Below are 144,179 nucleotides of genomic sequence, written 5' to 3' on the forward strand. Positions count from 1 at the left end.
GTCTGCCATATTGGATTTCGGCAAAATTGCATTCTACAACATTTGCATTCTATAACATTCTTCTTATACAAAATTTGACCATGAAGTTTGAGGCCCCGCCCACACTGACTTAATTAAACACTTAGCCCATAATAATAATATGATGCAATGCAGGGCGCAACTTTAGATGGAATATTTTGGAGGTTGAATAAAGCTGTTGAATAGAGCTGGAGAAAAGTAATGTCTAGGGGGGGTGGGATATATATATTTTTAAAGAACAGTTGTGAAATGTTCATTTCTGGTGAATTTTAAGGGCAAAATGTGATGGATTACTGATCATTAATACTGCATTCTAATTGCTTAATTCGGTCAATCACGGAAAGAAAGAACATGCATGTTTGCTTTTAAATCAACAGAACATTACTAGAAATATAGCTCAATTGCATTACTAAAATATTACATGGTTTCTGTTTTATTTTAAAGTTCCGTACAATATATTGGAGCTTATCTAGTCTTTACGAGCACCTGCCATTGATGCTCTGGGAACAGGGGAAGGCACGCTGGGTCAGGACTGTGTTGTTGTACTTATACATTGTCTCTCAGCATTTGCCAACTGGCTTTTGTTAAAATGTGTAGGCCTATATTCTGCAATCCACATAAACATACAAATATGCAGCTGTTTATTACTAATTAGGAACAATGAGGCATTGACAAAAATCAGGTCTAATTCTGTTACATGTATTTCCATGTATATTTTGATAATGTGATATTTTGGAAAAAAAATTGTAATACTAAATAGCCTATGCATGTCTTTAATCCATAGGCTATTTCAATTAATATGAACCATAACTCACTCATGTACAGTATTTTCATGGCTAACAGAATGCAAAGATAATTGTTCTACATTAATATGTGACATTTCAAATAATAAAACAAAAGAACAAAAAAATTATTTTATACGAGCACATCTGCTGGCATTGTGTGGATTTCTTCCATCAAAGTCGGCATGCTTGCTGACTACTGCCGTGCTGCTCGGGCCCTGTCAGGTGCTGCTTGCAGCTATATTTATTATTTTGATTGTACGCCTCTGAGAGAAAGGGCTCATCAGAGTGCAAAGGGTTCATTTTTTTTCTTGTTTTTTTCTTTCCAAATGTGTTACTGAACTTTGAGTGTTGGGAAGCAAAATCAGATGTGTTGCCAAGATGTAACCTGTTAAAAAACACTTATCAAATCCCCCCATGCTTTGTCTCCAAAATATGACTTAATTGGTCATTAACTCTTCCATCTCTGTGGCATTAATTGTTTCTTCTCGCTCAGCCATTTGCTTCCGGGTCAGGGGGAGGTCATCATCAGGGTGACACAGATGAGACCATCTCTGTCAGCAGAAAAATAATAATGGTAGGGATCTTGATAAGCAAGTGTTTTATAAAATATAAATATGAAATGTAATTACTATGTACATAACAATACCACTGATCTGTAAAATACTTCCACCTATTGTTTGAATCTGCTTCTAGGTCCATTCAGCACCAAACCAAAACAATAACAAAGCATACTCATCATATATTTAATATAAAATACGTTGCATTGGTTTTAGTTGAAAATATGGACATTTTTATTTTCTAGCATAAGCTGTCAGTAGATAAGACTCATAGTGTGCTGCCTAGGTAGGAGCAAGAATGGAAACAGACTACAGAATGGTAACAGACTCTATCCACATCCACCTGCCTTGAATTTGGCTCATTGCATACCTACTGATGTTGTGAGTGTGTGTGTGAATGTATGTGAGTGTGTGTGTGTGTGTGGGGGGGGCCCTGGGTAAGGTGGTGGGACAGTGAAAACAAGGCTCGCTTTCAGCACAGCTGTGGAGACACGGGATCCAGCCCTCACCTGTCTGAGAGTGCCAGTGCTGATGGAGAGCTTGACCAGACTCCACCCCGGCACCAGTACAACAGAGGAGAGGGCCAGCAGCCAGCCCAGCACATACGCCCAGTCTGGATACACATACCAGTGGTTAAAGGTCAGGGGCTGGTACTTCACCACAGAGAAGATGAAGGATCCCTACGGGAGAGGTTTTATTAACACACGCCATGCTGCCATTGTGTCATAGAAGTAGAAATGACATGAAATTGAGTTCAGTTGTTGAAACTGGGTCACACTGTTATGCAGTCAAAAACACTCAGTGAACAGTTTATTCCTAGACCTTTAATTTTGATTTATTGATCATCTGCTGCCGTATCCCATCCACTCCCAAAGTTTGACATGCTGTACATTCAGACTCAGCATGGGGCCCCTTCAATTGTACAAATCAGCACCCTTACCCTCTCCAGACTTCACAGGAATTCAAATTTCCGGTCTGCTCCGTACTTACAGACTGAAGGACTAAATGGAGTAGCCTGCATGTACAAACTATAATAATAATCCCACTTTTAAGAGCAGGAAAATGTAACCTACCGCATATAATCTGTTCACAAATTCCCAGTTTACATATGACATTTTCTTTATACATGCGAAGTTCTGCTATTCTCATTCATGCAAATTAATGTTAATGAAATTAGCAGTTTTATTAAATGTGAAATGCAACATGCTTGAGTTGTGCAATGATGAGGTTGTCCTGTAATAAGTGAGTCAGGCAGATGCTCTGTCTCTGGACATCCCATAGTGGGGGTGAGTCAAACTCACCAGGGTCACCAGTGGGGTGAAGTAGAGCCAGCAGAGCTTAAAGATGAGGCTGGGCCGTTCCCCGGTCATGTCCTCGATCACATCCATCATGCGCTTCGCCCCTGCTCCAGGGCAAACAGGAATGACGTGAGTGTAGTGTTATGTTTTGCATAATAGGATATTCCACTGGGGGGGAATATTCAATGATGGCAGAGAATGGGAAATGAATGATGACAAAATTGCTTTCTTTTTCGTTTTGCTTTATAAGCACAGTGGAGCAGTGTGTTATGGATTTGCTGTCTCTCTGGCTTAAAGTTTCCCCTTTTGAAGGAGTTTTGACTGTTCTTGGTGTCCATGGTCATTAATTTGCATTATTGTGTTGCCATTCAACTAGGTACCTTTTTTTTCAAATCCGTAGATAAGACTGATTTTGCAACTTCCGTTGCAAACATAAGCCCCGAACATTTTTAAATATAAAAGTGTCAGTATTGAAGAATTTGGAAAATTAATGGAACTCCTATGTCCTTGGTTAAAAAAATGATGGTTTAGTTAACCAATAATGGTTTAATGTGTTTTTTGTATTTGGATGAGTGTATTTCCAGTGTGTTTTTGTCTGTCTGTCTGGGTTTTCCTGAGATAAAAACATTAATGTCTTAATCAATCATTATTTTTCAATGATTTATATGAAAAGGAATCCTTGGTTAAGATACCTTTTTTTATTTTTTTTTATTTTACGCGCCACACCGTGTGCTTTTCAGTTGCAACCATAGCAACACCCCACAATGTATTTCTTGCAGCATGGCTAGCGTTACAGTTCCGCATGTTGTGACCTTTGGGTTTAAAGAATTCAGGCTCATTGAGCCAAACAGAATGATTGCATCTTGCAAAATTTGCAGCATTAAAATAAAAGATGCAGGAACAACCACATCAGTTTTGAAAAGTCATCCGGAAAGGTCAGTCAGTTTACTAGCACAGGAGCGGATACCACCCCTTCTCACTGTTGCCTAATGTTAGTTAGCTAAACTGTTGTGTTGGCCAAATGATGCGTTTCAGACTCAGTATAATGTTTATGTCACCGCAGGAGTGACGCCAGGGTTCCATGATAGGCCTAGCATAGAAATGTCACGGGTGGGCCCGTTTATAAAAAATAAAAATAAATAAATGACAATCATATGCATACACGCATTTGGCCTATACAAATTTGGCCTATTCTTCAAATTGTCTTGTAGTTCTTGCTTTGATAATGGAGCTAGATTTTGTTCGGCCGGATGAAAACCGAGGTTCATAAAGTTTCTTGGTCAGTTTAGAAGTACAGTCAGTGGATCTGTGTCTGCAGCACCTAATAGTAAGCGAACAGTCCAAGCTACATTATATGTATATATATATATATATATATTGTGGCGCCCCGTGGGGAGAGAGAGGCAGAGAGAGCAAGAGTAGTTCCTCAACTGGTATTTTTAATGAGGTTCTGGTGTGCCTTCAGGGCACTTTTACAACGTCCCAAACAATAAACTTCCTTTCTCAGAAAAACGAAAAAAAAGTCACCGGCCAAAAAATTAGGTTTCCCGGTCCGTCGGGGGTTCTGGGTGGTCCGTGCCGGCCGCGCCTTTTGGTAGGGCCTCCGAAGACCCGCTTCCACCGTGGTGTCGTTATTTGCTTTCCCGTGGCTGTTTCCTCCTCACTGGGCTTCGCCTCCGTCTCCCTCCGTACTCAGCCCCGCTCTGTGGTTGCGCCTCGTCTTTTGTACGGCTCCTCTCTCTCTCGGAGTCGGTCCGGCTGCGCCTGTCCAATGAGAAGGGTTAATTGTCTCTTCCTCACATTCCCCACGCGTATTTCCCCGTGTCGCTGGCCATGGTTCTGACTCTCCTCGCCGGCTCTCTCTCCGGTGCGGCTCTGTTAGATACGACCTGGGGAAATACACGTGGTTAATAACTTTTCCTAGCACTTGCCGCCGGCGCACGGGCCGTTCCACTCCAGTGGTGTACCGATTTCCGATCGGGCCACCACATTTCCTCCCCCTTCAGCTCCACGCCCTCGGCGGGAGCGTCACCAAAGAGGCCCTCGTTCATCCGGGACAGGGCATCCGCGTTCCCTTGGAGTCTCCCGGCTCGGTGTTCCACCGTGAATTTAAAACTTTGTAGTTCTAAAAACCATCGGGTCACCCGGGCGTTAGTGTCCTTACACCGATACATCCATTGCAATGGGGCATGGTCAGTTATAAGGATAAATTCCCTTCCTACCAGATAGTACTTGAGCTTCCCGACTGCCCACCTTATGGCCAGGCACTCCTTCTCCACCGTGCTATAATTCCTCTCATGCTTCAGCAATTTCCGGCTGATATAGGTGATCGGGTGCTCGGTGGCGTCCTGGATCTGGGATAGGACCGCACCAAGTCCGGTTTCAGAGGCGTCGGTCTGCAAAACAAACTTTTGTGAGAAGTTAGGGGTGGTCAGTACTGGTTCATTCCCCAGGGCGGCCCTCAGGTCTAGGAAGGCGCGGTCGGCGGCTTCGGTCCATATCACCGTGTGCCGGTGGTCCTTCTTGGTCAGCTCGTGCAAGGGGGCCGCTCTGGTGGCAAAGTCCGGTATAAACTGCCTATAGTACCCCACTAGGCCCAGGAATGTGCGCACTTGCCTTTTGGTGGTGGGTCGTGGCCAGTTGGTGATCCCGTCCACCTTTTGACTCTGGGGTCGGACGCACCCTCGTCCCACGGTGTGGCCCAGGTAGTCGGCCTCCTCCAGGCCCAGGCGACACTTAGCCGGGTTAGCTGTCAGGCCGGCTTCCCGGAGCGCCCCGAGCACCGCCTCCAGCCTCCTGAGGTGGCTTTCCCAATCAGCGCTGTGAATGACGATATCGTCGAGGTAGGCAGCAGCATACTCCCTGTGGGGCCTCAGCAGGTTGTCCATGAGCCTCTGGAAGGTGGCGGGGGCTCCATGCACTCCGAAGGGTAAGACGCGGTACTGGAACAGGCCATCCGGGGTGGCGAAAGCCGTCTTCTCCCTCGCCTGGGGGGTCAGCGGTACCTGCCAGTACCCCCGGGTGAGGTCCAGGGTGCTGAGGTAGCGAGCGGGTCCCAGCCGCTCGATCAGCTCGTCCACCCGGGGCATGGGGTAGGCGTCGTACCGGGAGATTTCGTTCAACCTCCGGAAGTCGTTGCAGAACCTCCAACTGCCGTCCGGTTTTGGGACCAACACTATCGGGCTGGACCAGGCGCTTTGGGATTCTTCTATGACCCCCAGGTCCAGCATCCTCGCCACCTCCTCCCGGATGGTCTGCCTTCTCGCCTCCGGGATCCGGTAGGGCCGCAGTCGAACCCTCCTTCCTGGCTCCGTGACGATGTCGTGGTGGACCTTGGTAGTCCGGCCCGGGAGGTGGGAGAGCACATCCCGGTGTTGACTCACCAGCTCGCGGAGGTCTTGGCGTTGCCGGTCGGTCAGCAGGTCTCCAGTGGCCACTTCTGGTGTTCCGGTGGCGCCGCCTGTGGTTAAGCAGAGGGGAGCAGGGTCGTGCACGGGTTCGTGCCACCTCTTTAGCAGGTTAATGTGGTACTTTTGGAGCTGGTGTCTCCGGCCCACCTGTCTTACCATGTAGTTCACTGGCCCCACCTTGGCTACTACTTCGTAGGGCCCATGCCATTTGGCCAGAAATTTGCACTCATTGGTGGGGATCAGCACCATGACCTTATCCCCCGGCTGAAATTCTCTCACCTGGGCTGTTCGGTTGTACAGTCTAGCCTGCTCCTTCTGGGCCTGTTGCATGTGCTCCCGGACCATGGGCCAGATTTTTGCCATCCGCTGGTCCATAGCTTCCACATGTTCCAGGAGGGTGCGTTGTCGGGACGGCTGCTGCTCCCAGGCCTCCTTCGCGAGGTCCAGTAGCCCTCGGGGACGTCTCCCATACAGCAACTCGAAGGGCGCGTACCCCGTGGATGCCTGTGGGACCTCACGTATCGAAAATAATAGGTACGGTAATAAGTGGTCCCAGTCCTTACCGTCCGTTGTGATCATTTTCCTCAGCATTGACTTGAGGGTTTTGTTAAACCGCTCTACCAGCCCGTCGGTCTGGGGGTGGTAGACGGACGTCCTCACTTGTCGGACCCGGAGTAGGCGGCACATCTCCCTCATCACGCCCGACATGAAACAGGTCCCCTGGTCTGTCAGGACCTCTTCCGCGATCCCCACCCGGCTGAAGAGGAGGAACAGCTCCCTCGCGATGCTCTTCCCCGTCGTGGCCCGTAAGGGTACGGCCTCCGGGTAACGGGTGGCGTAATCAACGATTACCAGGATGTAGCGGTGACCCCGGCTGGACTTGGGCAGGGGTCCCACTATGTCCATAGCAATTCGGCGGAAGGGCACATCTATAATGGGGAGAGGGATTAGTGGATTGCGATACGTCACCCGGGGGCTGTGCAGTTGACACTCCGCACACTGTCGGCAGTAGTCCTCCACTGCCCGTTTGATGCCAGGCCAGTAAAAGCGAGATAGGATCCGCTCATACGTCTTCTCCCTTCCCAGGTGGGCCCCCAACAGGTGGGTGTGGGCGAGGTAGAGCACCTTGGAGGTGTGGCTCTGGGGTACCAGAAGTTGGTCCAGCTCTCCCGGGTCACTGTTGCAGGTTCGATACAGCAGGTTATTCTGGACTTTAAAATACGGGTAGGCCGGACTACTCACCCCGCCTTGTGGGACGCCCTCAATGTAAGCAGCGGCCCTCCAGGCCTGGGCGAGGAGGGGATCTTGCAGCTGGGCGGAGCCGAAGTCCGTTGGGGCCCTCTCTAGTTCGGGTTGAAACTCCGAAAACCCCCCCGCGCTACCCCCTTCCGCCTCCAGGGGTGGTGGTGGGTCCGGTCGCTCCGGGGCTGTATCCGTGCTCTCGGTAGGGGGTTGCGTGGTCGGTCCCCTCCCCCCTTGGGGCGAGATCTCCTCCTCCTCACTATCCCCGGCAGGGGCCACCCAAACCGGGTGTGGTTCCCGGTGGCCCTTCCGGCGGGGTCGGGGTGTGTGACTTGGCCTCTCCGAGGTCGCCCTCTCACTCCAGTAGCTGAGAAAGAGGGGGCAGTCTCTTCCCAGCAGCACCTCCACTGGGAGGCTCTCGACTACCCCCACCCTTCCCGTGAATTGGCCTCTAGGGGTGATGATGGTCACCTCGGCGGTGGGGTAGCTTCGTACGTCGCCGTGGATGCAGGTGACGGCGATGTCCTCTCCCCGTCTCCCCCCTGCTAGGGTTGGTCTCACCAGGGTAATAGCACTCCCCGAGTCCAGCAAGGCCTCCGCGTCTTGACCCCCGATCCGGACGGGTAGCCTAGGGGCGGCAGTGCCCTTGTGGGCCCAGCACGTGGTGAGGTAGTGGCAGGGTCGGCCTGTCTCAGGTGCAGTGGCCATGGACTCCTCCCTCCCTGGGCAATCCCAGCTCAGGTGGCCCTCCCGGCCACAGGCGAAGCACCGTCTGGTCTCTCTCCGGCGGAGTCCCTCGTCCCTGTCGTCCGCTCTCCACCGTGGCCTGGTTTGTGGCTCCAGTCGGACCGCGCTTGGGGTTCTTCGGGGGCTTTCCGTTTTGGTTCCCCTGACCATCTCTTGGGCCACCTGGTGGTTCTCCAGGAGGTTGACCAGGGCATCAATGGAGCGGGGCCCCTGCTGGGCCACATATTTCTTGACGTCCGGGGCCAGGGCTCGGACACAGCGATCCAACACCACCCGGTCGAGCAGGGGCGGCCCGTCGCCCTCGACTAGCCAACTTTTGGTTAGCCTCCCCAGGCTCATCACCTGTCCTCGCGCCGGGAGGGCGGGGTCATAGGCCCATTGGTGGAACCGCTGTGCCCTGGCGGGGAGGCTGTAGCCATACTGGGCTAAGATGGTGGCTTTGAGGGTGGGGTAGTCGTGGGCTTCGGCCGGAGGCAGTCCCCGGTACGCCTTCTGGGCCTCCCCGCTGAGGAATGGGGCCAGGAGGGAGCCCCAGGCGCCTTGAGGCCACTTCTCCAGGTAAGCCGCCCGTTCAAAGGTCTCGAGGTAGGCCTCAATTTCATCGTCCGGGGTCTGCTTCAGCAGTACGTCTTTGGGTGTCCGGTGGCTTGTCGCCGGGCTGGACTTTTGGCACAGTTCCGCCATGGCTTTCTGCAGGGCGAATTGTGACCGCAGTAGAGCGTTGATGGCGTCCTCCATTTTTATTTTTTTATTTATTTTTTGTTAATTGCTCTCTCTCTCTATAGCTGGGGTCTCTATGCCTGCATTCTCCACCATATGTGGCGCCCCGTGGGGAGAGAGAGGCAGAGAGAGCAAGAGTAGTTCCTCAACTGGTATTTTTAATGAGGTTCTGGTGTGCCTTCAGGGCACTTTTACAACGTCCCAAACAATAAACTTCCTTTCTCAGAAAAACGAAAAAAAAGTAACCGGCCAAAAAATTAGGTTTCCCGGTCCGTCGGGGGTTCTGGGTGGTCCGTGCCGGCCGCGCCTTTTGGTAGGGCCTCCGAAGACCCGCTTCCACCGTGGTGTCGTTATTTGCTTTCCCGTGGCTGTTTCCTCCTCACTGGGCTTCGCCTCCGTCTCCCTCCGTACTCAGCCCCGCTCTGTGGTTGCGCCTCGTCTTTTGTACGGCTCCTCTCTCTCTCGGAGTCGGTCCGGCTGCGCCTGTCCAATGAGAAGGGTTAATTGTCTCTTCCTCACATTCCCCACGCGTATTTCCCCGTGTCGCTGGCCATGGTTCTGACTCTCCTCGCCGGCTCTCTCTCCGGTGCGGCTCTGTTAGATACGACCTGGGGAAATACACGTGGTTAATAACTTTTCCTAGCACTTGCCGCCGGCGCACGGGCCGTTCCACTCCAGTGGTGTACCGATTTCCGATCGGGCCACCACATTATATATATATATATATATATATATATATTGTGGTGGCCCGACCAGGGATCGGTACACCACTGGGGTGGAACGGCCCGTGCGCCGGCGCCAAGAGTTGGGGATGCTGATTCACTCTGAATATTTTCCATTGTCCTATCTAAGAGAACGGCACTTTGGAGAGAGACCGGGAGGAGAATCAGCACCATGGCCAGCAACCCCCGGGGCGAGACGGGTGCGGCCGCATTCCGCACGTGAATGAACATTTTAATTAAACAGGCACAGCTGAAACGAGTTCGGAAAGGAGAGGCGGCGTCTACAAAAGGAGCCTAAAAACACAACCCGGGGCTCATGACGGAGGAGGAGAGAGCCAGAGCCAGAGCCAGAGCCAGAGCCAGAGCCAGAGCCAGAGCCAGAGCCAGAGCCAGAGCCAGAGCCAGAGCCAGAGCCAGAGCCAGAGCCAGAGCCAGAGCCAGAGCCAGAGCCAGAGCCAGAGCCAGAGCCAGAGCCAGAGCCAGAGCCAGAGCCAGAGCACACGCATAGGTTGACGAAACCTGGACGGAGCTAACCAACTGCGAGAGAGCCCATGCACGCGGAGGAAACCCCCACGAACGAACCCTCACAAGTCTCGGATTCACGTGAGCCGACAATTAAAACATCACACTCGCTAACCTCTCTCTCTCTGAGCCTAGACGGCATCAAAGGCGGGCGACTAGGCGAGGAAGGACGGCTTCAGCGGCCAGGGCACCGCCGGGACAGAGCGAACCAAAGGCGGATTCGAGGCGGACGAACGTGGCTAAATGAATGCCGGTTTCTTTAGAGTTTTTCCCAACATTGGAGTTCCTAATTTTTTGGACACTTATTTTTTTTTAGTTTCTTTTCTTTTATGGTTTTGTGCAAGAAAAGAAAGCGCGTGTCGGTGCTGGATTTGAAGTGCCCTGAAGGCACGTGGGGAAAATAAAAAAGTATTTTCACCCATTTTACTCTCTCTCTACCAGCAGGTCACCACTATATATATATAGATATATATCATTTTTATTATTTAACAAAGATAAAATCTACAGAAACAGGGCGGGCTCTGGGAAAAGTGGACCAATGGTAGCGCCACCATTGTGTCATTGTTTAATCGGCATCACAGAAGCACAAAATTTCTTATTTTGTTGACTGTCATGTTGTAGCAATGCTGGCTTGCATTTCAAATGGTATTTAAATTGCATTTCGAAAAGCTATGCAAGCTAACTACTGAAACTAACGTAACAATAAAGTAATAACAATCTTCAGGTTGGCTTGAAAAGCCCCTTCCATTTTAATTGTCAACCTAGATCATAGAAGCAGCTGCATTTGCATGAGAAACGGGTTGCACTAGTTTAAAAACCAAAGTATACCTAAATATACACTTTCAATAAGCTAGATATAGAAACAGGACAGTCATTTTGAATATCCTGTTTGGTGACCTTGTAGTAATAAGAACTGTATGTACTTTAGATTGTTTGTAATAGACCTTGGCATTAAAAGCTGTAGAACCCAAACCCAGACCTGAGGTTTTGGCAAAGCTTTTCCCCAGCCATCTTGAGAATGGCTTTGCCAAAATGTTGCCTGGTAGTGGTACGTGGTAGTTCTTTTGTGTGTGCCCCTGATAATACATTACATTACAAAGCATTTAGCAGACACTCTTATCCAGAGTGATTTACAACTAAGTGGTGCCATATACAAAATGTAATCTACACTTGTTTCTTTATCTTCTGTCTATATCTTCAACTAGCATCAGAATCATGATGAATTTCTCAAGCCATACTGTTGTGTAGGCTGCGCCATTCTGGAGTCTTGAGGCTCGACTCAGACTCTAGCTCAGAGACTTGACACTTGACTCGGACTTGCATTTAATGACTTGAACATGTCTGAGGCATACAAATGGGCAAAACCTTAACAGTTTCAGAGAACTAAAAATGCTTGTACTTCTCTCCATGATCATGTAATAAAGCTTGTCCAAGATTGAAGTCTGCATAGGCCTTCTAAATTCATTTTTATCCATTATGCCATTTGCATGACCTCTTCTGTACATTGTGAGTACTTTGTTTCCGTTCTTGTTCATAATCCATTTCCATTCCATTTTTTTCTTTTCTATTTCCAGTGTTGCATTGAAAAGGTAAAGTTTGTTGGAAGGTACACTGTTTTGTACACTCACCAAACAGCCAGCCCATGGCCAGAACCTTGAACACACACAGGAAAAACATACAGGCCCCATTACAGGCATAGTAGTCCAGGAGCTGGAACACATACATCCCCCCCTGGTGGACAGAATGGGAAATGACAAGAATAGATATTAAAGGAAAAAAAGGTTGGGGTGAGACCAGAGATATGCTGCCAAAATGAATATCAGGTTTCACCTCCAGGGGGTGACTATGAGCACTAACACTGGGTTAAACAGAACAGAATGAATGGAGGTCATTAGCAGTTTTCCATAAAAACAGCTCCGTCAGATTTTTTATTTTGAGCATGTGAAAATTCTGCGACGTTGGATAACACTGTCGAATATGGGACAGTCGCGTAGGCTCTTATCTCTCTCCAGCTGACTTCTCACCTGTGTGACCATTACCAGCTCCAAGACGAAGCAGGTGAGGCAGAAGAGCAGGAGGAAGATCTCTCTGTGCCCAGCCCTCCGTAGTAACTTGGGAAACAGGTCCGTCACCGACGTCCATCCATCCCCACAAACTGAACGACAGAAAGACAGTACAACATTCGACAGAGAGAAGCAGAGAAAGAGAGAGGGAAGAAAAGAGGGAAATAAAAGGATGGGAGAGAAAGATGATTGACACATACTAATGTTTTCCTTTGCTTTATTAGAGTGCAAAGCAACAATTCAAGTTTATTATTCACAATTCAAGTTTATTAGTGGTCTAGCTGTAAGCTGCGATGAAACCAATTGCCTTTCATGATGCTGTGACATCTCACCTCTGATTGGCTGGTATAAATGCCTAGCAACTGATTAGTAATACCCGAGCAACATATATAGACTCATATAAACGTATATAGGGTACATTGATTTTCATAAAACATACACACTCATATACTGATATAGATACTTTAATTGCCTTTCACTATACAGTAACACCAACTCTCTAATTGGCAATAATGAATGCCTAGCAACCACCTAGAAACTGATTAGTAATACCCTTGTGACATTTATACCTCATATATGATATTGTGGTAATGTCTAGTAGCACTATAATTATGCAATAGCACCTTGCTCTTATCTCTATGATATCAATACCGAGCAGCCACCTTGCAACTGACAAGCAATACCTGAGCAACAACCTTGTAATACCACAAGAACACCCTACCAACCACCTATCACACCAAAGCAAGTCATACCAAAGACCAGCCATGCCATAGTGGGAAATGCACATCTCTCTAGTTATCTATGAAATGTTGTCCAGTTAGTATGGCAAGTAATCCTGTGCTCTCAGGTAACCCAGCATCATGCCTTACAAGCTCAGCACAGCTTTAATTCATGTTGAGCAAGAACCAAACCGGGAGCATCTAAAAGTAAACAAGGGCCACAGGCATTAATCGTGGCAGTAGTGTCAGCCAGGAAACTGATTACCGGAGAGTCCAGGCCCAACAAGATGATCATAATGAAGAAGCAGGTGGCCCACAGCTGAGGTAGGGGCATCATTGCTACTGCTTGGGGGTACGCAATGAATGCCAGACCAGGTCCTGGGAGCATGGAGAAAATAAGGAGAGTGAAGGAGTCAGAAGGAATGGGAGAATAATAAATGAACCTACCATTCTTACCCAGGTCATATTCCCTCACATTACAGTCACACAGTTCTGAATTAAGCAGATGCTGTTATGCAGAGCACCTTCCACAGATTACCTTTTTACATACTGTCCACTAATACAGCTGGACATATGAAGAGCAAATTGCAGTACGCAATAAATGCCTCAGGATGGCCACATCCTCCAGGAAAAGGGAGTCACTGACAGTGGGGGACTCGATTACTCGAGAGATGGATCCAGTAAGAGAGGTAGCTGTTTAGAGAAGATCTTAATGTGCAAGAAATTCCATAAATCGCCAACTCATGCCTAGTGAGGATATTTGGATTAAGCTTATTGGGGAGCAAGAAAGGGTCTTAGCAGTGTATAGTGTGTTACCGACAGACCCAGACCGTAGTGTGAATGTCACAGTTCAAGGCTTTTATTCTAATGAATTTCCTGGCACTACTATTACCGCTTGTCGTATTTTTGGAAATTTGATAATTAGTCTCACTTTGGCTATCAGGTAATCAATACCCTTGTGCTGACTACTGATTCCAATTGTCTACTGCGTGTGGTCTGATCACCGATGAAGGTCAGCTGCATGTCTTTCTTTTTAGGTCCCGCTTGTCTTTGAATCGCGGCTTGTTTGTTATATTTTTCCAATTCTCATAGCATGCTCTATTTTTATTTCTCATTTGTGCACAATGTGAGGGAAGTGACGATTCTCATTTACATCCCTCCCTTTTCCACTTTCTCTCCCCTTACAGACTCTGAAGTTTCCCAACTCCTGCTCTCCCATTGCCCTACCGCCTGTGCCCTAGACCCTATCCCCTCTTCTCTCCAGACAATTACACCTGACATCTTCCCACTTGTAACCTTCCTTGTGAACTCCCTGTTTTCTTGCTGTTTTCCACCATCCTCCAAGAGGGCCCACAACCCCCCCGCTGCTGAGAAAGCCCACCCTGGACCCCTCCATCATCCAGAACTACTGCCTGGTATCTCTTTCATCTTTAACCAAAACAATTGAACAAGCTGCTTCTAATCAACTTTCTTCTTTCTTTTCCAAGAACACTCCTCTCCCTCAGGGAATCACTCCATACTGCAGGAGCAGCCTCCTTCTCCTCGGTCCTGATTGTTCTAGACCTATCTGCCGCCTATGACACTGTGGATCACTCCATCCTCCTGTCCTTCTTGTTAGCAACAGGGATCTGCAGCACAGCCTTGAACTGGATCAAGTCCAACCTCTCTGGCAGCTCCTTCCAGGTTGCCTGGGCTGGTACAGTATCGACACCTCTGCGCCTTGCCACAGGAGTTCCCCAGGGCTCCGTCCTTGGCCTGCTTCTTTTCTCCCTTTATACTAGATCCCTTGGCCCTGTTATTACTGCTCATGGTCTGTCCATGCTACGCTGCTACGCTGATGATACCCAACTTTCTCTCATTCCCACCATATGAAACAAAGGTTTCAGCCTGCATCTTTGCTTGCCTGAGTGACATTCAGAGGTGGATGGACAACCACCATCTAAAGCTCAACCCAGGTAAGACTGAAATGAACTTAATTTCTTCTCAAACCTCTCCTCATCTGGATCTCTCCATTTCCCTAGGGGATACCCCAGTGACGCCATCCCAATTTGCAAGGAACAACGACGTGGTGATGGACAACAGACTGTCCCTCTCCGAGAACATTGCTGCTGTGACCCGGTCTTGCAGGTTCTTCCTATACAACATACGGAGAATCCGCCCCTTTCTCACCCCCTACTTGACCCAGCTCCTGGTCCAAGCGATGGTTCTGTCCCGCCTGGACTACTGCAACTCTCTCTTGGCTGGCCTTCCAGCATCTGCCATGAGACCCCTCCAACTCATCCAGAATGCAGCAGCTCGTCTGGTCTTCAACGTTCCAAAACACTCTCACGTCACCCCCCCTGCTTACTTTCATCCACTGGCTGCCTGTCATGGCTCACATCAAATTCAATACATTGGTCCTAGCTTTCCAAGCAGTTAAGTTCTCAGCCCCAGCTTACCTCCAAAACATCATAAGACCCAAAACATCTGGTAGACACCTGGTTCATTCAGCCACCACAGGACGCTTGGCGCCTCTTCACACCTCTACCTCCGACTCACAACTACTGTCTCTTCTAGCTGCACGGTGGTGGAACAAACTCCCAATGGAGGTCAGAACAGCAGAATCTCATACCACCTTCAAGCGCAGACTGAAGACACACTTCTAACGTCTTGTGGGTAACTTTTAGAACCCAACTCGGTCGTGTTTGGTCCTGCGACCCTGCTTCCTTACAGAACCTGTCGGACGTGGAGTTCAGAAGCATGGGTCTAGCAAATAATGAACTATTTTTACAGTTTAAGGTTGGTAGAGGAGCCTACCAGGTATAATGATTATTATCTACAGATTCATGTTGATTATTAAAGGCAGGCTTTTTTTCTCATTTTTATCAAGGGTACCAATAATTCTTCAGCTGACTTCAGCAGCCTATGGGGCCTGTAGCGTAGTGGTTACGGTACATGACTGGGACCTGCAATGTCAGTGGTTCGAACCCCGGTGTAGCCACAATAAGATCCGCACAGCTGTTGGGCCATTGAGCAAGGCCCTTAACCTGGCATTGCTCCAGGGGAGGATTGTCTCCTGCTTAGTCTAATTAACTGTAAGTCGCTTTGGACAAAAGGGTCTGCAAAATGCCATAAATGTAATGACCATGTATCCCAAACACTTTGGTGCCCTGAAATGGGGAAATGTATAAAAAGTTCTACACGTTGAAACCAAAATGTATAAAACGCCCTTTAATTAATTCTGAGAATGTGCACACTAACCACATGTGATCTGTTTGATTACAAGTCTAAAATTGTGGAGTACAGAATATCTTTGTCCCAAGTATGAAGGAGCTCATGGTATACTTTTGCCACCCAATTTAGGACTGTATATGTCCAACTCCCACCCCAATCTGGAATCTGCAAATGTAAATTCCGTGAAGGAACCACCCCACCCAGCTGCTTCTTTTTGAGTTGAAGATACATCAGAGGAAGACCTTTCATATGTGGTTGTGATATGCAGTCGTACAAGCTCCCTTATCAACCGGTGGGGGTTGCCCAAGAAAATTAAATGGTTGCGCAATGCAATATGGATCCCTATGCAGCTGAACCCTCTCACACCCAGAGCAATGGAGGTGCCTGTTGCATAGAACTACAACTCACAGTAGGGCGACATGGGGCAACATTAGCAGGTAAGGGCAGTCGTCTGGCAATTTTCGTGTTCCCGGTTTGATCTCCCATCCTCGGTGTGTTGAAGTGTCCTTGAGCAAGACACCTAACCCCCAATTGCTCCCGACCAGCTGGTTAGAGCCTTGCATGACAGCCAGATGCCGTTTGTGTGTGAGTGTGTGAATGGGTGAATGAGAGGCATCAATTGTAAAGGGCTTTGGATAAAATCGACATATGTATGAATGCATTTGACCATTACAGTCTGCACTGTCACAGCCTGGATTCGATTCAAGGTCATGAGACTCATCCATCGCACCACAGCCTTAACTGAATGAGCCATCTAGCAGCTTGTTTTGTTGTTATGTTTTTATACATTTGTCACATCTTTGTAATTGGTCTTCACATACTGTGCACTTACCTGATTCTGCCACATTCTCTATGGGGACACCCTGCTCATGTGCCATGAACCCCAGCACAGAAAAGACCGCAAATCCTGCCACCAGGCTGGTCCCGCTGTTCAGCAGACACAGCCATAAACTGTCCCTGTAGAAACACCACCAGGAGGCTAAACATTCTCTGACCAGCCCTCATTTTTGCATTTAGTTTCTTCCAAGGTGAAAGAAATTAAGTATTCGCTGCTTGCAGGACGTGTGTTGGTATCTGAGTATTACACTGGACAGAGCTGCATATTTATGGGTAAGAACCAGACCGCTTTCCTCTGCGTGTCTGCCCTAGTGTACTGTGGGTAAGCTTGGGCCTTACTTGTAGCAGTTGTTGTTATAGGTGTTGTAGCTACCCAGCACAGTCAGAGTACCTAATCCAACACTGTAGGAGAAGAAAATCTGAGCTCCTGCCTCCATCCACACCTGCAGTGACATCACAAATGTTGAACATTGGATGTTGCTTGTTCCCTGGCTGGGTGAAATTAGGAAAGAGACATTTTACTGTGAAAAGGTGATGGGGTGCAGCTGTTGTTATGGAGGACTGACCTGTGGGTCTGCCAGGCGGGAGGGGTCCGCGTTCAGGTAGAACACCACCCCCTGCAGAGCTCCAGGTAGAGTTAGCCCTCGTATCAACAACACCAAAAGCATCAGGTATGGGAAAGTAGCTGTAAAATAAACCACCTGGTGAGGGGGGGAGAGAGAGAGAGAGAGAGAGAGAGAGAGCAATAATGGTTAATTTCTATGGATAAATATTATGAGAATGCAAAAATACAACATGTCTATCCTGTATGTCCCTGTTCAATTCTGTTAATTTCAAGTTCTGCACCCGTCACTACGTGTTCAGCCTTTTACCTAGTTGGTTTCAATCTTCTGATTGGTTGCCTAGGTAAGGACAATCTTTACTTTTCTCTCTCAGTAAATGGGGGACAGACCTTCCCTGTAGACTTCACCCCCTTCCAGATGCAGAAGTAGGAGATGACCCATATCGTGATGAGACACAGGAGCACCTCCCACCTCACACTGCCCACCTCCTCAATGCCCCCCGAGATCAACAGCACACGTCTCCTGTGTAGGGACTACAACTTCCACATTCCCACAGGAGAATTCTGCGACGTCCACCACGAATGACGTCTAACTTGGTTCAGCCAATCCCGTAATGGCGGGAGCAATAAACGGTCCCGTATAAGAGCAAGACACGTTCTTGGGATCTCTCTTCTGGCTCTCTTCTGCTTCTTCTGTTCTTCTGCTTCTTCTCTTCGACGCACCCCTTTTGGCCAGTCGCTTCAGCTCATCTGCTCCGAGACTCGGACAGAGGCTGAATGCTGCACAGCGCACTACCAGGCCTACGGACACACCCAGTTACCTCGCGGTAACTACGTGGCCTATAGTGAGTGGAAATTGTTGTACGCGGAGCGCTACATCAGTTTACTCCTGCAAAGCTCACAACAACGAAACAGCAACGAACTTTTACACCTGGAAAAGGACCAGCGGATCAGACGACAACGCGCTGCTAAAACGGGAACACCCCAGCCTGCGCATCTCTCCCGGACACCATTCACAGCACCATCGCCGCTTCTACAAGGACAGCATGTCTTTTGGACCCAGCAATGCGTATGGACTCAGTAAGAAAACAAACATTCAGGCATAGCCAGTGTTTAGTTTAGTCTTAACTGTTTTTGTGAATCTGTGTTTCAATATTTACCATCCAACCATTGTAATGTGTTTGGTTAGCTACATATATATGGACGTGAATTGATTCGCCGTCTTTTGCGCATATATAGAGTAAAACTACGCAAGTAGTCCCTTCTCACAGCTAACCCCAACTCATTACCACACCCAGAACTCTAGCGACACGCGCGCTTGCGCGCGCCACACACACGGACACACACATACCCAACTAAATTTCCTTACTAACTTCCCGTTAGTTTATCTGTTATGTGTTTGTATGTTTGTTTAATAAATATATTTTATTAAACCCCGGTGTCCGTTTTGGAATCGCATAGACATGAGAGCCGAGTTAAAGCAGTCTTTCGAAGAACTTCCAACCTTCAGGTTATCGGTATGTTCAATCATTAATATTGGTTATTTTAATTAATTGAAATACTATATTTGTGGTTGGATATTTCTGATAACAGTAATTTTATGAGACTGATTACTTTTCGCAGTTATACTGCAACACAACGTTTAACTGGCGCCCCGGTTTCGTAGAGAGTAAAATCCCTGCGTAATTTGGAGTCCCGTGCGAGGACCCCTACATATTTTGGTGCCCCGTGTGAGGAAGACTAGCTTTGGCTCAAATTTCATGTCTTGTGACTTCATAACGAATTCCCCATCCTAATTTGGAGCTCTGCGTGAGAAAGACGAGCTTTGGCTCATGTCACGTGCCTCCAGAACGAATTCTCGGCATTCTTTCTCAGCTAAATTGCCACCAGTGCAATCTTTTGAAAATACCGCTAGATGTCACCCTTGTACCATTTTTGAAAGCCTGCATGAGCCGCTTTCTCAATATACTGCCCCCTCGTGTAACATTGTGGCATTACATTCGTAATCTTACACGGTAGTTTGTTGATTGGCATTTACCTTCCGGTATAATACGTATTATCAATAATAGTATTATTAGCCGCACTGTATTATTAATTATAATTACTTGGTCAAAGTAATTTTAATAATTAATTGAATTTTACATTTAAATCCAAATTTAATTGTAATTTCAACCAATCACATTCTGGTATTTAGGATTAATGTGATCAGCATCACAGTTCCTATTTTACGGTCTGAATATCCGCCATATGTTTGTTCATTTTGCTGTTGTTGCATTGCAGTACCGCTAGTGCAACTCGAGTCCCTGTGTGATGCTATAGCTACCTTGTACTATAGTTATAGAGAATATTCAAAGAGCGTTTTAAATTCTTTATCCTTCATCACAACTTGTATGTTGGATTGTGATATTGGGAAACAATTCATTGCCAACTGTTAGGAGCTCAAGGCCCTTGTCAAATTGTTAACTTCAAGAGTACCCTCTTAAGTTACTGATTTTAGCTTTTAGCTTTATTTGGCTTGAGATATGGAACCCATATCTATTGATGAGTACCTTTCCTTTTTAGCCCAAGGTTTAGCACCTGGCTACATAGCTTTCCTGAATCAGATGAACCTCACTGATTGTAGGAAAGAAATGTTCTCATTAATCAACGAGAAAGGTCACTCCCCCAACCATTCAAAAGACCCAATTCTAAGTTGTCTGGTCTTGAATTTTGCCAGACAGATTAGTCTTGCTCTTCAGAGCAACAAAAACTTAGACTCAGAGATGGCATACCTCAGAGGACAACACACCAGTGTTTTACTTGAGCTTCAAACTGTTGGCAAGAAAGCAGTACAATACTTGCGTGATCTGCATTCAGCCGAATCAGATCTTTGTTCCTACAGAGAGGAATTATTTCAGTTGAAGAGTGGATGCCACAAGCTACCACATCCACTCTCTTCTGTAAGCCTGCTTTCTCAGGCTTGCCCAACTCCAACTTCTCCTGCTTCCTCCTTACACCACAAGGCAGGGGAAGGGGGGTCACAAATTGATTCGGGTTTGTCAGATCCCGGTTCCACAGCTTGCTCTGATGGAGACTCGTCAGTCTCCTCAGATTGCAGTGCTGTTGACCACCCATGCAATGGTTTGCCCACCTCTTCCCTGGAGAGGGAAAGGGGGGACTCCGTCCCAACGGTGGTCCATCTCCGCAAGGGAGAAACAGTCAGGCAAGTACAGGACTGCACCTTCCATGCCCACCGCTCTCATGAGGAGGTCAGGGAACCCTCCCATGGACACGGTAGAGGAGATCTAACGTTATTAATTGGGCACACAAAAAGCAACGCTAATCCCGCTAGCTTTCCCTTTATAACTGAGAGGATAGGTGACAGCTCTGTACAGTACACTGACAGCGACAATTCATCTTCTGCCAACCATTGTGAGAATGACAGTTTTGTAGCTCCACCCCCTAAACCAAACCGAGGACGTCGAGCTCTGCATGAAACGCAATCACATTCAAATGTGATTTCAGTCTCTCCTTCTCCAAACAGGCAGACTAGTGCAACTTCACATGGTCTTCGCTTTGAGGAGCTAGAGGCCATGGCGAAGTATGTCCACACATTTGACCCGAAGGACTCCGAATTTAACATTCAGAGTTACTTGAGGGAAGTTGACTACTGTCTCTCGGATCTGCCCAGGGCAACCGATCGAGAAAAGGTACGACTTGTATGGAAAACCTCAACCAGAGAGATCCATACATTTATGGAACAACTTCCACCACAGGTTCGTTCCAGCTATCCCAAGGTTTGTGAAGCGTTGGTAGCTGAGTACCTGCCACGGTTTGATCAGGCCACAGCCATGATCAAATCTGTGGAGGTTAAACACAGCCGTACAGAAAGACCAAAAGACTTTTACCAACGTCTTAAACATGCTTTTTTCCAGGGCAGAAACGGACCAGGCTTAGATGAAGATCAAGCCTTCAAATCCCTTTTTGTGCACAACCTGCACCCCTGTGTCCGAACTCATGTTTCACTGTTTTCAAGGGGCCAGCACTCAGCCCTTGAATTAAGAAATGAAGCCCAAATGGTCTGGGACACTTTAAGGATTGTGCCCAGGAACGAGGTATTGGAAACAGCTGAGCACGTTGTTCCAACCAAGCCCGCCGGCACTTCCCAAGTTGCCCCATTAAAATCTAATGGCTCAAAACAACGGCATGTGAGTAAGTTCCCGGTTAAGAGCCACCATGGTCGCTTCTCACACTCTGATTCCAGCCGGAATTGGAGAGAAGACCGACCCGGTAGGCCCAAGCCTCAGAGTCACCAGCATGACTCTGATAGGGAAGATACCTTGTCTGAAGAGAGCTTCTTCAGTTCCTCTGAGGACAACTAAAGCCTCTAATCTTTGTTCAGTAGTGTGTATGCCTTGAGTAACCACTCCAAAGAGCTATCTGGTCTTGTTCAACCTCCATCAAAAGACGTTGAATAAGACTGATCTATAGCCGTGGTCTCCTCACAGGCAGACTCCCAGCTGAAGCTTTGACCACTTTCTTTTGCACACCTTTCCTACCAAAGGGGGGTGGCAAAATAAACTGGTAGTTTATAGCAGCCACTTAGATTTGCATGTAGCAGCAGCAAACGCAGATCGTAAGTAGGTACTGTAGAGTTAAATCCGACACCTGCTATAACTCATAAACGTTCATTGCTTCTTTCTACACCTACTGAACCATCGTAAAGTATTGCATGTAGAAACTACAGTGTAATCTTTACAAGTATATTGCCACACCCCAGTGTGCCTTACACCACCTCTTCCCCAAGCAAGACAAGACCACTTGTGAGCTTACCACATCATTTAGAAATGAGACCACCTCTCCATTTCCTTCCTGATGACACAGCCATAAGGTTAAGCTTGGATACAGAAAGCTGCCCTAATTTGAAAATGCCCCCACATATTTCAGATGACAACCCTCATCAGCAACCTGACTGTAGGGACTAGAACAATTGGTCAGTCTGAACAAGACTTCCAAAAAGGCTACAGCCTCTCCATCCTAGACCCCTACATCATCTGAACATTTTCATGGCTGGGTCATTCCTGTTGGTGCTCCACCTTCTGGACACCATCCAATAACTAACAAAACACCTGAACTAACAAAACGACTAACCCTTTCACCAAGGTTTCTCATGTTTTGTGACAATGTATTCACTGTTCGACCTTAGTGTTTCACATTGTTTGTATCATGTGTTTTAGACCAGTTTAGTTAATTGTTGATAAATGCCTGGATGTTTGTCAGTCAATTGTGAACTGTGTTACCGACCCAATGTACTTGACCTGTGGACTGTGAACTGACTTTTGTGCTCTCGAGGAACACTGGCTTCAGCCGCATCCTGAGACCACAGGGGGGATGTAGGGACTACAACTTCCACATTCCCACAGGAGAATTCTGCGACGTCCACCACGAATGACGTCTAACTTGGTTCAGCCAATCCCGTAATGGCGGGAGCAATAAACGGTCCCGTATAAGAGCAAGACACGTTCTTGGGATCTCTCTTCTGGCTCTCTTCTGCTTCTTCTGTTCTTCTGCTTCTTCTCTTCGACGCACCCCTTTTGGCCAGTCGCTTCAGCTCATCTGCTCCGAGACTCGGACAGAGGCTGAATGCTGCACAGCGCACTACCAGGCCTACGGACACACCCAGTTACCTCGCGGTAACTACGTGGCCTATAGTGAGTGGAAATTGTTGTACGCGGAACGCTACATCAGTTTACTCCTGCAAAGCTCACAACAACGAAACAGCAACGAACTTTTACACCTGGAAAAGGACCAGCGGATCAGACGACAACGCGCTGCTAAAACGGGAACACCCCAGCCTGCGCATCTCTCCCGGACACCATTCACAGCACCATCGCCGCTTCTACAAGGACAGCATGTCTTTTGGACCCAGCAATGCGTATGGACTCAGTAAGAAAACAAACATTCAGGCATAGCCAGTGTTTAGTTTAGTCTTAACTGTTTTTGTGAATCTGTGTTTCAATATTTACCATCCAACCATTGTAATGTGTTTGGTTAGCTACATATATATGTACGTGAATTGATTCGCCGTCTTTTGCGCATATATAGAGTAAAACTACGCAAGTAGTCCCTTCTCACAGCTAACCCCAACTCATTACCACACCCAGAACTCTAGCGACACGCGCGCTTGCGCGCGCCACACACACGGACACACACATACCCAACTAAATTTCCTTACTAACTTCCCGTTAGTTTATCTGTTATGTGTTTGTATGTTTGTTTAATAAATATATTTTATTAAACCCCGGTGTCCGTTTTGGAATCGCATAGACATGAGAGCCGAGTTAAAGCAGTCTTTCGAAGAACTTCCAACCTTCAGGTTATCGGTATGTTCAATCATTAATATTGGTTATTTTAATTAATTGAAATACTATATTTGTGGTTGGATATTTCTGATAACAGTAATTTTATGAGACTGATTACTTTTCGCAGTTATACTGCAACACAACGTTTAACTGGCGCCCCGGTTTCGTAGAGAGTAAAATCCCTGCGTAATTTGGAGTCCCGTGCGAGGACCCCTACACCTGGGAGGGGGAGGGGTGGAGGGGGAGGGAAAGAAGGAACAAGAAAATTGGGGAAGGAAAGGAAAAGAAGCAGAGAGAAAAAAGACAAATATTCATCTTAAGAGCTTTATTTACATTAAAAATGTATTCATTTATTCCAGTGTAGGAGCCATGATTCTCTGCACACCCCTTGCACCCCGGCCCAACCATGAACACAAATAATGAACATTTTCTCCACTTATGGATTCACTCTTATGGTTTAGATGGAATTATAGAACAAACATAAATGCAAAAAGGTGAAACTAGGCTAATGTGCTCCATCTCCACATACATTGAAAACAATGTCCTTACCCATCACCTGATTTATTTATCTTAGAAGGCACTATTATCCAGAGCAATTTGTACAATTTACATACATGGACTATCTTTTAGAAAAGATTTGATCCCACAATCTCTGGCTTGTCAGTTTCATAACCCTAAATACTGTAGGAGGTGCAGCCCTACAGAAGTCAGCCTGCAGACTTACTCCCAAAACTCAGTGGCTGCAGAAGATGAGTTGTTGGGCTGTTGGGTCCAGTTTGCGGTCAGGTTTTGATTGGAGAAATCCGCACAGTGATCTGAAGCACAGAGAGTCACCAGTAGGGAATGACACCAGTCATGACCTCGGCAGAAGCATTTCATTTTGCTGGCTTTGACAGGCAGTAGCGTCGCCAATGCTACCCGCCCTCCTGTAAGAGCATATAATGTAGGACACTGGAGCGCTACTCCACCAGTTCATATTCACTTCTCACAACCTTTCTTACACCGCTCACAACCTCGACTTTACATCTCACAAGAGCCTTTTCACTCAACTGCTAGTGTAACAGGTGAGAAATTAGCCTGAGTCCGAGGTGGGATTTGAACCCCGGCCTTCTCACTTGTCCAAATTATTTGTTGATCGAATGCGTTACCAGTCAGCTAAAGGCGAACTCGCCACTAGCCAAGGGCAACAACGTTCTTTTGAATTTTTGAGGGTCACGTCATCGGGGAGTGTTGTCGCGATAATCTGCTACCAGCCTTCGCTTTCACTGCACCATCCGTGCTTACTAGCGAACTAGCCGAGCCAACCACACTACACTAGTAAGCATGGTGCAGTGCAGTGAAAGTGAAGGCTTGTAGCAGGTTACCTCGACAGCACTCCCCGATGATGTGACCCTCAAATTAAAAAAGAACATTATTGCCCTTGGCTACGGGCAAGTTAATCTTTAGCTGACTGGTAAAGCGTTTGTTCAACAAATACTTGGACGAGTGAGAGGCCGGGGTTCAAATCCCACCTCGGACTCAGGCAATTTCTCACCCGTTACACTAGCTTGCTTTTTCCATAAGCTACAGTATTTTCATTTGAGAAATTAAATTTGGAGAATTTGCCAATTCTACCTTGTCTCCTTGATTTTCGGTGTTTGATATTTTGGGACAAGTATTAGGAGACTGCTTAATTTTTCTGTGCTCCTGTTCCATTATAAGGAGGACTAGAGGTGATCCGCTTCCAAAGTTTGCATAGAAACGGGATGAATCCGGTGTAGCCGCAGTAAGATCTGCTCAGCTGTTGGACCCTTGAGCCAGACCTTAACCCCAGACATAAAACACTATGTGCCTGCAGTGTGCTCTGCAGGTGGAGGTATAGCACTTACACCACATTTCATTCACTTTACCTGAGTTCCAGGTGTTGGAGCAGCTGGCCCAGGGCAACTCAGAGCTGAAGGAGAAGTAGAGGTAGAAGAGGGCCCAGGCCAGGATGATCATATAACTGATGACAATGTAAATTATGATCAGCTGACCTGCATAGCCAACCCCTGAGACAAATACACATACACACACATGCACACACACACTCAATTAACACCTGATAATGCCAATCATTGGTTTGAACAGCAACTTAGACAATTAATAGTTATGCACATGCGTGCTGTGGTTCCTCTTTACATGAGCACTCCTGATAATAATATTGATGCCTTCGGCCTGGAGAGAGACACTGAGCATCTGATAAATTCCAGTAATATACTGTGAATATTTATTCCCAAACAATTATCCCATTTCCCCCCGTAAGAGTAGAGTTTACCTCTTAGCCTCACAGAGTTAGTGTCTGGTGTAGAAGTGCAAGATGTCAGCTACAGTTATAACAGATTCATTTTCCCAGAATATTCTATTCCCCTCCTGAGTGGTAACTGAGCGCTGTAACCCTACTGCTGATTACCCATTTGCTCCCAGTTTATTTACTGGCCTCAGTCCACCTCTCCAAACTTGGACGCAAAGCAGCTGGACACAGAAACAGAAATTGGCTTGTCCGTCCGGGGCGATCAACACACTAGAACAGTGCAGCAGCCTAGAACTGTTACGGCAGGGTGGACAGAGGAACCAGAAGCAGACACAGGGGTGTGGAAAATGGCAAGTTTACTCACAGGTGATGGGGCAGACAGAGCGTAGTCACAAAACAAGCCAAGGTCAAAATCCAGGGGGTCAGTCCAAACAGGCAGAGGTACAGAATTCCACAAAACACAAAGAATAGTCCAGGGAAGCAGGCAGGGGTCAAAACAGGAAAACCAGATAAGCAGAATAACCAAGGGCAAGGACTCAAGGGCAAGGGCAAGGGCAAGGGCAAGGAAACAAGGAGGCTAGAACTTGGGGAAGGAATCAAGGGCTCGGGAACAGAAACAGGACAAGACGAACTAGCAGCGTGCGACTGAAAAGGACAGGTATAAATACATAGGGGAATGAGACAAACTAGGCGGGGCATGGGAGTGAGGGCGGTCTAACAAATAAACATCAGGTGACGAGGGGCAAAACAAAAACGCGGACTGGATTCACAAAGACACACATGTAAAACAAACGGCTCTGGACTAGAGAGTAGACAATGCATAGATTGAAGACGTAGTGATAGTTAAGAGACAGGTGCGAACACTTTGCTGAAACAAACGAGTAATAAGGGATAGCATAGGAAGGCGGAGTTATAGAACAGCGCAGAAATGCTAAGAGATGCGTTAGTGAGTTAGTAACGTGAATATTTCTAAACTACCCAATAAAAGTGATTGTTAGTTAGTTAGACAGACAGTAAGTGTATTAATCGGATTAGTACTGTACAAAATCTAGATTAGTAGTGGTTAGTAAGAATAGTGCTTTACAACATTTAACTATCAAGAAAAAGCAGGAAGTAAGAATCGCGAGTTTAGAAAAAATGTTGAACCCCGAAAACTACCGTAACCACCCGAATAGTGGGGCACGCAGACAGGGGAGTGACTCGACTGGAAAACATTCAGACGCAGACATAACAGGGGAGGACGAGTGCAAAGACTAATGAAAATAAACAGAACCAGACATGAAATATGAAAAATAATAAATTACAAGAATAAATGATACTAAACAATGATACACTAACACACAGAACACAGGAACAAAACAAGAACCACAATTACTAAGCATTCCTCACTAATCGCAACAGTGTACTTTCGCAGTTTGCATTTTATATGTGCATATTGAGTTTGGAGATTTGCATGTGAGAAGAACTGAACTCAAACACTGGCCACACAGGGAGATTTGTCTCTTCTCTCCATTGCTCCCTGTTGGTAAAGCCAAAGTGATCTCAGGTTTACCCATTTGCCCACAGAGGTTTCTGGCCTCTCACCCTCAGCCAATGGGCACAGCTTCCTCCAGCAGGTGATGGCCCCCTCCTGGGTGTACTGCCCCATGGCAGTCTCCAGCAGGAAAAGGGGTATCCCACAGGTCACCACAAAGACCAGATATGGCACAAGGAAGGCTCCTGCAGATACACCAACAATCAAAGGTAACGTATGAGATAAGATCTCACGACAGGTATTTGACCAAAACCAGAGATGTTTAGTTTCAGGTTGTCAATGTGTGAGAGTGTGTAAGAGACTGAGCACTAAACACACCATTGAGAATAAATCAATATGTAAATAAATACTAATTCAGAACATAATACGTACACAGGTACTTTTAACATGTACCTTTTAATCAAATTAAAAGTTCATAAGCTCATTAACACAGCCTTACTCATGTTCATTCAAATTCATTGGCACACTCTCAGTCGCACTTACTCACACTCACACTCACGTACTCATATTCATACACTCATCCCACTCACCACCGCCATTCTTGTAGCAGAGGTATGGGAACCTCCACACGTTTCCCAGCCCCACTATGTTCCCTGCCACTGCCAGCAGGAACTCCGCCTTACTCCCCCACTGCCCCCTCTCCTCCAATTGCCTTTCTGCGGTCTCCCTCTCCTTCATCCCTTCTGCTGTCCGTTCCATAATCTCTGAGAGAGCTGAGATCAAACAGAGGCTGATGTTTACCTGCTGACTGGCAGACACCTCCTCACATGTGCGCAGTGTACCTGAGATTCTGAGCCAAGTTATCAATGAGTGACAGGGCCTTATAGAATCAGAATTTTGCTGTTCTGAAAACAATATGCATAAAAGTGAGCTAATCATGAACTTTATTTTCACACATTTATAGCAAAATGCTATGAATCCACACATGTAATACAATTAATGACAACTGACTTTTCATGAATCTTTATTAATCAGGATCCAATTATAAGGGAAATATATGTAGAATCCATCTCAGCAAGAACCTCAATGAAGGTGCCTTGGCATTCTTTCCCATTCCTTTCACCTTCTTAATACTGAATACTTCCCAGGGAATTTTCTGTTCTTCCTCATTTCACCAGGAATTCTTCTTCATCTCTGTCAGGAATTTGACGTTGTTTGGGGCGATTCACATCAAACCCACTCTATTGTAACTTGTTATGACTAACAGCCAAATCAGCATCAGTCAGTTGGCCAACATGGCATAACTTGACGTTGCCCCTCACAGTGAATGGACACTGTACAGCCTATGTATAGGTATCTTGCTGATACCTATACATAGAAATCTCACAATCTCTTCAGTTTTCCTCAGTCATGGTACTCTACCAACCTTCTTTGCTTCCTTGGGAGAGGTGACACTGTCCTATCCTCCAAACTGTCAATAATTATTTGCTTGAACGTCGGCAGTGCAGTTATAGCCTCACACAATATGCAATAAAATGAAAGTGCTGTTTATTGTGCTTTGCAATAACAAACTGTATTCTGTGCGGTGACTGTGGAACATCGTTCATATACTCCATGTTATTTATTTGGAGCTACATAGCTCCATGAATCGTGAATGTTTCTACACTGTTCAACACATTTTTTTCAGATTTGGTGTAAATTCTTCAAATATTTAAGTGTCCTTCTGTTTTATATACTTACTGCATACATCAGTTTACTTGTGAAATACGTTTTAGATCAGATTTTTTAATTCAGATTGACCCAACCATCCTCCTCCTTTTGTTACAGCACACTAAGGACGTAGTACACTACTCACCGTCCTGCAGCAGGATTCTGATCAGCTGTTGACAATGTTGATGAGTCGGCTGGGCTGAGGATCCCGTTTGTGATACAAATAGTTGCTGCCCTTAAGCTGGGTACACACTGTGCGATTTCTGCCACGATTCTGCAGTCGGGGGCACTACAGTCATTTATCAAACTTGCACAAAGCTTGGTGTATAACCTCTTTAGACCAAGCTAAGCTCAAATATGGCTGAATAAACACCCAATGCGAATTGAAATGGGCGTGCCTTATTACATGGGCTGAGGAATGGCGGAGAGCCAGGCGCGACTAAGGGTAATCCCTAGTAAGCGGGCACGCGAACATGTCTGCCAGTAAACCCCGGGAGGTAGAGGAAACAAAAAACAACTCGGAGACAGCTACCTCCCAACCCTGACACATAAATGCAAATAACATTGAGCAGAAAAGATGGGATTCTCACAAAACTGGAAATAGATCTGGTTCTACTGTGTGAATAGGTGGTGCTATTACAGGGGAACATGTGGAAATTGCTATAACTAATGAACCGAGTTATTAAGTAACTTAAAATTGTATGTTGTGTTGTGGCCACAGGTCCAGACAGGCAATATATGAAACAAACAACATATGAAAAAAAACATGGCCACCATCAGCCAAGAATGCAGGACTTATTAGATAGAGTCAAGGATCTAATAAGAAAATTAGATGAGAATTGGCTAATAGGCGACAGTAATATATCAGGCTTTTGAGTACTTAGAGTCTCTGCCTGCAGAACAGATTTGCCTCAGTTACCCCCCATGTCTGCCATATTGGATTTGAATAGAGCTGGAGAAAAGTAATGTCTAGGGGGGGTGGGATATATATATTTTTAAAGAACAGTTGTGAAATGTTCATTTCTGGTGAATTTTAAGGGCAGAATGTGATGGATTACTGATCATTAATGCTGCATTCTAATTGCTTAATTCGGTCAATCACGGAAAGAAAGAACATGCATGTTTGCGTTTTAAATCAACAGAACATTACCAGAAATATAGCTCAATTGCATTACTAAAATATGCAGCTGTTTATTACTAATTAGGAACAATGAGGCATTGACAAAAATCAGGTCTAATTCTGTTACATGTATTTCCATGTATATTTTGATAATGTGATATTTTGGAACAAAATTGTAATACTAAATAGCCTATGCATGTCTTTAATCCATAGGCTATTTCAATTAATATGAACCGTAACTCTAAACATGCTCACTCATGTACAGTATTTTCATGGCTAACAGAATGCAAAAATAATTGTTCTACATTAATATGTGACATTTCAAATAATAAAACAAAAGAACAAAAAAATAACAATCAGGAGTTTAGACAGATTTACTTTATACGAGCACGTCTGCTGGCATTGTGTGGATTTCTTCCATCAAAGTCTGCATGCTTGCTGACTGCTGCCATGCTGCTAGGGCCCTGTCAGGTGCTGCTTGCAGCTATATTTATTATTTTGATTGTACGCCTCTGAGAGAAAGGGCTCATCAGAGTGCAAAGGGTTAATTTAATTTCTTGTATTTTTCTTTCCAAATGTGTTACTGAACTTTGAGTGTTGGGAAGCAAAATCAGATGTGCTGCCAGGATGTAACCTGTTAAAAAACACTTACAAATCCCCCCATGCTTTGTGTGCAAAATATGAATTAGTTCGTCATTAACTCTTCCATCTCTGTGGCAGTAATTGCATGTTCTCGCTCAGCCATTTGCTTCCAGGTCAGGGGGAGGTCATCATCAGGGTGACACAGATCAGACCATCTCTGTTAGCAGAAAAATAATAATGGTAGGGAAGTGTTTTATAAAATATAAATATGAAATGTAATTACTATGTACATAACAATACCACTGATCTGTAAAATACTTCCACCTATTGCTTGAATCTGCTTCTAGGTCCATTCAGCACCAAACCAAAACAATGACATAGCATACTCATCATATATTTAATAAAAAGTATGTTGCATTGGTTTTACTTGAAAATATGGACATTATTGAGCACATTATATGGACAATGCTATTCTCATTTTCTTTTCTAGCATAAGCTCTCAGTAGATAAGACTGATAGTGTGCTGCCTAGGTAAGAGTAAGAATGGAAACAGACTACAGAATGGGAACAGACTACACTATTTTTCACTACATATTTTACAGGACAGACAGCTCTATCCACATCCACCTGCCTTGGCTCATTGCATATCAACTGATGTTGTGAGTGTGTGTGTGTGTGTGTGTGTGTGTGTGTGACCCTGGGTAAGGGGGTGGGACAGTGAAAACAAGGCTAGCTTTCAGCACAGCTGTGGAGACACGGGATCCAGGCCTCACCTGTCTGAGAGTGCCAGTGCTGATGGAGAGCTTGACCAGACTCCACCCCGGCACCAGTACAACAGAGGAGAGGGCCAGCAGCAAGCCCAGCACGTACGCCCAGTCTGGATACACATACCAGCGGTTAAAGGTCAGGGGCTGGTACTTCACCAGAGAGAAGATTAAGGATCCCTACGGGAGAGGAGGAAGAGTGGAAGCTTTTATTAATGTTAAACACACCATGCTGCCATTGTGTCATAGAAGTAGAAATTACATGAAATTGAGTTCAGTTGTTGAAACTGGGTCACACAGTTATGCAGTCAAAAACACTCAGTGACCAGTTTATTATTTCCTAGACCTTTAATTTTGACTTCTTGATCATCTGCTGTCCCATCCACTCCCAAAGTTTGACATGCTGTGCATTCAGACTCGGCATTGGGCCCCTTGAATTGAACAACTCAGCAGCCTTAGCCTCTCCAGAGTTCACAGGTATCCAAATTTCCGGTCTGCTCCGTACTTGCAGACTGGAGGACTTAATGGAGTACCCTACATGTATAAAACTATAATAATAATGAGAGCAGGAAAATGTATCCTACCGTATATAATATATAATGACATTTTCTTTATGTTAGCTTTCCTATGCACAAAACATCTTGCTTGTGAGTACAAGTTCTGCTATTCTCATTCATGCAAATTAATGTTACTGAAATTTGCAGTTTTATTAAATCTGAAATGCAGCATGCTTGAGTTGTGCAATGATGAGGTTGTCCTGTAATAAGTGAGTCAGGCAGATGCTCTGTCTCTAGACATCCCACAGTGGGGGTGAGTCAAACTCACCAGGGTCACCAGTGGGGTGAAGTAGAGCCAGCAGAGCTTAAAGATGAGGCTGGGCCGTTCCCCGGTCATGTCCTCGATCACATCCATCATGCGCTCCGCCCCTGCTCCAGGGCAAACAGGAAAAACGGTGAGTGTAGTGTTATGTTGTGCATAATGGGATATTCCACTGGGGGGGAATATTCAATGAAGGCAGAGAATGGGAAATGAATGATGACAAAATTGCTTTCTTTTTCGTTTTGCTTTATAAGCACAGTGGAGCAGTGTGTTATGGAACTACTGCCTCTCTGCCTTAAAGTTTCCCCTTTTAAAGTGGTTTTGACTGTTCTTGGCATCCATGGTCATTAATTTGCATTATTCTGTTGGCACTAGATACCATTTTCTTTCCAAATCAAATCAGTCATTTTTATTTTGCAAAAATAAACCTCCCGCCATATTCTTTTCTATTTCCAGTGTTGCATTGCAAAGGTACAGTTTGTTGGAGGGTACACTGTAATGTGCAGTAATGTGTTAATACAGCCAGCTATCTTCCTCAATCCAGGCATCAAAGTCCTGCACTCACCAAACAGCCAGCCCATGGCCAGAACCTTGAACGCACACACGAAGAACATACAGGCCCCATTACAGGCATAGTAGTCCAGGAGCTGGAACACATACATCCCCCCCTGGTGGACAGAATGGGAAATGACAAGAATAGATATTATAGGAAAAAAGGTCAGGGTGAGACCAGAGATGGAATATGGAGGAATGCTGTCAAAATAAATATCAGGTTTTACCTCCAGGGGGTGACTATGAGCAGTAACACTGGGTTAAATAGAGCAGAATGAATGGAGGGCAATGGCAGTTTTCCATAAAAACATTATCAATCTTTTTTATTTTGAGATGGAGAAAATTCGTGGGATAACTGTAACTGTATAACTGTTGAATACGGGATGGTCACATCGCCTCACATTTCTCCCCGGTTGTCTTCTCACCTGTGTGATCATCACCAGCTCCAAGACGAAGCAGGTGAGGCAGAAGAGCAGGAGGAAGATCTCTCTGCGCCCAGCCCTCCGTAGTACTTTGGGAAACAGGTCCATCACCGACGTCATCAGCACCTCTATCATCACAAACTGAACAACAGACAGACAATATAAGGTTCACCAGAGAGAGGCAGGGTAAGGGAGAGAGGGGGAAAGGAGGATAAGAAAAGGATTAGAGAGAAGGATGGTTGACACACACACTAATGTTTTCCTACTTGTGAGAAACTATCCAGAAATACAACAGTATTAGCGAAGCAATACACTACTGTTATTCAAAATTCAAGTTTATTAGTGGGCTGGCTGTATGCTATCTCCACTCTTTATTCTCCAGTTTTTCAGCACTGGGCTACTACTTGGGCATACTTTCCCCGAGAAATTGCATTAAAACTTTAAACTATTTAGCTTGCTGAGGAGCTTTCATGTTTTTTTAAACTCCCATTACTCTCTCACTTTTTATGCTACATGCATACACTCACTGAGGACTTTATTAGGGCCATTTTTTACTGAATTAGACCTAATTATTCATGCAATTATCTAATCAGCCAATTGTGTGGCAGCAGTGGAATGCATACACAAATGTAAATACAGGTCAGGAGCTTCAGTTAATGTTCACATCAACCATCAGAATGGGGAATTTTTTTTTATCTAAGTGACTTTGACCTTGCAACAATTGTTGGTGGCAGATAGAGTGGTTTGACTATATCAGAAACTGCTGATCTCCTGGGATTTTCATGCACACTAGTCTCTAGATTTGCCAAAAAATAAAAATAAATATAGTGAGCAGCAGTTCTGCAGACAGAAATGCCTTGTTAATGAGAGAGGAGAATGCCCAGACTGGTCAAAGCTGACAGGAAGGTGACAGCAACACAAATAACCACACATTACAACAGTGGTATGCACAGCATCTCTGAACACACAACTGCTATAGTGGATAGGCTATAGCAGTAGAAGTCTAATAAATACGTAATAAAGTGCTCACAGAGTGTATATTATGCAACAAAATGTTCAGCATTTCACACTGATTCTCACAATGTTAACAAATTTAGGTGTTAGCAACCATCTCGCAATACCTCAGCAACTACCTAGCAACACCCTAGTAACCACTTAGCAACACCATAGAAACCAATAAGGAGCATTTTAACAACCACCTAACAATACCCTAGCAACCACAAACAACACCCTAGCAACCACATAACACACCCTAGCAACCACCTTGCAAGATCTTAGCAAACACCTAGCAACACCATAGCAAACAACTATTAAGACCTTAACAACCACCTAGCAACACCCTAGCAACCTACCGACACCTTAACAACCACCTAACAACACCCAATCAATCACCTAGGAACACCTTTGCAACCACCCAAGCAACCACCTAGAAACACCTAATGCACATCTCTAGTGAAATGAAAATTCAAAATGTTGTCCACTTTGCTTGGCAAGTAATCTAGCTGTAATCTCTGGTAACCCAGCATGATGCCTTGCTAGCTCAGCACAGCTTTCCTTCATGTTGAGCAAGAACCAAAGGAACTAGAAGTAAACAGGGCCACAGGCAGTGGTAGTGGCAGCAGTATCACAGACTCAGCAGCCAGGAATGGTGACCAGCAGCCAGGAAACTGATCACCTGAGTGTCCAGGCCCAACAGGATGATCATGATGAAGAAGCAGACGGCCCACAGCTGAGGTAGGGGCATCATCGCTACTGCTTGGGGGTACGCAATGAATGCCAGACCAGGTCCTGGGAGCAGGAAGCAGGGGAGAACAAAGAACACAGGAGGAGAGTGAAGGAGTCAGAAGGAATGGGAGAATAATGAACCTACCATTCTTACCCAGGTCATATTCGCACACATTACAGTCACACAGTTCTGCATTAAGCAGATGCTGTTATGCAGAGCACCTTCCACAGATGACCATTTTACATACTGTCTGTTAATACAGCAGTAGATTATGAAGAGTTAGAATACACAATCAGAATACACAATAAAAGCAAAATATTTACACAGTGTCAGAACATATGGATCAATAACGTGACTTGCTATTTTTATGTCCAAAAAAGCATTTATGATATAAAAATAAGTGAAAAAACAATAGAATCATGAGTTAAATTATACAATAAAACTATTGAGAGAATTAGAATTTTTCTACTTCACTTGGCAAAATGTCATATAGGATAAAAGTCCACATCAACATGCTGAATGCAAAAATGTGAAAAATAAAATGAAAAATCTCTTCCTTGGGCATAATTCAGTGGGTCTTTTTGCCCTTGTGTTGGCGTTCCAACCAATGTCATCCTGGATCAAGGGCATAGGTTTCATTTCAACATTGGGGGGGGCTCAACCATGATACCACTCTTTTAAAAATATAAAGGCCACAAATGGGGGTGGGGGGACTTCAGACCAGGCACGGTGAGAAAGTTGGGTGACAGCAAGTCGAAAGGGAAGAAAAAGATGCGATGTAGGGGTGGCATCTTCAGAGGTGGTGGTGTCTAAACAATTCCAGCCCTTGCAGGAATTGGACCTGGCCCCTGTCCCCGAGAGTGGGAGGACTGATGAGCCTCAGGGCACTGCGATGGCCACATGCTCAGGAAAAGGGAGTTGATGATAGTGGGGGACTCGATTATTAGACTTGTTAGCAGCATACAGTAAATCCTCAAATTGTGTTCGGGATTCTATTTGAAGCCGGGCCTCGGATAATAGCCGGGGGCGTGGCCGATTTGGACAAATAAAGGCCGGCCCCCAAATACAAGCCGGGGTAATATTGCCTACCAGTAGGACTATCAGTCCATGAGCACTAGAAGACAATGTTTCGATTTAACTCAATGAAATAAAAGAGCTCTTCTTCATATTTTATATTGTTGATTGGTTTAATACTGTTGCCAATTAAAAATCGTTGTCCTACATCATGGGTCTCCAACACGTTGCTCTCAAGCTACCAGTTGCTTGCCGCCCCCTTCTAAGTAGCTTGCCAAAGGCTGAAGCAGTATACATTTAAACACAATTGTTGCCGCGAGGCATTCCAGCCTACGAATTTAATAAAAAGTAAATCAGGCAAAATTAAAAATTAACTCAATTTAGGCTACTTGGCTACGCAATAAGGATTCCATGTATTTACAGCACAGCGCACGTTCAATGAATGAATGAAAGCGGCTGCCTTGGCTCGCAATAAACAGACGGGTGGAAATCCCGACACTCTTTCAACTAAATAAAACTTAACAGTGAACCATCAATTACCCCCCAGATTTCAGTGCCCATCAGTCCCAACATTTAGCAATAGAATCAAACAGTCCAAAAGTAATTAAATCCCAAACCAAAGCGAAAATCTTTTGATAGCGGTATGCTGCTCCAAACGAAACGCATGTCTCACAATAAAACTTTAGGAGAAAAAGATCCTTAACTTGCTGTTATCTACGCTAATTTGTTATTGTTCGTGAAGGTGTGTCTGGCAAGTTGTTATTTTATGGATTCTGGACTTGCATGTGATTTATTGTGTTTGAGAATATTTGCAATAAACTATGTCTGTTAAGACTGACACTACGACTTACCAAACGGTGTTTCCTGATTAGCCTACACGAATTGCTTTCTGAACGGTTACAGGAAGTGTTGAACAGTGTTGGCCCACTTTAAGTGTAGCCTTTTACTTTATTTCTAAGAATTAAATTCTACAACTGGAGCCTAATAAGATATAAAGGCCTGCCTCGAATACAAGCCTGCCCCAAATAAAGGCCTGTGCTTTGTGCAGCCGAAGTAAATTAAAGACCTCGGACACAATTTGAGGATTTACGGTAGTCTATTTGTGCTACAAGGAATCTTGCATGGCGTGTTGCCTGCCTGGCTGGAATACCCTTTAATAGTTTTATATTACATTACATGACAAGGTATTTAGCAGACGCTCTTATCCAGAGCGATGTACAACAAAGTGCAGATCAAAAACAAGTACAAGTGCGAAGAGGACCTGAGAGGACAGTACAGTTCTGAGTCCTAGTGTAACCATACAGATACAATCGGAACCCTTGAAGAATACAACAACTTCCAAACTTAGCATACCACAGTTGGCAGCCAGAATACCCTGAGTACAACAATACAATAGCTAATACAAAAAAAAAAAAAAAAAAACAATATCTATACAACTATATAAGTGCCATTACAGCCTATGGCATATATAAGGCTAATCATGGTGGTGAGTTAGGGAGGGAAAGGTGTAGCCTGAAGAGATGAGTCTTCAGTCTGCACTTGAAAGAGGTCAGAGACTCTGCCGTTCTGACATCCACCGGGAGGTCATTCCACCACCATGGGCCCAGGACAGACAGCAGTCTTGAGCGAGAACACTGTTACACTAGTTACACTGTTACACACTGTCAGTGCGCAGGTGAAGTGGTGTTCCATAGACGTTTACAACCTGCCACCCCAACACACATTGCGAATTTCAGTGGGCCATAGTCCCTTTTCTGCACCTTTTTAGGTTGCAGAAAGGGACATTTCTCTTGTTCTCTTATCAATCACCCTGTCTCAGTACTCTCAGGGTCCAGTCACTGAAAGGAATTAAGCGTGGGATGTTTCACGACAAAGCAGGTTTAGTGTATTTAGTGTATAATTTATGTTTCATTTGGAATCAAAATGGAATGAACTAAGTAACCTGCCTGGTAAATGAATTGTTAAAACTTGATCTGTGTGGTTTTTCTTACTGAACACTCACTGTCGTACAGCGAATGCTTGGACACCCCCTTTGAGTTGTTCTAGGGAGGATGCAAATTTACACTTAATGTATCACGGCAAAGTTAAATCTTTATTTGGTTAATCTGATACCGTCACATTAAAATAATGTGTGTACGTGTGTGAACAATTTTGCAAGGTACACTTTTGGCTGAGCCATATAAGCCTGCCTGTTTCATAGTCTCTCGTTAGCAACAGCTTCCCCACCACACTGTCATAGGGGAGCACCATTACCTGGTCACTATATGCTGAAATTGATCTTGTACATGACACCAAGTTTTTTCTGAAAATGGAAGGAATCAGACTTGACACACACAGAAAAATCTAAGCTGATCTGGAAATAATTTCGTATTTATTCGTCAGTGCGGTTGCACTGTTCGGAACATTTTGAGTGTAACAGGTGAGAAATTGCCTGAGTCCGAGGTGGGATTTGAACCCCGGCCTCTCACTTGTCCAAATATTTGTTGAACGAACGCGTTACCAGTCAGCTGAAGACAAACTCGCCCCTAGCCAAGGGCAACAACGTTCTTTTTTTATTTATTTGAGGGTTACGTCATCGGGGAGTGTTGTCGCGATAACCTGCTACCAGCCTTTGCTTTCACTGCACCATCCGTGCTTACTAGTGAACTAGCTGAGCTAACCATGCTACACTCACCCCCCTTTGACTTCCCCTCCATGTGAAACTCCGCAGCAACCTTTTTTTTTTCTTTTTTTTACTCCCACCCAGATCCGAGTCACGGCACCAATGTAACAGGTGAGAAATTGCCTGAGTCCGAGGTGGCATTTCAACCCCGGCCTCTCACTTGTCCAAATATTTGTTGAACGAATGCGTTACCAGTCAGCTAAAGACAGCTAAAGACAAAACTAACTCATGAGCTAGCCATTTAAAACTGGCTGAAGCTCTGACTTGAGCCAAAAGCTAGACCTATCACACATCTCAGTATTGCTTTGCTTGAGCCAGTCTAACCAAGCAGGTCAGTAGCCTAGTGCATTCTCCCTGCTGCAGGCAGCAAAATGGTACAAACAGATCGAGAGCTGAAATATGGACCTGTATCCATGGGCGTGGCTTTTGATTAACATTTCTATACCATTTTGATGAGGCAAAATGGAACAATAAATAACAAACGTGGTGGTGATGAATGATACAAGGTGAATCTTTTTTAGGTCAAATATGTGTTGAGTTTTCATTATTTGTTGTGGTCACTTGATAATTGAATAACTTCCATAACAGCGCGCATAACAAATATAGCTTTTGTCCTGTTTCTGAGTATTGTCTGTTATTTGTTATTCTTGTATATTTATTATTTTTCATTATTATGTCTGGTTTTCTATTTACATTCATATTCATAGCACTTGTCTTCCCCTGAGATGTCTGTCTTTTTATGTAGTGCTGAGCCCAAATCATTTCCCTGTCTGCGTGATTGACTATTCTGGTGGTTTCGGAATTTTCCTGTTTCCCACGATTACTTCTTAGTCGCGTTTTCTCTTACTTCCTGCTTTTTCTCCATTCATATTTGTAGATAGCACTAATCTACTAATAACTACTAACATAGATTTTGTACAGTGCTAAATTATTAATTGTCTAATTGTCTGGCGCTTAATCGTGATGTTGGCAATGTTGGATTTAGCTTACCGGTCGGTATCTTGTGTGTTAGCAAGCAAATAAGTAGGCAAGAAATGAGCAAACGAAATGTTGGGTTAAGGTCTCGCCTGTAGTGTCACCTCTCGCACTGAGAAGCTGCCAGAACAGTCCACATGCCGAACTACAAAGGCCACCAGCTCATACGAGTGCACAACCCCACACTGTAAAACCCCACGCTAACCCAACGACGGAATTTATCATGGGCCGAAGGTATTTGCATGCTTGTCCTTCTGGTGTTGCTGAAAGAATATTAGTAGGGTTAAATAATAATGGTCACTATGCGGTGAGTCTAGATCAGCCAATAAATAAACCACGTTACAAAGACAGTAGTACCTCTCTGCCTTCCGCTCTTTACTGGTCTGGGCTGACCAAGAATCTCCACAGTAGGGTCAATACATTTACCTTTGTTATCTGACTCCATTTAAGATATAATTTAGAAATTAGTTTTAAACATGCGCGGACCTCGGGAGTGGTTACACTCGACTCTTACCTGCACCACCATTACTCAATATATGCTCCCGGGATTAGCATTATTGCTGAATCTCAGTTTGGGGGTGAACACAGAGGTGGGGGGTCTAGCCAACACAATACATGCATTATATTTTGCATAGATAGTTGCGAGCCCAGGTCGGCGTGCATTTAGAGGGCTCCTGAGAGCTAACTTGACAAGAACCAACGTAGAAACATCCATGGGTTCCTTTCGTATCAAATTACAAGAGCCATGCACCACCAATCCATTTTATGGGCCGAACTTGGCTGCCTTTCCCAGCTTGGGAACTCCACTAGAGTACCAAGCCACTTATCAGTAGGTCTTTGGTCAATATTGTCCCCCTGAGTATTCAGTCGTAATTTAGGCTGAAAAGGTACAAGATGAATTAGAGTCATGGAGATCACGCAAGTCAAATCCAAGAATAATTTATTTACAAGCAGGTAGGTCATAATCTTAGAATTCAACAGTCAATTTACAAAATACATACTTTAAGGAAAGAAACACAAAGTAAATAATCTTACTCAGCCTGCGTCAACTACACACAAACACAGAACATGCACAAAGTTCCCTGATCGGGTTGTCTCCCTCCCTTTTCTCCTGAATCTCACGTTTGAACCAGGCGGCAGTGCCATAAATTAACCTGGAGTGGTCAAATCTGAAATTTAGAAATTTAGTTACTGAAACTATGGTTTATTAAACTCCATTCAGGATGAAATGCATCTCATCCGATTCCTTGATTTTACCGAATCACATCCATACCAAATAGATTATCCTAATGTCTTATTATGTTGTAGTTGTCACGAAAAGCCCATCATTAACCCAGGAGAGGAGTGAAGAGTGTAATGACAGAAGTGTCCAAATGGGGGCACTGTGGGAGTGTCCTACGTCTTTCCCATAGGAAGTGACCAGGTCGGGGGTCATGGAGACATTCTTTTCCCATGGTTTTGCCCAGGGCTTAATGACCCCCTACAACCTAAAAGCCCCCAGAACAAACCCAACCACAATCCACCTTCCCCTTATCTCAGTCTCTCCAGATGCGGACATTCTTGGGAGCCAATGCTCTGAATCCCCCAAAGGAATTCTGAATCATAGAGCTTCATGGAGATACCTGAGAGTTTTTGTGACAACCGTATTATGTAATAAATATGTTTTGTACCTCTCATGGTAATATACTGTCGAGGTGAAACGTGAATTAGAAAAACGTCCGGTGAAAGGTGAATTAGAAAAACAAAGGGGTTATATGAACCTTATGTGAATCATGTAAAGGCACCTGTATACGGTTGAAAGAATATAAAGCAATGTATGTGACTAGCAAACTGAAAGATCATATTTAACCTGTGAACTGTATAATTCTATTTACTTGACTACAATAAAATATGCTTAATCATAATTATAATTGAGTGGAATTGAGTCAACTAGAAAAACTACAGTGAATACAGGAGATCATATAACAGCGTTGCGTCACACCACTTCACTTCGAGACTGGGCTGGAAGTTCAGTAGAACTTACCAGTTCTCCAGGACGTTTGAAAGTACTTAAAGGAAAAGAGAGTTTGTCTCCGAGACACCTCCTCGTGGGGTACTGCTCGTGGGAACGTGAGGTCTGAGCTCTGCACGGGGTCCGGGCTCACGACAATTGTGGCGCCCAACGTGGGGCACGAGTAGATTACTGACACTGAAGAGAAAGGTGATAGGCACCTAAGTCGTGAAACAGTAATACTCGAGCTCGAAAGGAATAGAGAAAATATAGAATAAGTAACAAAATTAAAAGACTGTATAGGACAGTAAATTCTAATAAAGTGCGAGTATAAAAAGAATAAAAAAGTGGAAGGATGGCTGAAAGCAATCCGCCGGATCCACACATAGAGGTTTACTTCAGCTGCTGTTGCTGGGGTAAAAGCGGCTGTACAGATGGGGCATAGGAAGTTGCGATTGTGTACAGAGACAAATAGTTAAGTGAGTAGTTAAGAACTGCTCACAATGCCAGATGACTAGTACACCGAAAGGTATGTGGAGTGCCGGATTGACTATAAGGTCGGGAGTTGCCCTGAGGAAGTATTTGCATGGATTTGGCCGGTCCTGTGATGAGGTCCACAGGGGGTCACCGATACTTACTGATAATAGTTGATGCGTGCACTGGGTACACCCTTATCCATCCTCTGAGGCAAGCTACGGGAAGACAGGTTCTAGCCAGGCTAGAAAATACGGTGATATCAAGGGAAACCTACAGGTAGGAGATCAATTCAGAACTAAAGATCAAGGTCTAGAAACCAGGCGTCCCTATAAAGGTGAGATTTAGTAGAAATTTCAGCATAGATTGCTGCCTTCTGCCTTGTGGGTGATGTGGAATGTGGTTGTCTCTCGCCATCCCGTTCCTCATTAATAACAGTGTAAGAAGATATAATGGAACCAAGAGCACAAAAATATTTACTGCCTAAAAGCTTGTTCCCTGAAGTCTGGGTCAAGGTGGTCAGACAGACCGATGGGACATTTAGAGTCTTAACAGCCAGAAAAGGTCATGACCTGGCACAAAATGGAGGCCAGAAAAAAAAAAAAAAAAAAAAAAAAAAAAACCCTGTCTAGTGCTGGAAGATATTAAATGGCCAGGCTGTTGAATCCTGTGTTCATGTAATGAGTTAAGGCCAGGATATCAGGGACCTGGTGGGTCAAGAGTGCCCCCAAAAATAGAGGGGTTACCGGGGGACGCCCTATGGGGAATGACAACCCAGACAGGACACTCTCCAGTGATGATAATGCACAGACGAAGAGGGAGGAGCAGAAGGCGCTACGGGAGAAGCAGCTGAACCTGTAGCTCCAGAAACCGGGCCAGAGTACGAGGACGTCAGCGATTTAGCTCCTCCAATACCCCTGAGAGATAACCCGAGCAATGGAGGACCTAGTGATGCTTCTCAGCAACGATGCCCAAGGAGGCCGAGAATGTCGTGTTTCAGCGGGTGTTTCCGATCAGGAACTGCTGACAGAATACATGAAGATCCGAAACCAAAAGAAAAGCCAGTGAATCACACTCCTCAGTGACAGCCCTAGAGGAGGAGTTGGCAGACGAAACAGATACGCCCAGTTATCCCATAGAATTAGGATGGTGTCGTAATCATGTGGCAAATACTCTGTTTGCCCTGGGAGCTAAGAAGAGGTTGTTTAACACCAGCAACCTCAAATACCACCCACTAGATTCCTGTCTAAACTGTGAGATACCCGTGAGGTATGGGCAGGGGGCCAGGGGCCTATACGGTTGTCTCTGCAGCCCGTGCTTTGTCTTGAACAAGAATAAATGGATCAATATCATCAACATAGAAAATCACAAAGAAAAATGGGAAATCTTAAAGTATACAATAACTGTGTATCCAGACATTCCATGTTGCCCGTTGCCAGAAGGACAACTCACACCCCTACCATGTACCTGCTCAGCTGAGTTCTCTCCGCATGGGAGACAAAGAGGAAATGTTGTAAGATGGAACAGGAATGTATTTCCTCATACCCACCAAGACCTTGAAGGGAAAAAACAGACTATATATATATAATCAAAAGAAACAAAATACCCGCTTGGCAGCTGTAAAAACACTCGAAAGGGGAGAACTATGTGGGGGAGGGGTTTGTATTATCTGTGTGTTATTCTATCTTTAAAGACGGTTTGGGGTATACCCCTGAAGAAGAAGTACCGAACAAGGACAGGAGGTAGCGATGTGGACAGAAAGGCCTTCCTGGACCGACAAGCTTTCCTCGATGGAAGGAACAGCTTCCTGGTTTCACGATGCATCCCTGAACCTGAAGAGGGTGAAGTCCCGAGGAGTCGGTGCATCATCTGCTTCGAGGATGTGAGAGACATTGCCCATTTCACGCTGCGAGGAGGCATGCGTGGATGCCTGGAATGCATCTGCTTCAACAAGAAGACAACGCTCAAGAATGGACGGGACTTTGGAAACGAAGCTACTATAGAGGAGTGGCTATATGACTTTGTGGACATGGGGGTGTTAGGAGGAAAGACTAGAGTGCCTGGACAAGTGTTGTGTGATTTCATGTTGCCTTCGGGAAAAAGGGTGTCGATAATAAAACCCAGTGGGGGACCTATATTAGATATTGGTACAAAAAGACTGACAGATGGGAGCCCAGTTAGTACCTGGTACTCCCTACCATTTGATCCCTGGATGTTAAAGCTGTGTGGGTTAATTGAGAGGCACTTACGGGCTAGGATAGGCTTAGTGCGAGGGGTTGAAGGGGGTGTCGAGGACCCGGCCTTAGGCCCGCCTGATGAGAGATTGACAGAAGATGGGTTAGGCAGGAATGCATTGTTAGCCCCTCGCACACGCCAGTGGGGTGGTAGTAAGCACGCCTGTAAAAGGAAAAATATGTGGTTCAGGACAAATGGACCGTTTATGGACACTGAGGAGTTTAGAGTACTAGAGAGCAAGGCTAAAGGTCTGACTGAGGCCATGCGTAGAATGTGTTCTAGCATGACCTTGGAGGAGACTCAACATGCCGAATGGGCGGTTGGTGACCCAGGGGGTCTGGCTTTCACAGGAACGGTGAATATAATAACATTCTTGATTGAGAAGTGTGGGCTTGCTCCTACAGGGGAGGAACATAAGGCCTGGTTAAAGCAAAAAGATGAGGAAAACAATGTGGACAATTGGGAAATGAAAGAGTATGAGGAGATGGAAAAATGTAGGAAAAATAAGGAAGGAGTGAGGGATGTTAATACCGAAAGAAGATTAAGAGGCTTTAAGGGCCTCCCTGATTATAGCACTGACAATTTGTCAGATAGATTCAAAGGACTGACTGCAGAGGAGTTGGGGGATGAATTACACTCGGCTATTAATTGGATGTCCTTTGTAGATCCCTTAAGGCGCCACAAGAAAGAGCACCTGAAGAATGTATTGAGCTGGTGGAGGGCACTTACTGCTGGCTTGTATGAAGTCAAAGTGTGGAGAGAGTCCAAGAGAAACTATGACAGTGAGGCAGATAACAGTGATGAATAGGCTCATTAAATAAGTTGCAGGAGCTAGTATTGTCCCACTCGGTATAATGGGGATATTTCTGGATGAATTTCTTACCAGTATAAGTACACTTCTGTAAAAGTTTCAGGATATATAAGGAGTGAGCTTTTAGACGTTAAAAAAGGCTCTTAGGACTTTGCTTGACGAGGAGGGCGGGACGGCGCGAGACGGCTATATTTACGGCATGGGTGGTAATTATATTTTATATTACTTATAAGGTAGAAGGTAGCATTGTTAGGTGATTTAAAAGTTGTAAGTTTCCTTTCTGTTTCATATAATTCTATTTTCTGGTAAAAGTATTTTCACGATAGAAATAAGTAGTAGACTTTAGGGGTGTTTGTACCCATTGTATTAATAGGAGTAGTGGCTTTTATCTCCCTGAAGGGGGAGTCATAGGATAAGGTAAAGGCCAAAGAGGATGGATATTTGCTGGGTGAACTTTATAAACTTCCGGTGAAAGGTGAATTAGAAAAACAAAGGGGTTATATGAACCTTATGTGAATCACGTAAAGGCACTGGTATACGGTTGAAAGAATATAAAGCAGTGTATGTGACTAGCAAACTGAAAGATCATATTTAACCTGTGAACTGTATAATTCTATTTACTTGACTACAATAAAATATGCTTAATCATAATTATAATTGAGTGGAATTGAATCAACTAGAAAAACTACAGTGAATACAGGAGATCATATAACAGCGTTGCGTCACACCACTTCACTTCGAGACTGGGCTGGAAGTTCAGTAGAACTAGTGTTGCTTTCGTCAACGAAAATTATGATGAAATATCTTCGTCAACGAACCTTTATCACGTGACGAAAACGAGACGAGACGCAACGAAGATGCTGGTCACGTGACGATAACAATAATAAAATGTGTAATGACATTTCGTTGACGAATAAAAACGAGACGAAAATGTGGTTTACAAAATAAAAACTATGCTAAAATGTCTCTTTTTTTTATTATCATTATTTTGCCTGAGCGACGTCACTTCCTCGATCCCAACGAGCGGTATTATTTCATTTCAGAAGATGCAGCTGCGGTGGGTTATCACTTGATAAGCACAGCTTAATAAATAAAGGTGACACAGAGAAAGGGACCAATGGTAGGGAGGGCAAAGTGGAGCTTTAGAATGTAGACCGCTGTGTGTGCACGTGAGCTCGCCAATAGATTTCTCACAGAAAACGTAATTTGTCCACTTTTTTACTTTACAGTAGAGGTGATCAAACTTACAATAACTAAGTGCTAGTGTGTTCTAAGCCTTTACTGGTCCCTGTACGATGTTAGCATGATGTAGCTAGCATACGCGAATAGCACAAGGCCATACAATTTGCTTTTTAACGGCACTTGGTCATTCGAACGATATAAATAAAAGCATTCGATTAAGTTCGACGGCACCGGAATTTTCTGTCGTACCGTCCATAAATGGCAAAAGTCCCACCATAGGATTTATTTAAATCTTTAAAAGTTATACATTTTCTGAATCGTCATTAATTCATCTTGTTTAGCTATGTAAATTTTGTTTAGCTAAAAGCTCTGTAGCTATGTAAATTACGTCAGAAGGATACAGCACTGTTATTTGCTACCTAAACTTTGACGCACGCTCGAGAGCGTTAACATGATTGAAGTCTGACATGTCTATTGTCAAAATCCATTGAAACTATGAAAAAGTAACCAGGGACTTTGGACTTATAAGGCTGGACATACCGAGTACCCAGCAAAAATATTGACACACTTTTGACAGTTCGAACTGCCACCAACTGCCATGTATGAGCGCGTGAAGTAAACCAGCAAAAGCTATTGTTGTGTCACCATTTTCGAGCTCCATATACGTAAAGAATGGAATGGCAATGAAATCTGCCTGTTTTTCGGTGCCGTCGCGGTCCAGCATTTAACATTGATGGAATGCTGGTAAAGCATTAAAGCGCTCATTGACTAAAACTATGAGTAAAATGTCATCAGTTTTCGTCGACTAAAACTAGACTAAAATAGTCAGGGACAATTCTGACTAAAACTAGACTAAAATGCTCAGACTTTTCGTCGACTAAAACTTGACTAGACTAAAAGGAGTATGAACATGACTAAAACTAATAAAAACTAAACTGCTTGGTTTCTTCTCCTTATCTCCAAAATCCAGGCCTTTGTTCTTGACCATAAAAATTGGTCAACCATTTGGAATTTGAAGCCAGAACCCCACCAGCAGTGAGACCTTCAGGTCAGGGGACTAAAGCAAATGGCTTCTACAGAGACAGATTTTGCACAGTTTCCCCTCAGCTCCTGGACGGTTATGATATCCCAGGTAGACTGTTACAAAATCTAGACCATTGCACCAATCGCACTGAACCAATCAGAATAACATCAAACATTACTATATTACATTAATGGAATTTGGCAGACGCTCTTATCCAGAGTGACGTACAGTTGATTAGACTAAGCAGGAGACAGTCCTCCCCTGGAGCAATGCAGGGTTAATTGCCTTGCTCAAGGGCAATTGCTCCCGGATACACCGGGATTAGAACCACCGACCTTGTGTGTCTCAGTCATTTACCTTAACCACTATGCTACAGGCCGCCCTTGACAGACCGCCCAATATTCTGACTAATTTTTTTCTACAGCTGACACTACAGGTGAGACCTCAACCCAACTTTTGCGCTTAATGCCGACTTTTATTGCACGTTTCTCTGGGGTATGTTGTAGCCTATTACTTAGCTGGCTGTTGTTTTTCGGTCTTTGAAATGCTTGCGGTAGGCTAATCAGTTTTATGGTGGTGTTGTATCAGTAACGTTACAATCAATCTCTCTTTCTTGCTTGCTCACTCGCTTGCTGAGTAGACTGTGTGTGTGCATGCGTGGGAACCTAGATGTTAAAGGTAGCCTACAAGCAGGTTCTTGTGCGTACTATGAGCCACTGTTGATAACTATAATACTGTAGCATTCAACTTCCAGAGGTGCTTGCATTTGAAACCCCCTGAAATGGCCAGCTTGCTTCCTACAACTACTGTAGCTTGTTGATTGTTTAGAACATAAGCCACAATAATATAGCAGTGAACGCGCATTTATTTTAAACTGAGCTTACCAGTTCAGCTTCATTTGCGCCTTCAAATGCGTTAGAAGATTGCTGGTGTTGAAATTGAAACGAAAGCCTTGCATAATGTGCACATCGCCGTTTTACTGCTGGGATTTTCCAGTGTAAAATATTGCCAAATTGCTGACATTTTGCCAGCTCTGACAAGCGTTACACTCCTAGCACCACGTGGGTTGTTTGTCTGAGTAACATAAATGATAATGTTATCATCCTCATATGATATATCACGTGGTATCAGATCAGTGCATAGACTTGCTTACTTGCCATACCCGATCCAGCATTTTGGGCTGTGTCGGAGGCATTTCCGATACTGGTATCGGTATTGGAACAACTGTAGTATCTATTCAAATTATTGGTATTCTGCTACTGTAGCCTATCCACTTAGGCATACGACTGTTGTAATGTGTGGTTATTTGCGTTATTGTCACCTGTCAGCTTCGAGAGCTAAGAGCTCCATGGATCTCCTCCAAAACATTTGCTGTCCAAAAGCTGCTTCTTTTTCCAGTTGAAGATACATCCGAGGAAGACCTTTCATATGCAATTATTTATTTATTTATTAACCTTTATTTATACAGAGTAAGTTGAGTGAGCAGCATCGGGGAACATTAGCAGGTAAGGGCAGTCGTCTGGCAATTGTCGTGTTCCCAGTTTGATCTCCCGTCCAAGGTGTGTCGAAGTGTCCTTGAGTAAGACACCTACCCCCCAAATGGGTGAATGAGAGGCATCAATTGTAAAGTGCATTGGATAAAAGCGATATATAAATGCAGTCCTTTTACCATTACAGTCCGCACTGTCCTGGTCTGGATTCGATTCCATGAGGCTATGAGGCTCATCCATCGCACCACAGCTTTAACCAAATTACATTTTTATATATTTGTCACATCTTCGTAATTGGTCTTCACAAGCTGTGCAAGTACCTGATTCTGCTACTTCCTTTATGGGGACGCCCTGCTCATGTGCCATGAACCCCAGCACAGAAAAGACCGCAAATCCTGCCACCAGGCTGGTCCCGCTGTTCAGCAGACACAGCCATAAACTGTCCCTGTAGAAACACCACCAGGAGGCTAAACATTCTCTGACCAGCCCTCATTTTTGCATTTAGTTTCTTCCAAGGTGAAAGAAATTCACTGCTAAGTGGCTTGCAGGATGTGTGTTGGTATCTGAGTATTGCAGTGGACAGAGCTGCAAATGTATGGTTAAGAAGCTGACCATTTTCCTCTGTGTTTCTGCCCTAGTGTATTGTGGGTAAGCTTGGGCCTTACTTATAGCAGTTGTTGTTATAGGTGTTGTAGCTACCCAGGACAGTTAGAGTACCCGCTCCAAGACCGTAGGAGAAGAATATCTGAGCTCCTGCCTCCATCCACACCTGTAGTGACATCACAAAACTTGAACACATTGGGTGTTGCTTAACAAATTAACTTGTTCCCTGGCTGGGTGAAATTAGGAAAGAGACATTTTACTGTGACAAGGTGATGGGGTGCAGCTGGTGTTACGGAGTACTTACCTGTGGGTCTGCCAGACGGGAGAGGTCAGGGTACAGGTAGAACTCCACCCCCTGCAGAGCTCCAGGTAGAGTTAGCCCTCGTATCAACAACACCAAAAGCATCAGGTATGGGAAGGTAGCTGTGAAATAAATCACCTGGTGAGAGAGAGAGAGAGAGAGAGAGAGAGAAAGAGAGGGAGATTAAAAAAATGATGGTTCATTTCTATGGAGAAATGTCAGTCTGGTTTATACCTTATGTCCCTGTTTGAGTCTGTTAAATTCAAGTTCCACACCCGTCACTATGTGTTGAGTCTCTTACTTGGTTGGTCTCATTCTTCGGAGAGTCACCTGGGTAAGGAAATTCTTTACTTATCTCTCTCAGTAAATCGGGGACAGACCTTGCCTGTCGACTTCACCCCCTTCCAGACGCAGAAGTAGCAGATGACCCACATAGTGATCAGGCACAGGAGCAGCTCCCACCTCACGCTGCCGACCTCCTCAATGCCCCCCGAGATCAGCAGCACACGTCTCCTGGGACGGGGGGAAGAGAGAAAGAGAGGGAGAGGGAAAGGTAATGAGGGAAGAACAGGGAAAAGCAGAGAAAGATTTTAACAGATTTATTTACATGAAAAAATATTCCAGTATAGGAACCATGATTCCCTGAACACCCCTTGCATGCTGGCCCAACCATGTACACAAATAATTAAGATATTCTCCACTTATGGATGCATTTATGGCTCAGAAAGAATTATTGCACAAACATAAATGCAAAAAGGTGGAACTAGGCCAATGTGCTCCATCTCCACACACACTTGCAAACTATACCCTTACACATCACCTGATTTATTTATCTTAGCAGACACTATTATCCAGAGAAATTGTACAATTGACATGCATTTATACAACTGGATATTTACAGAATAAAATGCTCTGTCTTTTACCTACAATCTCTGGTTTCCCAGTTCCATAACCCTAGGAGATGTAGCTCTACAGAACTTGCAGACTTACTCCCAAAACTCGGTGGCTGCAGAAGATGAGCTGTTGGAATGTTGGGTCCAGTTTGCGGTGAGGTTTTGATTGGAGAAATCCACACAGTGATCTGAAGCACAAAGAGGGAATGACACCAGTCATGACCTCGGCAGAAGCATTTCATTGCACTGGCTTTGACAGTAGCATGTCCAATACTACAGGATGGACCTGCATACTATACTGTAGTACACCGCAGTGCTACTCCTCTTGACATTCACTTCTCACAACTTTTCTTACTCCGCTCACAGAGTCAGTGCTGAAAAGCTATTGTTATCATGGCTTTCAGCCTTAAATAAAAAGCTTTCCTGCTCAGCCACCCAGGCTAGCCCAAAACCAATTTAGCCAGCTACACACGCTTCTAAATTTCTTCACTTAGCCTACTGCGCCATCTACGCCATCTACGCCATCTGCTACATGGCTCTTTCTAAGACCGCTTTCCTCGACTTATCCAACAAGGTAAGGTTGCACACCGGACTGCGTGTGATGCTCTCATCACAGCCAAAGAGTACCACTCTCTGTGTCATGTGCTTGGGATTAATTATCTGCTGCTGCCCAGATAGCTGCAGTGGCATGGAAAACAGCTTGCATTGAAGCTTGTCTGTTTCTTTGTCCTGTGCCAGATTGTCTTGCTCCTTGCCTTCGTGCTCGTGTCTTGTTTTCTTGTGGTTGATTTCCCAGTGCCTATTCCCATAGTTTCCTGTCCCGCTTCCAAGCCTGCTCCTAGTCCTGTTCCGGTCCCTTCACCCAGCCCGTGGTCCTCTGCTCTTCTCATCCTCCAAGCCCTATCTCCATTCCTGCCTTTCCTCTTGGACTCACTTCAAATTGACTTTGTCTCACCTGCTCTCCATCACCCTGTCTGTTCGAACCCTCGCCTGTCCCTCGTGTGTTGTTCCTGTTTGCTGGCTACTGAACCTGGACAGTCTGACCTTGTTAATAAAGATCCCTTTCTATCAATTCCGAGGCTGCGCATGGTTCCTGATTCTGTTTGTGACAGCCTACTTCCTCTGTGTTTGAGTCGTTCCAGCAATCATGCTAATTTCGCTACTCTCAAATTCTATGTAGGAACTACAACTCCCACAATCCCACAGGACAATTCCGTGACGTCCACCCCGCATTACGTCTAGCTTGGTTCAGCCAATCCCGTAATGGCGGGAGCAATAAACTTTCCCGTATAAGAGCAAGAAATGTTCTCGGGATCCTTCTCTTTCTTCTCTTCTTCTCCCTTCTTCTTGACGCACCCTTTTTGGCCATTCGCTTCAGCTCATCTGCTCCGAGACTCGGACAGAGGCTGAATGCTGCACAGCGCACTACCAGGCCGACGGACACACCCAGTTACCTTGCGGTAACTTAGTGGCCTATCGTGAGTGGAAGCTGGTGTACGTGGAACACTACATCAGTTTACCCCTTCAAAGCTCACCAACGAATAACAGCAACAAACTTTTCCACCCGGAAAAAGGACCAGCGACCTTCCAGCAACCGAGCGGACCAGACGACAACGCGCAACCCACGGGAACATCCCAGCTCTGCGCACCTCTCCAGGACATCATTCACTGCACCATCGCCGCTTCTACAAGGACATCATTCACATCACCATCGCCACTTCTACAAGGACATCATTCACATTACCATCGCCACTTCTAGGACAGCACGTCTTTTGGATCCAGCATATGCACTCAATAAGACAACAAACATTCTGGCATAGCCAGTGTTTAGTTTAGTCTTGATTGATATTGTGAATGTGTTTTTCTATTTGTCTGTGTTACCGTTTGAATGTATTTTTGTTAGCTGCATATATATCTGAATTGATTCGCCGTCTTTCACGTATGTAATTAGAGTAAAACTACGCAAGTAGCCTCTCTTTCCCCAGCTAACACTAACACTAACACTTTTACCTTTCCTTTGTTCAAAGCACGCACACACACACCCTACTAATTTACCCTACTAACTTCCCATTAGTTTATCTCTTCTGTGTTTGTATGTTTGTTTAATGAATATATTTAATTAAACCCGGTGTCTGTTTTGGCATCACATAGACATGAGAGCTGAGTTAAAGCAGTCTTTCGAAGAACTTCCAACCTTCAGGTTATCGGTATGTTTAATTAATATTAAATTAATATTAATATTAATATTGGTTATTTTAATTAATAATTAAAATACTAAATTTGTGGTTAGATATTTCTGATAACAGTAATTTTATGAGACTGATTACTTTTTGCAGTTATACTGCTACATAACATTAATTGGCGCCCCGGTTTTGTAGAGAGTAAAATCCCTACATTATTTGGCGGCCCGTGCGAGAACCCTACATCTATGACCCCACTGCTGTAGGCTACCGACATAGATAACATTCTTTTGTTTTTTTATTGAAAACAGTTTTTTAAACATTAACTTAATTATAAGGTTAATATGCAGAAAAGAATGAAACGTTATCTGGTTGAGACATTGGCCATTTCGGTTTGCTGTGTTTTGATTATCTGGTTAATCGATTAACCATGCCCATCCCCAAGAGTGTTCTTGATCTGTTGACCGTTAAATGTTGAATAGTTGTATTTTTTAAATTTTTTTGTTTTGTGGTCAGCAAGGATTTATTTTAAAGCAAGCAATAAAATACTTTAAGCCAAGCTTAAAAAACGATATACAGGATTTAACTCTATGGATGGAAATCTACAAAAGACTGAGAAAAGCACAGGCTGCAAGCTGTTTTATAGACTATATATAGCTAAGGTCATGAACCTACTGCATTTAGTTCTGTGGTTAGCGACTGTAGTAAGCTAACTACACTGTTGACGAGACACATATATACTTTTTATGCACAAGCTTGCTTTTGCCATTATCTACCGTATTTGCACTTGAAAAATTACATTTGGGGAATTTGCCAATGCTACCTTGTCTCCTTGATTTTGTGAACAGGTGTTGAACAGGTGGTATGATATTTTGGGATTCACACTTCCAGTGTAAAGTTTTCAGTTCAACGGGATGAACTGTAACTGCTGTGGCTGCGCTTCTTATTCCAGTGGATGTTCTTCATTTATTAATGTATTTTAAAGTGTAATGAGCATCAGGGTGCAGCCTGTAGCCTAGTGGCTAAGGTACATTACTGATTCAAGCCCTGGTGTAACCATAATAAGATCCACACAACTGTTGGGCCCTTGAGCAAGACCCTTAACCTTGGACATAAAACAGTATGCACTTGCAGTGTGTTCTGCAGGTGGAGTTACAGCATGTACACAGCATTTCATACTTTACCTGAGTTCCAGGTGTTGGAGCAGCTGGCCCAGGGCAGCTCAGAGCTGAAGGAGAAGTACAGGTAGAAGAGGGCCCAGGCCAGGATGATGATGTAACACATGCAAGCGTAAAGCTGGATCAGCTGACCTCCATAGCCAACCCCTGAGACAAATACACATACATACACATGCGCACATACTCAATTAACAGCTGGTAATGCAAATGCATTGGTTTCAACAGCAACTTGTACAATTACTGGTTATGCACATGCATGCTGTAGTTCTTCTTCACATTAGCACTCCTGATAATAACATTGATGTCTTCTGCCAGACACACAGTACACAGTACTTGACATTCCAGTAATATACATTACATTACATTACATTACATTATTGGCATTTAGCAGACGCTCTCATCCAGAGCGACGTACAACAAAGTGCATACCCATAACCAGGGATAAGTTCCCTAAAAGACCCTAGAGGGAAGTACAATTTCAATTGCTACCTGTACAACAAAGATAAGGACGAGGGCCAATTTATTGGTTTTTTTTTTTTAAACAAAGAAACAAACAGAGCAAAAGTGACCAAAGTTCACTATCCAAACACTGCTTACCTAGCCAACTAAAAATACCGATACACAAAGCACATCACAGAGACAACAATTAAGGTTCACAGGGAGGTAGGGAGGGACGGGGAGAGGTGCTGCTTGAAGAGGTGCGTCTTCCGCTTGCGCTTGAAGGTGGGGAGAGATTCTACAGTTCTGACCTCAACGGGGAGTTCGTTCCACCACCGTGGAGCCAGAACAGACAGTAGTCGTGAGCGTGAGGTGGAGGTTCGGAGAGGGGGAGGTGCCAAGCGGCCTGTGGAGGCTGAACGAAGAGGTCTGGCAGGGGTGTAGGGTCTGATGATTTTTTGTAGATAAGCTGGGGAAGACCCTTTAACTGCTTGGAAGGCTAGCACCAATGTTTTGAATTTGATGCGAGCCATGACAGGCAGCCAGTGGAGGGAAGTAAGCAGGGGGGTGACGTGTGAGTATTTGGGAAGGTTGAAGACCAGACGAGCTGCTGCATTCTGGATGAGTTGGAGGGGTCTGATGGCGGACGCTGGGAGGCCAGCCAAGAGGGAATTGCAGTAGTCCAGGCGGGACAGAACCATCGCTTGGACCAGGAGCTGGGTCGAGTAGGGGGTGAGAAAGGGGCGGATTCTCCGCATGTTGTATAGGAAGAACCTGCAAGACCAGGTCACCGCTGCAATGTTCTCGGAAAGGGACAGTCTGCTGTCCATCACCACTCCGAGGTTCCTTGCACTGGTTGACGGCGTGAGTGTGGTATCCCCGAGGGAAATGGAGAGATCCAGATGGGGAGAGGTTTTAGCAGGGATGAATATCATTTCAGTCTTGCCTGGGTTGAGCTTTAGATGGTGGTTGTCCATCCAGCTCTGGATGTCCCTCAGGCAAGCAGAGATACGGGCTGAAACCTGCATATCAGACGGCGGGAATGAGACGAAGAGTTGGGTATCGTCCGCGTAGCAGTGGTAGGATAGCCCATGTGCAGTGATCACAGGGCCAAGGGAGCGAGTGTAAAGAGAAAAAAGAAGCGGGCCTAGGACTGAGCCCTGGGGAACTCCTGTGGCGAGGGGCCGAGGTGTCGATACCGAACCAGCCCAGGCAACCTGGAAGGAGCGACCAGAGAGGTAGGACTCAATCCAGTCCAGGGCTGTGCCACAGATGCCCGTTGCTGAGAGGGCAGATAGGAGGATGGAGTGATCCACAGTGTCGAAGGCAGCAGAGAGATCTAGGAGAATGAGGACAGAGGAGAGGGAGGCTGCTTGTGCGGCATGGAGTGACTCACTGACGGAGAGGAGCGCAGTCTCTGTCGAGTGGCCCGATCTGAAGCCAGACTGATGGGGGTCTAGCAGGTTGTTGTTAGAAAAGAAAGAAGAAAGTTGAGTAGAATATACTGTGAATATTTCTTGAAATTAGCCCAGTTTTCCCTGGAAAAGTAGAATCAGCCTCTTAGCCTCACAGTGTTAGAGAATGACAGAAGTGCAAGATGTCAGATTTGGAGATTTGAATGTGAGAAGAGCTGAACTGTACCACTGGCCGCACAGGGATATTTGTATCTTCTCCCCATTGCTCCCTGTTGGTAAAGCCAAAGTGATCTCAGGTTTACCCATTTGCCCACAGAGGTTTCTGGCCTCTCACCCTCAGCCAATGGGCACAGCTTCCTCCAGCAGGTGATGGCCCCCTCCTGGGTGTACTGCCCCATGGCAGTCTGCAGCAGGAACAGGGGTATCCCACAGGTCACCACAAAGACCAGATATGGCACAAGGAACGCTCCTGCAGATACACCCACACACAAAGTTAACATTCAAGATAAATATTCAAATATTCAATATAAATATTCATAAACATAGACAATATCCACGACTGGTATTTGAACAAAACCAGAGATGTTTAGTTTCAGGTCGTCAGAAATGTGTGACTGTAAGAGACTGAGCACTAAACAACACACCATTGAGAATAAATCAATTTGTAGATCAATACTCATTTAGAGCATAGTACGTATACAGGTACTTTTAACATGTAAATCGAATGAAAAGTTAATTTAAGCTCATACACACAGCCTTACTCATGTTCATTCAAATTCATTGGCACACTCTCAGTCGCACTTACTCACACTCACACTCACATACTCATATTCATACACTCATCCCACTCACCACCGCCGTTCTTGTAGCAGAGGTATGGGAACCTCCACACGTTTCCCAGCCCCACTATGCTCCCTGCCACTGCCAGGAGGAACTCCACCTTACTCCCCCACTGCCCCCTCTCCTCCAATGGCCTTTCAGCGGTCTCCCTCTCCTTCTTCATCCCTTCTGCTGTCGGTTCCATAATCTCTGATTATGTTCTCTGTCTAGACACAATGAGCTGAGATCAAACAGAGGCTCATGTTTTACTGTAACTGCTGACTGTTAGACACCTCCTTACACGTGCACAGTGTACCTGAGATACTGGGCCAAGTTGCATAAATATGTATAAAACATTAAGTATAAAAGTGAGCTAATCATAAACTTTATTTTCACACATTTTTTAGATTGTGGAAAGGCTACATTCACGTTCTACCATCCACACATGCAATACAATTAATGACAGCTGACTTTAACGCTGCTTTATTAATCAGGATCCTATTATATTGCCAATAATTCCAATAATGAAATCTAATCAGGGGTTTTAGATATTTTTTAAATATCTGGATTAAAAAATCCCTCTCACCAAGAACCTTGATAAAGGTTGCTTTGCATACTTTCACCTTCCTTTCACCTTGTTCATGCTGAATACTTCCCATGGATTTTTCTGTTCTTCCTTGCTTCTTCATCTTTGTCAGGAATTTGACATTGTTTGGGTTGATTGCCTCTCACAGTGTATGGACACTGTACAGCCTATGTATAGGTATCTTGCTGACCCCCAAATCTCACAATCTCTTCAGTTTTCCTCAGTCATGGTACTCTACCAACCATCCTTGCTTCCTTTGGAGAGGTGACACTATCCTATCCTCCAAACTGTCTATAATGTTCATTATTTTCTTGAACGTCAGCAGTGCAGATTTAGCCTATCACAATATGCAATAAAATTAAAGTGCTGTTTATTGTGGTTTGCAATAACAAACTGTATTCTGTGCAGTGACTGTGGAACATTGTTCATATACTCCATGTTATTTATTTGGAGCTAGATAGCTCCATGAATCGTGGATGTTTCTACACTGTTCAACACATTTCTTTCAGATTTGGTGTTTATTTTGTTTTGCAATTAAATTCTTCAAATATTTAAGTGTCCTTCTGTTTTATATACTTACTGCATACATCAGTTTACTTGTGAAATACGTTTCAGATCAGATTTTTTAATTCAGATTGACCCAACCCTCCTCCTCCTTTTGTTACAGCACACTAAGGACATAGTACACTACTCACCGTCCTGCTGCAGGATTCTGATCAGCTGTTGATAATGTTGATGAGTCGGCTGGGCTGAGGATCCCGTTACCCCCCGATACAAATCCCGATACAAATAGTTGCTGCCCTTAAGCTGGGTAAGCTGGGTGTGCGATTTCTGCCACGATTCTGCAGTCGGGGGCACTCCAGTCATTTATCAAATTTGCACAAAGCTTGGTGTATAACCTCTTTAGACCTAGCTAAGCTCAAATATGGCTGAATAAACAGCCAATAAAAATTGAAATGGGCGTGCCTTATTACATAAATGCAAATAACTTTGAGCAGAAAAGATGGGATTCTCACAAAACTGGAAATAGATCTGGTTCTACTGTGTGAATAGGTGGTGCTATTACAGGGGAACATGTGGAAATTGCTACAACTAATGAACCAAGTTATTAAGTAACTTAAAATTGTGCATGTTGTGTTGTGGCCACAGGTCCAGACAGGCAATATATGAAACAAACAATATATGGCTGCCATCAGCCAAGAATGCAGGACGTATTAGACAGAGTCAAGGATCTAATAAGAAAATTAGATGAGAATTGGCTAATAGGCTACAGTAATATATCAGGCTTTTGAGTACTTAGAGTCTCTGCCTGCAGAACAGATTTGCCTCAGTTACCCCCCATGTCTGCCATATTGGATTTCGGCAAAATTGCATTCTACAACATTTGCATTCTATAACATTCTTCTTATACAAAATTTGACCATGAAGTTTGAGGCCCCGCCCACACTGACTTAATTAAACACTTAGCCCATAATAATAATATGATGCAATGCAGGGCGCAACTTTAGATGGAATATTTTGGAGGTTGAATAAAGCTGTTGAATAGAGCTGGAGAAAAGTAATGTCTAGGGGGGGTGGGATATATATTTTTTTAAAGAAAAGTTGTGAAATGTTCATTTCTGGTGAATTTTAAGGGAAAAATGTGATGGATTACTGATCATTAATACTGCATTCTAATTGCTTAATTCGGTCAATCACGGAAAGAAAGAACATGCATGTTTGCTTTTAAATCAACAGAACATTACTAGAAATATAGCTCAATTGCATTACTAAAATATTACATGGTTTCTGTTTTATTTTAAAGTTCCGTACAATATATTGGAGCTTATCTAGTCTTTACGAGCACCTGCCATTGATGCTCTGGGAACAGGGGAAGGCACGCTGGGTCAGGACTGTGTTGTTGTACTTATACATTGTCTCTCAGCATTTGCCAACTGGCTTTTGTTAAAATGTGTAGGCCTATATTCTGCAATCCACATAAACATACAAATATGCAGCTGTTTATTACTAATTAGGAACAATGAGGCATTGACAAAAATCAGGTCTAATTCTGTTACATGTATTTCCATGTTTATTTTGATAATGTGATATTTTGGAACAAAATTGTAATACTAAATAGCCTATGCATGTCTTTAATCCATAGGCTATTTCAATTAATATGAACCATAACTCACTCATGTACAGTATTTTCATGGCTAACAGAATGCAAAGATAATTGTTCTACATTAATATGTGACATTTCAAATAATAAAACAAAAGAACAAAAAAATTACTTTATACGAGCACATCTGCTGGCATTGTGTGGATTTCTTCCATCAAAGTCGGCATGCTTGCTGACTACTGCCGTGCTGCTCGGGCCCTGTCAGGTGCTGCTTGCAGCTATATTTATTATTTTGATTGTACGCCTCTGAGAGAAAGGGCTCATCAGAGTGCAAAGGGTTCATTTTTTTTCTTGTTTTTTTCTTTCCAAATGTGTTACTGAACTTTGAGTGTTGGGAAGCAAAATCAGATGTGTTGCCAAGATGTAACCTGTTAAAAAACACTTATCAAATCCCCCCATGCTTTGTCTCCAAAATATGACTTAATTGGTCATTAACTCTTCCATCTCTGTGGCATTAATTGTTTCTTCTCGCTCAGCCATTTGCTTCCGGGTCAGGGGGAGGTCATCATCAGGGTGACACAGATGAGACCATCTCTGTCAGCAGAAATTTATAATGGTAGGGATCTTGATAAGCAAGTGTTTTATAAAATATAAATATGAAACGTAATTACTATGTACATAACAATACCACTGATCTGTAAAATACTTCCACCTATTGTTTCAATCTGCTTCTAGGTCCATTCAGCACCAAACCAAAACAATAACAAAGCATACTCATCATATATTTAATATAAAATACGTTGCATTGGTTTTAGTTGAAAATATGGACATTTTTATTTTCTAGCATAAGCTGTCAGTAGATAAGACTCATAGTGTGCTGCCTAGGTAGGAGCAAGAATGGAAACAGACTACAGAATGGTAACAGACTCTATCCACATCCACCTGCCTTGAATTTGGCTCATTGCATATCTACTGATGTTGTGAGTGTGTGTGTGAATGTATGTGAGTGTGTGTGTGTGTGTGGGGGGGGCCCTGGGTAAGGTGGTGGGACAGTGAAAACAAAGCTGTGGAGACACGGGATCCAGCCCTCACCTGTCTGAGAGTGCCAGTGCTGATGGAGAGCTTGACCAGACTCCACCCCGGCACCAGTACAACAGAGGAGAGGGCCAGCAGCCAGCCCAGCACATACGCCCAGTCTGGATACACATACCAGTGGTTAAAGGTCAGGGGCTGGTACTTCACCACAGAGAAGATGAAGGATCCCTACGGGAGAGGTTTTATTAACACACGCCATGCTGCCATTGTGTCATAGAAGTAGAAATGACATGAAATTGAGTTCAGTTGTTGAAACTGGGTCACACTGTTATGCAGTCAAAAACACTCAGTGAACAGTTTATTCCTAGACCTTTAATTTTGATTTATTGATCATCTGCTGCCGTATCCCATCCACTCCCAAAGTTTGACATGCTGTACATTCAGACTCAGCATGGGGCCCCTTCAATTGTACAAATCAGCACCCTTACCCTCTCCAGACTTCACAGGAATTCAAATTTCCGGTCTGCTCCGTACTTACAGACTGAAGGACTAAATGGAGTAGCCTGCATGTACAAACTATAATAATAATCCCACGTTTAAGAGCAGGAAAATGTAACCTACCGCATATAATCTGTTCACAAATTCCCAGTTTACATATGACATTTTCTTTATACATGCGAAGTTCTGCTATTCTCATTCATGCAAATTAATGTTAATGAAATTAGCAGTTTTATTAAATGTGAAATGCAACATGCTTGAGTTGTGCAATGATGAGGTTGTCCTGTAATAAGTGAGTCAGGCAGATGCTCTGTCTCTGGACATCCCATAGTGGGGGTGAGTCAAACTCACCAGGGTCACCAGTGGGGTGAAGTAGAGCCAGCAGAGCTTAAAGATGAGGCTGGGCCGTTCCCCGGTCATGTCCTCGATCACATCCATCATGCGCTCCGCCCCTGCTCCAGGGCAAACAGGAATGACGTGAGTGTAGTGTTATGTTTTGCATAATAGGATATTCCACTGGGGGGGAATATTCAATGATGGCAGAGAATGGGAAATGAATGATGACAAAATTGCTTTCTTTTTCGTTTTGCTTTATAAGCACAGTGGAGCAGTGTGTTATGGATTTGCTGTCTCTCTGGCTTAAAGTTTCCCCTTTTGAAGGAGTTTTGACTGTTCTTGGTGTCCATGGTCATTAATTTGCATTATTGTGTTGCCATTCAACTAGGTACCTTTTTTTTCAAATCCGTAGATAAGACTGATTTTGCAACTTCCGTTGCAAACATAAGCCCCGAACATTTTTAAATATAAAAGTGTCAGTATTGAAGAATTTGGAAAATTAATGGAACTCCTATGTCCTTGGTTAAAAAAATGATGGTTTAGTTAACCAATAATGGTTTAATGTGTTTTTTGTATTTGGATGAGTGTATTTCCAGTGTGTTTTTGTCTGTCTGTCTGGGTTTTCCTGAGATAAAAACATTAATGTCTTAATCAATCATTATTTTTCAATGATTTATATGAAAAGGAATCCTTGGTTAAGATACCTTTTTTTATTTATTTTACGCGCCACACCGTGTGCTTTTCAGTTGCAACCATAGCAACACCCCACAATGTATTTCTTGCAGCATGGCTAGCGTTACAGTTCCGCATGTTGTGACCTTTGGGTTTAAAGAATTCAGGCTCATTGAGCCAAACAGAATGATTGCATTTTGCAAAATTTGCAGCATTAAAATAAAAGATGCAGGAACAACCACGTCAGTTTTGAAAAGTCATCCGGAAAGGTCAGTCAGTTTACTAGCACAGGAGCGGATACCACCCCTTCTCACTGTTGCCTAATGTTAGTTAGCTAAACTGTTGTGTTGGCCAAATGATGCGTTTCAGACTCAGTATAATGTTTGTGTCACCGCAGGAGTGACGCCAGGGTTCCATGATAGGCCTAGCATAGAAATGTCACGGGTGGGCCCGTTTATAAAAAATAAAAATAAATAAATGACAATCATATGCATACACGCATTTGGCCTATACAAATTTGGCCTATTCTTCAAATTGTCTTGTAGTTCTTGCTTTGATAATGGAGCTAGATTTTGTTCGGCCGGATGAAAACCGAGGTTCATAAAGTTTCTTGGTCAGTTTAGAAGTACAGTCAGTGGATCTGAAACTGTGTCTGCAGCACCGAATAGTAAGCGAACAGTCCAAGCTACATTATATGTATATACATATATATATATATATATATATATATATATTGTGGTGGCCCGACCAGGGATCGGTACACCACTGGGGTGGAACGGCCCGTGCGCCGGCGCCAAGAGTTGGGGATGCTGATTCACTCTGAATATTTTCCATTGTCCTATCTAAGAGAACGGCACTTTGGAGAGAGACCGGGAGGAGCACCATGGCCAGCAACCCCCGGGGCGAGACGGGTGCGGCCGCATTCCGCACGTGAATGAACATTTTAATTAAACAGGCACAGCTGAAACGAGTTCGGAAAGGAGAGGCGGCGTCTACAAAAGGAGCCTAAAAACACAACCCGGGGCTCATGACGGAGGAGGAGAGAGCCAGAGCCAGAGCCAGAGCCAGAGCCAGAGCCAGAGCCAGAGCCAGAGCCAGAGCCAGAGCCAGAGCCAGAGCCAGAGCCAGAGCCAGAGCCAGAGCCAGAGCCAGAGCCAGAGCCAGAGCCAGAGCCAGAGCCAGAGCCAGAGCCCCAGAGCCAGAGCACACGCATAGGTTGACGAAACCTGGACGGAGCTAATCAACTGCGAGAGAGCCCATGCACGCGGAGGAAACCCCCACGAACGAACCCTCACAAGTCTCGGATTCACGTGAGCCGACAATTAAAACAACACACTCGCTAACCTCTCTCTCTCTGAGCCTAGACGGCATCAAAGGCGGGCGACTAGGTGAGGAAGGACGGCTTCAGCGGCCAGGGCACCGCCGGGACAGAGCGAACCAAAGGCGGATTCGAGGCGGACGAACGTGGCTAAATGAATGCCGGTTTCTTTAGAGTTTTTCCCAACATTGGAGTTCCTAATTTTTTGGACACTTATTTTTTTTTAGTTTCTTTTCTTTTATGGTTTTGTGCAAGAAAAGAAAGCGCGTGTCGGTGCTGGATTTGAAGTGCCCTGAAGGCACGTGGGGAAAATAAAAAAGTATTTTCACCCATTTTACTCTCTCTCTACCAGCAGGTCACCACTATATATATATAGATATATATCATTTTTATTATTTAACAAAGATAAAATCTACAGAAACAGGGCGGGCTCTGGGAAAAGTGGACCAATGGTAGCGCCACCATTGTGTCATTGTTTAATCGGCATCACAGAAGCACAAAATTTCTTATTTTGTTGACTGTCACGTTGTAGCAATGCTGGCTTGCATTTCAAATGGTATTTAAATTGTATTTCGAAAAGCTATGCAAGCTAACTACTGAAACTAACGTAACAATAAAGTAATAACAATCTTCAGGTTGGCTTGAAAAGCCCCTTCCATTTTAATTGTCAACCTAGATCATAGAAGCAGCTGCATTTGCATGAGAAACGGGTTGCACTAGTTTAAAAACCAAAGTATACCTAAATATACACTTTCAATAAGCTAGATATAGAAACAGGACAGTCATTTTGAATATCCTGTTTGGTGACCTTGTAGTAATAAGAACTGTATGTACTTTAGATTGTTTGTAATAGACCTTGGCATTAAAAGCTGTAGAACCCAAACCCAGACCTGAGGTTTTGGCAAAGCTTTTCCCCAGCCATCTTGAGAATGGCTTTGCCAAAATGTTGCCTGGTAGTGGTACGTGGTAGTTCTTTTGTGTGTGCCCCTGATAATACATTGCATTACAAAGCATTTAGCAGACACTCTTATCCAGAGTGATTTACAACTAAGTGGTGCCATATACAAAATGTAATCTACACTTGTTTCTTTATCTTCTGTCTATATCTTCAACTAGCATCAGAATCATGATGAATTTCTCAAGCCATACTGTTGTGTAGGCTGCGCCATTCTGGAGTCTTGAGGCTCGACTCAGACTCTAGCTCAGAGACTTGACACTTGACTCGGACTTGCATTTAATGACTTGAACATGTCTGAGGCATACAAATGGGCAAAACCTTAACAGTTTCAGAGAACTAAAAATGCTTGTACTTCTCTCCATGATCATGTAATAAAGCTTGTCCAAGATTGAAGTCTGCATAGGCCTTCTAAATTCATTTTTATCCATTATGCCATTTGCATGACCTCTTCTGTACATTGTGAGTACTTTGTTTCCGTTCTTGTTCATAAAACCATTTCCATTCCATTTTTTTCTTTTCTATTTCCAGTGTTGCATTGAAAAGGTCAAGTTTGTTGGAAGGTACACTGTTTTGTACACTCACCAAACAGCCAGCCCATGGCCATAACCTTGAACACACACAGGAAAAACATACAGGCCCCATTACAGGCATAGTAGTCCAGGAGCTGGAACACATACATCCCCCCCCTGGTGGACAGAATGGGAAATGACAAGAATAGATATTAAAGGAAAAAAAGGTTGGGGTGAGACCAGAGATATGCTGCCAAAATGAATATCAGGTTTCACCTCCAGGGGGTGACTATGAGCACTAACACTGGGTTAAACAGAACAGAATGAATGGAGGTCATTAGCAGTTTTCCATAAAAACAGCTCCGTCAGATTTTTTATTTTGAGCATGTGAAAATTCTGCGACGTTGGATAACACTGTCGAATATGGGACAGTCGCGTAGGCTCTTATCTCTCTCCAGCTGACTTCTCACCTGTGTGACCATTACCAGCTCCAAGACGAAGCAGGTGAGGCAGAAGAGCAGGAGGAAGATCTCTCTGTGCCCAGCCCTCCGTAGTAACTTGGGAAACAGGTCCGTCACCGACGTCCATCCATCCCCACAAACTGAACGACAGAAAGACAGTACAACATTCGACAGAGAGAAGCAGAGAAAGAGAGAGGGAAGAAAAGAGGGAAATAAAAGGATGGGAGAGAAAGATGATTGACACATACTAATGTTTTCCTTTGCTTTATTAGAGTGCAAAGCAACAATTCAAGTTTATTATTCACAATTCAAGTTTATTAGTGGTCTAGCTGTAAGCTGCGATGAAACCAATTGCCTTTCATGATGCTGTGACATCTCACCTCTGATTGGCTGGTATAAATGCCTAGCAACTGATTAGTAATACCCGAGCAACATATATAGACTCATATAAACGTATATAGGGTACATTGATTTTCATAAAACATACACACTCATATACTGATATAGATACTTTAATTGCCTTTCACTATACAGTAACACCAACTCTCTAATTGGCAATAATGAATGCCTAGCAACCACCTAGAAACTGATTAGTAATACCCTTGTGACATTTATACCTCATATATGATATTGTGGTAATGTCTAGTAGCACTATAATTATGCAATAGCACCTTGCTCTTATCTCTATGATATCAATACCGAGCAGCCACCTTGCAACTGACAAGCAATACCTGAGCAACAACCTTGTAATACCACAAGAACACCCTACCAACCACCTATCACACCAAAGCAAGTCATACCAAAGACCAGCCATGCCATAGTGGGAAATGCACATCTCTCTAGTTATCTATGAAATGTTGTCCAGTTAGTATGGCAAGTAATCCTGTGCTCTCAGGTAACCCAGCATCATGCCTTACAAGCTCAGCACAGCTTTAATTCATGTTGAGCAAGAACCAAACCGGGAGCATCTAAAAGTAAACAAGGGCCACAGGCATTAATCGTGGCAGTAGTGTCAGCCAGGAAACTGATTACCTGAGAGTCCAGGCCCAACAAGATGATCATAATGAAGAAGCAGGTGGCCCACAGCTGAGGTAGGGGCATCATTGCTACTGCTTGGGGGTACGCAATGAATGCCAGACCAGGTCCTGGGAGCATGGAGAAAATAAGGAGAGTGAAGGAGTCAGAAGGAATGGGAGAATAATAAATGAACCTACCATTCTTACCCAGGTCATATTCCCTCACATTACAGTCACACAGTTCTGAATTAAGCAGATGCTGTTATGCAGAGCACCTTCCACAGATTACCTTTTTACATACTGTCCACTAATACAGCTGGACATATGAAGAGCAAATTGCAGTACGCAATAAATGCCTCAGGATGGCCACATCCTCCAGGAAAAGGGAGTCACTGACAGTGGGGGACTCGATTACTCGAGAGATGGATCCAGTAAGAGAGGTAGCTGTTTAGAGAAGATCTTAATGTGCAAGAAATTCCATAAATCGCCAACTCATGCCTAGTGAGGATATTTGGATTAAGCTTATTGGGGAGCAAGAAAGGGTCTTAGCAGAGTATAGTGTGTTACCGACAGACCCAGACCGTAGTGTGAATGTCACAGTTCAAGGCTTTTATTCTAATGAATTTCCTGGCACTACTATTACCGCTTGTCGTATTTTTGGAAATTTGATAATTAGTCTCACTTTGGCTATCAGGTAATCAATACCCTTGTGCTGACTACTGATTCCAATTGTCTACTGCGTGTGGTCTGATCACCGATGAAAGTCAGCTGCATGTCTTTCTTTTTAGGTCCCGCTTGTCTTTGAATCGCGGCTTGTTTGTTATATTTTTCCAATTCTCATAGCATGCTCTATTTTTATTTCTCATTTGTGCACAATGTGAGGGAAGTGACGATTCTCATTTACATCCCTCCCTTTTCCACTTTCTCTCCCCTTACAGACTCTGAAGTTTCCCAACTCCTGCTCTCCCATTGCCCTACCGCCTGTGCCCTAGACCCTATCCCCTCTTCTCTCCAGACAATCACACCTGACATCTTCCCACTTGTAACCTTCCTTGTGAACTCCCTGTTTTCTTGCTGTTTTCCACCATCCTCCAAGAGGGCCCACAACACCCCGCTGCTGAGAAAGCCCACCCTGGACCCCTCCATCATCCAGAACTACTGCCTGGTATCTCTTTCATCTTTAACCAAAACATTTGAACAAGCTGCTTCTAATCAACTTTCTTCTTTCTTTTCCAAGAACACTCCTCTCCCTCAGGGAATCACTCCATACTGCAGGAGCAGCCTCCTTCTCCTCGGTCCTGATTGTTCTAGACCTATCTGCCGCCTATGACACTGTGGATCACTCCATCCTCCTGTCCTTCTTGTTAGCAACAGGGATCTGCAGCACAGCCTTGAACTGGATCAAGTCCAACCTCTCTGGCAGCTCCTTCCAGGTTGCCTGGGCTGGTACAGTATCGACACCTCTGCGCCTTGCCACAGGAGTTCCCCAGGGCTCCGTCCTTGGCCTGCTTCTTTTCTCGCTTTATACTAGATCCCTTGGCCCTGTTATTACTGCTCATGGTCTGTCCATGCTACGCTGCTACGCTGATGATACCCAACTTTCTCTCATTCCCACCATATGAAACAAAGGTTTCAGCCTGCATCTTTGCTTGCCTGAGTGACATTCAGAGGTGGATGGACAACCACCATCTAAAGCTCAACCCAGGTAAGACTGAAATGAACTTAATTTCTTCTCAAACCTCTCCTCATCTGGATCTCTCCATTTCCCTAGGGGATACCCCAGTGACGCCATCCCAATTTGCAAGGAACAACGACGTGGTGATGGACAACAGACTGTCCCTCTCCGAGAACATTGCTGCTGTGACCCGGTCTTGCAGGTTCTTCCTATACAACATACGGAGAATCCGCCCCTTTCTCACCCCCTACTTGACCCAGCTCCTGGTCCAAGCGATGGTTCTGTCCCGCCTGGACTACTGCAACTCTCTCTTGGCTGGCCTTCCAGCATCTGCCATGAGACCCCTCCAACTCATCCAGAATGCAGCAGCTCGTCTGGTCTTCAACGTTCCAAAACACTCTCACGTCACCCCCCCCGCTTACTTTCATCCACTGGCTGCCTGTCATGGCTCACATCAAATTCAATACATTGGTCCTAGCTTTCCAAGCAGTTAAGTTCTCAGCCCCAGCTTACCTCCAAAACATCATAAGACCCAAAACATCTGGTAGACACCTGGTTCATTCAGCCACCACAGGACGCTTGGCGCCTCTTCACACCTCTACCTCCGACTCACAACTACTGTCTCTTCTAGCTGCACGGTGGTGGAACAAACTCCCAATGGAGGTCAGAACAGCAGAATCTCATACCACCTTCAAGCGCAGACTGAAGACACACTTCTAACGTCTTGTGGGTAACTTTTAGAACCCAACTCGGTCGTGTTTGGTCCTGCGACCCTGCTTCCTTACAGAACCTGTCGGACGTGGAGTTCAGAAGCATGGGTCTAGCAAATAATGAACTATTTTTACAGTTTAAGGTTGGTAGAGGAGCCTACCAGGTATAATGATTATTATCTACAGATTCATGTTGATTATTAAAGGCAGGCTTTTTTTCTCATTTTTATCAAGGGTACCAATAATTCTTCAGCTGACTTCAGCAGCCTATGGGGCCTGTAGCGTAGTGGTTACGGTACATGACTGGGACCTGCAATGTCAGTGGTTCGAACCCCGGTGTAGCCACAATAAGATCCGCACAGCTGTTGGGCCATTGAGCAAGGCCCTTAACCTGGCATTGCTCCAGGGGAGGATTGTCTCCTGCTTAGTCTAATTAACTGTAAGTCGCTTTGGACAAAAGGGTCTGCAAAATGCCATAAATGTAATGACCATGTATCCCAAACACTTTGGTGCCCTGAAATGGGGAAATGTATAAAAAGTTCTACACGTTGAAACCAAAATGTATAAAACGCCCTTTAATTAATTCTGAGAATGTGCATACTAACCACATGTGATCTGTTTGATTACAAGTCTAAAATTGTGGAGTACAGAATATCTTTGTCCCAAGTATGAAGGAGCTCATGGTATACTTTTGCCACCCAATTTAGGACTGTATATGTCCAACTCCCACCCCAATCTGGAATCTGCAAATGTAAATTCCGTGAAGGAACCACCCTGCCAATTCGGGAGCGCTGGGACATCAATGGATCTCCTCCAAGACAACAGCTGCTTCTTTTTGAGTTGAAGATACATCAGAGGAAGACCTTTCATATGTGGTTGTGATATGCAGTCGTACAAGCTCCCTTATCAACCGGTGGGGGTTGCCCAAGAAAATTAAATGGTTGCGCAATGCAATATGGATCCCTATGCAGCTGAACCCTCTCACACCCAGAGCAATGGAGGTGCCTGTTGCATAGAACTACAACTCACAGTAGGGCGACATGGGGCAACATTAGCAGGTAAGGGCAGTCGTCTGGCAATTGTCGTGTTCCCGGTTTGATCTCCCATCCTCGGTGTGTTGAAGTGTCCTTGAGCAAGACACCTAACCCCCAATTGCTCCCGACCAGCTGGTTAGAGCCTTGCATGACAGCCAGATGCCGTTTGTGTGTGAGTGTGTGAATGGGTGAATGAGAGGCATCAATTGTAAAGGGCTTTGGATAAAATCGACATATGTATGAATGCATTTGACCATTACAGTCTGCACTGTCACAGCCTGGATTCGATTCAAGGTCATGAGACTCATCCATCGCACCACAGCCTTAACTGAATGAGCCATCTAGCAGCTTGTTTTGTTGTTATGTTTTTATACATTTGTCACATCTTTGTAATTGGTCTTCACATACTGTGCACTTACCTGATTCTGCCACATTCTCTATGGGGACACCCTGCTCATGTGCCATGAACCCCAGCACAGAAAAGACCGCAAATCCTGCCACCAGGCTGGTCCCGCTGTTCAGCAGACACAGCCATAAACTGTCCCTGTAGAAACACCACCAGGAGGCTAAACATTCTCTGACCAGCCCTCATTTTTGCATTTAGTTTCTTCCAAGGTGAAATAAATTAAGTATTCGCTGCTTGCAGGACGTGTGTTGGTATCTGAGTATTACACTGGACAGAGCTGCATATTTATGGGTAAGAACCAGACCGCTTTCCTCTGCGTGTCTGCCCTAGTGTACTGTGGGTAAGCTTGGGCCTTACTTGTAGCAGTTGTTGTTATAGGTGTTGTAGCTACCCAGCACAGTCAGAGTACCTAATCCAACACTGTAGGAGAAGAAAATCTGAGCTCCTGCCTCCATCCACACCTGCAGTGACATCACAAATGTTGAACATTGGATGTTGCTTGTTCCCTGGCTGGGTGAAATTAGGAAAGAGACATTTTACTGTGAAAAGGTGATGGGGTGCAGCTGTTGTTATGGAGGACTGACCTGTGGGTCTGCCAGGCGGGAGGGGTCCGCGTTCAGGTAGAACACCACCCCCTGCAGAGCTCCAGGTAGAGTTAGCCCTCGTATCAACAACACCAAAAGCATCAGGTATGGGAAAGTAGCTGTAAAATAAACCACCTGGTGAGGGGGGGAGAGAGAGAGAGAGAGAGAGAGAGAGAGAGAGAGAGAGAGAGCAATAATGGTTAATTTCTATGGATAAATATTATGAGAATGCAAAAATACAACATGTCTATCCTGTATGTCCCTGTTCAATTCTGTTAATTTCAAGTTCTGCACCCGTCACTACGTGTTCAGCCTTTTACCTAGTTGGTTTCAATCTTCTGATTGGTTGCCTAGGTAAGGACAATCTTTACTTTTCTCTCTCAGTAAATGGGGGACAGACCTTCCCTGTAGACTTCACCCCCTTCCAGATGCAGAAGTAGGAGATGACCCATATCGTGATGAGACACAGGAGCACCTCCCACCTCACACTGCCCACCTCCTCAATGCCCCCCGAGATCAACAGCACACGTCTCCTGGGAGGGGGAGGGGTGGAGGGGGAGGGAAAGAAGGAACAAGAAAATTGGGGAAGGAAAGGAAAAGAAGCAGAGAGAAAAAAGACAAATATTCATCTTAAGAGCTTTATTTACATTAAAAATGTATTCATTTATTCCAGTGTAGGAGCCATGATTCTCTGCACACCCCTTGCACCCCGGCCCAACCATGAACACAAATAATGAACATTTTCTCCACTTATGGATTCACTCTTATGGTTTAGATGGAATTATAGAACAAACATAAATGCAAAAAGGTGAAACTAGGCTAATGTGCTCCATCTCCACATACATTGAAAACAATGTCCTTACCCATCACCTGATTTATTTATCTTAGAAGGCACTATTATCCAGAGCAATTTGTACAATTTACATACATGGACTATCTTTTAGAAAAGATTTGATCCCACAATCTCTGGCTTGTCAGTTTCATAACCCTAAATACTGTAGGAGGTGCAGCCCTACAGAAGTCAGCCTGCAGACTTACTCCCAAAACTCAGTGGCTGCAGAAGATGAGTTGTTGGGCTGTTGGGTCCAGTTTGCGGTCAGGTTTTGATTGGAGAAATCCGCACAGTGATCTGAAGCACAGAGAGTCACCAGTAGGGAATGACACCAGTCATGACCTCGGCAGAAGCATTTCATTTTGCTGGCTTTGACAGGCAGTAGCGTCGCCAATGCTACCCGCCCTCCTGTAAGAGCATATAATGTAGGACACTGGAGCGCTACTCCACCAGTTCATATTCACTTCTCACAACCTTTCTTACACCGCTCACAACCTCGACTTTACATCTCACAAGAGCCTTTTCACTCAACTGCTAGTGTAACAGGTGAGAAATTAGCCTGAGTCCGAGGTGGGATTTGAACCCCGGCCTTCTCACTTGTCCAAATTATTTGTTGATCGAATGCGTTACCAGTCAGCTAAAGGCGAACTCGCCACTAGCCAAGGGCAACAACGTTCTTTTGAATTTTTGAGGGTCACGTCATCGGGGAGTGTTGTCGCGATAATCTGCTACCAGCCTTCGCTTTCACTGCACCATCCGTGCTTACTAGCGAACTAGCCGAGCCAACCACACTACACTAGTAAGCATGGTGCAGTGCAGTGAAAGTGAAGGCTTGTAGCAGGTTACCTCGACAGCACTCCCCGATGATGTGACCCTCAAATTAAAAAAGAACATTATTGCCCTTGGCTACGGGCAAGTTAATCTTTAGCTGACTGGTAAAGCGTTTGTTCAACAAATACTTGGACGAGTGAGAGGCCGGGGTTCAAATCCCACCTCGGACTCAGGCAATTTCTCACCCGTTACACTAGCTTGCTTTTTCCATAAGCTACAGTATTTTCATTTGAGAAATTAAATTTGGAGAATTTGCCAATTCTACCTTGTCTCCTTGATTTTCGGTGTTTGATATTTTGGGACAAGTATTAGGAGACTGCTTAATTTTTCTGTGCTCCTGTTCCATTATAAGGAGGACTAGAGGTGATCCGCTTCCAAAGTTTGCATAGAAACGGGATGAATCCGGTGTAGCCGCAGTAAGATCTGCTCAGCTGTTGGACCCTTGAGCCAGACCTTAACCCCAGACATAAAACACTATGTGCCTGCAGTGTGCTCTGCAGGTGGAGGTATAGCACTTACACCACATTTCATTCACTTTACCTGAGTTCCAGGTGTTGGAGCAGCTGGCCCAGGGCAACTCAGAGCTGAAGGAGAAGTAGAGGTAGAAGAGGGCCCAGGCCAGGATGATCATATAACTGATGACAATGTAAATTATGATCAGCTGACCTGCATAGCCAACCCCTGAGACAAATACACATACACACACATGCACACACACACTCAATTAACACCTGATAATGCCAATCATTGGTTTGAACAGCAACTTAGACAATTAATAGTTATGCACATGCGTGCTGTGGTTCCTCTTTACATGAGCACTCCTGATAATAATATTGATGCCTTCGGCCTGGAGAGAGACACTGAGCATCTGATAAATTCCAGTAATATACTGTGAATATTTATTCCCAAACAATTATCCCATTTCCCCCCGTAAGAGTAGAGTTTACCTCTTAGCCTCACAGAGTTAGTGTCTGGTGTAGAAGTGCAAGATGTCAGCTACAGTTATAACAGATTCATTTTCCCAGAATATTCTATTCCCCTCCTGAGTGGTAACTGAGCGCTGTAACCCTACTGCTGATTACCCATTTGCTCCCAGTTTATTTACTGGCCTCAGTCCACCTCTCCAAACTTGGACGCAAAGCAGCTGGACACAGAAACAGAAATTGGCTTGTCCGTCCGGGGCGATCAACACACTAGAACAGTGCAGCAGCCTAGAACTGTTACGGCAGGGTGGACAGAGGAACCAGAAGCAGACATAGGGGTGTGGAAAATGGCAAGTTTACTCACAGGTGATGGGGCAGACAGAGCGTAGTCACAAAACAAGCCAAGGTAAAAATCCAGGGGGTCAGTCCAAACAGGCAGAGGTACAGAATTCCACAAAACACAAAGAATAGTCCAGGGAAGCAGGCAGGGGTCAAAACAGGAAAACCAGATAAGCAGAATAACCAAGGGCAAGGACTCAAGGGCAAGGGCAAGGCAAGGGCAAGGGCAAGGGCAAGGACAAGGAAACAAGGAGGCTAGAACTTGGGGAAGGAATCAAGGGCTCGGGAACAGAAACAGGACAAGACGAACTAGCAGCGTGCAACTGAAAAGGACAGGTATAAATACACAGGGGAATGAGACAAACTAGGCGGGGCATGGGAGTGAGGGCGGTCTAACAAATAAACATCAGGTGACGAGGGGGAAAACAAAAACGCGGACTGGATTCACAAAGACACACATGTAAAACAAACGGCTCTGGACTAGAGAGTAGACAATGCATAGATTGAAGACGTAGTGATAGTTAAGAGACAGGTGCGAACACTTTGCTGAAACAAACGAGCAATAAGGAATAGCATAGGAAGGCGGAGTTATAGAACAGCGCAGAAATGCTAAGAGATGCGTTAGTGAGTTAGTAACGTGAATATTTCTAAACTACCCAATAAAAGTGATTGTTAGTTAGTTAGACAGACAGTAAGTGTATTAATCGGATTAGTACTGTACAAAACCTAGATTAGTAGTGGTTAGTAAGAATAGTGCTTTACAACATTTAACTATCAAGAAAAAGCAGGAAGTAAGAATCGCGAGTTTAGAAAAAATGTTGAACCCCGAAAACTACCGTAACCACCCGAATAGTGGGGCACGCAGACAGGGGAGTGACTTGACTGGTAAACATTCAGACGCAGACATAACAGGGGAGGACGAGTGCAAAGACTAATGAAAATAAACAGAACCAGACATGAAATATGAAAAATAATAAATTACAAGAATAAATGATACTAAACAATGATACACTAACACACAGAACACAGGAACATAACAAGAGCCACAATTACTAAGCATTCCTCACTAATCGCAACAGTGTACTTTCGCAGTTTGCATTTTATATGTGCATATTGAGTTTGGAGATTTGCATGTGAGAAGAACTGAACTCAAACACTGGCCACACAGGGAGATTTGTCTCTTCTCTCCATTGCTCCCTGTTGGTAAAGCCAAAGTGATCTCAGGTTTACCCATTTGCCCACAGAGGTTTCTGGCCTCTCACCCTCAGCCAATGGGCACAGCTTCCTCCAGCAGGTGATGGCCCCCTCCTGGGTGTACTGCCCCATGGCTGTCTCCAGCAGGAACAGGGGTATCCCACAGGTCACCACAAAGACCAGATATGGCACAAGGAACGCTCCTGCAGATACACCAACAATCAAAGGTAACGTATGAGATAAGATCTCACGACAGGTATTTGACCAAAACCAGAGATGTTTAGTTTCAGGTTGTCAATGTGTGAGAGTGTGTAAGAGACTGAGCACTAAACACACGATTGAGAATAAATCAATATGTAAATCAATACTAATTCAGAACAAATTATGTACACAGGTACTTTTAATATGTACCTTTTAATCAAATTAAAAGTTCATGAGCTCATTAACACAGCCTTACTCATGTTCATTCAAATTCATTGGCACACTCTCAGTCGCACTTACTCACACTCACACTCACACTCACGTACTCATATTCATACACTCATCCCACTCACCACCGCCATTCTTGTAGCAGAGGTATGGGAACCTCCACACGTTTCCCAGCCCCACTATGTTCCCTGCCACTGCCAGCAGGAACTCCACCTTACTCCCCCACTGCCCCCTCTCCTCCAATGGCCTTTCTGCGGTCTCCCTCTCCTTCATCCCTTCTGCTGTCCGTTCCATAATCTCTGAGTGAGCTGAGATCAAACAGAGGCTGATGTTTACCTGCTGACTGGCAGACACCTCCTCACATGTGCACAGTGTACCTGAGATTCTGAGCCAAGTTATCAATGAGTGACAGGGCCTTAAATAATCAGAATTTTGCTGTTCTGAAAACAATATGCATAAAAGTGAGCTAATCATGAACTTTATTTTCACACATTTATAGCAAAATGCTATGAATCCACACATGTAATACAATTAATGACAACTGACTTTTCATGAATCTTTATTAATCAGGATCCAATTATAAGGGAAATATATATAGAATCCATGTCAGCAAGAACCTCAATGAAGGTGCCTTGGCATTCTTTCCCATTCCTTTCACCTTCTTAATACTGAATACTTCCCAGGGAATTTTCTGTTCTTCCTCATTTCACCAGGAATTCTTCTTCATCTCTGTCAGGAATTTGACGTTGTTTGGGGCGATTCACATCAAACCCACTCTAACAGCCAAATCAGCATCAGTCAGTTGGCCAACATGGCATAACTTGACGTTGCCCCTCACAGTGAATGGACACTGTACAGCCTATGTATAGGTATCTTGCTGATACCTATACATAGAAATCTCACAATCTCTTCAGTTTTCCTCAGTCATGGTACTCTACCAACCTTCTTTGCTTCCTTGGGAGAGGTGACACTGTCCTATCCTCCAAACTGTCAATAATTATTTGCTTGAACGTCAGCAGTGCAGTTATAGCCTCACACAATATGCAATAAAATGGAAGTGCTGTTTATTGTGCTTTGCAATAACAAACTGTATTCTGTGCGGTGACTGTGGAACATCGTTCATATACTCCATGTTATTTATTTGGAGCTAGATAGCTCCATGAATCGTGGATGTTTCTACACTGTTCAACACATTTTTTTCAGATTTGGTGTAAATTCTTCAAATATTTAAGTGTCCTTCTGTTTTATATACTTACTGCATACATCAGTTTACTTGTGAAATACGTTTTAGATCAGATTTTTAAATTCAGATTGACCCAACCCTCCTCCTCCTTTTGTTACAGCACACTAAGGACGTAGTACACTACTCACCGTCCTGCAGCAGGATTGTGATCAGCTGTTGACAATGTTGATGAGTCGGCTGGGCTGAGGATCCCGTTTGTGATACAAATAGTTGCTGCCCTTAAGCTGGGTGCACACTGTGCGATTTCTGCCACGATTCTGCAGTCGGGGGCACTACAGTCATTTATCAAACTTGCACAAAGCTTGGTGTATAACCTCTTTAGACCAAGCTAAGCTCAAATATGGCTGAATAAACACCCAATGCGAATTGAAATGGGCGTGCCTTATTACATAGGTTGAGGAATGGCGGAGAGCCAGGCGCGACTAAGGGTAATCCCTAGTAAGCGGGCACGCAAACATGTCCGCCACTAAACCCCGGGAGGTAGAGGAAACAAAAAACAACTCGGAGACAGCTACCTCCCAACCCTGACACATAAATGCAAATAACTTTGAGCAGAAAAGATGGGATTCTCACAAAACTGGAAATAGATCTGGTTCTACTGTGTGAATAGGTGGTGCTATTACAGGGGAACATGTGGAAATTGCTATAACTAATGAACCAAGTTATTAAGTAACTTAAAATTGTGTATGTTGTGTTGTGGCCACAGGTCCAGACAGGCAATATATGAAACAAACAACATATGAAAAAAAACATGGCCACCATCAGCCAAGAATGCAGGACTTATTAGATAGAGTCAAGGATCTAATAAGAAAATTAGATGAGAATTGGCTAATAGGCGACAGTAATATATCAGGCTTTTGAGTACTTAGAGTCTCTGCCTGCAGAACAGATTTGCCTCAGTTACCCCCCATGTCTGCCATATTGGATTTGAATAGAGCTGGAGAAAAGTAATGTCTAGGGGGGGTGGGATATATATATTTTTAAAGAACAGTTGTGAAATGTTCATTTCTGGTTAATTTTAAGGGCAGAATGTGATGGATTACTGATCATTAATGCTGCATTCTATTTGCTTAATTCGGTCAATCACGGAAAGAAAGAACATGCATGTTTGCTTTTAAATCAACAAAACATTACCAGAAATATAGCTCAATTGCATTACTAAAATATGCAGCTGTTTATTACTAATTAGGAACAATGAGGCATTGACAAAAATCAGGTCTAATTCTGTTACATGTATTTCCATGTATATTTTAATAATGTGATATTTTGGAACAAAATTGTAATACTAAATAGCCTATGCATGTCTTTAATCCATATTAAATCCAATTAATATGAACCGTAACTCTAAACATGCTCACTCATGTACAGTATTTTCATGGCAAACAGAATGCAAAAATAATTGTTCTACATTAATATGTGACATTTCAAATAATAAAACAAAAGAACAAAAAAATAACAATCAGGAGTTTAGACAGATTTACTTTATACGAGCACATCTGCTGGCATTGTGTGGATTTCTTCCAGCAAAGTCGGCATGCTTGCTGACTGCTGCCGTGCTGCTCGGGCCCTGTCAGGTGCTGCTTGCAGCTATATTTATTATTTTGATTGTACGCCACTGAGAGAAAGGGCTCATCAGAGTTCAAAGGGTTCATTTCATTTCTTGTATTTTTCTTTCCAAATGTGTTACTGAACTTTGAGTGTTGGGAAGCAAAATCAGATGTGCTGGCAGGATGTAACCTGTTAAAAAACACTTACAAATCCCCCCATGCTTTGTGTGCAAAATATGAATTAGTTGGTCATTAACTCTTCCATCTCTGTGGCAGTAATTGCATGTTCTCGCTCAGCCATTTGCTTCCAGGTCAGGGGGAGGTCATCACCAGGGTGACACAGATCAGACCATCTCTGTTAGCAGAAAAATAATAATGGTAGGGATCTTGTAAGCAAGTGTTTTATAAAATATAAATATGAAATGTAATTACTATGTACATAACAATACCACTGATCTGTAAAATACTTCCACCTATTGTTTGAATCTGCTTCTAGGTCCATTCAGCACCAAACCAAAACAATGACATAGCATTGGTTTTACTTGAAAATATGGACATTTTTCTTTTCTAGCATAAGCTGTCAGTAGATAAGACTGATAGTGTGCTGCCTAGGTAGGAGCAAGAATGGAAACAGACTACAGAATGGTAACAGACTACACTATTTTTCACTACATATTTTACAGGACAGACAGCTCTATCCACATCCACCTGCCTTGAATTTGTCTGATTGCATATCTTCTGATGTTGTGAGTGTGTGTGTGTGTGTGTGACCCTGGGTAAGGGGGTGGGACAGTGAAAACAAGGCTATCTTTCTGCACAGCTGTGGAGACACGGGATCCAGGCCTCACCTGTCTGAGAGTGCCAGTGCTGATGGAGAGCTTGACCAGACTCCACCCCGGCACCAGTACAACAGAGGAGAGGGCCAGCAGCCAGCCCAGCACGTACGCCCAGTCTGGATACACATACCAGCGGTTAAAGGTCAGGGGTTGGTACTTCACCACAGAGAAGATGAAGGATCCCTACGGGAGAGGAGGAAGAGTGGAATGTTACAAACGCCATGCAGCCATTGTGTCATAGAAGTAGAAATGACATGAAATTGAGTTCAGTTGTTGAAACTGGGTCACGCAGTTATGCAGTCAAAAACACTCAGTGAATAATTTACAAGGTATTTCCTAGATATATTATTTAGACTTATTGATCATCTGCAGTTGTATCCCATCCACTTCAATGTTCGACATGCTGTTCATTCAGAGATGCTTGTCTGCATACCACAGTTGTAACATGTGGTTATTTACAATTTTACATTTTAGTCATTTAGCAGACACCTTTTTATCCAAAGTGACTTACAAGTGCATAGGTTCTTCCACAGGTTAAAAGCATCAAATCCATAACTAGCAAAACACACATGAAGAGCTGCAAATGTTTTTATTATTTATTTTTCATTTTTTAAATTAAGGGTTAGGGTTAGAAAAGAGGGATTTTGGAGGGGGGGGGGGGGGGGAGTAAATCAGGAGGGAGGAACAAGGTATAGTCTAAAAAGGTGTGCTTTTAGTCTGTGTCAAAATATGGGGAGGGCTTCTGCTGACCGGACAGTGGTAGGCAATCATTCCACCAATGAGGAACCAGAACAAAAAACAGGCGTGAACGTGCAGCTCGACTGCCTGGTGCTCGTAGTGAGGGAACCACAAGGGGACCAGAGCTGGCAGACTGGAGTGGTCTAGCTGGGGAGTAGGGAGCAATTAAAGATTGGATGTAAAGTGGGGACGTCCGCTTAGCAGCCTGGAATGGCAACACTAGGGCCTTGAAGCGGATGCGTGCGGCAATAGGAAGCTAGTGGAGGCCAATGAGGAGCGGGTGACATGAGCCGTCCTGGGCTGACTGGCAGGCTGCAGCATTCTGGACCAGCTGGAGGGGCTTGATGGCACAAGTAGGGGGACCGGCCAGGAGGGAGTTGCAGTAATCCAGATGGGAGATTACAAGCGCCTGGACTAGGGCTTTCTCCTTCAGGAGTTGACGGATACGGCGTATATTATAGAGGAAGAACCTGCATGTTCTGGCAGTGCAGGATATATGGGGAATGAGGGTGAGGCAGTTATCAAGAGTCACCCCAAGATTCTTGGCTGTATGGGAGGAGGATACTACAAAGTCCTCGATGATCAGTGAGAGTCGATTGTCGAGAGAAAGATTAGGAAAGGGATGTAGGCTTGCCAAGGTTAAGCTTCAGGTGGTGGGAAGTCATCCATGCAGAGATATCAGCCAAGCAGGCAGGAAGCAAAGAAAGAGTTGAATGTCATCGGGATAAGAGTGGTAAGAAAAGAGAAACAGAACCAAGAGACATGGTGTATAGAGAGAAGAAGAGAGGACCAAGAACTGAGCCCTGCGGGACCCCCATCCCAGTCAGTGATGAGAGCAGAATCTCATGGTTGACTGTATCGAAGGCGGCCGACAGGACAGGTTTTTGGAGGTCCAATTTTTCTTCCCTGGAACACTAGACAAAGATGTAGATGTTTTTTCTCAAAATAAATTCTGACGTCATACTGACTTTGCACTCTCTTCTGGCACCTGCGCAATTGTTTTTCATTGGTTCATCTGCTGAGGCATGCCATTACCCTACATTTCCTCATTGTGCATGTGACTAGGCATGTGGTGAGTGAATCTATTACACTTCCTGATGCACTGTGAATTTTCCATAGGTTTCTATTGGCGTCACTGTCGGTATATTACACAGTATACACTACAGGCTGAACCCAAAGCACTGCAGTCTCTGCACTCCAGACTAGCAGACTTGGCCTTCACAGACTTTGGTCTTACATAATGTGACATAGACTGTAGTGCTCAGCGTCATTATGTGAAGTCTGCAAGAGCAAAGGGTTGTGAGGGTAAATGCACTAAAACTGGATTACAGACCTCACTCATTGCCAACATGTTTGAGTTGTCCTGTAATAAGTGAGTCAGGCAGATGCTCTGTCTCTGGACATCCCACAGTGGGGGTGAGTCAAACTCACCAGGGTCACCAGTGGGGTGAAGTAGAGCCAGCAGAGCTTAAAGATGAGGCTGGGCCGTTCCCCGGTCATGTCCTCGATGACATCCATCATGCGCTCCGCCCCTGCTCCAGGGCAAACAGGAATGGCAGTGAGTGTAGTGTTATGTTGTGCATAATGGGAGATTCCCCTGGGGGGAAGAGAATGAGACATTAATGAGAACAAAATAGTCTATACGTTTTCCCTGTCCTTACAGAGAGCCAGAAGGAGATGTCAGAAGCCTCAAACAAGGTGATTATGTGGCCATGCTTAAAATGTTCTAATAAAGCAGTAAATGTAATGTAAAGAGTGGTTAGACACAGCAACAAAGTCTAATGCTGCATTCACATCATATCGGAATGACCGAATTACCACCTTCCGACTGGGGAAAACTACCTCTGACATTAAACACGAAGAAAAAAAACTAAACAGGCAGCAGAGACCTGCACTCACCAAACAGCCAGCCCATGGCCAGAACTTCAAACACACACAGGAAGAAAACACAGGCCCCATTACAGGCATAGTAATCCAGGAGCTGGAACACATACATCCCCCCCTGGTGGACAGAAGGAGAAATTACAAGAATAGATAGCATAAGGAAAAAAGGTCAGGCTGAGACCACAGATGGAGTACAGAGATATGCTGCCAACATGAAAAATAGCTTTCACCTTCAGGGGATGACTATGAGCACTAACCCTATTTTGAATAGGAGAAAATTCACAGACGTCGGATAGTGGTTCAAGATTTCATTCAACGTGCACAGAAAATCTTATGATGTTATCCAACGTCTGTGAACTAGCTTGCTTGCTAGCTTTCTCCTAGTGGAATACGGGAAGGTTGTGCAGCCTCAGTGCTAGAGGAAATGGGATCATAAAACAATCTCTGATTGTATCTCAACACAATATTATGTATTTGCTATAAATATAGACCATGTAACAATGACAGCAATGCTCCAGTTACTCTTTTTTAACTAGATTGTATTGACCATTTAATAGCATTTTGCTCCACTGACCACCATTTATTCCATATATGGGAAAATTGATAGTATATATTGAAATGTATTTCTATATTTCCCCAGCTGTCTTCTCACCTGTGTGACCGTCACCAGATTCAAAATGAAGCAGGTGAGGCAGAAGAGCAGGATGAAGATCTCTCTGTGCCCAGCCCTCCGTAGTGTTTTGGGAAACAGGTCCGTCACCGACGTTATCACCGACTCCATCCCCACAAACTGAACAACAGACAGACAGCACAAAGTTCAACACAGAGAAGCAGAGAAAGAGAAAAGGGAAAGAAAAGAAGGAAAAGGAACAAAAGGAAGGGAGAGAGAAAGATGATTGACCCACACTAATGTTTACTCTTTTCCTGAAACTGTCCACAAATACATATTTATTAGGTATGAAATGTTCTCCAATTAGTTAATAAGTAAGATAAGTAATCTTGCTGTGCTCAATGGTAACCCAGCATGATGCCTTGCTAGCTCAGCACAGTTTTCCTTCATGTTGAGCAAGAACCAAACTGGAAGGATCTAGAAGTAAACACAGACATTAGTAGTGGCAGCGGTATCACAGACTCAGCAGCCAGGAGAGGCGAGCCACAGCCAGGAAACTGATCACCTGAGTGTCCAGGCCCAACAGGATGATCATAATGAAGAAGCAGGTGGCCCACAGCTGAGGTAGAGGCATCATTGCTACTGCTTGGGGGTACGCAATGAATGCCAGACCAGGTCCTGGAAGCAGGGGAGAACATGGGAAAGAAAGACAGGAGGAGAGTGAAGGAGTCAGAAGGAATGGGAGAATAATAAACAAACCTACCATTCTTACCCAGGTTATATTCCCTCACATCACGTATGGGGCAATAAATTCCAAATCTGCAAACATTTTGACAACAGTGTCCCAATAATATGGGTCAATGATGTGACTTGTTATTTTGATGCCCAAAACTCATTTATGATATAAAAATGAAAAGATCCCAGCAGATAGGGAGGAGTTTCTTGCAAAAAAGAGATTAATTAATATGGACCAATTAAGTAGGAAGTGCAGTTCACTAAAAATAAAATCTGAGCTATGATAACATTCCTTTATCATACTGTAAATTATACTATAGTTGCCTATTTTTGCCTGATTTTGACTAATCGGGAGGCTGTTATTTTTTTTTAAATGTCATGCTTGTCTTATAGTAGATATCCATTGGATCAGCAAGTAACAAGTGCAGTTGAAAAGAAAACCTAATTTTATCATACTATAGTTAGGTCTATTATTGTGAGATAGGTAGGCCATTATTTATACAGACTGTTCTGCATGGTAACAATTTCAGTCAGGCTGGATAAAACTTTTTTTTTTTTTTATTCAGAGTTGAGAACACAACAACATTGTGGAGTCGTACTTTTTTTTTTCACAGAGTGGATCAATTATCGGGATTTTTGCAACAGAAGTTTTCTGTAAAGACTTGAACACACTAGCCTATAATCGACAGCAAATGCAATTTTTATCAAATAAATAGGAGTAAATGTTTTATTTCCTGAGCACTACATACTTGTTGAGATCTCACCTTAAATATTTACTGATTATTGGGTGGTTATAAAAGCAAAAAAATAAATATTTATGTTCTCCCATATGACATTCGTGTCATATAGGATTGATGGAGTACTCAGTCTCTGAAAATAAAACAATGATATCCCAAAGTCACAGGTGCATGAATACAGACTTTTATTACAAACTGTGAAAAAAGCCACTTGAGTTTTATATATATCCAACTCCCACCTCAATAGGAATGCCCAAATGTCGATTCTGTATTTGGATAAAAGTGCTATTTACACTCACTGAGCACTTTATTGGGAACACCTGTTAATGTTCACATCAACCATCAGAATGGGGAAAAATGTGCTCTCTGTGATTTTGATCATGGCATGATTGTTGGTGCCAGAACAGGTGGTTTGAGTATGACAGGGCAGCCTGTAGCGTAGTGGTTAAGGTAAATGACTGGGACACGCAAGGTTGGTTGTTCTAATCCCGGTGTAGCCACAATAAGATCTGCACATTGGGCCCTTGAGCAAGGCTCTTAACCCTGCATTGCTCCAGGGGAGGATTGTCTCCTGCTTAGTCTAATCAACTGTATGTTGCTCTGGATAAGAGCGTCTGCCAAATGCCAATAATGTAATGTAATGTATGTATTTCTGTAGCTGCTGATCTCCAAGGATTTTCACGCACAATAGTCTCTTGACAATGTCATGAACATGACATGGATCCCAGTCACCGGATCTGAATCCAATAGAACACCTTTGGGATGAGGTGGAACAAGAGATTCGCAGCATGAATGTGCAGCTGTTCTGCAGAAACTGTGTGATGCAATCATGTCAATATGGAACAGAATCTCTTGTGGAATCCATTCATTCATTCATTCATTATCCTAACCTGCTTATCCTGAACAGGGTTGCAGGGAGGCTGGAGCCTATCCCAGCATACATTGGGCGAAAGGCAGGAATACACCCTGGACAGGTCGCCAGTCCATCGCAGGGCACACACACCATTCACTCACACACTCATACCTACGGCAATTTAGACTCTTCAATCAGCCTAACCTGCATGTCTTTGGACTGTGGGAGGAAACCGGAATACCCGGAGGAAACCCACACAGACACGGGGCGAACATGCAAACTTACATTTACATTTTTGTCATTTGGCAGACGCTGTTAATCCAAAGCGATTTACAAGTGCAGAGGTTCTTCCACAAGTTAAAGCATCACATCCATAACTAGTAAAATACACATGAAGTGTTGTTCTAAACATATAGTCATCATTCATTGATTCATTGATTCATTCATTATCCTAACCCGCTTATCCTGAATAGTGTCGCAGGGGGGCTGGAGCCTATCCCAGCATACATTGGGGCGAAAGGCAGGAATACACCCTGGACAGGTCACCAGTCCATCGCAGGGCACACACACCATTCACTCACACACTCATACCTACGGCCAATTTAGACTCTCCAATCAGCCTAACCTGCATGTCTTTGGACTGTGGGAGGAAACCGGAATACCCGGAGGAAACCCACACAGACACGGGGCGAACATGCAAACTTACATTTACATTTTTGTCATTTGGCAGACGCTGTTAATCCAAAGCGATTTACAAGTGCATAGGTTCTTCCACAAGTTAAAGCATCACATCCATAACTAGTAAAATACACATGAAGTGTTGTTCTAAACATGTAGTCATTAAGTGCAATATTTTTTGTTGGGGTTAGACAAGAGGGATAGGGATATCAGAAAGGGGGGGCGTGGGAAATCAGGAGGGAGGACTAAGGTACAGTTTGAAAAGGTGTGTTCGTTTTTTTGTGTAAGGTTTTTAGTCTGCATCGAAATAGGGGGAGGAATTCTGCTGTCCTGACAGTGGTAGGCAAGTCATTCCACCACTGAGGAACCAGAACGGAAAACAGGCGTGAACGTGCAGCTCGACCGCCCGGTGCTCTTAGTGAGGGAACCATAAGGCGACCAGAGCTGGCAGACCGGAGTGGTCTAGCTGGGGAGTAGGGAGTGATCAAGGATTGTATGTAAGGTGGGGCAGTCCCCTTAGCAGCCTGAAATGCCAACATTAGGGCCTTGAATCGGATGCGTGTGGCAATAGGAAGCCAGTGGAGGCCAATGAGGAGCGGGGTGACATGAGCTGACCTGGGCTGACTGGTGATCAGGCGGGCTGCAGCATTCTGGACCAGCTGGAGGGGCTTGATGGCACAAGCTGGGAGACCGGCTAAGAGGGAGTTGCAGTAATCCAGGCGGGAAATGACGAGCGCCTGGACTAGGAGCTGGGTGGCTTTCTCCGTTAGGAGATGATGGACACGGCGTATATTGTAGAGGAAGAACCTGCAGGTTCTGGCAGGTCAGGATACTTGTGGAGCCAGGGTGAGGCAGTTATCAAGAGTCACCCCAAGATTCTTTGCCGTACGGGAGGAGGAAACTACAAAGTCCTCAACAGTCAGTGAGAGGTCGATTGTCGGAGAGGACTTAGCAGGGATGTAGAGAAGCTCAGTTTTGGCAAGGTTAAGCTTCAGGTGGTGGGAAGTCATCCACGCAGAGATATCAGCCAAGCAGGCAGAGATCTGTGTGGTGACCTGGGTATCGGGGGGGAAGGAAATTGGGGAAAGAGTTGGGTGTCATCGGCGTAAGAGTGGTAAGAAAAGCCATGGGAAGAGATAACAGAACCAAGAGACACATGGTGTATAACGAGAAGAGGAGAGGACCAAGAACTGAGCCTCCTTGCTGTCAGCTGGCAGTGCTACCCACTGCACCATGTATTAGTTCCTAATAAAGTGTTCCTAATAAAGTGCTCAGTGAGTGTAAATGCAGTCCATTTCCCATGACAGTCAGCACTGTCACGGCCTGGATTCGAGTCAAGGCCATGAGGCTCATGCATGCACCACAGTGTGGAGCCTTAACCTAATGATCCATCCAGCTGTTCGTTTTGTTATATTTTTATATTTTTGTTATATCTTCATTATTCGTTTTGACATACTATACCTGATTCTGCCACTTCCTCTATGGGGACACCCTGCTCATGTGCCATGAACCCCAGCACAGAAAAGACTGTGAATCCTGCCACCAGGCTGGTCCCACTGTTCAGCAGACACAGCCATAAACTGTCCCTGTAGAAACACCACCAGGAGGCTAAACATTATCTGACCAGCCCTCATTTTTGCATGTGTTGGTATCTGAGTATTACACTGGACAGAGCTGGATATTTATGGTTAAAGGAGCACTGTCATGCTTGTTTCAGTTGAGCTTATTTGGATTAAATCCTTAAATTATTTGTGTAGGCATTTTTAAAATCACTGTCAGTGTCGCCGTTTAGGGCAAAACTTAAAACAAAACAAACATGTGATATCACTGGACATCCCAGTGTTTGCTGGAATCCCAGTGTTTCCCAGAAAGTAAAGGGTGCTCAAACTCCACCCTTGAAAGCAGAGTCTGGTTTATGGGCGGCCCACCCATCCAGGCAATCACATAACACTCCCATGAAAATACGGTAACGTTAGCATAAAAATATCACGGAACCTTACATGGCTAGCCTGAGCAGTATGATGGACAGCTCTGACTTCGCCGAGTTTTGACAAAGAAATCCAACCTTACAGTTTTGAATCAGAATTTACAGAGGAAGAATTGCGTGAGAGAGACAGGCAGCGGAAGAGGAGGCAGCTCCGAGAGGATTAATTGGAAGAAGTATCCACAACCAATGTTTTGACATAGCTTGTTAGTTAGTATTTACTTACTCGTCGCCTAGTTGCCCTCCCGGACCCCTTGGTTCCTTCTTCTATTGCTGAAGAAGAAGTTGGTAAGTACTATCTAGCTAACATGTTGTGACGCCACTGAACGTGTTTGTTTCGAGATGTTTTGCCCCATATTTTGGAAACAGCTACAATGATGGTGATTTTAAAAATTCCTAGCAAGAACCTCACGTTTTCCTCTGTGTTTCTGCCCTAGTTTACTGTGGGTAAGCTTGTCCTTACTTGTAGCAGTTGTTGTTGTAGGTGTTGTAGCTACCCAGTACAATCAGAGAACCCATTCCAAGACTATAGGAGAAGAAGATCTGAGCTCCTGCCTCCATCCACACCTGCAGTGACATCACAAAACTTGAACACATTGGGTGTTGCTTAACAAATTAATTTGTTCCCTGGCTGGGTGAAATTAGGAAAGAGACACCTTACTGTGCCAAGGTGATGGGGTGCAGCTGGTGTTACGGAGTACTTACCTGTGGGTCTGCCAGGCGGGAGGGGTCAGGGTACAGGTAGAACTCCACCCCCTGCAGAGCTCCAGGTAGAGTTAGCCCTCGTATCAACAACACCAAAAGCATTAGGTATGGGAAGGTAGCTGTGAAGTAAACCACCTGGTGAGAGAGAGAGAGAGAGAGAGAGAGAGAGAGATACTTATTTTTTATGGAGGATGAGAAATGCGAAAGTTAGAAAATTATACATAAATTATAAATAAATAAATAAATAAATAAATATAAGTATGAGAAAATAAAATAAAATGTCTGTCTGTTTCATACAGTACTGTGTAAAAGTTTTAAGTAGGTGTGAAATAATGCTGTAAAATAAGAATGCTTTCAAAAATAGAAATGTTAATAGTTTATTTTTATCAACGAACAAAATTTATGAACAGAAGAAGTGAATGAACAGAAGAAAAATCTAAATCAAATCAATATTTGGTGTGACCACCCCTTGCCTTCAAAACTGAATGAGTTCTTCGAGGTATACTTGCATACACTTGCAACTTGGCAGGTAGGTTGTTCCAGACATCTTGGAGAACTAGCCACAGTTCTTCTGTGGATTTAGGCAGCCTCAAATGCTTCTGTCTCTGCATGTAATCCCTGTCTGCCTTGAAATTTATGCCTGGGAGAGACCTTGCTGATGCAGTATAACTGCCTTGTGTCTTGCTGCTGCGCTCAGTCTTTTCATGGTGTATGACTTCTGACATTAAACTGTCTGCAGCAACCTCACCTTGGAAGGAGAGTTTGGCTGTTCCTCACCCAGTTTTAACCCTACTACATGGCTGTTTCTGTTTCAGTTAATGATTGTGTTTCAACCTACATATTAAACTGATGATCATTAGCTACTGTTTGGTATAACTGGTTAATCACAAACCTGACTATATGCCTACAAAATCCCTGACTTGAAGAATTGATGCTGGTTTGGAGGCAAAGGGTGGTCATACCAAATATTGATTTGATTTCGATTTTTCTTCTGTTCACTAACTTTGCATTTTGTTAATTGATAAAAATAAACTATTCATTCTTATGTTACAGCATTTTTTCACACCTGCCTAAAACTGTTGCACAGTACTGAATGTCCCTGTTTGATTCTGTTGAGTGTTTTACATGGTAAGTTAAACTCTTTCCTTACTTATCGCTCTCAGTAAATGGGGGACAGACCTTGCCTGTAGACTTCACCCCCTTCCAGATGCAGAAGTAGGAGATGACCCATATCATGATGAGACACAGGAGCAGCTCCCACCTCACACTGCCCACCTCCTCAATGCCCCCTGAGATCAGCAGCACACGTCTCCTGGGAGGGGGAGAGGAGGAGGGAGAGAAAATAAGGGAAAGGGAAAGAAGCACAGAGAAAAAGAGAAATATTAATTTTGACAGCTTTATTTACATACAGCTGAACGACAGCAATATTTACTTACATTTATTCCAGTGTAGGAATCATGATTCTCTGTACACCCCTTGCACCCTGGCCCTAGCATGTACACAAATAATTTACATGTTCTCTACTTATGGATTTAACTCTGATGGTTCAGAAAATATTATTGCACACACATAAATGCGAAAAGGTGAAAGCAATGTGCTCCATCCCCACATACACCTGCAAACTTTACCCGTACATATCACCTGAGACTATTATCCAGAGCAATTAATACAACTTACATACATTTGTACAACGGGACATTTACAGAAGCAATTCAGGCTAAGTACCTTTTAGATTTGAACCCACAGTCTCTGGTTTCCCAGTTCCCTAACCCTGAATAATACAGCCCTACAGAAGTCAGCCTGCAGACTTACTCCCAAAACTCGGTGGCTGCAGAAGATGAGTTGTGGGGCTGTTGGGTCCAGTTTGCGGTAAGGTTTTGATTGGAGAAATCCACACAGTGGTCTGAAGCACAGAGAGTTGCCAATAGGGAATGACACCAGTCATGACCTCAGCAGAAGCATTTAATTTTACTGGCTTTGACAGACAGAAGTGTCGCCAATGCTAGGAGGCGCAGCCCAAAGCTAATTATAAGACTTTAATCCCCCCGCCCAAAAAAATAAATAAAAAAATGTTATCCGGTTAACCTATCCTATTATGTTAAGATTTTAAGAACACTTATGTTTGGGGTCTAATTGACCCCAACTGTTTAAATAAACATTGCAAAATACAAAAAAATCTTCTTGTCTCACAAATTACTAGCCTTTTATCCATAAATATGAAAAATCTGTGAGAAACATCTCATTTTAGATTCCTGAGGTACAGGAAGTTAAAGTTTGGCACCTGTATGGGAAAGTGCCACCTGAATCATACATAAAGAAATCTGAGAAAATCTTTTTTTAATACAAAGTTGGTACAGGACTTCTGAAAACAAAGCATTATGTTTATTGGATGTTTACTATTTAATCCCACCAAAATAGAAATGTAAAAAAATCATGCAGTATCAAGATGAAAAAACGTTAACTGGTTTTTAAGAGATGTTAAACACTGAATGGGATCAAATTGAGCTAGCTTGCTAGCCATTAGCTATACTATTTTCATTTGAAAAGATAAATTAGAGGAATTTGCCAATGCTCTCCTTGATTTTGTGAACAGGTGTTCAATATTTTGGGACAAATATTATCAGACTTTTAATTTTGCACCTGTTTCTTTCACCCCATTATGAGGAGGATGAGAGGCGATCCGCTTCCAGAGTAAAGTTTCCATAGAAACAAAGATGCTATGGCTGTGCTTCTTGTTCCAGTGGATGTTTTTATTTATTTATTTTGTATTATTTAAATTTTATTTTGAAGTGTAATGATTAGTTGGTCAAGCCCTGGTGTAGCCACAATAAGATCCGCAAAGCTGCTGGGACCTTGAGTGAGACCTTGATGGCAGATATAAAACACTATGCTTGCAGTGTGTTCTGCAGGTGGATTTATAGCATGTACACAACATTTCATTCACTTTACCTGAGTTCCAGGTGTTGGAGCAGCTGGCCCAGGGCAGCTCAGAGCTGAAGGAGAAGTAGAGGTAGAAGAGGGCCCAGGCCAGGATGACCATATAACAGACGGAATTGTAAGTCAGGATCAGCTGAGACGCATAGCCAACCCCTGAGACAAATACACATATACACACATGCACACACACTCAATTAACAGCTGGTAATGGCAATCTTTGTTTTAAGCAACTTGTACAATTACTGGTTATGCACATGCCTGCTGTGGTTCCTCTTCACATTAGCACTCTATAGCACACTAATAACATTGATGTATTCTGCCTTGACAGACACACTGAGCATATGACAAATTCCAGTAATATATTGTCAATATTTCTTGCAATTAGCCAATTTTCCCACGTAAGAGTAGAGTCCACCTCTTAGCCTCATAGAGTTAGAGTATGATATACAAGTGCAAGATGTCTGCTTATGTTGTAATAGATTCATTTTCAGGTTTTGGAGAATATTCTATCCCCCTCCTGGGTAACTGGGTGCTACCCTGCAGGGCTGTAATCCTACTGCTGATTATCCATTTGCTCGCAGTGTATTTACTGACCTAAGAGGCCCTCACACTCCAGTGGCAGCAGCTAAGCCAGCATGAGTCTAAACATGTGAGGAGAATCTCTCATGAAGGGGGTCTTCGACCGCTCCGCCCTGGACCAGCAGCAACTCGTCAGCTCTTCCGCAATTTCTGAGTATGACATTGAATTCCGGACTCTGGCTGCTTCTGCTGGCTGGGACAAAGGCCCCTTCTATAATGGACTATCAGACTATATCCTGGACGAGCTAAGCACCTGCGAGCTACTCTTGACTGACCTGACTATCCGTGTGGACTCAAGCCTCAGGGAGAGACAAGCTGGAAGGCAAGTGAGGGTTGCCACAGAACAACCCGCACCCCACTTCCCGGTTGTCCACTCCCAGTGCAAGACCCTGAACCCGAGTCCACGCAAGTTGGCCATGCCAGACTGACGTCCCAAGAACGTGAGAGACTGGTATTAGACCAACTGAACCGGTACTGTGCCAGACCCGGTCACCGTGTCTGCAACTGTACAGTAAGCGAGGGGGTTCTGACGGGTGTCACTATTGATCCATCCCCCTCAACTTCCTGATCCACCCTGTTTGCCACAGTATCCTGGAAGGGGGTATAACACCAAGTACAAGTCCTCATCGACTCCGGGGCCAATTCCCGTTTCATGTGGTCTACCTTGGTCCATAGCCTGGGAGTACCCACTTCCACCCTGACACAAGCCCTATGGACTATCAGCCCCTTCACCATCACCCGTGTTCTCACCCCTTCTCCCAACTGACTCAGCTTCCCTCCTCCCCTACGCTGCATCCATCCAGTATTCCATGTGTCCCGAGTTAAGCCCTTTGTTACTTCCCGGGTTAAGCCCCCTGCCAGACCACCTCCAGTCGCTACCACCCCCCCCTCCTCTGGCCCTTGGTCGGTTGTCCTGTTTACACTGGATTTAAGATTGGTTCATCTGCCTTTTCTGACTGCCTTTCTTTTAACAAACTTTTGCCTGTGACCGCAAGGTTTTGGATTAACTGTGTTATATCTGTTTGCTTGGTTACCGAACCCCTGCCTGGATTACTGACTACAAACTGCATTGTTTTTTACATTCCTGTTTGCCCATACTTGACCATTGCCTGTTTCAATAATGACCTTTATTCTGCATCCTGACAGATGTCAGTTTTACCCATTTGCCCACAGAGATTTCTGGCCTCTCACCCTCAGCCAATGGGCACAGCTTCCTCCAGCAGGTAATGCCCCCCTCCCGGGTGTACTGCCCCATGGCAGTCTCCAGCAGGAACAGGGGTATCCCACAGGTCACCACAAAGACCAAATATGGCACAAGGAATGCTCCTGCAGACACACCCACACACAAAGTTAACATTCAAGATCAATCTTCAATCCCCAGTCCCACGACTGGTATTTGAACAAAACCAAAGATGTCTAGTTTCAGGTCGTCAGCAAGGTGTGACTTTGTGACTAAGCACTAAACAATTAACCATTCAGAATGAATAATTATGTTAATCAATACTAATTTAGAGCATAAAACTTACCCCAGCACTAATAACTGAAATTAAAAGTTCCTATAAACTCATAAACACAGCCTTACTCATGTTCATTCAAATTAATTGGAACACTCTCACTCACCCTCACTCTCACTCATACACTCACACTCTCACTCATACACTCACACTCTCACTCATACTCTCACTCCATCTCACGCTCACACTCACTCACACTCTCTCTCATACTCACACTTATACTCTCACTCTCACTCTCACTCATACTCAAGCTCATGCAGTCATACTCACATTCATACACTCATCCCACTCACCACCACCGTACTTGTAGCAAAGGTATAGGAACCTCCACACGTTTCCCAGCCCCACTATGTTCCCTGCCACTGCCAGGAGGAACTCCACCTTACTCCCCCACTGCCCCCTCTCCTCCAATGGCCTTTCTGCGGTCTCCTTCTCCTTCTTCATCCCTTCTGCTGCCTGTTCCATACTCTCTGATTATGTTCTCTGTCTAGACACAGTGAGCTGAGATCAAACAGAGGCTCATGTTTTACTGTAACTGCTGACTGACAGACAACTCCTTACATGTGCACAGTGTACCTGAGATACTGGGCCAAGTTGCATAAATATGTATAAAACATTAAGTATAAAAGTGAGCTACATACGGAAACATTCACGTTCTACCATCCACACATGCAATACAATTAATGACAGCTGACTTTTCATGCATCTTTATTAATCAGGTTCTTATTATAAGGGAAATCTGATAGGGGGTTATAGATATTTTTTAATCTCTGGATAAAAAATCCCTCTCACCAAGAACCTTGATAAAGGTTGCTTTGCATACTTTCACCTTCCTTTCATCTTGTTACTACTGAATACTTCCCATGGATTTTTCTGTTCTTCCTTGCTTCTTCATCTTTGTCAGGAATTTGACATTGTTTGGGTTGATTGCCTCTCACAGTGTATGGACAATGCCTATGTATAGGTATCTTTCTGACCCCCAAATCTCACAATCTCTTCAGTTTTCCTCAGTCATGGTACTCTACCAACCTTCCTTGCTTCCTTTGGAGAGGTGATATTATCCTATCCTCCAAACTGTCAATAATGTTCATTATTTGCTTGAACGTCGGCAGTGCAGATATAGCCTATCACAATATGCAATAAAATGAAAGTGCTGTTTATTGTGCTTTGCAATAACAAACTGTATTCTGTGCGGTGACTGGAATGTCGCTTGATAGCTCCAAGAATCGTGGATGTTTCTATACTGTTTGTTGTGTTGTTTATTGTGTTTTGCAATTAAACTCAAAATTTCAAATATTTAAGTGTCCTTCTGTTTTATATACTTACTGCATACATCAGTTTACTTGTGAAATACGTTTCAGATCAGATTGATCCAACCCTCCTCCTCTTGTTACAGCACACTAAGGACGTAGTACACTACTCACCGTCCTGCTGCAGGATTCTGATCAGCTGTTGACAATATTGATGAGTCGGCTGGGCTGAGGATCCCGTTTGTGATACAAATTGTTGCCCTTAAGCTGGGTATACACTGCGATTTCTGCCACGATTCTGCAGTCACTGGTCATTTATAAAAGTTTGGTGCATTGCCTCCTTAGACGAAGCTTATTGAAAAAATTATTCAGAATTTGAATATGTTCCAATATGGGCCAATGCAATTTGCCATATGACATAAATGCAAATAACTTAAAAGATGGAAATAAAAGATGGAATTCTCACGAAACTGGAAATATATCTGGTTCTACTTTGGGAATAGGTGGTGCTATTCCATGCCATAACTATTATTAAGTAACTTAAAATTGTGTATGATGTGTCTTGGCCACAGGTCCAGACAGGCGATATATGAAACAAACTATATATGAAATTTAAAAAGCCAACAATCAGCCAACAATTCAGCGTTCATTAGATTGACTTAAGGATCTAATTAGCAGCATGCTAAGGTGAGGTGAGAATTAGGTGAGAATTGGCTAATAGGCGGTGCTACAGTAATATATCATGCTTTTGAGTTATTCACTGTGTTTGAGTTCATGAACTTTATATCACCATATGTGTCTCTGCCTGCAGAACAAATTTGCCTCAGTAACCCCCCATGTCTGTCATATTGGATTTCAGCAAATTTGCATTTTGGTTCGATTCCCGGTCCTGCCAAAAAAAGAAAGCCAAGTTTGTCCGGCTCCCGGCATGTTGGCTCGGTGCTCCAGGGAGGGACTTGGCAGGGTTAGAGGGATCACCACATACAAACGGTCAAATTGAGACGAGACGGCTTGGAGAAGGCGTGTGGCTCTCAGGGTCACAAGATCCTCCTAAGGCGGTGTATCCCCAGCTAGCACTAACTGGAATAAATAGGGTATAATTGGCTATTGAACCCAGGACCTCCTTGCTGTGAGGCGGCAGTGCTACCCACTGCACCATCCGTGCCGCCCAGGATCTAATTAGCAGCATGCAAAATTAGATGAGAATTGGCTAATAGGCTACAGTAATATGTCAGGCTTTTGAGTACTTCAACATGTAGTTCTCACTGTGTTTGAACTGCGGTCATGAGCTTTATATCACCTTATGTGCCTCTGCCTGCAGAACAAATTTGCCTCAGTTACCCCCCATGTCTGTCATATTGGATTTCAGGAAATTTGCATTCTACAACATTTGCATTCTACAAATTTTGACCAACTTGCATGAAGTTTGGGGTACTTATATATAATTAATATGTACAGTATATAAAATACAGTATTTTCAGTTTAAGGCTAACAGAATGCAAAGATCATTGTTCTACATTAATATGTGACATTTCAAATAATAAAACAAAAGAACAAAAAAATAGCAATAAGGATTTACTTTATACGAGCACATCTGCTGGCATTGTGTGGATTTCTTCCATCAAAGTCGGCATGCTTGCTGACTGCTGCCGTGCTGCTCGGGCCCTGTAAGGTGCTGCTTGCAGCTATATTTATTATTCTGATTGTACGCCTCTGAGAGAAAGGGCTCATCAGAGTGCAAAGGGTTCATTTCATTTCTTGTATTTTTCTTTCCAAATGTGTGACTGAACTTTGAGTGTTGGGAAGCAAAATCAGATGTGTTGCCAGGATGTAACCTGTTAAAAAAAACACTTAACAAATCCCCCCATGCTTTGTGTGCAAAATATGAATTAGTTGGTCATGAACTCTTCCATCTCTGTGGCAGTAATTGCATGTTCTCGCTCAGCCATTTGCTTCCAGGTCAGGGGGAGGTCATCACCAGGGTGACACAGATCAGACCATCTCTGTTAGCAGAAAAATAATAATGGTAGGGATCTTGTAAGCAAGTGTTTTATAAAATATAAATATGAAATGTAATTACTATGTACATAACAATACGACTGATCTGTAAAATACTTCCACCTATTGTTTGAATCTGCTTCTAGGTCCATTCAGCAACATAGCATTGGTTTTTCTTGAAAATATGGCCATTTTTATTTTCTAGCATAAGCTCTCAGTTGATAAGACTGATAGTGTGCTGCCTAGGTAGGAGTAAGAATGGAAACAGACTACAGAATGGTAACAGACTGCACTATTTTTCACTACATATTTTACAGGACTGACAGCTCTATCCACATCCACCTGCCTTGAATTTGTCTGATTGCATATCTACTGATGTTGCCCTGTGTAAGGGGGTGGGACAGTGAAAACAAGGCTAGCTTTCACCACAGCTGTGGAGACACGAGATCCAGGCCTCACCTGTCTGAGAGTGCCAGTGCTGATAGAGAGCTTGACCAGACTCCACACCGGCACCAGTACAACAGAGGAGAGGGCCAGCAGCCAGCCCAGCACATACGCCCAGTCTGGATACACATACCAGCGGTTAAAGGTCAGGGGCTGGTACTTCACCACAGAGAAGATGAAGGATCCCTACAGGAGAGGAGGAAGAGTGGAAGGTTTTATTAATGTTAAACATTGCTGCCATTGTGTCATAGAAGTAGAAATAACATGAAATTGAGTTTAGTTGTTGAAACATGGGTCAGAAAATGCAGTCAAAAAAATTTAGTGACCAGTTTATTATTTCGTAGACTTCTAATTTTGACTTATTGATCATCTGCTGTCGTATCCCATCCACTCCCAAAGTTTGACATGCTGTGCATTCAGACTCAGCATGGGGCCCCTTCAATTGTACAACTAGCCTCTCCAGAGTTCACAGGAATTCAAATTTCCGGGCTGCTCCGTACTTGCAGACTGAAGGACTTAATGGATTAGTCTAAATGAGAGCAGGAAAAGGTAACCTCCCGTATATAATGTGTTTACAAATGCCCAGTTTACATATGGCATTTTCTTTACACATGTGAATATGTTAGCTTTCCTATGCACAAAACATCTTGTTTGTGAGTACAAGTTCTGCTATTCTCATTCATGCAAATTAATGTTACTGAAATTAGCAGTTTTATTAAATGTGAAATGCAACATGCTTGAGTTGTGCAATGATGAGGTTGTCCTGTAATAAGTGAGTCAGGCAGATGCTCTGTCTCTAGACATCCCACAGTGGGGGTGAGTCAAACTCACCAGGGTCACCAGTGGGGTGAAGTAGAGCCAGCAGAGCTTAAAGATGAGGCTGGGCCGTTCCCCGGTCATGTCCTCGATCACATCCATCATGCGCTCCGCCCCTGCTCCAGGGCAAACAGGAATAACGGTGAGTGTAGTGTTGTGTCATGCATAACGGGAGATTCCACTGGGGGGAAACACTCAAAAAAGGCAGAGAATGGGAAATGAATGACGACAAAATAGCTTTCTTTTTTGTTTTGTTTTGTAAGCACAGTGGAGCAGTGTGTTATGGAATTGCCGGCACTCCCCTTTTGAAGGGGTTGAGTGCTCTTGGTATCCATGATCATTAATTTGCAGTATTGTGTTGGCATTCAGCTAGATACCATTTTTCCAAATCAGCAATTTGCTAACATAAACCCCCAACTTTTAAAAATATAAATGGCTTTTGGATTTAAGGAGACCAAACCAAGCAATTGGGGAGGATGCAATCAGACTCCCATGCACACCGTGCACGTAACTTCTATGTACAGTGTGTCTGTAGCCAGACTCCCATATGTAGCTTTTATTACCAGGTATGACTTCTAAGACTCCGTAATTTGGTTTCCTTTGTAATACTTTTATGTATATTTTATTTGGAACCAGAAGTAATTATGTATGTAACCTGCCTGGTAAAATAAATTGTTAAATCTTGATCTGTGTGGTTTCACTTACTGACAATCCATGCTACACAGGGAATGCTTGGTTACCCCCTCGAGTTGGTCTAGAAGGATGTAAATTTATACTTAATGTATCACGGCGTATAGCACCCGTAGACCTCTGATGGTAAATCACTCGCCTCCGCGTGGTAGTTCATTCATGTTGAGAACAGCCGTAGCTAATGTTGGCCTTCTGGGGGCACTAGGCTGTAAACAGATATACCCAAAAGTAGCTATTCCTGCGACCTCTGAAATGACTGCAGATATCTAGCCAGCTCGTGAAACGTGCACATAACGGCCAATGTGACATGTGGCGGAACCAGCAGAGGACTGTTGAGAACAGTAAATCTCAGTACAGGATTCCTATAGCGATCAAGTCAAAATTCTAAATAAGACATCTACCCAAGGTAGATAACTAATCTAAATTATTATTCTAAAATGGAGTCAGATATAACAAAGGTGAATGTATTGGTCCTATTGCGGAGATTCTTGGTCAGCCCGGACCAGTAAAGACCTAAGTACCTTCGGCCCTCGCTAAATTCCGTTGTTGGGTTAGCGTGGGGTTTTACAAGGCTATGTTATGAGTTTGCAGGAACAAAGGGTTGCACTATTTTAAAAACCTTTGAGTATAAACTTTAAGCTCGATATGCAAGCAGGACAGTGAGTAATTTTGAATATCCTGCTGGGTGACGTTATATAGTAGTTGAGGGGACATTGATTGTTATTCCACTGTCAAATATACAAATATGAACTGTATGTACTTTAAGTTGTTTGTAATAGACCTTGGCATTAAAAGCTGTAGAACCCAAACCCAGACCTGAGGTTTTGGCAAAGCTTTTCCCCAGCCATCTTGAGAATGGCTTTGCCAAAATACTTCAGTTGTCACACGTGATGCCATATACAATATGTCATCTACACTTCTGGTTTCTATATCTTCAACTAGCATTGGAATAACGTTTAATTTCTCAAGCCATACTGTTGTATAGGCTGCACCATTCTGGAGACTTGAGACTTGAATGGACTCATCCCTCAGAGACTTGAGACCTGGCTCAGACTTGCATTTAATGACTTGTGAATAAATCTGAGGTATACAAATTGTACTTCTCTCCGTGATCTTGTAATAAAGCTTGACCAAGATTGAAGTCTGCGTAGGGCTGAATTATTCTGAATTGAGTTATTCCTTGACTTTGGTGATGAACGAAAGGAAAGTAGGCCATGTTATGCTCTGTCCTGATCTGCACTTTTTGAATTTCATATATTTTACAATTGTTTCTAAATTAATTTTATACATAATGCCATTTTCATGACCTCTTTCATACATTGTGAGTATTTTATTTGGGTCTTGTTCATAACCCATTCCCATTTGTTGCCATTGTTTCTTTTCTATATCCAGTGTTGCATTGGAAAGGTACAGTTTGTTGAAAGGTACATTATAAGTAAGTTAACACATTACTTATAATAATAAATCCAGGCAGCAAAGTCCTGCACTCACCAAACAGCCAGCCCATGGCCAGAACCTTGAACACACACACAAAGAACATACAGGCCCCATTATAGGCATAGTAGTCCAGGAGCTGGAACACATACATCCCCCCCTGGTGGACAGAATGGGAAAGGACAAGAATAGATATTATTAGGAAAAAATAGGTCAGGGTGAGACCAGAGATGGAATATGGAGATATGCTGCCAACATGAATATCAGATTTCACCTTCAGGGCATGATTACAAGCACTAAAACTGGGTTAAACAGAGCATAATGAATGGGGGTCAATGGCAGTTTTTCATTAAATCAGCTCAGAGATTCTTTTTTATTTTGAATGGGAGAAAATTCCCAGACGTCAGATAACATAATGTAAGCCAGTAATAATTAACATTTGGTGTCATACGCTTGGTACTTTAGTGGTGTTTCCAAGCTGGTAAAGGCAGCCAAGTTTGGCCCATAGAAAGGATTGGTGGTGCATGGCTCTTGTAATTTGATGCGAAGGGAACCCATGGGCGTTTCTATGCCGGTTCCTGTCAAGTTAACTCTAAGGAGCCCTCTAAATGCACGCCGACCTGGGCTTGCAACTATCATGTCAGTATAGTGCATGTATTGTGTTGGCTAGACCCTCAGCCTCTGAGTTCTCCGCCGAACTGAGATTTCAGCAATAATTCTAATCCTGGGAGCATATATTGAGTAATGGTGGTGCAGGTAAGAGTCGAGTGTAATCACTCCCGAGGTTCGCGTATGTTTCAAACCCAAATTTCTAAATTATATCTTAAATGAAGTCAGATAACGAAGGTAAATGTATTGGCCCTACTGTGGAGATTCTTGGTCAGCCCAGACCAGTAAAGAGCGGAAGGCAGTGTGGTACTACTGTCTTTGTAACGTGGTTTATTCATGAGCTGATCTCGACTCTAGACTAGAGCTAGACTCTCCGCATAGCGGTCATTATTACTTAACCCTACTAATATTCTTCCAGCAACACCAGAAGGACAAGCATGCAAACCCCTTCGGCCCTTGCTAAATTCCGTCATTGGGTTAGCGTGGGGTTTTACAATAAGATTTTCTGTACACATAGAATGAAGGTTGTGTTGTGCTTGTGGACATGTGATCATAAAACAAACCACTGATTGCATCTCAGCTTTCAATTATGTATGTGTCATGCACATAGACCATGTAACAATGACAGCAATGCTCCAGTTACTCTAACATTTTTTAAATAGACTGATGACCATTTAATAGCATTTAGCTCAACTGACCACCATTTATTCTACTCTCTTTACCAATGCCACCACACTGATGGCCAAAGTATAGCACTGCACTATTTTTTTCATGCCACTGCAGTCAAAGGAGGTGGAACAGCTTTCTCTGGGCTTTTTTTCGGCCTCTCTCTATCAGACTGATGCAAGTTTGAACTCTTTCATTTGGCCTGTCGTGCTGAACTAGGTAGTTAATCTGAACTCTTCCCAGCTATCTTCTCACCTGTGTGACCATCGCAAGATCAAAGACAAAGCAGGTGAGGCAGAAGAGCAGGAGGAAGATCTCTCTGCGCCCAGCCCTCCGTAGTAGTTTGGGAAACAGGTCCATCACTGATGTTATCACCACCTCCATCCCCACAAACTGAACAACAGACAGACAGCAAAAAGTTCAAAAGAGAGGCAGAGAAAGAGAGAGAGGGAAGAAAAGAAGGGGGAAAACAAAAGAAAGATGAATGACCCACACAAATGTTTACTTTTTTCCTGCTTGTGTGAAACTATCCACAAATACATCTTGATTAATTCTGAAATGTTCTCCTGTTATTTTGGTAAGTAATCTCCCTGTGATCTCTGGTAACCCAGCATGATGCCTTGCTAGCTCAGCACAGCTTTCCCTCATGTTGAGCTAGAACCAAACTGGAAGGATCTAGAAGTGAATGTGGCCACAGGCATTAGTAGTGGTTGCAGTATCACAGAGTGATGGCGAGCCACTGCCAGGAAACTGATTACCAGAGTGTCCAGGCCCAACAGGATGATCATAATGAAGAAGCAGGCAGCCCACAGCTGAGGTAGGGGCATCATTGCTACTGCTTGGGGGTACGCAATGAATGCCAGACCAGGTCCTGGGAGCAGGGAGCAGGGGAGAACAAAGAACACAGGAGGAGAGTGAAGGAGTCAGAAGGAATGGGAGAATAATAAACAAACCTACCGTTCTTACCCAGGTCATATTCCCTCACATTACATTCACACAGTTCTGCATTAAGCAGATGCTGTTATGCAGAGCACCCTACACAGATTACCTTTTTACATACTGTCCGTTAATACAGCTGGACATATGAAGAGTTAATCGCAATACGCGATAAATGCCAAATCCGAGATTCTGAGATATGAGAATTGAATAACAATGGCAAAACATATTGGTCAATGATGTGACTTATTATTTTGATGTTTGAAACACATTTATGACATAAACGTTTAAAGATCCCAGCAGCTAGGGAGGAGTTTCTTGCAAAAAATAGAGGAATTAATATGGACCAGCTAAGTAAGAAGTCTAAGAAGTAAGAAGAAAATCTGAGCTATGGTAACATTATTTCATACTGTGAATTATACTATAGTGGCCTATTTTTCCAAGACTAATCAGTAGGCTGTTACTGTTTTGAAATGTCATGGTTGTATAACAGTAGATATCCAATGGATCAGCTAAGCAACAGTTGCAGATGAAAATAAAACCTTATTTTATCTCTGAACATAAAACGCATCATAACTCTAAGTGGATAGGTCACAGCAGTAGAAGTCTAATAAATATATTTGACATGCTGCACAAAGTACCTGATTCTGCCACTTCTGCGATGGGGACACCCTGCTCATGTGCCATGAACCCCAGTACAGAAAAGACCGCAAATCCTGCCACCAGGCTGGTCCCACTGTTCAGCAGACACAGCCATAAACTGTCCCTGTAGAAACACCACCAGGAGGCTAAACATTCTCTGACCAGCTCTCATTTTTGCATTTATTTTGTTCCACGGTGATAAAAAAATTAGGTGTTCACTGCCATGTGTCCTGCAGGATATGTCAGGCCCCAGAACACTGAACCCAAGAGCAAGATGACAGAAGTTAATGTTAAAGTCTTTATTAACTTCAGAGCAGTTCAGACAGGCAGGGGTCAATAACCAGCAAACAGTAATGGCAGAGATTAGGCAGTTTGTAAATGAGAGTCCAGGCAAAGATTTGGTTTCCAGGCAAACAGGTACAACAAGGACAATCCAGAGAGTGGTCGAGGTCAAAGGCAAAGGGTTGAAAACAAACAGACAGTCCAAACAGAAACATAATCCAATATCAAAATCCAAAACCACAGCGGGTCAAGTCACAACAAGAAGGAAATCCAAAAAAACGTAAGTCGGAAACAAAGCAGGTCACACAGGAGATCAGACAGAAATAAACACTGGAGAGTATGGTGATAGCACATGACAATCCGGCAACTAGTGAGACAAACAGGGGTTTAAATACACAGGTAATGAGAGGTAATAACAATTAGGCAAAACAATCCAGGTGAAACAAATGACAGTGAATGATTGAACTGACTACGGTGAGCACAGAGGGTAACAAAGAACAAAAACGCGAAGAACGTAGACACAAATAGATAACAGAAAACACAGAACCTGACAGGATATGTGCTGGTATCTGAGTATTGCGCTGGACAGAGCTGCATATTTATGGTTAAGAACTGTTTTCATCTCTGTTTCTGCCCTTGTGTACTCTTGGGCCTTACTTGTAGCAGTTGTTGTTATAGGTGTTGTAGCTACCCAGGACAGTCAGAGTACCCACTCCAAGACTGTATGAGAAGAAGATCTGACCTCCTGCATCCATCCACACCTGTAGTGACATCACAAACCTTGAACACATTGGGTGTTGCTTAACACAGAGGAAAGCATTTGTTCCCTGGCTGGGTGAAATTAGGAAAGAGACATTTTACTGTGACAAGGTGATGGGGTGCAGCTGGTATCATGGAGTACTTACCTGTGGGTCTGCCAGGCGGGAGGGGTCAGGATACAGGTAGAACTCCACCCCCTGCAGAGCTCCAGGTAGAGTTAGCCCTCGTATCAACAACACCAAAAGCATCAGGTATGGGAATGTAGCTGTGAAATAAACCACCTGGCGAGAAAGAGAGTGAGAAAGAAAGAGAGAAAAGAGGTTATTTCTGTGGAGAAATATAAATAAATAAAAGTATGAAAAAATGAATATAAAACGTCAGTCTGATTTATACTGTATGTCCCGGTTTGATTCTGCTAAATTCAAGTTCTGCACCCATCACTTGGTTGGTCAGACACTTCCGGTAAGGAAATTCTTACTCAGTAAATCGGGGACAGACCTTGCCTGTAGACTTCACCCCCTTCCAGATGCAGAAGTAGCAGATGACCCACATGGTGATAAGGCACAGGAGCAGCTCCCACCTCACACTGCCCACCTCCTCAATGCCCCCCGAGAGCAGCAGCACACGTCTCCTGGGAGGGGGGAAGAGAGGGAAAGAAAGAAGGAGCAAGAAAATGAGGGACAGAAAGGGAGGGAAGCAGAGACATTTAAAAAATATATATTTTTACAGGTTTATTTACATTAAAAATATTTACTTACATTTATTCCAATGTAGGAACCATGATTCTCTGCACACCCCCACCATGTCCACTATTAATTAACATTTTCTTCACTCACGGATCTAACTCTTATGGTTCAGAAAATATTATTGCACAAGCATAAATGTGAAAAGGTGAAACTAGGCCAATCTCCACATACACTCGCAAACTTTAACCTTACACATCACATGATTTATTTATCTTAGCAGACACTATTATACAGAGCAATTTACAGACATTTACACAACTGGATATTTACAGAAACAATTCAGGCTAAGTACCTTAAATTTGAACCCACAATCTCTGGTTTCCCAGTTCTATAACCCTGAATACTGTAGGAGGTGCAGCCCTACAGAAGTCAGTCTGCAGACTTACTCCCAAAACTCGATGGCTGCAGAAGATGAGTTGTTGCGCTGTTGGGTCCAATTTGCAGTGAGGTTTTGATTGGAGAAGTCCACACAGTGATCTGAAGCAGAGAGAGTAACCTTTCCTAAATCATCAAAACAGATCATTGCTCTTTGCAGTGAATCTGCGGGCCATTTTAAGGTTAAATTATGATGAGGTTTGGACTTCTCTCATTTGCATACTTTATTTAAAATGGCAGAAATGACATTCAAAAATTTTTGTAGCAGTCTATAATCTGGACCAAGTAAGATATCATTATCGTTAAGATATCATTATAATATTTCAGATTCTAAATGAGACATGTTTGAAGATTATTTTGAGCCATTTTATTATCACCAGCACACAATAGAACAATTTTTCTAGAAATGTTTTTCATGAAGAATGATGGAATTTCAGGATATAACAATGAAATGTTTGATGCTGTACCCACCCCCAAAGGTTATAACAAGATAGTAAACACTCTCCTGGATATGGAGTAAAGGTTTACAAAGTTTCAACTATGCATTGAGAAAAATGGTTCCTGAATCCTGAAATATCATCCAAAATCAGGTTTTGAAGAAATTGACTCCAAAGATAGAAATGGTAAATAATTCTACTAATTTCACCATACACATGGTGTAATCATTCAAAAGGCGCTATTGTGTTGTTTATTATATGCAGACTTCTTGTTATTAAGGGTGCCAATAATTCTGGAGCCCATGAGAAATGTATGTTTCAACCTGAAATACCTGGTACATATCACACATCATTGCATTGTTACGTCCCTCTTCGCCCCTAGTGATCAATGAAGCTGTTCTGTTCTCTTCAATCTCCTCGGTTTCTCTCTGGGAACTGTGTATTGGTGCATCCTCAGAAGCAGGGGGTTCCCTAAGGGAAGACTGACTGGGACTAGACTGTTTTTGCATCTGCAGTGGGCGTCCAGGCGTTGGCAAGCATAGCAGCAGAGTTATACTGCCTGTATGCATTGTATTATTATTTTGACCATCATCTACATTATTGTTTGCTTTTGGGTAGGTAATGTACAGCAGAGTAGTGAGTGTTGAAATTTGATTTAAACGCTTTTATAAAAACTATGAAAGTTTAGAGTGACATTGAGAATCATGTGCAAAAATACCCTTTCTCTAAATGTTTATATATATATCTATATGGTATATGATAAGTCATAATGTTTAAAGGATCATTTTAATGCTGTTAAGATGAATAGTCAGTATGAGTGCTTAAAACTGTGTCTGTTCAAACATTGAACTGCACAAAGTACAAGAAGCTCATTTAATCAGGTGTTTAAAAGGCCAAAGAGAACAAGCCAAACAAAAACAAGATAGAGAAGGCCATGACACAAGTTACCAAATGTTCTGGTTTCTGATGGCAAGCCAAGCAGTATGCATCTTCACAGGGAAATATTTTGATTTAGTAATTACAAGCCAAGCAGCCTGACTCATCACAGAGATGAAAGGTTAGGACAGCTCAGCATTTATAGACTGACAGAAAATATTCTGGTGGGTTAAGAGAGACAATGTGATTTTTGTATGACAGATTTACATTTACATTTACATTTTAGTCATTTGGCAGACGCTTTTAATCCAAAGCGACTTACAAGTGCATAGGTTCTACCATAAGTCAGAGCATCACATCCAGAAACTAGCAAAATACACAGGAAATGCTGTTCTAAACATAGTTGTCATCAGAAGTGCATTTTTTTTTTTTTTTTTTTTTTTTTTTTTTTTGGGGGGGGGGGGGGGGGGGGGGGTTAGACAAGGATAGGGATATCAGAAAGGAGGGGCAGGGGAAATCAGGAGGGAGGACTAAGGTAGATGATTGGTTAGCTATATTGCATAAAGGCTAGGATATTTCCTACTGTTACTTTGGGATTCTCTGGTCTCTTGAAGCTTCAAACATGGAGCACAAAGGTTCCCCAGATTATTTAGATTTATTTTAAACTAAAGATTTCGCACCTAAAAGGAATGAGGAGGAAAAGTGACATATTTCCACATTTTTTTTTTGCTTTTCGGTCGAGGTAATTTTTTTCCTTTTCTTCCCCTACCTGTGGTCAAATTCAACAACCACCTGCAAACTGGTATGCACTTGCGTTTTATTTTCCTGCTGTCATTCACCCACTTAAATGTATCTGTCAGTAAATTCAATAATTGTGATGTCTGTTCCCTACTCTGTTGTTTCTTGATGCCTTTAATGGCAATTTTTTTTATGTTCGGCCATTCCAACTCCCAGTAATTATAATGTGAGGGGTTTTTGGCCATAACAGGCATGCACTGTAATTCCAATAATATGTTTTAATACTTTTTCTTTTTTCCTGTCACTCTGATGGACTGTGGGTCTGTAGTACGGAATGAAAATTGGGGTTATGATTACCTGTATTTTTGTAACCAGCCCAGTGTAGCTTAGAGACAGGCTTTGTACCTTTATCTACCGTGGATTGTAGGTGGAGAATATGTTGCCTGTATTTCAGCTGTTATGGTAGCCAGCCCAGTGTAGCTTAGAAAAGGACTTTCTGCCTGTGGTCAGTGTGTTCTGCAGGAGTTGTAGCACTTTACAGCACATTTCATACTTTACCTGAGTTCCAGGTGTTGGAGCAGCTGGCCCAGGGAAGCTCAGAGCTGAAGGAGAAGTAGAGGTAGAAGAGGGCCCAGGCCAGGATGATGATATAACATGTGCAACCATAAAGCTGGTTCAGCAGACCTGCATAGCCAATCCCTGAGACACAAACACATGCATGCACACACACACACACACACACACACACACACACACACTCAGTTAGCAGCTGGCAATACCAATCATTGGTTTGAAAGCTGCTTTGTGTAATTAATAGTTATGAACATGCCTGGTGTTGTTTCTTTTCCAAAATGGCTCCCTATTTCTGATATACTCCCTGGTGTAAAATCAACCTATGACCAGCTTGAAATACCAGCTACCAGCCGTTACAAAACCTAGCTTGAGAGGTTTTTTTCTTTTCCCCAGCAAGAATGTAGTGTATTATGCAAGCAAGCAACCATGGTTACTAGAAAGGTGAAAGTTAACCATGATGATTTGTGAAATGTTTGTAAAGCTTTTTTTTTTAAAGTTAGAAGACAAGGGAAAATTTTACAATTAGGGAAGCGGGAGCAACAGAAAGGGAGAGAGAGAGAGAGAGCATGAATGCAAAGTTTGCAGAAAAAAGTGTATGCTAATCAATGAACGGCACAACATAACATGAAACAAACATAAATCGTGACATAACAAGTTTGCAAAACCGTTATGAACAGTGAATGAATAAACTATATAACATGACATGACAAGACTAAAAGATACATCGTAACAAGAACTAATATTGAAACGTAACATGACATGAAAATGAAACGTAACAAGAAATAAAACATGGTGAGACTAAACTAACATAATACGTGACATGAAAATAAAATAACTAAGACAATAACTAAACATGAAACATGACATGACAAGCATGAAACAGAGGCATGGACTGCACTAATGAAAAACAATATTCTGCCTCAAGCTGGTTCCAACTTTCTCGAATAGCGGTTGACAAATCAGCTTTGCAGGATGGAGCCTTGTCATGGACCATGTCATTCAGTTGATATGCCTTTCCTGAAGAAAAGCTTTATCACTCTTTGCTCTGTGGCAAGATGCTGAGCACCAAACCTATTTTGTATTGATGGAAGTGTCCAAATTTCAATGTAAACCTGTGCAATGACTGTTGAGGTAATGATTGCCATCTCCCCTGGTCCATTACCTGACATGCAACCCCCTATCATAAATGACTGGGGAAATTTGCTTGTTTTCTTCATATGTTTCATTGTAATGGCACCAGACAAACTCTTTCAGCATCATCGCCTTGGCCAATGCAGATTAATGATTTATCACTGAATATCACTTTCATCCAATCATCCACACTCCATGATTTCTTCTCGTGAGCCCACTGCAACCTAGTTTTCTTCTGTTTAGGCATTGGTGCTGGTTTTTGTTTGGCTTTTCTGTATGTAAATCCCATTTAATTCAGCTGATTTCCAACAGTTCTGTCACAAATATTGACTCCTGTTTCCACCCATTTTTGCATTTTCTATTTTCAAGGCAAATTGCTTTGAGTTTTCTATCCTGATGCTTTGACATCTTCTGTGGTCTACCTGTAAGTTTTCCGTTTATAACCTTCCCATTTTTTATATATTTGCACCAATTTTAGACACAGCTGACTGGGAACAACCAACATATTTTGCCGCACTCCATGTTGGATTTCCTTCTTGAAGGAATTTCATAATCCTTTCCATTGTTTCAATTGACAGCTCTTTTCTTCGAGCCATGTTTCCCTTCAATTAGCCAATTCCAACAGCTCGTTAAGGTCTGCAAACACTCTCTTTTAACTGCAGACTAATTTGCATATTCAGACTTGCACTGGTATTTGTTTTAGAAATACAAATTACAAAGTGATTCCATAATTTTATCCTCAACATTGAGTGATTCCGTATTCTTTTGCTTAATTGATCTGGAAAAAAGTATGTCATTAATTCAAATATTTTAATCCAATTTGTTTGAGGTATGTTTCATGAAGCCAGAATGTTCAGCTATTAAACAAAATGAGTTTCGGGTCAGATCTGTGATTTGTTTATTCGCTATGAAGTAAAAAATCTGGATGAACATCCTCTAGGTGTACTGATCCCATAAGGGCATTGAGTGATAACATTTGATTCAATATCAAAAGCAGAAGTGTTGATTTATGAACCAGCTAAAACAGGTTCTGTGTTTTTCCATTGTCTAGGTTTTCTCTAAGTTAGAACATCTTGAAATGGACATGGGGTCCTGTCAGGTTGTATGTTTTTCATTGTCTAGTTTTGTCCAAGTTGTTAGCGTTTCCGGGTATTGTTACCCTCAGTGCTCTGTCTCCCCATCCATTCACTGTTATTTGTTTCACCGGTGTTTTCACTTCCTGATTGCCATTCCCTCTTATATAAACCCCTCTGTTTGTTCAGTTAGTCGCCAGATTGTTATGTGTCTTTATCATACTCTCCAGCGTTATTTGATTGATTTCTGTTACAACCTGTTTCGCCCCAGACTTCCGTGTTTTGTTCCTCCCTTCTGTATAATTCTGAACCGCTGTTTATCAATCAGTATCTGTTTTTTACTTTGTCTGCTGGATACCGATTCTGTCTGATTTGCCTGTTTGCTTTCAACCCTTTGCTTGTGACCACGACTATGTTTTGGATTTTCTGTATTGTATCCGTTTTCTGGAGAGTTGACCCATTGCCTGGACTATCTATTACGAACTGCCTTATCCCTACTGATTCTGTTTGCTGGCTATTGACCTCCGCCTGTCTGACCTGCCTATTTTATAATAAAGACTTTGTTATAAAATCTATACCTTGGTCTCGCATCTGGGTCACTTGTTCTAGAATCCTGATGGTTTTATAGCTATTGTATATGTGACTGACACTCTTGCTGTTACTCTATTGTCGGTAAAGCCAAAGTGATGTCAGTTCTCCCCATTTGCCCACAGAGGTTTCTGGCCTCTCACCCTCAGCCAATGGGCACAGCTTCCTCCAGCAGGTGATGGCCCCCTCCTGGGTATACTGCCCCATGGCAGTCTCCAGCAGGAACAGGGGTATCCCACAGGTCACCACAAAGACCAAATATGGTATAAGGAACGCTCCTGCAGACACACCCGCAATCAAAGGTAACATTCAAGATAAATATTCAATCACCAGTCCCATGACTGGTATTTGAACAAAACTAGAGATTGAGTGTGAGTCTGATTGGGAGCTTCCCATAATGCACTCCAACCTGGTATGCAACATGTACACAAACTGACAGAATGAGCAGTAAACATTACACCACTCAGAATCAATAACTATGTAAAGCAATATACATTTGGAGCATGTCTGTACTTTTAGCATGTACGTGAATCAGAAGTTCATAACTCTCACAAACATCCTTACTTATGCTCATACTCACACTCACACTCACGCTCAAACTCATGCAGTCATACTTACAGTCATACACTCATCCCACTCACCGCCGCCATTCTTGTAGCAGAGGTATGGGAACCTCCACACGTTTCCCAGCCCCACTATGTTCCCTGCCACTGCCAGGAGGAACTCCACCTTGCTCCCCCACTGCCCCCTCTCCTCCAATGGCCTTTCTGCGGTCTCCCTCTCCTTCTTCATCCCTCCTGCTGACCGTTCTACAATCTCTGGACTTCTTCTCTTTCTAGACACAGTGATGGAGCAGGCTGAGATGAAACAGAGGCTGATGTTTAACCTGCTAACTGGGAGACACCTCCTTACATGTGCAGAATTTGTTTCTGAGATACTGGGCCAATTAGTGACAAGTTACCAATGAGTGACAGTGTCTTTGTAAAGGACCAGCATTTCTGAAAACATTATATATGAAGTGAGTTAATCATAAACTTTATTTTCACCATTTTTTGTAGTGTGCAATACTAGAATTTGCATGCTCTCCCAAGCACATGCCTACATTCATGTGGTAGAACAACTGAGCAATGCGTGACAATGCTTATTTTAAAATAATCAGTGATTTTGAGAATTTAATATTTGAATGTTCTTCTGTTTTATATACTAGTTGCATACGTTAGTTTACTTGTGAAATCATATTGAGCTTCCCCTCCTGTACTACGGGAGTAAAATGCTCACCTACCTGCAGGATTGGGGTCACCTGTACTGTTGATGAGTGGCTGTGCTGAGAATCCTGTCCATGAGGCAAGTTCTTGTTGTGCCCTTATAGGGATTGTCCACTTTTTGGGAGATGAATGAGGAACCAGTATTTAGTCTTTATCCAACAGGTATTCTTGGGGTCTTCCTCTCCTTCTTCATCCCTTCTGCTGTCCGTTCTACAATCTCTGACCTTGTTCTCTTTCTAGACACAGTGAGCTGAGATCAAACAGATGCTGATGTTTTACTGTACCTGCTGACTGACAGACACCTCTTTACACAGTGTATACTGGGCAAAGTTACCAATGAGTCACAAGCTGTTCTAAAAACATTATGTATAAAGTGAGCTAATCATAAATTGTATTTTAAATTGTAGTGTGTTAAGACTACACTGTAGTCCATAAGTATTCCATTCCGTATTCCAGCTAATTAGCAGGGTTTAAATTTGAAGGTTCCTACATTAATATCGGATTAACCTTGTAGGAATTGCAACCCTTTTTATACATAATGACCCCAATTTTAGGCAACCAAATGTAATTGTGGAAATGCATGCCTTCCTTGCAATCAATGACTGCCTGAAGTCTACAACCCATAGACATCACCAGATCAGCCCCGGTTCTAGACTGCTATGATGTGGCTTTTTAAATAAGTAAATTAAGTAAATTCAAAACATAGAGTTTACAAAGGGCTTCCCATCATGAGAAAACATAAATGAACATACACACAATAACGCAAATAGCAAGTATGAAAGAGCAAATCACGTTTACAAACATTGTATTTTAAAATAAATGCTTCTAATGCTTCTAAAAACACGGCCTTAAAACATTAAACAGATGCAGCTGACCTAATGTGTAATGGGAGGTGGTTCCAGAGAGCGGGGTCGAGAGCTGTAAAGTACCAGGATGTTAAAAAGACAGATAAAATCCTTGGTGCCGACATTACATTACATTACATTAATGGCATTTTGGCAGACGCTCTTATCCAGACCGACGTACGACAAAGTGCAAAGTGCATACCCATAACCAGGGATAGGTGCGCTGAAAGAGCCTAGAGGGAAGTACAATTTCAAGTGCTACCAGTGCAGCAAAGATAGGGCCTATTTGATCATCGGGAATTCATTTTTTTCAATACCGCACCATGCAAATATATGAATATACAGCTTATCTAGCCAAGCAAAACTAGCAAAGGTATCATCCTAATAAGACAAGTAAATAACACAAATAAAGACAACAGTTAAGGTTTACAGGGAGGCAGGGAGAAGTGCGTCTTCAGTCTGTGCTTGAAGGTGGTAAGACATGGACAATAACTTGTTTACAGATGGATGTTTATGAAGGATGTGCTGATTACTGTACCTGCTATCTGAAAGACACTTCCTTACATGTGCAGTGTACCTGAGATACTGGGCCAAGTTACCAATGAGTGACCTACAGAATAAAGTCTAAGAATAAAGAAGTCACTTTGTAAATGACTAGCTGTTCTGAAAACACAAGGTAATCATAAACTTTATTTTCTGTCACGTCTTGGCCATCTGTATTTCTCTGTTATTTGTCCTCAACATTTTCGCCTTTTGTTACCCTCTGTGCTTTCCTTAGTCTTGTTCCCATCCATTCCAATTAATTTGTTTCACCTGTTTTCACTTCCTTGTTATGGTGCACACCTGATTGTTATTTCCCCGCAATATCTGTTGCAGATATACATTACATTACATTACATTATTGGCATTTGGCAGACGCTCTTATCCAGAGCGACGTACAACAAAGTGCATACCCATAACCAGGGATAAGTTCGCTGAAAGACCCTAGAGGGAAGTACAATTTCAACTGCTACCTGTACAACAAAGATAAGGACGAGGCCCCTTGAGAACAAAGAAACAAACAAACGGAGCAAAAGTGACCAAAGTTAACTATCCAAACACTGCTTACCTAGCCAACTAAAAATTCCGATACAGAAAGCAAGTCACAGAGACAACAATTAAGGTTCACAGGGAGGTAGGGAGGGATGGGGAGAGGTGCTGCTTGAAGAGGTGTGTCTTCAGCTTGCGCTTGAAGGTGGGGAGAGATTCTACAGTTCTGACCTCAACGGGGAGTTTGTTCCACCAGCGTGGAGCCAGAACAGACAGTAGTCGTGAGCGTGATGTGGAGGTTCGGAGAGGGGGAGGTGCCAAGCGGCCTGTGGAGGCTGAACGAAGAGGTCTGGCAGGGGTGTAGGGTCTGATGATTTTTTGTAGATAAGCTGGGGAAGACCCTTTAACTGCTTGGAAGGCTAGCACCAATGTTTTGAACTTGATGCGAGCCATGACAGGCAGCCAGTGGAGGGAAGTAAGCAGGGGGGGTGACGTGTGAGTATTTGGGAAGGTTGAAGACCAGACGAGCTGCTGCATTCTGGATGAGTTGGAGGGGTCTGATGGCAGACGCTGGGAGGCCAGCCAAGAGGGAATTGCAGTAGTCCAGGCGGGACAGAACCATCGCTTGGACCAGGAGCTGGGTCGAGTAGGGGGTGAGAAAGGGGCGGATTCTCCGTATGTTGTATAGGAAGAACCTGCATGACCAGGTCACCGCCACAATGTTCTCGGAGAGGGACAGTCTGCTGTCCATCACCACGCCGAGGTTCCTTGCACTGGGTGACGGCGTGAGTGTGGTATCCCCGAGGGAAATGGAGAGATCCAGATGGGGAGAGGTTTTAGCAGGGATGAATATCATTTCAGTCTTGCCTGGGTTGAGCTTTAGATGGTGGTTGTCCATCCAGCTCTGGATGTCACTCAGGCAAGCAGAGATACGGGCTGAAACCTGCGTATCAGACGGCGGGAACGAGACGAAGAGTTGGGTATCGTCCGCGTAGCAGTGGTAGGATAGCCCATGTGCAGTGATCACAGGGCCAAGGGAGCGAGTGTAAAGAGAAAAAAGAAGTGGGCCTAGGACTGAGCCCTGGGGAACTCCTGTGGCGAGGGGCCGAGGTGTCGATACCGAACCAGCCCAGGCGACCTGGAAGGAGTGACTAGAGAGGTAGGACTCAATCCAGTCCAGGGCTGTGCCACAGATGCCCGTTGCTGACAGGGCAGACAGGAGGATGGAGTGATCCACAGTGTCGAAGGCAGCAGAGAGATCTAGAAGAATGAGGACAGAGGAGAGGGAGGCTGCTTGTGCGGCATGGAGTGACTCACTGACGGAGAGGAGCGCAGTCTCTGTCGAGTGGCCCGATCTGAAGCCAGACTGATGGGGGTCTAGCAGGTTGTTGTTAGAAAAGAAAGAAGAAAGTTGAGTAGAAGCGGCTCGTTCGATAGTTTTAGAAAGGAAAGGAAGAAGAGATACCAGGCAGATACCGGTAGTTCTGGATGATGGAGAGATGTAGGCTTTTTTAGCAGCGGAGTGATGCGGGCCCTCTTGGAGGATGCCGGAAAACAGCCGGAAGACAGGGAGGAGTTGACAAGGGAGGTGTAAAACCCCACAGCTAACCCAATGACGGAATTTAGCGGGGGCCGAAGGGGGTTTTGCGTGCTTGTCCTTCTGGCGTTGCTGGGAGAACATTAGTTGGGTTAATTATTATCCTCCATACAAGAACAGAGCACAATTATGTTTAAGAATATACTGGGTCCGTTGCCATGGGTCGGATATGGATTGACCTGCCCCATATCCCGCTTATAACTGGCCAGAAACGGATCAGTACAATCAAGTATAAAATATACAAATTAAGAATAGAGATAGAGTAAATAATCATACCTAGCCTGCTTGGACTACAGACAAACACAGAGTATAGAATATGCCGTATGGAAAGTCGAATACGATCTTCCTGATACTTACATACATGTACAATATGCTGTGTGGGAAGTCGAATACGATCTTCCACTGCTACACATACATACATACATACATACATACATACATACATACATACCCAAGACATGTTGTGTGGGAAGTCGAATACGATCTTCCCAGATTGGTCTGTCTCCCTTGCTTTTATGCCAAATCATACGTTTGGAACCAGGCGGCAGTGCCATAAATCAACCCGGAGGGGTGGTCAAATCTGCAATTTAGACCCCCACCCTTGGGGGTTGTTGAGTAGGGAAAATGAGATGATTACCAGGAGAGGACGTGTAGGTTTTCCCTTGGGATACTGAAACTATAGTTTATTAAATTCCATTTGGTATGAAATGTATCTCATCCGATTCCTTGATTTTATCAGATCACATCCATACCAAACAGATTACCCTTATGTTTTATTATGTTGCAGTTATCATGAAACTTCCCTCCTGATTATCCATTTTACATGCAATTCCTGTTACCATTACATAAGACTTAATGCAATAATACAAGGATCACATGGGCAATGTTTTCAAGGTGTTACCGGGTCTATTTACTATCTTAATAGCAGTTTTGAATATTTAATCTAAGAGAGCAGTCACCGGTGTAATGACAGCAGTGCCCAAATGAGGGCACTGTGGCATTGTCCGGAGTCTTCCCCCTTGGAAGTGACCAGGTATGGGGTCACAGGGAGGTCACCAATGTTCGGGAGGATTCTTTTCCCATGACCCAACTGGCCTTGGACCACTCATACATCTTAACTCCCCAACAGGTAGTCTAAACAACATTGGAACCCCAGCTCTCAGGCCCCTCACACATGGCAGCCCTTCCTGACCTTAACCACTATGCTACAGGCCGCCCCATCATATCTATGAATGCTGTAGTTGGGAGTTTTCATGATAACTGTATTATGCTGTAAATATGTCTTTGTGCCTCTCATGGTAATATACCTTTGGGATAAACCTGATTTGGGTGAATGAAAGGAAAGGAGACATCCCAGACTGTTTGGTTTCTTCTCCTTATCTCCGAAATCCAGGCCTTAGTTCTAAAAAGTGAGTCACCCATCTATAATTTACAGCCAGGCCCACCAGGCAGGGGGCTAAAACACATGGCTTCTACAGAGACAACTTTTGCCCAGTTTCCCCTCGGCTCCTGAATGGTTATGCTATCAAAGGTAGACTGTTACAAAAACTAGACCATTACACCAGTCGCACTGAACCAATCAGAATAACACCAAACATCAACATATTCTGACCTGGGATTATCATGAAACATCTTTATGCCCTCTCCAGTACTCCTGTACTCAAATCCTGTAGGAATGTGAGAAAAGGGGGGCCCCCAGGGCCTAAGAAGGTGCCTCTAAGAATCCTTCTCTAGCTCTCCCCCACAGGCATGTGTGCCAACGGTGGGGGCTAACAATGTATGCTCCAGGAGAGGGAAGTCAGCAAGCTGACCAGCGCATGAGACCAAATGTTACTTATGACTGGCTTACAGATTCCCCCCTATGGCCCCGAGGGACAAACAACACAGTTCCAAGGGGTCACTGTGAAAGCCGTGGCTGTACATGTAATTCCCTGCGGATGCTTGGGGTCTCAATCCCGACAGCGTTGGCACCTGCAGGGGGCTGAGCACCGAAACAGCAGGGGTAGAAGATTTTAGGGAGTGGAATGAGGCTGGTGATGACGGACCCTCAGAATACCCAGTCCCACCAGTCCCACTATATGTAGGCATCCTGGGCAGAGCTGGTAGAGGAGCTGGCCCTGGACGACCCGTTGCACCAGGTCCATTAGGTCAGTCAGAGACCACGCACACTGTCCTGAAATAGTGTCCTTCCACCACAGAAAGACGTCCACCTCCAGCGGAATTCTCCTCAGAAAGCAGATCTGACCCATTACGAAGTCCTCAATCACTTCCAGTCGATCAAGTGACTCGCTGGAGAGGTCAGACCTTCATGCGTGAAGGAGCTCATCTCGCTGATGACGTACTACTGTGGGTGAGACACCTGGACGATCTCAGCATGGCCAGACAAAAACTAAACACCAATACATTTGGCACAAAATGGGAAAATATTGTTAGACATATAATAATGACAAGATGTTTCATGACAACCAGTGCGAGTAGTCAATATGGTCTTCATGTCCCTTATAGAGATATGCACCAATACGGTGATCTAATTTAAATACCTGATTCTTCACTACTACGCAGGTTGAGCATATGGCAGTGGAATTTAGATAGACCTGTCTTAGGTGAATCAAAGGAAAAAGAAACCAAGAATCCAATATAGACAGTACAACTATTTATAGTAAACATACAAACAATACATAGACACATTAATGAGGTGGATAAAGAATATTTTATCTTTGTTCTGACACAATCCACCTATGCCAGCCTAAGGCCTCAATGAATTCCCTTACGACATGACTAGGGTTCTTGTGCAGACAAAAGTCCAGAATATCTTGCTGGCAGCAGCAAACCAACCCTTGGCATATGTTCTGCAGGCTAAGACACGCTCGATGGTATGGGTCTGATGGACAAGTGAACAGCTAATAGAATGGAGCGCCTGCGCTTCAGATCTAACAGCCGTGAATATATTTTTTGTAAACTATGAATGATATGTTTGAGACCAGTGATCATCTGGTTTACCAAACTTGATGAAATTTAGGATAATTAATTATCCTATAAGTATTTGGATGGCACGTCTGCCTAAGAATTCAGGAACTAAATTATCGAGCTGTGCCTGTAGCCATGCATACTACTATATTGCAGTATATCGCATGCAGAACAGAATACTGGGACGGTTAAAACTAACATATACCAAACACAAGATGTATAGTGCAGCTATTTGCTTCAAAATATAAACATTTATGTAGGATGAATGTCTGCCCAAATTCATACGTCCAATCAAAGAATGATTAAAAACAATAAAAATATACACATTTATGCAGGGTGAATGTCTGCATAAATCCGTAATTAAATTAAAGAATTAATCAAAAACAAAAAAAATATATACATTTATGCAGGGTGAATGTCTGCATAAATCTGTAATCAAATTAAAGAATTGATCAAAAACAACATCAAAACAAAACAATTCATACACTCTCTCAAGATAAACCATTGAGAGTGCAGGTTCACTGCTCTTACAACAAGAAACACCACACGTGACAAACACTTAGGGAAGGAGAGACAAGGGCAAAGGGCAAAGGGAGCAGTGAGAGCTGTGAGGGGGGGCAGTGAGGAACTGAGAAGTTTGAAACTGTGGGGGGAGTAGAATGACCCATAAATCAGTCCTTGTCAGAAAATGACCCCCCCTTGTTAGGTTTTATGCTCAGAGATGTAAATAAGAGGAGGAATTGCTTCTTCTCTTTTACTCTGAAATTTGCTTAAACATTTTCCATTTGGAACACCTTCCAAAATATAAGACAATTCAGTGTTATTGGGCTATAAAGACCTCTCCTGTTGTAAACATCTCACCATATAGGCACTGATGCCACAGGTCACTGTAAATCAGTGAAAACTTTAAAGGGTTCATTTCATGGCATTAACTGGTTTATCTTAGGTCTAGAAAATATTCTAATATATATATTTTGTGTTAGTGGGAGAAACCACACAAACATACAATTAGATTTAGGTACACACATGCCTCAGTTAATCTAACTGGCATCCAAGTAAGTATATTAGTGTTATTAACTAACAATTCTTAAATGATATGCACAGACATGCAGTATACCATATATAATAATATAAATCCTCTGCATTCACTGTGGTGCAGCTAGAGCACACAAAGTGAAGCAGAGGAAACTAATATGGTGCACCAAGATGCACTATACATTATTTAATTTATCCGATAGGATAAATGATGCAATCAGGGAATTCATCCTTTTTATTAAGGATGTATCCCTACCAGGGCAAAGTTGATTTGACATTTATTACAGAACAGTTGTTATATTTAACTATCCACATGCCTATAACAAATGCTTTCCAAACTATCGCCTATGTATTTAATTACAAGTATACAACTGTTGCCAATACAGGTAGCACATGCCAGAGGACTCAGTTTCCAGCAGCTCAGAAAGACAGAAATTCTGTGAGGCGACACCCGACCCCAGTCTCAGAGGTCTAGACATAGGCACCACGTGCAGAATATTCCCCAACCTTGTAGCAGCGCATCAGAGGGGTGGAGACTTATATCTGCTGTGGCACCCAGCGGCCCTATGACGTAACATCGAGCCTAGTATACAGAGATATCGCAACCACTGATACAGGCCTCAATCACTGAGACTTAAAACTGCTGCTCCCTACGGACGGATACCCGATAGTCTCAAGTCTTGTTATAAACACCATACTTGTTATAACCACCACAATCAAAGGGCTTGAGACGTATACCCGCCGTGGAACACAGACACCCTGGGTTCAGTATCAGCACTCTCCAGACTCTGCTTCTAGGTCTGGAACCTAGAACCTAGGCTATGCCCCTGATTCAGCACTCAGTTGCAACTTATAACAATTTATGCAATTATAATGGAGAAGCTTGCCACCTTTAACGGAGCTCAAGCTTACTCCAAAATTAATATTATATATGCGCATCCTAACAGACCGCACACATATATGTATTATTATACAACTTTCAAAGCTTACCAGCTCATAAACCACTCATCCCTTCACACAGTTCTAAACACTTTTACCTTCTCTGTGACATGCTTGTTTGCAAACATGTTTCTACCGGAGCCTACTTGCTGTTTAAGCTAATAGCCACAGCAACACAGTGCCGTTACAAAACATGCACATCAACATTTCTCTCTCTTTGCCTTCTCCAAAATGACGTTATATACCCTGAGAGGTAGTAACCTACAAATATGACTGGATTCTACGGTCCCAGCCCTGTACAGGATATGTCGATTCCCTAAACAGTGTACATGCAGTAAAATAACACAACTCTCCCAAACATATGCCGATATGAAAGAAATTATGCTACTCACCACACCAAGGACAGCAAAACCAGATGGAAGAAAAACCACATACCCGCGGTAACGGGTATCATGCCGGAATGCAACAACACCACCAGAAGGAGCAAACTTCAGACACCTCACCCATTGTAAGCCTCAGCAGACGAATCTCACATGGATGAAAGCTGTTTAAGTCGAGTTTACCAACTGTAAAACTCCAGATTCCACACACATGCATGAAATTTGATCACATCGGCAGACAAATCTTATATGAATGACAATTTGATCACGTAATGAAATTTGATCACGTCGGACAAATCTGATATGAATGAAAATTTCCATCACGTCGGACAAATCAGATATGAATGAAAATTTGATCACGTCGGGGTCACCAACTGTAAAACCCCACAGCTAACCCAATGACGGAATTTAGCGGGGGCCGAAGGGGGTTTTGCGTGCTTGTCCTTCTGGCGTTGCTGAGAGAACATTAGTTGGGTTAATTATTATCCTCCGTACAAGAACAGAGCACAATTATGTTTAAGAATATACTGGATCCGTTTCTGGCCAGCTATAAGCGGGATATGGGGCAGGTCAATCCATATCCGACCCATGGCAACGGACCCAGTATATTCTTAAACATAATTGTGCTCTGTTCTTGTACGGAGGATAATAATTAACCCAACTAATGTTCTCCCAGCAACGCCAGAAGGACAAGCACGCAAAACCCCCTTCGGCCCCCGCTAAATTCCGTCATTGGGTTAGCTGTGGGGTTTTACAGAGGTGACAAATGGGAGAATGTCAGGTGTGATAGTTTGGAGAAGAGAAGAAGGGAGGGGATAGGGTCAAGGGCACAGGTTGTAGGGTGGTGGCAGAGCAGGAGTTGAGAAACATCAGAGTCTGTAAGGGGGGAGAAAGTGGAAAAGGAAGGGATGGGCCTAGAGGGGGGGAAGGGCACAGTGAGGGGGGCGGTGGTTGTAAAGGATCTACGGATGACTGTGACCTTCTCATCGAAGAAATCAGCAAAGTCATCAGCAGCAAAGGAGGACTGAGGAGGAGGAGGCGGTGCATTGAGGATAGATATACCTGAAAGTGGGATGAAAGTTCAATCACAGAGACGTAGGATGGCAATGCATTGCACAATCGGCCAATCACCAGCATTTACTTATAGTATGAAAATGCCCATTATCTGCTTCTATCTGCATTTCAGAAACTCGCATCAGCCATCACCTCCCCACCACCTCCAGCTTCTGGCTGTCGCCCCTCGCCTTTCCAATCATGGCCTCTCCTTCAGGGGGAGGGCTCATTGCTCTGCAGGCTGATCAGCACCCCCCCCCCCCCCCCCTTGCCGGAGGGGTAATTTAAACTGACGGAGTCATCGGCAAATATTTCATATGGTTATATAACATATTAAATCTCTCATGGTTAAACATACAGTAATAAAGAAAGTTAAACTTAGGGAATGGTTGCAAACTTACCAGGAAGAGGACGCTTGTGCATGTTCTTCCTAAGGACAATGAGGAAGACTGAAGGACATTGGTTGCATTTTGGGGTCATCAAGTCTCATAAAATGGCACCTCCATACAACCAAACTCTTTGGAAGGGTGGCACAAAGGCAATATACTGTAATGCCCATGTTTCTGAGTTGGTTCCGTTTGTTTCGAAGTTTCTTCGTCTTTATTCTTGTTATTTATTCATTACCATGCATATCTGGTTCTTGTTGCCCATTACACTTATTTCATTCATGATCCCCTGTTATGTCTGTGTCTGAATGTTCTGAGCCCGAGTCACTCCCCTGTCTGCATGCTTCACTATTCGGGTGGTTTCGGTAGTTTCCGGATTTTCAACCTTTCTTCCAGCCTCGCATTCCTTACTTCCGGCTTCTCTCGATAGATAAATGTTGTAAAGCGCTATTCTTACTACTACTAATTTAGATATTGTACAGTACTAATCCGACTAATACACATACTGTCTGTCTAACTAACAAACTAACAGTCACTTTAATTGGGTAGTTTAGATTTAACCATGTAACTAACTGACTAACGTAATCTCATAGTCTTCCACTCTGTTCTATATATGCCTTCCTATGCTATCCCTGATTACTTGCTTAGTTTCAGTGAAGTGTTCGCACCTGTCTCTCCCTATCCCTACATCTTCACTCTCTGCAAATGTCTACTCCCTAATCCGGAGCTGTATGTTTTACGTGTGTGTTTATGTGCATCCAATCCACTTTATTAGTCTCCCCCATTCATTACCCCATTATGTTTCCCACCTGTTGTCTATTTGTTTAGCCCACCTTTCTCCCAAGCCCCGCCGAGATTGTCACCTTCCCTCATGTATTTAAACCTTAGTCTTCGCAGTGTTCTTCATCAGAATGTTGATCGTATTCAGTGCCGAGATTCAAGTACGCCTGTTTATCGAGATTCCGATACGACACCTCTTTGATTTGATTTCCGAGTTTGCCTTGCCCTCTTGTTTTTGTTGCCCATCTGTTTATTTGGTTATTTTGCTTTGACTTTGATTTTTGCCTCCGCACTTTTTGTACCTCTTTTTTTCAACCTTTGCTTGTTTTTCTTTCTTTTGCTTTTTGATTTGGGTACAGTCTGTTGATCTCTTGGCTCTGAACCTGGACTGAATAAACTACATTTTTGGATTATCCGGTCTGCATTGGGTCCTCAGTACCGTACATAACATATACTGTATGTCTCATCTGACAGTTTAACCACTGCTGTTATATCTTATTGAAAGATTATCCAGAATGGGCCAAGCAAAGACCAAGTTTTCCAGAGCAAAGGAAAAACAAAATAAAAAGGAAAAGAAAGGAAGATCACAAAACATTCGGTTTATTACTTTGCAAAGGACAAATCAACCCTAGTAATAAAGAGGTAATGCAGTCCGAAAAACACTTCATACCGGACCCAATTTTAAGGGTATTTATTTCTGCAGAAAGATTATTTCTAATCTTTGTTTGCTGAGATAAGTGGCCAAGACAGGAGGGATTAGAATACTTATAGTCTCGGTATATGTCTGGCTGATCAGCATGTGCCCTTCACAATAATTTAGCATTAAGGTTTAGGATAATCTGGTGCAGAACAGAACTATCTTGTATTCTATAAATAATACAGCCTGTGCATTATCCAGGCACAGAAATGATAATGTGGTAAAAAGTGTTCATGATTCAGGGGACTCCAGGCTGGATGGGGTCTGGATTGATAGGGCAGAATATCCTCAATTTGTCATGTGTGTCATTTATTTTGTCCAGTCCAGGACTCTTGGGAGTGCCCCTGACCAGGCAGACTCATGGCCCTGATAACAACGCCCAGAAGCCACCACCACCTGCAGCCTGGGGTCCCTCTCTAGAAGCTGAAAGTATGCAACATTTCTTAAAATTGAGTGTACAAAATGCCTGGATGAAATACCTATTTCCACAATTTGCTAAGTATATTCAGGAGCATACTATTCAGCGAGTAAATGGACACCTTGGTCTTTAAATGTGACATGCAGCTTGACTCTTGACGTCATATTCCATCAACACAACGTGGCTGTAAGAATTTGAAATCCCAGTGCATTTCAATGTATGTGCTTTGTTTACTTGTATGATACATTGTTTAACATGACCTCACACACAATATCTTAATTAATTTCACTGTGAAATAACTATGTGACTGCAAAGTACTGAAAAAAGCAATTGTGTACTTGCTTGCATCAGTTGGGCACAGTTGAGGAAAAGGCTAAGATTGAACGCTCAAAAACATTTCTTTGGTAAAAAACCAAAACAATGGCTCTCTATTTAAAGCCATACCTGACAAGAATGACCCTAGGTTACTGATATGATTTTTAAATGCACACTTTTGTTGTGTTGGGAAGCAAAATCAGGTGTGTTGTCAGGATGCAACCTGTTAAAAAACACCCATGCTCTGTCTGCAAAGTATGAATTAGTTGGTCATCAACTCTTCCATCTCTGTGGCAGTAATTGCATGTTCTCGCTCAGCCATTTGCTTCCGGGTCAGGGGGAGGTCATCACCAGGGTCACACAGATGAGACCATCGCTGTCGGCAGAAAAATAATAATGGTAGGGATCTTGTAAGCAAGTGTTTTATACAAATAAATCAGAAATGTTAGTACTATGTACATAACACCAATGATCTGTAAAATATTGAAAATCAAGTTTTGTAAAAAAACAAAATAATTAAAAAAAGAGTAAAGAGAAACCCAACTTCCACCTATTGTTTGGACATAGCATACTCATCATATATTTAATATAAAATACATGAGTGAATAGGTTTTATTTGAAAAGATGCACATTTTTCTAGCATAAGCTGTCAGTAGGTATGACTGATAGTGTGCTGCCTATGTAGGAATAAGAATGGAAACAGACTCTACACTATTTTTCACTACATATTGAACAGGACAAACACCTCTATCTGTGTCCACCTGTCTTGAATTAGTCTGATTGCATATCTACTGATGTGTGTGTGTGTGTGTGTGTGTGTGTGTGTGTGTGTGTAATTAGGTAAAACACTGTTGGCCCTGGGTAAGTGGGTGGGACAGTGAAAACAAGACTAGCTTTCAGCACAGCTGTGGAGACACAGGATCCAGGCCTCACCTGTCTGAGAGTGCCAGTGCTGATGGAGAGCTTGACCAGACTCCACCCCGGCACCAGTACAACAGAGGAGAGGGCCAGCAGCCAGCCCAGCACGTACGCCCAGTCTGGATACACATACCAGCGGTTAAAGGTCAGGGGCTGGTACTTCACCACAGAGAAGATGAAGGATCCCTACAGGAGAGGAGGAAGAGTGGAAGGTTTTATTAATGTCACACACACCATGCAGCCATTGTGTCATAGAAATAGAAATGACAGGAAATGGAGTTCAGTTGTCGAAACTGGGTCACACAGTTATGCAGTCAAAAACTATTTCCAAGACAAATTTAGACTTATTCATCATCTGCTGTCGTATCCCATCCACTTCAATGTTTTACATGCTGTTCATTCAGAGATGCTTGTCTACATATCGCTGTTGTAAGATGTGGTTATTTACATTTTTACATTTACATTTTAGTCATTTAGCAGACACTTTTATTCTAAAGTGACTTACAAGTGCATAGGTTTTTCCACAGGTTAAAAAAGCATCAAATCCATAACTAGCAAAACACGCATGAAGAGCTGTTCTGTTGAGCGCAAATTTATTTCTTATTTATTTTTCATTTTTTAAATTAAGGCTTAGGGTTAGACAAGAGGGATATCGAAAGGGGGGGGTGTCAGGAGGGAGGACTAAGGTATAGTCTGATAAGGTGTGCTTTTAGTCTGTCGAAATATGGGGAGGGGTTCTGCGGTCCTGACAGTGGTAGGCAAGTCATTCACCCATTGAGGAACCAGAACGAAAAACAGGCGTGAACGTGCAGCTCGACCACCAGGTGCTCGTAGTGAGGGAACCATAAGGCGACCAGAGCTGGCAGATCGGAGTGGTCTAGCTGGGGAGTAGGGAGTGATTAAAGATTGGATGTAAAGTGGGGCAGTCCCCTTAGCAGCCTGGAATGGCAACACTAGGGCCTTGAATCGGATGCGTGCAGCAATAGGAAGCTAGGGGCAACATGGCTCAGGCAGTGAGAGCAGTTGTCTGGCAGTCGGAGGGTTGCCGGTTCGATCCCCCGCCTGGGCTGTGTCGAAGTGTCCCTGAGCAAGACACCTAACCCGCAAATGCTCCTGACGAGCTGGTCGGCCAATGAGGAGTGGGGTGACATGAGCCGACCTGGGCTGACTGGCGGTCAGGCGGGCTGCAGCATTCTGCACCAGCTGGAGGGGCTTGATGTCACGTTTCATGTTTGTCACGTCATGTTTCATGTTTAGTCATTGTCTTAGTTACGTTATTGTCATGTCAGGTATTGTTAGTCTAGTCTTGCCATGTTGTTTTGCTTTATTTCTTGTTACATTTAATTTTCATGTCATTTTACGTTTCATGTTTAGTTGTTATGATTTAATTAATGTTAGTCTTGTCTTGCCACGTTATGTGGTTTATTCATGTTATATTTCGCAAACTTATGTCACGATTTATGTTGTTTCATGTTATGTTGTTCTGTTCACTGATTAGCATACACTTTTTCGTGTCTTTCTGCAAACCTTGCATTCATGCTTTTCTCTCTCTCCCTTTCTGTCACTCACGCTTCCCTAATTGTTTCAATTTCCCTTGTCTTCTTACTAATCTACTAACTTTAGATCAGGATTGGGCAATACTAACATTCTAACCATGTGTTCATGTTACCTTACGTTTCTTGTGCTTGTCATTTACTAATTTACTAACGCTAGGGCAGGATAGGTTTATTACTAACGATTACTAATTATCTTGTTAACTTGTCAATCCTCCACACGTAATTTCCATTCTCATGCTGCTCTCAAGCAAATTGTCTATGCCTGTCTACACCTGCATATAAAGCTCAGTTTCATGTCATGTCTTTGCAAAATTGTTGCCTCCTGTTTGTCAGTGCACTGCTTTAGTGGTTTTGTCAAGCCATTGTCTACCCGTTACGATCCAAGCCTGTTTATTGATTATTGACTTCTGTTTTGTTGACAATTGCTTGCCTGTACCATGACTTTGCCTGCTGTCTTTGTGCTTTTGCCCCGCGGAGCAGACTTCGGTCTTGACTCTTGCACCGTCATTGACCATGAGCCTGCCTACCGTCTGCCTGTACTTCTGCCCCGCTGACAGCTTTCCTGGCTACTGGACTTTTTGCATGGTGTACCGATTACGAGACTTCTCCCTCGGTACTGTACTTTGGTTTTGGCTGGATTTCACGTCTATGAACATTGTTTGTTTTTTGACTACACTCACTGGACATTCCCTGAATAAAACTTTATTTCACCCCTTTTGTCTGAGTCATGCATTTTGGGTCCAACCCCCCACGCACCTGTCTCACTTGATGGCACAAGCAGGGAGACCAGCCAGGAGGGAGTTGCAGTAATCCAGACGGGAGATTACGAGTGCCTGGACAAGAAGCTGGATGGCTTTCTCCTTCAGGAGATGACGGATACAGAGTATATTATAGAGGAAGAACCTGCAGGTTCTGGCAGTGCAGGATATATGGGGAGTGAGGGTGAGGGGGTTATCAAGAGTCACCCCAAGATTCTTGGCTGTATGGGAGGAGGATACTACAAAGTCCTTGATGATCAGTGAGAGGTTGATTGTCGGAGAGGATTTAGCAGGAATGTAGAGAGGCTCAGTCTTGCCAAGGTTAAGCTTCAGGTGGTGGGAAGTCATCCACGCAGAGATATCAGCCAAGCATGCAGAGATATTGGTATTGGGTATTGGGAGGGAAGGAAAGAAAGAGTTGAGTGTCATCAGCATAAAAATGGTAAGAAAAGAGATAGGAAGAACAGAACCAAGAGACATGGTGTATAGAGAGAGGAAGAGAGGACCAAGAACTGAGCCCTGCGGGACTCCAGTTTGTAGGGGGTGAGGGTCAGAGACTGAGCCCCTCCAAGTCACCTGGTAGGAATGACCAGAGAGGTATGAAGAAAACCATGCGAGTGCAGATCATGTGACACCCATCCCAGTCAGCAATGAGAGTAGAATCTCATGGTTGACTGTATTGAAGGCAGCCAACAGGAAAGATGAGGACACAGGAGAGGGATTTGGTCAAGAGTAGGTTTTTTGAGCAGGGAAGTGACCGTATACTCTAGTTACTAAACCCAAATCACTGCAGTCTCTGCACTCCATACTAGAGGACGTGGTCTTCACAGACTTCGGTCTTACATACTGTGACATAGACTATAACTTTTTTTACTTTGCTTCATTGACATCTTTAATATCATCTCATCCTTATTGTAATTAATTCATCATCTGGCTGGTAAATCCAATTAAGTCTGCACCCAAGCGGTCTCTCTGCAAGAAACTCAACATGGGGCCCCTTGAATTGTATGACCGGGAAGCCTTAGCCTCTCCAGACTTCACAGGAATCCAAATATCCAGTCTTCCCCACACTTGCAGACTGGTGGACTTAATGGAGTAGACTACATGTACGAAGCTTACATGTACGAAGAATGTTTTCAGTTTTATTAAATCTGAAATGCAACATGCTTGAGTTGTGCAATGATGAGGTTGTCCTGTAATAAGTGAGTCAGGCAGATGCTCTGTCTCTGGACATCCCACAGTGGGGGTGAGTCAAACTCACCAGGGTCACCAGTGGGGTGAAGTAGAGCCAGCAGAGCTTAAAGATGAGGCTGGGCCGTTCCCCGGTCATGTCCTCGATCACATCCATCATGCGCTCCGCCCCTGCTCCAGGGCAAACAGGAATAACGGTGAGTGTAGTGTGTCATGCATAATGGGAGATTCCACTGGGGGGGGAAACCCTCAAAAAAGGGAGAGAATGGGAACATAATGATGCCAAAATTGCTTTCTTTTTCATTATTAGCATTGAAAATGGCTGCATGCTTTGTTTTGCAAGCACAATGGAGCAGTGTGTTGTGTAATTGCTCTTTCTCTGGCTTAAAGTTTCCCCTTTTGAAGGAGTTTTGACTGTTGGTATCCATGGTCATTAATTTGCATTATTCTGTTGCCACTAGATATCTTTTTCTTTCCAAATAAAATCAGTAATTGTTCTGTTGCATATATAAACCCCCAGCCTTTTTAAATATGGGTTAAATTCAGAGAGAATCTACCATTCTCTTAATGTATTTTTCCTAAATGTATTTTATACATAATGCCATTTTCATGACCTTTTCTGTACATTGTGTGTACTATTGTTTCCATTTAGTGCCATTTTTTATTTTCTATTCCCAGTGTTGCATTGGAAAGGTACAGTTTGTTGGAAGATACACTGTTTTGTGCAGTAATGTGTTAACAGCCAGCTATCTTCCTAAATCCAGGCAGCAAAGCCCTGCACTCACCAAACAGCCAGCCCATGGCGAGAACCTTGAACACACACACAAAGAACATACAGACCCCATTACAGGCATAGTAGTCCAGGAGCTGGAACACATACATCCCCCCCTGGTGGACAGAATGGGAAATTACAAGATTAGATATTATTGGAAAAAAAGAAGGAGAGATCGGAGTTCAGAGATTTGCTGCCAACATTAATATCAGGCATCACCTTCAGGGGTTGACTATGAGCACTAAAACTGGGTTAAACAAAGCAGAATAAATGGCAGTTTTCCATAACAACAGATTTTTTATTCTGAGCAGGTGAGAATTCAGAGACATTGAATAACACTGTCGAATATGGGACGGTCACATAGCCTCATATCTCTCTCCAGCTGTCTTCTCACCTGTGTGACCATCACCAGCTCCAAGACGAAGCAGGTGAGGCAGAAGAGCAGGAGGAAGATCTCTCTGCGCCCAGACCTCCGTAGTACTTTGGGAAACAGGTCCGTCACCGATGTCATCACCACCTCCAAGCCCACAAACTGAACAACAGACATACAGCACAAGGATCACCAGAGAGAGGAAAGGGAGATAGAGGGAAAAGAGGATAAGTAACGGATGAGAGAGATTGACAAACAGTAATGCTTTCCTGCTTGTGAGAAACTATCCACAAATACATCTGTATTAGTGTAATTGCGAAGCAACACACTACTGTTATTTGAAATTAAAGTTTATTAGTGGACTAGCTGTAAGCTTATGTTATCTCCACTCTTTATTCTCCACAGTTTTTCAGCACTGAACTACTTGGGCATACTTTCCCCAAGAAACTTTAAACTATTCAAGTTTCTGAACAATGGTGTGCTATTTCTTTTCGTATTGATTGATTGATGTTTTATACTTTTTGAATGATTTCAATGAATTTCCTGTCATTGAAATGAATGGTGGCAGTTTTTTTGGACATGTTTTTTAAACATTTTTAAAACATTTTTTAATCTACATACATATATTATTCATCAAAATGTTCAGCATTTCACACTGATTCTCACAATGTTAACAACTTTAGGTGTTAGTAACCACGTAGCAACACCCTAGCAACCACCTAGGAACATCTCAACAATCACCTAGCAACACCCTAGCAACCACCTAACACACCCTAGCAACCGCCTTGCAACACCTTAGCAACCACCTAGCACACTCTAGCAACCACTTATTAACACCTTAGCAACACCTCACCAACTACCTAGCAACACCCTAGCAACCACCAAGGAATACCATAGCAAACACCTTGAAATGTTGTCCAGGTTGCTTGGCAAGTGATCTCTGGTAACCCAGCATTATGCCTTGCAAGCAAAATCTAGAAGTAAACATGGCCACAGACATTAGTGGCAGCAGTATCACAGACTCAGCAGCCAGGAGTGGTGACCTGCAGCCAGGAAACTGATTACCTGAGTGTCCAGGCCCAACAGAATGATCATGATGAAGAAGCAGGTGGCCCACAGCTGAGGTAGGGGCATCATTGCTACCGCTTGGGGGTACGCAATGAATGCCAGACCAGGTCCTGGGAGCAGAGGAGAACATGGGAAACGAAGAGAGTAAAGAAAGTGTTGCTGTGATGCAGAGCACCTTCCGCAGATTACCTTTTTACATACTGTACGTTAATACAGATGTCAATTATAAATAGTCAGGGAGATGAGACTATTATCATGGGAGACTTCAATTACCCAAATATGAACTGGAATATGGTGACTAGACAGGGAAAAACAGAAAAAAGTATTTTATAAATGACCTTTTTTGACACTGACAGAATTTGCGGTATAAAGATAATGGAACCACTTGGGACAAGTGATCATTCCACAATAAGGTTTGATGTACTTTGGCAAATTAAGAGGGACCAAGAAAGTCCCAGATGTTTCATTGTAGTTGTGCCAATTTTAAAAAGATGTGATAAAATTTAAGTAATGTACACTTGGAGCAAGTTCTTGATTGCAGAACTGTGAATGAAAAGTGGGGCAGGTTCAAAAGTGTTATACATGATGCCCAGTGTAAATTCATTCCAAAGGTGCAGAAAAGTATGTTGAAATAGCAGTCTCTGCAGTGGGTGAATAAAGCTATATGTATAAAAAGGAATACTATAAAAAGGACAGTACTGGGAGTAATAAGGAAGAATATTGTAATATGCGTGCTAAGGTTAAAAAAGAACTAAGGTTAGTCAAAATGCTGCCTTATTTGTCTTTAGTCTCACTATGAGCACCTGGCGGGCAAGCTGCACGTTCACGCCTGTTTTCCGTTCTGGTTCCTCAGTTGTGGAATGACTTGCCTACCACTGTCAGGACAGCAGAATCCTTCCCCCTGTTTTGACACAGACTAAAAACACACCTTTTCAAACTGTACCTTAGTCCTACCTCCTGATTCCCCCTGATTTGCACTTATGATGACTGTATGTTTAGAACAGCACTTCATGTGTATTTAACTAGTTTTGGATGTGTTGCTTTAACTTGTGGAAGAATCTATGCACTTGTAAGTCGCTTTGGATTAAAAGCATCTGCCAAATGACTAAAATGTAAATGTAAATGTAATGAATATCGTATACAAGATTATATTATTGTGATTATTGTACTTATTTTTAATGATCTTCTTGAGCTGTTGCTGTATGAGGAGAGGGGAGTTGGGAGAGATGGGGGGAAGTGCAAATGTTTTTTCAGGATCAAAAGTATAATTGTATAGTTTAGTGAGCAAAATGCAGTATTTTACACATCATTAGACCCATAATATAATTACTTTTCCACGTATCCTTTTGGAGTCTCCAAATGTCATTTTTAGAAAATTGCCTAGACAAAAATAGATTTGAAGAAATGATGCAGAATGCTCATTTTAGGTGATATTTTCTTCAAATTTGAAAGGGGATTTGTCTAGTGTGCTTGGCTTGGCTCCATTCTGTTTCTAAGTGCACCAGCCACAGCAACAATAATCAGTATCCAGTCAAAAACAGAACATCTTTTCAGTGAGAGAAAAAGCTTTCACTTCCACTGTTTGAGCTTCTGTAACTTTGTTTTAGTAATATCTGGAGTAATTGACTCTTGGAAAACAAACCCCAAAGGGTAACCTTTCAGATACCAAGATTATGTCTGGAGTGAAAAGGGTTCAAGAATAGTAACCATTTTATTTGGGTATGTCATTTTCAAGCTTGTGCCAAGAAAAGTGGTGATACTTGAGGGGTTAAATCTTTATTTGGTTAATCTGATACCGTCTATATAAAATGATGTGTGTACGTGTGTGAACAATTTTACAAGGAACACTTTTGGCTGAGCCGTATAAGCCTGCCCGGTTCATAGTCTCTCGTTAGCAACAGCTTCCACACCTCACTGTCACAGGGGAGCACCATTACCATGTCACTTCATGCTGAAATGGATTGTATAAGTGGCACCTCGACTACCATTTTTTCATGAAAACGGAGGGAATTAAACTTTGCACACACAGAACAAACATAAGTGATCTGGAAAAATGTTCTTTGTATTTGTCATGGGAGTTGCCACTGTTCGGAATCATTGGTGGCATAGGTGCTTTCTTCCTGCTGCAGCAAAACAGTATAAACAGATTGAGAGCTGAAACATGGATCTGTATTTTGAGTGTGTATAAATGGGTGATTGAGAGATATTAAGTGTAAAGTGCCGTGGATAAAAGCGATATACTCTCACTAAAGTGAGCACTTTATTAGGTATTTATTACTTTTTTTTTTTTTACTTCTGCTGTAGACTATCCACTTGTTATGATGAGTTATGATGTGCTGTATGTTCAGAGATGCTTTTCTGCATACCACTGTTGTAATATGTGGTTATTTGCATTACTGTCTTCCTGTCAGCTGGCTATTCTCTTCTGACGTATAAGGCATTTGTATCTGCAGAACTGCTGCTCACCAGTTTTATTATCTTTGCAAACTCCAGAGACTAGTGTGTGTGAAAATCCCAGGAGATCAGCAGTTTCTGAAATACTCAAACCACCCTGTCTGCCAGCAACAATCATTCCACAGTCACTTGGATCACATTTCTCCCCATTCTGATGGTTGATGTGAACATTAGCTGAAGCTTCTGACCTGCATCTACATGTTTGTATGCATTGTACTATCTCCACAGAAATGGCAGATGAGATAATCACATGAATAAGTAGGTGTAATAAAGTAAAAATGTTCCTAATAAAGTGCTCTTTGAGTGTATGAATGCAGTCCATTTCCCACAGTCGGCACTGTCACGGTCTGGATTCGAATCAAGGTCATGAGGCTCATCCATGCACCACAGCCTTAACCAAATTATATTTTTATATATTTGTCATGTCCTCATCATTTGTTTTGACATACTATACCTGATTCTGTCACTTCCTCTATGGGGACACCCTGCTCATGTGCCATGAACCCCAGTACAGAAAAGACCGCAAATCCTGCCACCAGGCTGGTCCCGCTGTTCAGCAGACATAGCCATAAACTGTCCCTGTAGAAACACCACCAGGAGGCTAAACATTCTCTGACCAGCCCTCATTTCTTTGGCATGCATGATGTGTGTTGGTATCTGAGCATTACACTGGACATATTTATGGTTAGGAACCTGACCCTTAGTGTACTGTGGGTAAGCTTGGGCCTTACTTGTAGCAGTTGTTGTTATAAGTGTTGTAGCTACCCAGCACAGTCAGAGTACCCACTCCAAGACTGTAGGAGAAGAAGATCTGAGCTCCTGCCTCCATCCACACCTGCAGTGACATCACAAACCTTGAACACATTGGGTGTTGCTTAACACAGAGGAAAGCATTTGTTCCCTGGCTGGGTGAAATTAGGAAAGAGACATTTTGCTGTGACAAGATGAAAAGGTGCAGAGCTGTTATGGAGTACTTACCTGTGGGTCTGCCAGGCGGGAGGGGTCAGGGTACAGGTAGAACTCCACCCCCTGCAGAGCTCCAGGTAGAGTTAGCCCTCGTATCAACAACACCAAAAGCATCAGATATGGGAATGTAGCTGTGAAATAAACTGCCTGGTGGAAGAGAGAGAGAAAGAGAGAGAGAAATGCTGGTTCATTTCTATGGAGAAATATTATAAATAAATTCATAAAAAAGTATGAAAAAATAAATACAAAATGTCAGTCTGGTTTATACTGGATGTCCATTTTTGATTTTGTTAAATTCAAGTTCTGCACCCCTCAGTAAATCGGGGACAGACCTTGCCTGTAGACTTCACTCCCTTCCAGATGCAGAAGTAGGAGATGACCCATATCATGATGAGACACAGGAGCAGCTCCCACCTCACACTGCCCACTTCCTCAATGCCCCCCGAGATCAGCAGCACACGTCTCCTGGGAGGGGGAGAGGAGGAGGGAGAGAAAATAAGCGAAATGGAAAGCAGAGAGAAAAAAGAGAAATATTCATTTTAACAGCTTAATTTACATCTAAAATATTTACATTTATTCCAGTGTAGGAGCCATGATTCTCTGCATACCCCTTGCACCCTGGCCCAACCACGTACACAAATAATGAACATTTTCTCCACTTATGGATTCACTCTTATGGTTCAGAAGGAATTATTGCACACACATAAATGCAAAAAGGTGAAACTAGGCTAATGTGCTCCATCTCCACATACACTGAAAACTATGTCCTTACCCATCACCTGATTTATTTATCTTAGCAGGCACTATTATCCAGAGCAATTTTTACAATTTACATACATTTATACAACTGGATATTTACAGAAGAAATGGTCTATCTCTTAGCAAAGATTTGAACCCACAATCTCTGGTTTCCCAGTTCTATAACCCTGAGTACTGTAGGAGGTGCAGCCCTACAGTAAGCCCTGCAGACTTACTCCCAAAACTCGGTGGCTGCAGAAGATGAGCTGTTGGGCTGTTGGGTCCAGTTTGCGGTGAGGTTTTGATTGGAGAAATCCACACAGTGATCTGAAGCACAAAGAGTCGCCAATAGGGAATGACACCAGTCATGACCTCAGCAGAAGCATTTCATTTTACTGGCTTTGACAGACAGTAACGTCTCCAATGCTACCCGCCCACCTGTAAGAGCATATACTGTAGGACACTGGAGTGCTGCTCCACCTCAGTTGACATTCCCTTCTTACTTTTCACTTATATAATAGCATCAATGATTTTCAAGAATACATCCTAATAGGCCCCTTTGGCGACTCGTTCTTGACATTGCAAAACTGTACAGATAAGTCTATTCCTAATGACACAATAGTTGGGACTGGGGGCTTATTCGGTAACGGGCGATACGGGGGTGTTCTGTTGAAGGGAATACCATGTTTAGCTGAACAGGCGAGTGTTTTGTGGGGGGCAACAGGTGATTGGCAATATACATAATTTGTCTGTTATGTTTAGGAGAATTTCATGTTTAAATGCTTACATGGGATGCTTACATGGGTGTGTGGTTGTGCTTAGAAGTTTACCAACTTTGGTTCAAAAAAGTAAATTTCATGCCAAGATATTTTAGGTAGAATTTGTTTTTGCAATTTCATGCGATAAAATTTGTCATCATTCCATTATATATTTTTTTTGTCTGTGCTTGCTCATGCTCAACAGGTGAGAAACTGAAAAAAGTAGGCCATGCATATTAAACTTAAGAACAGTTCCCACTTTAGATTAGTGGCTGTAAAAAACTTTGTAAACCTCTCACCACCTACTCCACTCAGCTCCTTGTTCAAGCAATGGTCCTGTCCCGCCTGGACTATTGCAATTCTCTGCTGGCTGGCCTTCCAGCATCTGCCATCAGACCCCTACAACTGATCCAGAATGCTGCAGCCCATCTGGTATTCAATGTTCCCAGACATTCACATGTCACCCCCCTGCTCTGCAACCTCCACTGGCTGCCTGTTATGGCTCGCATCAAATTTAAAACTTTGGTGCTCGCATACCAGGCAGTTAAGGGATCAGCCCCTGTATATATTCAATCCCTTATCAAGACCTATACACCAACAAGACCTCTCCGTTCTCTACTGTTGATTCGGCTGTAGCACCAAGGCTGTCCCCTTGCCTGACAGTGACACCCATTGGTGTTCCTGCCATCTGTGCTTCAAGTTACTGGACATTTATGTACTTTTTCTAATTCTGTAAAGCTGCTTTGCGACAAAGGCCCTATACAAATAAAATAAAATTGAATTGAATGTTTTAATTCAATTGAATCATTAGATTGTGGTTTTCTTAGTCCATCGCTGCACATGGCAATCTGAAACGGAGCTACAAACCTACCAAGACCTAGCCAGAACACGAGCCAGAATGATCTTGTGGGTGTGTAGACAGGGTTGAGAATGGGGGAGAATGCGGTCTATGATATAAACACAGGAGCAAAGCAAGGAAAGAAATCCTGCATAGTATGCCTGAAACAAAATTAAGAGGCATCATTTCCTTAGTAATCATTCAAGCTGTGCAATATGCTCTTTTCTGATTGAATCACACTTGCATTTATAGGATTACGTTTTCCCCTAAATGAGAGATTTGTCTACAGATTTGTCATGATGCTTTTTGTTGCACATTATATCATGTAGTTTTTGCAGATTAAGCGATTCAAAATGTTGACAGCGCCCACTGTCACGTCCCGTGTCTCTGCTTCCTTTTCATGTTTTGAGTTTTACCCGTTCTGTTCCACACCCCTGCACCTGATTTGTGTTTCTTAATGTTTCACACACCTGATTCTCATTTTCCTGTCCTGCTTCCAAGCCTGCTCCTAGTCCTGTTCCAGTCCCTTCGCCCAGCCGGTGGTCCACCGCCCTTCTCCTCTTCCAGGCCCCATCTCAATTCCTGCCTTTTCTCTCAGACTGATCTCCTGGTTTAGACCCTCACCTCCATTTGACTTGGTCTCGCCTGCTCTTCATCACCCTGTCTGCCTGGACTCTGACCCTCACCTGTCCCTTCATGACAAACTGCTCATCCTGTGTCGTTCCTGTTTACTAGCTGCACATGGTTCCTGGTAATCTCTTTGTGACAGCCTACTCACACTGTGTTTGAGTCGTTGTTCTGGCAATCATGTTAATTTCGCAATAAATTGTATGAATCCACTGCTGTAGGCTACCCACAACACCAATCAAAGAGAGAACATTATTTTGTGTTTTATTCATGTTTTATTTATGCTAATTATCGAGCTAAAATCCCGGAATTTTTTTAAAAAAAGGTGTTATCCGGTTAAGACATTTACCATTTAAATTAAGTGTGCTTTGCTTATCCAGTTAATCGATTAACCATGCATATGATTGTTCTTGATCTGTTTGACAAGCACTTTTTAGTTATCCAAAACAGGTACTCTTCTGTGCTCAATAAGAATGTTAAAATCAGAGATTTTATTTGAATACAATCAACAAAATATTTTTTTAGCCAAGCTTAAAAAACTATTTACAGGATTCATACTCAATGGATGGAAATCTATAAAATACAAAATACTGAGAGAAGCACAGGCTACAAGTAGCCTCCTCTAAACTGTAGCTAAGGTCATGAACCAACTGCATTTAGTTCTGTGGTTCGCTACTGTAGTTAGCCAACTACACTGTTGACGAGACACACACACACATACACACCACCTGTTGTCTATTTGTTTAGTCCACCTTCTCCCCAGCCCCGCCTAGATTGTCACCTTCCCTCATGTATTTAAACCTCAGTCTCCGTTTCACCCATTGTCAGAACGTTGATCATTTCTAGAGCCAAATTCCTTGTACGCCTATATATTGAGATTCCTGAAGACACCCCTTTGACTTCGATTTTCGAGCTTGCCTTGTTTTGTTTGCCCAACTGCTCTCCTGGTTTTTGATTATCTTGTTTCAGTGACTTCGATTTTTGCCTGGGTCCTTTTGTACTTTTGCCATTTGATTTACTGGATTTTTGACCTTTTTGCCTTTTTGCCTTTTGCTATTTTTGTTTTTGGCATTGTCTTGGATCTCTTGGTTTATGAACTCGGAATAAATAACAACGTTTTTGGATTATCCCCTGGTCTGCGTCTGGGTCCTCAGTGCCGTACATAACAGGAGGACTAGAGGTGATCCGCTTCCAGTGTAAAGTTTTCATAGAAATGGGAAGAACTGTGACTGTTGTGGCTGTGCTTCTTGTTCCAGTGGATGCTTTTTATTTTATCTTCATTTATTTTCTATTTTAAAGTGTAATGATCATCAGGTTGTTCAGCCTATAGCCTAGTGGCTAAGGTGGGTCAAGATCCTGGTGTAGCCACAATAAGATCCGCACAGCTGATGGGACCATGAGTAAGACCTTAACGCCTGACATAAAACACTATGCGCCTGCAGTGTGTTCTGCAGGTGGAGCTATAGAATGTACAAAAACATTTCACTCACTTTACCTGAGTTCCAGGTGTTGGAGCAGCTGGCCCAGGGCAGCTCAGAGCTGAAGGAGAAGTAGAGGTAGAAGAGGGCCCAGGCCAGGATGATCATATAACAGATGACATTGTAAATCAGGATCAGCTGACCTGCATAGCCAACCCCTGAAACAAATACAGATATACCACACATGGACACACTCAATTAACAGCTGGTAATGCCAATAATTGGTTTGAACGGCAAGGCCCTTAACCCTGCATTGCTCCAGGGGAGAGTTTAGCTTAGTCTAATCAACTATACGTTGCTTTGAATAGGAGCCAAATGCCGAATGCCATTAATGTAATGTAATGTAATGTAATGTAATGAACAGCAACTTGTGCAATCAATGGTTATGCACATGCCTGCTGTGGTTCCTCTTCACAATGACACTCCTGATAATAACACTGATGTCTTCTGCCTTGACAGACATTCTGAGCATATCACCAATAATCAGTAATATATTGTGAATATTTCTTCCTGTGCAATTACCCCATTTCCCCCCATAAGAGTAGAGTCCACCTCTTAGCCTCACTGATTCTGATGTAATAGTGCACGGTGGCAGTGTCAGTTATAATAGATTAATTTTCACAGGTGAACTTTGGTTTTGGAGAACATTCAATTCCCCTACTCTGTTGTTAACTGAGCGCTGCCCTGCAGGGCTGTAACCCTACTGCTGATTACCCATTTGCTCCCAGTGTATTTACTGACCTCAGGGCACCTCTCCATACTTGGATGCAAGGCAACTGGACACATAGAAACGGAAATTGGCCTGACCATCAGGGGTGATCAAAACAATAGAAGAGTCTAGAGCCACAATTAATAACCATTTCTCACTAATAGCAACACAGTATTTTCACAGTTTGCATTTTATATGTACTAATTGAGTTTGGAAATTTGCAGAACTGAACTCACACTGGCCACACAGGGAGATTTGTCTCTTCTCTCCATTGCTCCCTGTTGGCAAAGCCAAAGTGATCTCAGGTTTACCCATTTGCCCACAGAGGTTTCTGGCCTCTCACCCTCAGCCAATGGGCACAGCTTCCTCCAGCAGGTGATGGCCCCCTCCCGGGTGTACTGCCCCATGGCAGTCTCCAGCAGGAACAGGGGTATCCCACAGGTCACCACAAAGACCAGATATGGCACAAGGAATGCTCCTGCAGACACAACCACAATCAAAGTTAACATTCAAGATAAATCTTCAATCACCAGTCCCACAACTGGTATTTGAACAAAACCAGAGATGTTTAGTTTCAGATTGTTAGCAATCTGTGACTAAGTACTAAACAGACTAAGCACTAAACAATTCACCATTCAGAATAAGCAATTATGTAAATTAATACTCATTTAGAGCATAGTACGTTTACAGGTACTTTTAACATATAAATCAAACGAAAAGTTCATTTAAGCTCATGCTTACTCAGATTCATTGACATACTCAGTCACACTTATTCACACTCACAGTCTCTCTCCTGATCTCTCTCTCTCTCACTGATATTCCCACTCACCGCCGCCATTCTTGTAGCAGAGGTATGGGAACCTCCACACGTTTCCCAGCCCCACTATGCTCCCTGCCACTGCCAGGAGGAACTCCACCTTACTCCCCCACTGCCCCCTCTCCTCCAATGGCCTTTCTGCAGTCTCCCTCTCCTTCTTCATCCCTTCTGCTGACCGTTCCATACTCTCTGATTATGTTCTGTCTAGACACAGTGAGCGGAGATCAAACAGAGGCTGATGTTTTACTGTACCTGCTGACTGAGACACCTCTACACAGTGTATACTGGTCACTAACCAATGAGTGACAAGCTGTTCTGAAAACATGATGTATAAAGTGAGCTAATCAGAAACTGTATTAAGAAAAATTGTAGCGTCTTAAAACTACACTGCAGTCCATAAGTATTTGGACACTGACACATTTCTTGTTGTTTTTGCTCTGTACTCCAGCTAACAAGCAGGGTTTCTACATCAATATTGGGTTAACCTTGTAGGAATTATGACACTTTTTATAAATAATCACCCCAATTTTAGGTGACCAAAAGTAATTGCAGAAATGCATACTAACTGAAATAAAGTCATCTTATTTAATATTAGATCAGCCCAAGTTCTAGACTGCTACAATGTGGCTTTGTAAATAAGTAAATTAAGTTTTATTTATTTAGCACTTTTCAAAACAGAGTTTACAAAGGGCTTCCCATCATGAGAAAACATACATGAACATACACACAACCCAAAAATAGCAAGTATGAAAGAGCAAATCACATTTACAAACATTGGATTTTAAAAGAAATGCTTCTAATGCAAAACATAAAAATATATACAGGCATAAAATGATAATAATAAGAAGGAATGTACAAAAGAGAAATAAAAATAAGTAAGAATAAAAAGCTGACCTATAAAAATACGTCTTTAAAACATTAAACAGATGCAGCTGACCTAATGTGTAATGGGAGGTGGTTCCAGAGAGCGGGGGCTAGAACTGTAAATTACCAGGATGTTAAAAAGACAGATAAAATCATGGTTAAGCAATTCGCACTGTTGAAATGAGGTGTCCTTGGTCTGGCATTACATTACATTACATTAATGGCACTTGGCAGAAACTCTTATCCAAAGCGACGTACAACAAAGTGCAAAGTGCATACCCATAACCAGGGATAAGTATTACTTAATACCGTACTACGCAAATATCTGAATATACAGCTTATCTAGCCAAACAAAACTAGCAAAGGTATCATCCTAATAAGACAAGTGAATAAAACAAATAAAGACAACAGTCAAGGTTTACAGGCAGGCAGGTAGGGAGGGGCGGGGAGAGGTGCAGCTTCAAGAGGTGCGTCTTCAGTCTGTGCTTGAAGGTGGTAAGACATGGACACTAATCTTGTTTACAGATGGATGTTTATGTGCAGAACTTCTCCAGCAATATCTAAAACTCTAGCTCCTGGGAAGCAAAATGTAACAGTTGATCTCACTCTAGTATCCCTGCCAATTTAGTCGGCCAAGGAACAGGAACGCAGAACACTGAAACAGGATGATGAAAGCATGGCTTTGCTCGTGGAATAGGGTGGCTCGGCGGTCTGGTATGGTGACCTGCTGGAAGGGCAGTTTGTTAGGTTGCCGCAGACGGGGATGGTGGAGCGAGCATGTGCAGGAGAAGAGTGTGGAGTACTTGTCATAGAGGAGCCTACCAGCACGTCCAGGATGGTGAACATGTTGATCAGGTGGAGTTACTCAGGTGGAGGGGAGCGGGAGAAGCACCTTCCACAGCGTTCCCCCCCTCCCCCCTCCCCCCACCCGCTACAATCCAAGGCTCTGTTGAGCATGGTGCGGAGCTGATCAGGGCCTTGGGTCTCGCTCCTAGCCGAGTCCAAGGACCTCTTAGCCTGGAACGGCACACTGTTCGGGTGTGGGACAGCAACGAGACAGCAGAGACTGTAGCAGGAGCTGGGGCCACCAGCGAGTCAGTGAGCTGCTCGTCTTCTTTTATCTGATAGAGAACGAAGATTCTGCCTTCGAGCGCCTCAGTGATTGTCTGGCTGAAGCGAACACAACTCACACAGCCAGACTGAGAGGTGAGGCTTTTCCCTTCTCTGATGTTGCCCCACAGGCTGTTACAGAACAGCCTGTGTCCTAAACTAAGACTAAATTTGACAAAGAATAGCGAGCTTTATATAATAATAATAATAATAATAATAACAATAATAATAATAATAATTATAATAATAATAGCTGTACATGCAGACTGCAGCTGAAAGTGCTTGACAGGAATGCTAAAAACAAAAGGCAAAAACAGAGGAAAGCAATCATAGCACAGCAATCATAATCAGTTATAAAGGTTTAAAACATTGATTTTTAAACATAAAAATAAAAAGAATTAAAATGAAAACATAAACACAGGGAGAATATAGAATATAAAAAGAAAAATGTACATTGAAATGAAAACATGAATAAAAATAAAATAGTATAAAAAGGCTTTGCAGAGCTGTTAGACGGCTGTGACCAGAAATGTTTCAGGCTGCTTGGTGTTATAGTTGCAGCAGGTAGACTGATATCTGTGCACAAATGAACGTTACTTTGTCTTCATTTTATATGTAAAAAATGCAATTCTACTTCATTTCTACTTCATGGAAATAGGCTACTGGAAAATGTAGCTCTGCCCAACGCTAGGTTATAGAACACAATCAGTTACAACACACGAAAACAAAAGTTGGATAAGTCAGTGGTTGCACAGAATATTCCTAAGTAGACTAAATTTGACAAAGAATAGCGAGATTTATTTTATAAAAATATGGACAATGGTTGTATGCAATTAGCCTATATATGAAGTCTTCCACTTAATCCATTTGTCACAGCCAACTTATAACTACAATAATATTGCAAATCAAAGGTGTGCCTGTAAACATAGTAAAAAGCAAGACAGAGGAACCAGAAGCAGTGTGGAAAAAATGCCAGGTTTTAATGACGGCAGAAGAAGGGGTAGACAGAGCGTAATCCAAACAGGTGATGGGTCAAAACCAGGAAGGCAATCCAAAAACAGGACAGAGGTACAAAGACCACAAAAACGAGCGAAGAGTCCAGGGAAGCAGGCAGGGGTCAAAACCAGAAATCCAGTAAACAAAGTAAAAGAAACAGAATGCCACAAGGATAAGGGCTGGGGAATAAGGGGGCTAGATGTAACAGAAAAGTCAAAGTAACTGAGATCACATTTCTTCCCCATTTGGTCTGAGAAACAGCTGGACCTCTTGACCACATCTGCACGCCTTTATGCAGTTAGTTGCTGCCACATGATTTGCTGATTAAATATTTGCATTATCAAGCTTCTGTACAGGTCTACCTAATAAAGCGGTCACTGAGTGTATACATATTTATGTTTTCTGTTGCCTGTTCATGTGTCAGTAGAAAAGAGCCAATTTGATATTTCCAATATTTAAAAAATATGTGTATTTCCCATTAACAGGTTAATTTTCTTCTGGTTAATTTTCCCAGAGAGCCAGAAGCAACTGAGCGAGACAGCCAGTCTGCACAAGACGAATTCCAAACTGCCTAAAACTGTATGGTAATGTACCAAGAGAACTGGCACGGTTTTAAAGGCGAAGGGTGGTCACGGCAAATATTGATTTAATTTAGTCTAACTCTTTGTTGCTCTTTCTAGAAAATGTTCAGATATTTTGAAAGTTCTCATTTAATTGTTTTTGAAAGATCTTCACTTAACAGATTAGTTAAGCCTAAGCCTTTTGCACAGTTGTAGGCTGTATGTGATTCATTTGGAGCCTGATAGCTCCATCAATCTTAAATGTTTTGACACTTATCTATATTTATTTTTCGGATTTGGCATTTTTCGCATTTTTGAATTTTAAAAATATTTCTGTCCTTCTCTTTTATACACTTACTGCATTCATTACTTTACTTGTACTTTACAGGGGCGGCCTGTAGCGTAGTGGTTAAGGTAAATGACTGGGACACACAAGGTCGGTGGTTCTAATCCCGGTGTAGCCACAATAAGATCCACACAGCCGTTGGGCCCTTGAGCAAGGCCCTTAACCCTGCTGTTACGGCAGGGAGGACAGAGGAACCAGAAGCAGACACAGGGGTGTGGAAAATGGCAAGTTTACTCACAGGTGATGGGACAGACAGAGCGTAGTCACAAAACAAGCCACGGTCAAAATCCAGGGGGTCAGTCCAAACAGGCAGATGTACAGAAATCCACAAAACACAAAGAATAGTCCAGGGAAGCAGGCAGGGGTCAAAACAGGAAAACCAGATAAACAAGGGCAAGGGCAAGGGCAAGGACTCGGGAACCAGGGCAGGGGCAAGCAAACAAGGAGGCTAGAACTGGGGAAGGAATCAAGGGCTCGGCAACAGAAACAGGACAAGACGAACTAGCCCCGTGCGACTGAAAAGGACAGGTATAAATACCCAGGGAAATGAGACAAACTAGGCGGGGCATGGGAGTGAGGGCGGTCTAACGAATGAATATCAGGTGAAA

At 43.4% G+C, this 144,179-nt stretch overlaps 4 protein-coding genes and 2 pseudogenes across 4 annotated transcripts; all 6 read right to left on the minus strand.

Annotated features, from left to right (window-relative positions):
* Positions 1-1,240: 1,240 nt before the first annotated feature.
* LOC133108244 (sodium- and chloride-dependent GABA transporter 2-like) lies at positions 1,241-29,423 on the minus strand (annotated as a pseudogene).
* Positions 29,424-31,017: 1,594 nt separating this feature from the next.
* LOC133108245 (sodium- and chloride-dependent GABA transporter 2-like) lies at positions 31,018-57,050 on the minus strand. The gene is made up of 14 exons (XM_061217715.1): positions 56,915-57,050; positions 56,397-56,531; positions 54,216-54,356; positions 50,949-51,039; positions 50,339-50,471; positions 49,962-50,096; positions 49,720-49,823; positions 49,375-49,499; positions 35,147-35,259; positions 33,475-33,612; positions 33,063-33,165; positions 32,504-32,604; positions 31,688-31,858; positions 31,018-31,131 (listed from the first exon to the last, which is right to left on the minus strand). The coding sequence occupies exons 2-14, from the start codon at positions 56,458-56,460 to the stop codon at positions 31,018-31,020; spliced, it is 1,533 nt and encodes a 510-aa protein (XP_061073699.1). The 5' UTR covers positions 56,461-56,531; positions 56,915-57,050.
* Positions 57,051-60,048: 2,998 nt separating this feature from the next.
* On the minus strand, positions 60,049-75,601 carry LOC133108246 (sodium- and chloride-dependent GABA transporter 2-like; annotated as a pseudogene).
* Positions 75,602-78,359: 2,758 nt separating this feature from the next.
* On the minus strand, positions 78,360-93,373 carry LOC133108249 (sodium- and chloride-dependent GABA transporter 2-like). The gene is made up of 14 exons (XM_061217718.1): positions 93,202-93,373; positions 92,586-92,720; positions 90,828-90,968; positions 89,691-89,781; positions 89,058-89,190; positions 87,879-88,013; positions 87,637-87,740; positions 86,651-86,775; positions 82,752-82,864; positions 82,229-82,366; positions 81,592-81,694; positions 81,124-81,224; positions 78,967-79,137; positions 78,360-78,473 (listed from the first exon to the last, which is right to left on the minus strand). Exons 1-14 carry the CDS (start codon positions 93,371-93,373, stop codon positions 78,360-78,362), a joined length of 1,776 nt encoding a protein of 591 aa, XP_061073702.1.
* Positions 93,374-96,047: 2,674 nt separating this feature from the next.
* LOC133108250 (sodium- and chloride-dependent GABA transporter 2-like) lies at positions 96,048-110,763 on the minus strand. The gene is made up of 14 exons (XM_061217719.1): positions 110,613-110,763; positions 110,115-110,249; positions 107,165-107,305; positions 104,567-104,657; positions 103,933-104,065; positions 103,581-103,715; positions 103,333-103,436; positions 102,393-102,517; positions 101,574-101,686; positions 101,071-101,208; positions 99,598-99,700; positions 97,432-97,532; positions 96,616-96,786; positions 96,048-96,161 (listed from the first exon to the last, which is right to left on the minus strand). Exons 1-14 carry the CDS (start codon positions 110,761-110,763, stop codon positions 96,048-96,050), a joined length of 1,755 nt encoding a protein of 584 aa, XP_061073703.1.
* Positions 110,764-123,561: 12,798 nt separating this feature from the next.
* LOC133108710 (sodium- and chloride-dependent GABA transporter 2-like) lies at positions 123,562-143,995 on the minus strand. The gene is made up of 15 exons (XM_061218394.1): positions 143,810-143,995; positions 139,708-139,899; positions 139,222-139,356; positions 138,187-138,327; positions 134,705-134,795; positions 134,063-134,195; positions 133,743-133,877; positions 133,496-133,599; positions 133,219-133,343; positions 130,308-130,420; positions 129,267-129,404; positions 128,886-128,988; positions 128,171-128,271; positions 124,611-124,781; positions 123,562-124,053 (listed from the first exon to the last, which is right to left on the minus strand). Exons 2-15 carry the CDS (start codon positions 139,877-139,879, stop codon positions 123,940-123,942), a joined length of 1,776 nt encoding a protein of 591 aa, XP_061074378.1. The 5' UTR covers positions 139,880-139,899; positions 143,810-143,995; the 3' UTR covers positions 123,562-123,939.
* Between the last annotated feature and the right edge of the window lie 184 nt (positions 143,996-144,179).

The sequence above is a fragment of the Conger conger genome, chromosome 13 (assembly GCF_963514075.1).
Source record: "Conger conger chromosome 13, fConCon1.1, whole genome shotgun sequence".
Taxonomy (NCBI): domain Eukaryota; kingdom Metazoa; phylum Chordata; class Actinopteri; order Anguilliformes; family Congridae; genus Conger; species Conger conger.

Bases quoted from the DNA above. Each gene is read 5' to 3' on its own strand.
- LOC133108249 (XM_061217718.1), bottom strand. From the start codon at position 93,373: ATGGAACAGGCAGCAGAAGGGATGAAGAAGGAGAAGGAGACCGCAGAA. The intron at 87,741-87,878 runs GTAAGTACTCCG...ATGTCACTGCAG, and splicing joins CCCGCCTGGCAGACCCACAG to GTGTGGATGGAGGCAGGAGC. The intron at 79,138-81,123 runs GTGAGTTTGACT...CCTCTCCCGTAG, and splicing joins TCACCCCACTGGTGACCCTG to GGATCCTTCATCTTCTCTGT.
- LOC133108710 (XM_061218394.1), bottom strand. From the start codon at position 139,879: ATGGAACGGTCAGCAGAAGGGATGAAGAAGGAGAGGGAGACTGCAGAA. The intron at 138,328-139,221 runs GTGAGAGGCCAG...TATTTGTTTCAG, and splicing joins GCTGTGCCCATTGGCTGAGG to GGGTTGGCTATGCAGGTCAG. The intron at 133,878-134,062 runs GTCTGTCCCCGA...CTCTTCCACCAG, and splicing joins GAGTGAAGTCTACAGGCAAG to GCAGTTTATTTCACAGCTAC.
- LOC133108250 (XM_061217719.1), bottom strand. From the start codon at position 110,763: ATGAAGAAGGAGAGGGAGACCGCAGAAAGGCCATTGGAGGAGAGGGGG. The intron at 102,518-103,332 runs GTAAGGCCCAAG...GTGTTTCTACAG, and splicing joins TATAACAACAACTGCTACAA to GGACAGTTTATGGCTGTGTC. The intron at 101,687-102,392 runs GTACTTTGTGCA...CCCTGCTCCCAG, and splicing joins CGCAGAAGTGGCAGAATCAG to GACCTGGTCTGGCATTCATT.
- LOC133108245 (XM_061217715.1), bottom strand. From the start codon at position 56,460: ATGGGGCAGTACACCCAGGAGGGGGCCATCACCTGCTGGAGGAAGCTG. The intron at 51,040-54,215 runs GTAAAGTATGAA...TTTGTGCTTCAG, and splicing joins CTCCAACACCTGGAACTCAG to ATCACTGTGTGGATTTCTCC. The intron at 33,613-35,146 runs GTGATCAGTTTC...TCTGTTGTTCAG, and splicing joins TGTTGGGCCTGGACACTCAG to TTTGTGATGATAGAGGTGCT.